The sequence below is a fragment of the Indicator indicator genome, chromosome 14 (assembly GCF_027791375.1).
Source record: "Indicator indicator isolate 239-I01 chromosome 14, UM_Iind_1.1, whole genome shotgun sequence".
Taxonomy (NCBI): Eukaryota; Metazoa; Chordata; class Aves; order Piciformes; family Indicatoridae; genus Indicator; species Indicator indicator.
Genome location: NC_072023.1, coordinates 22359603 through 22503781, shown reverse-complemented (window position 1 = coordinate 22503781; position 144179 = coordinate 22359603). Strand labels below are relative to the sequence as shown.

The 144179-nt window shown below is 42.4% G+C and overlaps 2 protein-coding genes across 2 annotated transcripts in view; one reads left to right on the top strand and one right to left on the bottom strand.

Moving 5' to 3' along the window:
• Positions 1 to 52931: 52931 nt before the first annotated feature.
• SLC15A5 (solute carrier family 15 member 5) lies at positions 52932 to 94361 on the bottom strand. Its single transcript, XM_054387104.1, has 9 exons — positions 93992 to 94361; positions 91511 to 91733; positions 85225 to 85394; positions 80853 to 81073; positions 77909 to 78095; positions 71896 to 72084; positions 66610 to 66741; positions 56395 to 56503; positions 52932 to 53091 (listed from the first exon to the last, which is right to left on the bottom strand). The coding sequence occupies exons 1-9, from the start codon at positions 94359 to 94361 to the stop codon at positions 52932 to 52934; spliced, it is 1761 nt and encodes a 586-aa protein (XP_054243079.1).
• Positions 94362 to 136045: 41684 nt separating this feature from the next.
• MGST1 (microsomal glutathione S-transferase 1) overlaps positions 136046 to 144179 on the top strand; it is an 8451-nt gene continuing 317 nt past the window's right edge. The window contains exons 1-4 of the mRNA XM_054386670.1: positions 136046 to 136073; positions 139021 to 139168; positions 141512 to 141609; positions 143923 to 144179. The exon at positions 143923 to 144179 is cut by the window's right edge and continues 317 nt beyond it. Coding sequence (XP_054242645.1) covers positions 139043 to 139168; positions 141512 to 141609; positions 143923 to 144169 — 471 coding nt within the window. The 5' untranslated portion in view covers positions 136046 to 136073; positions 139021 to 139042 and the 3' untranslated portion in view covers positions 144170 to 144179. The remainder of the gene's footprint in view (positions 136074 to 139020; positions 139169 to 141511; positions 141610 to 143922) is intronic.

The following is a 144179-nucleotide window of genomic DNA, read 5'->3' as shown; positions in this document are numbered from 1 at the left end:
TGCAGGCTCATAGCTTGGTAGCTTCCCTGCCTCTGTGCAGACCAGGGGTTGGTTTGCTCTGCACAGCCAGTCTGGTCCTGAACTCTCTTCCCATTTTACTGACAAGGCTGCTGAGCAGTGGCTGCTATGACAGTAGTAGGCACCTGTGGATCCTTATTTAATACGAAATAACCTGAGAAAAGTTCTCCATCTGCATAGCAGGTTCACTGTCCTCTTTTTTTTTTTTTTTCCTCTAATTTGGTTTGATTTAGACATGCTAAGCCACAATTTGAACAAAGTAGATGCTGCTGGAAGTGCAAGATGCAACCAGAAGTGTGTTGTCTTTAAAACAGGAGTGTGAGTAGATGCAGTGAAGGGCATTTTAGCATCTTTCTGCTCTATACCAAGTTCTGCATTCTAAGTGAAAGGGCATACCTTAGAACAGTTGCCTGGGAGCCAGCCATGCCCCTCAATGACTGCAGGGCTGTGATCCCACCCCAGAGCCCTGTGCACCCTCAGTTTGGTGTTTCAGCATTCGAATGTGAACTGCTGGAGCATGAAGCATCTGTGGTCCTGTCAGTGGGGCTGCCTGTCCCCAGCCCTCCAAATCTGCATCAGCCCTCCCAGCAGAGCGGCTGAGCTCCGTTCGCGGAGAGAGCTCTCACTTTGGCAGTTTGCAAGGATGTATACCTTGTCTCGAGGGGCCTTTGCCTCACTCCCTCTCTCTCTCTTTCTCTCTCTCTCACCCACTCCATCAACACTCCAGCATGAAAACGGGATGCCATCAGGCGCAGTTATTAATACACAATAGAAGTGCCATGTGTGATTGTCTGTGAACGCTGCAGTGTTTTATGTGATGCAGATTTAGAGATTGCATTGTAAAGTCATTTTAAACTCTGAACTAATGGGTAGTTTGGCAACAGCTTCTGAGTATGAAATCATTATTAATTCCTTTAGCACCATAATAACATTGATTTAGATGAACTCTTGTAACATAGAAATTGTATAGTATTTAGCTGTAATTAACGTCCCCTAATTAGGAAGTGTTGCCAAGTAGTTTTCTCTGCTGGCTCTGTTGTACTTAAGTGCAGCTGGATGAAAATTAACCACAAAGGGAACAGCTTGTGTTTTATGTGAAGTTTGCCTTTGATTGATTAAAAAAATATTCCTTGGTACTTTATTTTATTATCAAAAAGGGTGGACTGGATTATCAGTGTTAGAGAGAGCCACAAAGTCCACATACTGTAAACTGCAGACACATTTGTAACGTATAGAAAGCCCAACAACTTAACTTGTGCTCTCAGAAAGTCCACAGATTTATTTTGTCTCAGTACCACATAATGAGAAGGAAGGCATTTTAATGTGGCAGCCATTAATAACATTGGCACAATTTAGTGTCCACTCGGAGGAGAAAGTCACACTATGCAAAGCTGAGAGGCATTTGTTGATGTGAAAAATGCTGACATTTTTGGAAATTCAAATTACAAATGAAATACTGCTGTCAGTTTACTGTGCAACTTCATAGCATATGGTGCTTCTGCTGGTGGGTGTTATTTCAAAGTTTGCAAATCACACCATGAGAGTGTCCCTCTGGTGAGCTTTTGCAACGCTTAGCAACTGTGAATCAAAAGTGACAGTACAGAGGAAGAGGGACTGGGGGGAAAAAAAAGTTCTCTCAGTCAGTAGAACAAAGTACATGATAAGTTAATACATTTTTGCAGGGGGGGGAAGGAGGCCAACATGCTAAAGCTAAAAGAGATTCAGTGCCTCCATCCTTGCAGAATAATGTGCAACGTCTTCTAAATTGTTAAAATGAAAAGATGGTTTCTCTCTCTCTCCCAGTCCCTTTGATTTTGGTGTGGCAAGAAAATTATACCAACTGGCAGATAGAGCATATCACTTCCAAAATTAGGAAAGCTGCTTCAAGACGTCATGCAATCCCCTCAGAAGGGCCAGATGTTTCTTGTACCCATCTCTGAAAAATGTTCTTGCAACCACAAAATAGCATTTGCCACTTGAAAACCATTGTCCACCCTGAGGCTGTCAACACAGAGGAAAAAGACCAGAAAAAAAGAAAAAAATCATTCTGCATTAGCCCAGCAATGTGGATTCCAACTGGGTCTGATCAAAACCATACACTGATAGGGGAAATTTAAATAACTAGAGTGTGGTTACATCCTACCCCATGGTTTTCAAGAATCTGCCACCCAGTGACTCCCTTAACATGCATCCATGCTACCAAGCAGTGAATATGAATCTTGGATGCATTGTGGTTTGATCTGACCATAGTTGCTGCTCTTCGTTCTGCTCCAGCGAGTGATTTCTGGCACCAAGATGGAAGCTTGACTGCACGGCACAGACCTCATCAATTTGCCAATCAAGCTGGCTGAGAATAGAAAGTGACGGAGCTGTCAGGAGTAGTTCAACCATAAGCAATTCTAAACTAAGCAATTTGGAAATTTCAATAGTTATAATGACCAAGATTCTCTGTGTTGGCCCTTAATTACTGGAATGTCAGTTCAGCTGAAAATTGCCTTTCCCAGGTAATGATAATTCTTAGCAAATTCTTTGCTTATACACCCACCCATAGCACTCATTAAGTCAAGCTTCTTCCTTTTGTATGAAAAGCTGTCAATTTGAAGTGACATCACCAATCATCTGCCATCTAAAAAATCTCTAGGCTGTCTTGCTGAAGGCAGGCTTATTCCCTTTTAGCTGTGGAGCACTGCATGGCAGCACAGCCTGCTGATACAGGCAACCTTGCACCAAGTAAGTGTAAGGAGTTGCCCAGTCTGGGTACTGCTAAACGATGAGCTGCTCAGATTTGGTCACCTTAGGGCCTGTGAAATAGCAGGACATGCTTGTGTGTGAAGGGAAACTCCACCACCCTACCCTTCACAGCACTCAGCACTAGAAGAGAAGGTTGACATCCTGAGAGCCCTGGGGCTGTTCAGTCTTGAGAAGGCTGAGAGGGGATCTGATCAATGTCTATCAATATCTGAGGGGTGGGTGTCAAGTGGAGGGGGCCAGGCTCTTTTCAGTGGTGTGCAATAATAAGACAAGGAACAACAGGTACAAGGTTGAACACAGAAGGTTTCACCTCCACATGAAGAGAAACTTCTTTACAGTGAGGGTGACAGAGCACTGGAACAGGCTGCCCAGGGAGGTTGTGGAGTCTCCTTCTCTGGAGACTTTCAAAACCTGCCTGGATGCATTCCTGTGCAGGCTACCCTAAGTGATCCTGCTGTGGCAGGGGAGTTGGACTCAGTGATCTATGAACCTCTAACATTCTGTGATTCTGTGATTGTCCATCTGGTCAGTTGTCTGGTCAGTCCTTACTTAACAGGGCAATCAAGGATGAGAGTATTCTTAATATGCAGAAACAGCATAGGAAAAATTACTGATTGGCAATTTAAAATTAAATCCCAGAACGCCAGAACTATTCTAAATTGAGAGGTAGTAAGACTGAGAAACAAAGAAACATCAAGAATGCATTCCAGTGTGACCTGCCCTAGGTCATCCTGCTGTTGGCAGGGGGGTTGGACTGGATGATCTCTGGAGGTCCCTTCCAACCTCCAATATTCTCTGATTCTGTGATTCTGTGATCCCCTCTGTCATTTCTTCTGGAAAGGAAAGGAAGATGGAAATTGCTGAATTTGCTCTATGAGCATAAGGGATAAAGATGTGTGGAATGAACCTGCAGTGCATGAACTGAGCCCTGTTTTATGCATCTCTGCTATTGAGTTTCAAATGATTGTATTGCAACTGGCTGTGCCAATCTACTATGTTGGTGGACATCTCCAGTTGTTTTCTTTGTGAGAAGGAATATGTGAAAAAGAAGCAAAACCATCCTCATGACCGGAATGTGTATATCAACAATCCATTGTTATTGCAGCCCACGCTGGTAATATTACTTATTTGCTACAGAATGCACACAGCACCCTGCAGCTATGGGTACAGAACACCTATGCTTTGGTCCTCTCTTCCACTTCAGTTGGAGTGGAACAGACTTTGCCTTCTGCCTTCAAATGAGTAATGTGGAATTCCAGAGAAAGCAAGGAAGAGTCTCAGGCTCGCACCTGCTGAAAGAGTCTGTCACAGACAGAGATGGAAGTGTGCCTTGCATCTAAATTCAGACTAGTTCAAACCATTTACTGCCTCTTCCTGGCAGTGTGTCGTGTGCCCTGAGGCAGTATTGTACCTCTCTGGACACTGTGGCAAATATGTGGCATGGGTTTATGCACAAAAAATGAGAAAAGAGGTTCCATTATTGGTCTGAAAAGGGGAGAGCCTTTCTTCCATGCTGCCTTCTTAACTATGGTGCCTTCCCTCACCGGCCCTGCACACTGAATGTGCCATTCCATCACATCTGTAACAGCTGCATAAGGGTTGCAACTGTATTCTTGCAGTCAGTTTCTTACAAGTTTGAATGCAACGTGCTCGCTGTCTCTCCTCACTCCTGATTCTTGTCTTGCACACAATGAAATAGCAGGGGCCTTAGGCACTTTAAAAAAAAAAAGAAAAAAAAAAGTCCACAAAAAACCCCCAGCCCTCTATAAATCCCCTTAAGGGCTCATTTTAATTCTCCTTATGCTCTTGATGTGCCAGTTCTTACCCTGCTATCCCCCCTAGAAGCAGTTTATTTCTGTCTGTCAGCACTGACAAAGTGACAAAATCCCCTTTCCCACCCACCATGTAATTGCTCTGTTGTTGCCCTTCCCACACATGACTGTAGAAAGAAAGCTCTCACTTTATTTGTACTGCCAAAGTGAATAGCATCTCTTTCCCCCCTTCCTCCATGTGGCTTTCAAGTATTCACACTATCATTAGTTATTTCTCTTCTGGAGAAAATCTTCATCTGAGGAGGAAGCATATTCCATGGGAAGTAAAGCAAAGGCCTGAACTGAAAGCTCCCACATGTGCCCACAAAATCCTGAAGCTGAAAAATCTGGGGCTTGTAAGGAATGCAGAAGCAAGCATTACAAAGAAAGGCCATTCAGAGAAGGGTAGCAAACCAAGAAAATCAAATGATCTGGCTGCATTTTTAAAATTGCATTTTTCTTATAGTGAAGGGCTTGGAGCAGAGTAGCTCTCTTTGTTCTGTGCTTGCATGGTGCCACCTTGTTAATTTTAGTCTATGACAAGAAAAGTATCCATTAGAATAGGGCTTTGTTTCACTTTTCTGGTGGCTCTCTCTCTTTTCTCCATTTAAGCTTTCAGTTTTGGCAGAACACAAAAGTAGTTCTAGAATCAGTCTCAAGTCAGAGATTTTGGGTTTTATTTTTTCCAGTTCTTTGGGATTTATTTATCCATTTATTCTCAAGTTGTGCCACAGATGAATTTCCCCACCTCATCTAGGTTCCTAGGTGGATGATTATCACAGTATCACAGTATCACAGAGGTTGGAAGGGACCTCAGGAGATCATCAGGTCCAACCCCCCTGCCAGAGCAGGATCACTTAGGGTAGTCTGCACAGAAATACATCCAGGTGGGTTTGGAAAGACTCCAGAGAAGGAGACTCCACAATCCCCCTGGACAGCTTGTTCCAGTGCTCTGTCAGCCTCACTGTAAAGAAGTTTCTCCTCATGTTGAGGTGAAATCTTCTCTGTTCAAGTTTGAACCCATTGTTCCTTGTCTTATCACTGTGAACCACCCAAAAGAGCCTGGCCCCCTCTACTTGACACCCACCCCTCAGATATTGATAGACATTGATCAGATCCCCTCTGTGTCTTCTCTTCTCCAGACTAAACAGCCCCAGGGCTCTCAGTCTCTCTTCATAGGGGAGATGCTCAAGTCCCCTAAGCATCCTCATGGCTCTCCATTGGATTCTCTCCAGCAGGTCTCTGTCTCTCTTGAACTGGGGAGCCCAAAACTGGACACAGTATTGCAGCTGTGGTCTCACCAGGGCAGAGTAGAGAGGTAGAAGAACTTCCCTAGCCCTGCTGGACACCTTTCTTTATGCACCCCAGGATCCCATTGGCTCTCTTGGCCACAAGAGCACATTGTTGTTCCATCCAGAACTTGTTGTCCACCAGCACTCCAAGGTCTTTCTCCATGGAGCTGCTTTCCAGCAGGGCAGCCTCTAACCTGTCCTGGTGCCTGCTGTTATTCCTTCCCAGATGCAGGACCCTGCACTTGTCCTTATTAAACTCCATGAGGTTTGCCTGCACCCAGCTCTCAGCCTGTCCAGGTCATGTTGGATGCCAGCACAGCCTGACAGGTGTCAGCCACCCCCAGTTTGGTATCATCAGAACTTGCTGAGGATACTCTCAATGCCCTCATCCAGGTCATTGATAAAGATATTGAACAAAACTGGACCCAGTACTGATCCCTGGGGGACACCACTGGCCACAGGCCTCCAAGCTGACTCTGTGTCACTGCTGCCAACCCTCTGAACTCTCTTGTGGAGCCAGTTTGCAATCCACCTCACTGACAGCCATCTATGTCATGTCCCCTGAGCTTCTCTATGAGGATGTTATGGGAGACAGTATCAAAAGCTTTACTGAAGTCAAGATACAGGACAGCCACTGCTCTGCCCTCATCTACCCATTGGTCATTACAAGAGGACCACATCACCTCTATTAACTAAATCATCAGAAATATTTTCTTCAGCCTGCCTAAGGAACCTGCCCCTTACCTCCTGTGAACAGATCACCATTCACTGAAGCATGGTGACATGGAAACGAGAAATGGAGTTTCAGAACCGCTCACCCCCCAGGCAAATGACACACAACGAATTTATTTCTTAATAAAAGTTAAGAATGTAATAACACAGCCTCAGATAGGACAAAGGTTTGGTTCAGAGATGCTAAGCTTTTCATGGAGTTTTGCTCCTGTGTGGTTTGGCAGTCTAGGACTGGTGAAATAGGTGTAGTTACAGTGTTGGATACTAGGTGAGCAGGGCTGTACCACGTTTGGCAGTTGGCATCCCATTATCTGCAGCTTCACAATTTTGCAGTGTGACAACTCTCTGCATGAAGAAAAATCCCTAACAATGGTCTAAATCACATATTTGCTCTTCCTTTGAGCACTGGTGGTTGTCCAAACCTGTTGCACTCTAGCAGGGGAGCCTTTTAGACATATTCCAGGGCTGGCTCCATGCAGACAAAATGCATTAGAGGCCACTCAAATGCTACATCTAAACAATCACACAAATCTGCTTATGCCCACTTCATCCCTGAGCAGTCCTGTAAACCACATGCAGAGGTCAGCTATTCTCCTCTGCAGTGTGGAGCACTGCCAGCCACAGAAAATACCAACCAAGGGCTGGTAGAAATCAATCTATATTACTTCCCAAGCCTGCATTTAGGATATCAGAGGGGGTGTTATCTAAAACAGTGAAAAAGCCCAAGTTAGGAAAACAAAGGAAGAATCTAATTTTAGCAAGAAAAGAATGAACTAACCTTAAGCCCATCCCACTCTGGTTGCCCAGAGGGCTCTCTGTGCCACTGCTCCTGATCAGCACTCCCCCTCCATCCTAGCTACTTTGCCTTAAGCCACTCTTTTTCTATTTAAGCCTCTGTTTATTTAGAATTAATGAATTAATTTTTGAAGCAGCTCAAATGTGAGGGAGCTATATTACAGTACCCTTCATCTTCCAAGCTAGCCCAAGGAAACATGTACAGGGGGAGAGCTTTATTAGGACATCTGTAATGATGTTCTTCTGACAGTGCTGCCTCAACCACCTCCCTGGGCAACCTGTTCTAGTGTTCCACCACCCTCATGGTAAAGAACTTGTTCCTAACACCCAGTCTAAATCTGCTCTGCTCTAGTTTGAAGCCATTGCCCCTGGTCCTATCACTCCAGGCCTTTGTAGACAGACTCTCCATCCTTCATGTAGGCCTGCTTAAGGTCCCAGAAGGTTGCTATTAGTTCTCCCCAGAGCCTCCTCTTCTCCAGGCTGAACACCCCCAGCTCCCTCAGCCTGTCCTTGTAGCAGAGCTGCTCCAACCCCCTGATCACTCTCATAGCCCTCCTCTGGACCTGCTCCATCAGCTCCATGTCATTCCTATATTGAGGGCTCCAGACCTGTACACAGCACTCCAGGTGAGGTCTCACCAGAGCAAAGGGGCAGAATCACCTCTCTGAATCTGCTGGCAATGAATCTTTTGATGCAGCCCAGGATGTGATTTGCCTTCTGGGCTGCAAGTGCACAGTGTCTGCTCATGTCCAGCTCCTTGTCCGTCAATTGTGTTGGCAGAGCAGTACCAAGCAGGGTACAAATGCAAAGGGCTATGTTTCAACAAGCATTTCAGCAGGTGAGACTTACACAGAGTAAATCAGCTATGTAAGGCATTTCCAGTGATCTATTTTACATTGCATGGCTTTTACAAGGATAAATTCAGAAAGAGCTGGGACTGCAACTCAGGATTCCTTCTTTTAAGTGAAATGCCATAAGCACACAGCCGGTTGTGATCTCCCTCCCCCTGGCCCAAATAACTGCCAAGTCTCTTCTGTGTCACTGCAGGGCTGGAAAATACAGCCCCCATCTGAGTAATAAGGACACACACAGGGAAGTGAGAAGAAGAGGAGGTAACTGGCTCAGGACTCCTTCTTTCTGGCCAAACTTCCTAGCACTCAGCCACAGTACGGGATCAGGAAGGTTCCAGTTTAACACAGAACTTAAAAGGAAGCAGAGGGTTCCACCACATTTTGCCCAATCAATCAGGCATTCCCAAATTTTTCAGACTCCTCTGGGAGATGCAAATATTTCATGGAATCATAGAATCAACCAGGTTGGAAGAGACCTCCAAGATCATCCAGTCCAACCTATCACCCAGCCCTATCCAATCAACCAGACCATGGCACTAAGTGCCTCATCCAGGCTTCTCTTGAACATCTCCAGGGATGGTGACTCCACCACCTCCCTGGGCAGCACATTCCAATGGCAAATCTCTCTCTCTGTGAAGAACTTCCTCCTAATATCCAGCCTATAGCTCCCCTGGCACAGCTTGAGACTGTGTCCCCTCCTTCTGCTGCTGCTTGCCTGGGAGCAGAGCCCAACCCCCACCTGGCTACAACCTCCCTTCAGGTAGTTGTAGACAGCAATGAGGTCTGCCCTGAGCCTCCTCTTCTCCAGGCTAAACACCCCCGGCTCCCTCAGCCTCTCCTCACAGGGCTGTGCTCCAGACCTCTCCCCAGCCTCGTTGCCCTTCTCTGGACATGTTCAAGTATCTAAATGTGCTTCTTAAACCGAGGAGCCCAGAACTGGACACAGGACTCAAAGTGTGGCCTGCCCAGTGCTGAGTACAGGGTCAGAATAACCTCCCTTTTCCTGCTGGCTACACTATTCCTGATCCAGGCCAGGATGCCATTGGCTCTCCTGGCCACCTAGGCACACTGCTGGCTCATGCTCAGCCTGCAATCCACCAGTACCCCCAGGTCCCTCTCTGCCTGGCTGCTCTCCAGCCACTCTGTCCCCAGCCTGTAGCACTGCTTGGGGTTGTTGTGGCCAAAGTGTAGAACCCTGCACTTAGCCTTGTTCAATCTCATCCCATTGGCCTCTGCCCACCCATCCAGCCTGTCCAGGTCCCTCTGCAGGGCCCTCCTACCCTCCAGCAGATCACCACCTGCTCCTAACTTGGTGTCATCTGCAAACTAACTGATGATGGACTCAATCCCCTCATCCAGATCATCAATAAAGACATTGAACAGGATGGGGCCCAGCACTGATCCCTGGGGGACACCACTAGTGACAGGCTGCCAGCTGGAAGTGGCACCATTCACCACCACTCTCTGGGCACAGCCCTCCAGCCAGTTCTTGACCCATTTCAGAGTGAATATGAGCATATTGTTTGGAGACCTTGGTCAGGGTTATGCATAAAGACAGGCAAAAAGCTGTTCAGCCTTTGCAAGACTAGGAAGCTGCTCTCTGTGCACTCAAGTGGATTGTGAGTTTTCTGGAAAGCCACCTGTAAAAGATTCTGAGCCACAAGCTGGGGGTCCAAGCGAACGCTGCTTTGTAGGACTGCAATTGAGGGTACAGATGACTACATTTAATGGCATGCCAATCCTTCTTCTGATACACCTCCCCAGGTAGTCCTGAAACCTCGTTCAGCTGACAAGGTCATGCAGTTTCAGCGCCGTATTTCTGTTGGCTTTGGCTCCTTCCTATTTTCAGCACTTGCACGTGGAGGGAAAGACAAGCACACATTTCTTAGGCAGTCAAAGGCATTTAGCTTTTGGCTGTGTGACACAGGATGAGAGAAGTACCCACCAACCCAACTTCTCGCCTGAACTCACGCTTCCTTCACGGCTGACATTTCTCCTTCTGCCAAATCAAATCAAAACTCCATCTCACAGCTACCCTGAAAACCACATTCACAACCAGTCCAAGGCTCCCCAGCCACTGCCAGCTCTTCACACGCCTTGGAGTGTTTGGTGGGAAGGAGAGTGGCCTTATGAGACACACCTGCTTTGGTTTACTGGACAGGAGCCTATTCTCATTTACAAGTCATGCATAACACTTGTGAAGACAGAGGAATTATTCCCTGTGTGCACTAGCTCCAAGAGCAAAATACATCCCCCCCCATCTCTGTTCATGCAAAATGTAAACCCTTTATTTTGCCTTCAGGATAATCTACCACCAGCTTCAAGCTTGCACTGTCTGATGATGTAAAACACAATTCTGTAGGGTAAAATTTGGCTCATGATGCCCTGTAGTAATTTAGGAGGGAAACAGGGGTCTAGCTCCTGAAGTATCCCAGGTATAATCAGGAAATGGTGGTTACAGATGCAATCCAGGAGCATTTTGGGTTGGTAACCACGGCAACAATCCTTGCTTCAAGACACACTTTTTCTGTTGATAATCTATTGTAATGCCAGTAATTGCAGCTGACAAGACTCTGTTTGTTGTGAGAGATAATTAGCACTTGAAATAAAGTAACAGATTTAAATAAATTGGGGGGGGGGAACGGAGTGGTGTGACCTGATCCCTTTAGAAACAAACAGGAGCTGTGGGGCTCTACATGCTGTGTGATGTTAGTGGTGGCCTCCATGGTGACTGAACAATACCAACATTTATTAGGCACAGTTTAATTGGAAATTACAGTGGCTTTGGTGATGAAAGCATTTTTTTATCTTTCTCATCCAGGTTATATTTACATTAGAAAATACACTTTAAGGAGAAAAAAAACACCAACCCAACACAACCCCCTTCTACTTCCCTTACCAAACTATGGTTGTTTTCATGTGCCTGTTCTTTTGCCTACAATTTGGTTTGTTTAAAAGCCAATGATTTAAAATAAGTGTTCACAATTTAAAGAACCCAGGGTGACTCTGCCCAAGGGTGTGGAGGGAATGTTGCTCATTCAGCACAGACCAGGTATGTCCCTGGGATCACAGGATGTTAGAGGTTGGAAGGGACCTCCAGAGATCATCAAGTCCAACCCCCCCTGCCAGAGCAGGACCATAGAATGCAGCACAGGTCACACAGGAACACATCCAGACAGGGCTGGAAAGGCTCCAGAGAAGGAGACTCCACAACCTCTCTGGGGACCCTGTTCCAGTGCTCTGTGACCCTCACAGTGAAGAAGTTCCTCCTCACATTGAGGTGGAACCTCCTGTGCTGTAGTTTATACCCATTGCCTCTTGTCCTATCACAGGGTGTGACTGAGCAGAGCCTGTCCCCTCCCTCAGATATTTATAAACATTTGTTAAATCCTCTCTTAGTCTTCACTCCAGGCTAAACAGCCCCAGGTCTCTCAGCCTCTCCTCACAGGGCAGTGCTCCAGTCCCTTTATCATCCTTGCAGCCCTCTGTTGGACTCTCTCCAGCAGATCCCTTGAACTGGGGAGCCCAGAACTGGATGCAATACTCCACATGAGGTCTCACCAGGGCAGAGCAGAGGTGGAGGAGAACCTCCCTGGATCTGCTGGACACACTCCTCTTAATGCACCCCAGGATCCCATTGGCCTTCTTGGCCACCAGGGCACATTGCTGACCCATGGAGAATTTGTTGTCCACCAGGACTCCCAGGTCCGTCTCCACAGGGCTGCTCTCCAGCAGATCACCTCCTAACCTGTACTGGTGCAGTTTATTCTTCCTTTCCAGGTGCAGGACTCTGCACTTAGCCTTGTTGAACCTCATTAGGCTCCTCTCTGTCCAGCTTTCAGTCTGTACAGGTCTCGCTGAATGGCCACACAGCCTTCAGGTGTCTCAGTCAAGCCTCCCAGCTTGGCATTGTCAGCAACCTTGCTGAGCAGACACTCTGATCCCTCATCAGTGTCAGCTTCACCTCAGTATCAGCCTTTATTCAAGCCCTAGTTTCCTGGCTTGGGTTGTTAGCACAGCTCCTTAGTTGATTGTGTTAGGTGGTGGTGTACCTAGAGCTAGCCAAGCAAACCAGGGCTGCTGCCTGATGTAACCTGGGATCTCATAATCTGCATAGGCAGTATTAGCTGGAGGGAAAGGTGAGATTCAGAAGCCACAGAAATTCCAGTCTCAACCCTATTTTCTTCTTTCTGTAATTGTGAGGTGCAACTGTTTGGTTCAATAGTGAGAAGAGGAATTCAGTCCTACTAAACATTTGTGCCACAGGGAATGGAAGTATTTTACAGAAAGCTGCAGCTGTTGAAATGAGGATGCTTCTGGGATGGGGCAACACAATTGCATGGCTGCATGTAACCAAAACTAACCTGGTTAACTGATCCTATTTTCTGCAGTGCCTGAGTCTCATTTTCAAAGTTCAAGAGAAAATGAGATTTCCTAAGCATATGAGATCAGCTTGTTTACAAGGCAGGAATGAAGGCTCAGGCTACACAGTTTTCTCCAGGCTCACAGGCAAACAAGGAGAGCCTGAGGGAGCTGAGGGCTCTTTAGCTTGGAGAAGAGGAGCCTGAGGGCTGACCTCATTCATGTTGATAAAGATGTTCAGGGTGACTGCCAAGAGGATGGAGCCAGGTTCTGCTCAGTGATGCCCAGTGACAGCACAAGGGGCAATGGGTGGAAGTTGAGGCATAGGAAGTGCCATGGAAACAGGAGGAAAAAATTTTTCCCTGTGAGGGTGACAGAACACTGGAACAGGCTGCCCAGGGGGGTTGTGGAGTCTCCCTCTCTGGAGGTATTCAAAACCTTCCTGGATGCATTCCTGTATAGGTGATCCTGCTCTGGCAGGAGGGTTGGACTGGCTAATCTTTCGAGGTCCCTTCCAACCCCTAACATTCTGTGATTCTGTTGATTCTGTGATCAGTGAACTGATCTCATGTCACACAAGGTCAGCAGCAGCAGCCCAAACCACAGGCCACTTTTCTCTGCTGGAAGCCAGGATGTTTGGGGTTGGAATGGTTCAGCTCCTTCACAGAATCTCATCCAACTTGTGAAACCTCCTGGCCAAGACATGATATCATAGCCAGTGTCAAAACAGAGACTGTCATAGTAGATGCATTCATCTCAGGGGTGGCCAGAAGGCAAAATCAGTACCTCTCACAATTTGCTCCTAAGACATCAAATGATGATCTCTGGCTTGTAGTGTTGTTTGTTTCTTTAGTACTTCACCTAAAGCACAAGGTCTCTGTTCCCCTCATGATAACAGCCACATTACTGCTCCAGCAAACATTAATTCACAGTTCACATCAGAATCACACCTTCACTGTCCATTACCATTCACAGCCCAGGTAAGGCAGGACAGCCATATTCTCAGGAGTCCCAAACTGCATTTTTGCTTCCTTTCTGCGAGTGAGCTCAGCAGTTAAAGATATCAGAATTGAATTGCCTGCTGTTTGCTAACCTGTGCTGAAGTCCCTGCTTTGGCAAGGGGAGTTGGACTCAATGATCTCTTGAGGTCCCTCCCAACCTCTAATGTACTGTGATACTGTGAAGTTACAAAGGTGGCTGGCAAAGGAGACCAGACTGAAGCACAAGGGGGTTCACGCTTCCAAGGCCAGTGGTCAGGCTCTCCCCTCCCAGTTCCCATGTGCACTGTCTGCCATAAAAGCTCTCCAGAAGCAATGAAAGAAAGGAGTGGGTTAAAACTACAAGCTCAGCACATGGACTTCACAGAACCACAGAAAACATCCAGTTGGAAGAGACCTCAAAGATCATCCAGTCCAACCCTTGACCCAGCACTGAAGGGTCAGCACTAAACCATGTGCCCGGGTGCCAGGTCCTCAGCTACTTAAACACCTCCAGGGATGGTGACTCCACCACTGCTCTGGGTGGACCACTCCAATGATTGAGAACCCTCTCAGTGAAGAAACATCTCCTAGCATCCAGCCTGAACCTCCCCTGGTACAGCTTGAAACCATTTCCTCCAGCTCTGTCACTCGATTTCAGTTGTCTTCTTTCTTTAGCAATCAGCAGTTTAGTTCCACCAGGCAGTGTTTCTGGTTTTTTGGGGGGATTTTTTCTTTTTTAAATGCTTTGAAACACACAAAAAAACCTGTGGCACTTATAAGTTATTTGAGAAACAACAGCAGATAACGATCTGCAGTAGCACCCTGGGAATCAAAAACTGCTTACAGTTTGGAGCGTGCGCAGGATCTCTCCGCACATCCCATCCTAGCCCCCAATCCTAAACTGCTCATAAAAACAGCCTGCTTGATTTCCTAAAACGATCTGCATAAAGAGATTAAGCTTATTTATTGTCAAAATGAAGGTCTTGCTGAAACAGTAATGACCACATCACAGAGGAATGTCCATCTCCTGAACGCCTCCCTCGGCAGCGCCGTGCCAGGAGACCTCGCGCTTATAGGCTCCTAGAATACAGTTAATGCTCAGAAGGCTGCTCCTGTGTGCCTACAGCTACATCATGGGATCTAGCAGATGGGGTGTGTGAGTTTCCTAGTGCAATGCCTTGTGTGTGTGTGGTTGTCATAATTAAATAATAGCTCCCTGCACCGTTGTGATGGTTTGAGGCCAGACAGATCCTCTCTCAGATTCCCCTCGAAGGCTCCGAGGTGACCTTCTTGTGGCCTTCCAGTATCTGAAGGGGGCTACAAGAAAGCTGGGGAGGGACTTTTTAGGATATCAGGGAGTGATAGGACTAGGGGCAATGGAATAAAGCTGGATGTGGGGAGATTCAGGCTGGATGTGAGGAAGAAATTCTTCACCATGAGAGTGGTGAGAGCCTGGAATGGGTTGTCCAGGGAGGTGGTTGAGGCCCCATCCCTGGAGGTGTTTAAGGCCAGGCTGGATGAGGCTCTGGCCAGCCTGCTGTAGTGTGAGGTGTCCCTGCCCATGGCAGGGGGGTTGGAACGGATGATCCTTGTGGTCCCTTCCAACCCTGACTGATTCCATGATTCTCTGATTCTCTGATTCAGCCCAGCAAGAAACATCTCTGTTCAAGCTGAGAAACAAGTCTAACTTATTTTAAGGAATATGAGTTTAACAATTCCAATGTTATCGTTCACTTTGCTGTAAAAAACCCTTTTGCTGAGGATACTGTAAATGTCTTGAGTAGATTGAAAGCATTTAGCCTTTCTTTCATACTAGAAATTAGAATGTGACATCAAGAAAAGCACCTTTCAAATGTGAGTGTGCAAGTTAAACAGAAGATAGTGGGAGCTGTTTACCTCTTTTGTGTGAAAAAAATACAAGGAAGCTTTGTCTCCAGCTCTCCTTTGGTCAGGCAGCACTGCCTACAGATCAGCCTTCTGCTGCAGGTCACACCTCCCTTTTAATTGGTTACCTCTTGGGAGTGAAGCAGCAGCAAGCAACACTTCCCTGTGGCTTTCTCTTCTGAAGGTGGCACAGCAATAGCTGCACATCTTTTCCCCTCTTCTCCTTCAGCTTCAGGGAACTGAAAATTAAAACCAAGCATCAGTTCTAAACTTTGCAAAGGGCTCTGTGGTGGGTTGAAATTACCCCCCCCAAAATAAAATTGCCAGACCAGCTCAGCTGGAAAGCAAATTTACAAGCAGAAATATGAAATGCAATGAATATATACCAAATATACAAAATTTACATATATTTACAATTTATAAACATAACAAGGACCCCCCTGGACAAAACCAGGGGGGTTACCAACAACTTCCCTCTCTCTTCCCCCTTTCCTCCCTGTACAAGGGAAAAAGAGAAAGAGGAGAAAAGCAGAGAGTAGCTTGTTAGTACTTAGCCACAACAAAGAAACACAGCCAAGGCCAGCAAAAGCCACCAGCTAGTATCTGCTAGAGTGAAGAGATGAGAAAGAGAGAGAAAGGGTTTATACAACTAACTTTATGTTAGATACCAGACCAAGGGGGTTGTTTAGACCTTATCGTTATTTTCCTTTTGCACCCAATGGTAATTTATTTACATTCTACCATTTTTCTACTCAAGGCCTGTGGAAAATTTCCTAAGCATCAGCCTAAAGCTTTCACAGTGTCACAATAATAGCTGCACATCTTTTACCTTCTTCTCCTTCAGCTTCAGGGAACTGAAAATCAAAACCAAGCAGTAGTTATGAACTTTGCAAAGGGCCTCAACCTCTTAGCCAACAATTCACTCTTCTGTCTTCAGGAGGCTAATACCCTCTTTTTGGCTGGAAAAAATGGAAGACATAATTGTCTATGATATAGGAAGGATTTACTTGCTGTTTTCATTTCCTAAATGGATCACTTTGCATCACATATGTGAGGACAAAAAAAAAAAGAGAAAAATCCCTCCTTTAGGTTTCACATCATATATGCTAATTAAAAGTCAAGGTGAGCTGCTGCTACAGGAAGCTCATAGAGACCACAAACTCACTTTTTTACCTCTTCTCCAGAAGTTTGCATTGTAATAAATATTCATGCTTCATAGTGTAGCTTCTAGAATACACACTGTAATCTGTTTAAGAAGAACATGAATCAGACTGATAAAAATAATTGGTTGGGTTTTTTTTTTTCTTCTTTTTCCTTTTTTTTTAATGTTTTAAATAAAGCTGTCAAAGGTTCCTGTGGTAATGAAAAGCTTTGTTGTTATGACAACTGCTTATTTCTTTGCCTTTGAAGAAGTCTGCAATTTGATAGGCAAAACATCAGGAATAATTAAAAGAAATGGTAAGTGAAGAAAAACAGCTGCTAGGAAAATCCTGCCCGAAATCTTAATGATCATAGAATCATAGAATTGTCAGGGTTGGAAGGGACCTCAAGGATCATCCAGCTGCAACCCCCCTGCCATAGTCAGGGACACCTCACACTAGATCAGGTTGCTCACAGCCACATCCAGTCTGGCCTTAAAAACCTCCAGGGATGAAGCTTCTACCACCTCCCTGGGCAACCTGTTCCAGTGTCTCACCACCCTCACGGTGAAGAATTTCTTCCTAACATCCAATCTGAATCTACCCATTTCCAGTTTTTGCTCCATCATCTTGCTTGTGAAATGGCAGACTTCAGATGGAGGGTCTCCATGCCCCCTAGCACAGGGGCACTCAGCAGCTGCTGGGCTCTTGGGGAACCCCCTGTCTGAAAGCCCATCTCTTCGTAAGGGGCATGTGTGTGCTATTCATGGGGCTCTTCCTCTTCCTCTCCAATCACAGAATAGCAGACGCACAGAATAGGAATGGTTGGAAGGGATCTCCAGAGATTGTCTAGTCCCATCCCCCCTGCTAAAGCAGATTGAGCTAGATCAGGCTGCACAGGAATGCTTCCAGGTGTGTCTTGAAAATCTCTAGAGAAGACGACTCCACAACTTCTCTGGTCAGCCAGTTCCAGTGCGCAGTCACACTCAAAGTAAAGAAGTTTTTCCTTATGTTTAGATGGAAATTCCTGTGTTCTGATTTGTCCCTCTTGCCCTATGACTGGGCATCACTGAAATGAGACTGCCTCCATCCTCTTGACACCTGCCTTGTAGGTATTTGTAAGCATTCATAAGATCCCTTCTCAGTTTTCTCTTCTCCAGGCTAAAGAGCCCCAGGTCTCTCAAGCCTCTCCTCATAAGAGAGATGCTTCAGTGCCCTAATCATCTTTGTAGCCCCCTGTTGGACTCTTTCCAGTAGTTCCCTGTCTCTCTTGCACTGGGGATCCCAGAACTGGACACAGTACTCCAGACGTGGCCTCACTAGGGCAGATTAGAGTAGGAGGAAAACTTCCTTCAAAACTCTTCTTAATGCACCCCAGGATACCATTGGCCTCTGAAAGGACATTGGAGAGAGGCTGGTGCTGATCTCTTCTCCCATGTAATTAGTGACAGAACAAGAGGGAATGGCCTCAAGCTGCAACTGGGTAGGTTTAGACTGGACATTAGGAAGAATTTTTTCCCAGCAAGAGTGGTCAGGCTTTGGAATGTGCTGCCCAGGGAGGTGGTTGATTCCCCAACCCTGTATGTGTTTAAAGGTGGTTTGGATGTGGTGCTTGGGGCTATGGTTTAGGGGTGAACCTTGTAGAGTAGGGTTCTGGGTTGGACCTGGTGATCCTGAGGGTCTTTTCCAACCTGAACATCTCTGTGACACAGGAGCACACTTCTGGCTCACAGTGAACCTGTTGGCCACCAGGATTCCAAGGTCCTTCTCTGTGGAACTTCATTCCAGCAGTCAACCCCTAACTTGTACTGAGGCATTGGGTTATTCTTCCCCAGACACAGAACTCTATGCTTGCCCTTGTTGAACTTCATGAGGCTCCTCTCTGCCCAACTCTCCATCCTGGGCAGGTCTTACTGAATGGCAGCACAGCATTCTGGTGTGACAGCCTCTCCTCTCAGCTTTGTGTCATCACCAGACTTGCTGGGGCTACACTCTGTGCCTTCACCCAGGTCACTGCTGAGTAAGCAGAACAGAACTGGACCCAGCACTTACCCTGGGAACACAGCTAGGGTCAGTCTATCATTCACCATGTATAGCTTGTACAATGTATGTCATGGGCAAAGAAAGGTCTTTTCAGAAGGGAATTCTGCTGCTTCTAGTAATTTATTCTGCTCCTCCATTTTAAAGGCAATGCTGTTTAAAACATGGCCTCCAAGTAATTGACAAACCATGCTGGTGTCTCCAGCTACATGTCCCCCCCTCACTGCAAGACAGGAACTGGGGAATTGTGAGCTCCAGGCAAACTGGTGTGAGGCAGAAGTGAAGGTGGATGTTACAAAGAAATCCTCTAGTGAAGACAGAGCAACCTTCAGCACCCTGGCCAGGGATGCACCAAGGGTCTTCATGGCTTTGATGAACCATTATGGGAGCAGCTAGGGCTGTCCCCAGTTGACAGCACATGCAGGCAGCTTTGGTGTTGACAGCTGCACACACCCAGTGAATCCTGAGATGCACTGATCAGAAGCTTTTCTGCCATCTAACTAATGTTAGCTGTGAGGGGGAAGCACACCACAGACAAGCACAGAAAATTTGGGGGAGTTTTCCCCAAAGCAATGTTTTCCCTCACTGTTACCTCATGGGATGACCTTCCCAGAAGACATGTGACTGTCAGCCTTCACTCATTACTTCTGTGTGCTAATTAGCCTGCTCCACTTTGCAAACTGCAAGACCTAACCCCGTCCATGTACTCTGACAGAAGGGATACAAATGCCTGTTCCTGGCTCTGCAACGCTAATAAACTCGGCAATAAGCTTGAATAAGTTTGGCAATAAGCTCTGATGATGCACACTGCTTGGAGGCTGGAATCAGGAGTGCCAACATTCCTGCTGTGCATCTGACTTCATGAGAAATAGGACACTTTGCAATCATTTCTGTAGCTTTACACGCCAGCTTGTACTGCCAGGCACACCACAGTCTCATTTTGCTATCCTTTGCAGCACACTCTGCTCTCCATTGCTCCATCCTCTTGGAAATAATCCAGAGCTCTCAAGCAGCAGAATTTTAACCACTGTCTTGCCTTGCCACCAACGTTTAGGAACCTGAATTTTTCATGAGGCCTCTTCTTGATAACCTCTATGCTCCTCATTCAGTCAGCCAAGATACTCCTACCAAAAGTGAGGATTTCAGCATCCCTATTGAGAAAGTGCAGTCCCTGCTTGCTACCCTTTCCCATGTGGAGATATCAGACATCCAAGAGAAGAAAATCTTGATAAGAAGATGGCAGGGTTTGAGAATAAAAGCAGTATTTCAGATGCTGCAAGTGTACATTTTTATGTGAGAATATGTAGGAGTCTAAGATAGTTAAAAATCCAGAAAGACCTCCATTAATTTTATTTACCTTTCTCCCCCTCCCCCCTCCATTGGCTGTATTCCCACTTTAAGGACATGGGAATTGCCAGGCTGGACACTAGATGGTGCTAGGACAGTGGCTAGTCAGGAAATTTAGTAGGAAAACTGTGGGTGGAAGAGCACAGTAGGTTGTAAATGGTTACTTGCCAATAAAACATTTGCTCTAGTACAGCTAATCCATTATTATCTGTCTTTGTTAGACTCACTCACAGGACTGGACACCATTAGCTGGCAGTGGGAATATCTAATGCTGCCTTTTGCCAACCTTGCTTTCCATACATCCACAAGCCGTCAAAGGTACAATGCTCCTTTCACCAATCTGTCACTCTTCCTGGCCCCTCCCAGGGGGCCACCAGCCTGCCTGCCTCCTGAATGGAGAGAGAAGAATTCCGGAGAAGTTTTCCTGAGCTATCCCTGCCACTCAAGCAGCTGGCAGGCAAGCAAGCAGAACTTCCAAGAGGCTGCACCTCCTGCCTCATGCTGCACCTCCTGCCTCATGCTGCACCCATACTAGCTGTTTGCTGGCCTGGTTGGGGAGCTGATTTGCTTTCAAAACAATGGTTTCCCACCATGTTCCAAGGCTGGTTTTCAGCTGGATCAGATCCCTCATCCACTACATCTCCCACATAAAACAGCATGCCAGTGCAGGGTGTGGGCTCAACACTATTTGCTGTGACAGACCAGAACCTCATAGCCCAAGTCTCGTAACCCCAAGCTGGGATTGTTTAGCCTGGAGAAGAGGAGGCTCAGGGGAAACCTTATTGCTCTCTACAACTACCTGAAAGGAAGTTGTAGACAGGTGGGGGTTGGTCTCTTCTCCCAGGCAACCAGTGACACAACAAGAGGACACAGTCTCAAGCTGCACCAGGGGAAGTTTAGGCTTGAGGTGAGGAGAAAGTTCTTCACAGAAAGAGTAATTTGCCAGTGGAATGTGCTGCCCAGGGAGATGGTGGATTCACCATCCCTGGAGGTATCCAAAAAAAGATTGGATGTGACTCCTGGAGCCAATGTTTAGTTGTCAGGAGGTGTTGGGTAATAGGTTGGAGGTCTTTTCCAACCTGGTTGATTCTGTGATTACCAGCTCTCCTGCTAATGAAAGCACCAGAAACAGCAAGCTTTGGCAGAGGGCAGACAGGAGGACCCAGTTTGGATCCCTGCCCTCCCAAGCACCCTCCAAGCTGTGGGGCTGCAAGGCTCAGCATCCCCTGAGCCATCCATTCCCCCCAAGAGCTGCAGCTGCCTCGCAGATGTGGCACATGTCCCCCTGCAACTGCATTAAGGGTGCACAGTGCTCTGAAGGTTATGGCAGCTGCCACACACTGCAGACTGTGTGAAGAGGTTGTGAAGAAACACAATGAAGGCACCTCCAGGAGGGCTGCATTTCTCTGTGCTCCCAGAGGTGTGAGCAAATCTGGTGTCTAGGGGAAGGAACAAAGCTTAGAAACCAATTAGTGGGAAAGGCTTGCTTGCTCTGATCTGGTTTTGACACCCAGCTAAAGTGTTTCTCCTCACTTAGGAGGTGCTACACAAGAGACAGAGCCCTCTCATCACACTGTCACACCATCACACATCTCACCCTCTCCCCCAGCCTCCAGGCACACTGCACCCCTATATTTACAGACAGTAAATCAGATTGATTCCCTGGGGTCAATCAGGTGCAAAGCTGACATAGGATGGCCTGTAAATAAACATATTAATAAAAAAAAAAAAGGAAGAGTTTGGAAAAAAAATCCTGTAGTCTTAGGATGGGATATACCTGAGGATTGGTTGAAACTAGAAAACCTCAAGGGCCAATGCATTTTTCTACTTCCTACCTACAACAGTTAGGTTGTCTCTGCTTCAGCCTAAATCCTTTTACTTAAAACATTAGGAATAACAAAGTAAAGGGGCTCCAGAGGTCCTGTACTTGGGGCATTCTCCTGTCAGAGAATGCTCTCTGGAAAAACAAGTCCAGTTTAAGGAAAACTAGAAAGTAACCCAAAAACTGAAAGAAGAAAATGCAATTTCAGAGTAACTAACAGCACACAGCAATTAAATAAGCATTCCTGTGAGCACTGCATTAAATGCAGAGATGATACCTGGCTTAACTCTATACAAGGCCTATTCCCAATAGCAGAAATTCATTCAGGGACAAATGTAATGAAGTTTGGGAGAAATTTAATGAACTTCAATAAAGGCAAGTATAGAGTCTTGCAGCTGGGAAAGAACAACCCCATGGACCAGTATAGGTTGGGGACTGACCTGTTGGAGAGCACTGAATGCAAAAAAGTCCTGGGGCCCTAGTGGATGGAAGGCTGACCATGAGCCAGCAATGTGCTCTTGTGGCCAAGAAGGCCAATGGCATCCTGGGCTGGATTGGAAGGGCTGTGGTTGGTAGGTCAAGAGAGGTTCTCCTGTCCCTCTACTCTGCCCTGGTGAGGCTGCATCTGGAATATTGTGTCCAGTTTTGGGCCCCTCAGTTCAGGAAGGACCTCAGGGAACTGCTTGAAAGAGTCCAGCACAGAGCCACAGAAATGGTGAAGGGAGTGGAACATCTTCCTTACAAGGAAAGGCTGAGGGAGCTGAGGCTCTTTAGCTTGGAAAAGAGGAGACTGAGAGGTGACCTCATTCATATTGATGAAGATGTGCAGGGTGAGTGCCAAGAGGCTGGAGCCAGGCTCTGCTGGGTGATGCCCAATGACAGCACAAGGGGCAATGGTGGAAGCTGAGGCATAGGAAGTTCCATGGAAACAGGAGGAAACATTTTTCTCTGTGAGGGTGACAGAACACTGGAACAGGCTGCCTTGGGGGGTTGTGGAGTCTCCCTCTCTGCAGATATTCAAGACCTGCCTGGATGTGTTCCTGTGTGATCTGCTCTAGGTGCTCCTGCTCTGTCAGGGGGGTTGGACTGGATGAGCTTTCAAGGTCCCTTCCAGCCCCTAATGTTCTGTGATTCTGTGATTCCAATATACAACACAAAGAACTGGTTATTTCCTTATTTTATGTATATATTTATTTAATTAATTGACAAAGCACTGTTCCGTGGCAAACAAAAATATTTGTGTGAGAATGCTTCAATTTCAATACTTACCTGGAATGAAATATCTAGTCTGGAGCAGGGAAACAAAGATCTGAAACTGCACTTCTAGGTAAGCATCCAAAGAGTTTAAACACAAGACTGCTCTGGACTCACTTTTGAGTCCAAATTTTTCCTGAAAAGACTTTCTCACTCTCTGGCATAGAGTGGAAAGAGATGTGAAAGCTCAGAATTGAAAAGAATAAACATGCTGTTACTCAGGAAAGGCACATGATCAATTTAGCATTTTGACCTTTTGATGCTTATTTTATGCAGAACATGGCACCCATCTCATCCTCATTCATCACTTCCCTGCAGCAAGACAAACATCCTTCAGTGGACAGGGCAGGAACTAGGACCTGCGTCCATCCTGTCCCAGTTAACCGGTAACTGAGTAAATGGCCACTTGTAATGACTTCCCCAGATGAAGATCCAGGTGTGCCACCTGTGAGACAGCATCCTGTACACAGAAAGACCTGAACTGCCTGGGAGTGAAGCCTGGGAAGCTGTGAGGAACACACAGACAATTCAGCTAGGAATAAAAAAAAAAAAAAAAAAAAAAAAGAGGTCAACTCTTGTTGCCAAATTGCACAGCATCCTCCACATAGGTGCTTGTGGTGGGAAAGAGGTTCTCCCATTTCCTCATTTCCTAGGTTAAACTAAGTAGGAAAGTATTCTTATTAGCAAAGAAGGCCATTTGCACATGGGAAAATTCAAATTAGCTCTTTGTGGTTTGTATCTGTCTTCATCAGTCAAATTAGCTCTCATGGATAGACAAGGCTGTGATGGAGCCAGGGATAGTATCACATCAAATAGTTTTACTAAGTCACTAATTACTAAAGGTCAGAACAATATAGCATGAGTCTTAAAGTGCCCTTTAATGGAATACCCTCTGTTTTGCCCAGTACTGCCATACTGTGAGCAGCCTGCTATAGATTTCTTGCCTTTTCCTATTCCACTCTTGCTATGTAGTCAGGGATCTTTCAAGACTGTAATAAAAGGGAAGGGAAGGGAAGGGAAGGGAAGGGAAGGGAAGGGAAGGGAAGGGAAGGGAAGGGAAGGGAAGGGAAGGGAAGGGAAGGGAAGGGAAGGGAAGGGAAGGGAAGGGAAGGGAAGGGAAGGGAAGGGAAGGGAAGGGAAGGGAAGGGAAGGGAAGGGAAGGGAAGGGAAGGGAAGGGAAGGGAAGGGAAGGGAAGGGAAGGGAAGGGAAGGGAAGGGAAGGGAAGGGAAGGGAAGGGAAGGGAAGGGAAGGGAAGGGAAGGGAAGGGAAGGGAGAAGCCAAAGAAGAGTAACTTAGTGGCTGTTTTGCTTTCTAAGTGTTTAGTCTCAGATGACCATCTTGTTAATGTACATTATAAAATCCTCTGTCCCTGCTTGGTGGAAGTAAAACAAACACAGATTTGTGGGTTCTGGCAGTTGCTGCTGGCTCAATACAGCTTGTACATCTTGTCACAAATATACAATGTAGATTTAAAAAAAATATAAATATTTCCAGCTTAGCAAAGTGATTAAAGACAGAGTATATCCATCTTCAACCATCCAAAGGTATAAAAAATAAAAAGGGAAAATATTAACAATAATTCACAAGGGAATGCATCAGAAGGCCCAGCTGTGATTATGTTTTTAAAAAACTGTGACTAGCCTGGCAGGAATTGGCCACCCATGACTTCAGGAACACATATTAAGGACCCTGTCCTCTTCTAACAGTGAATACCTCTGCTCTAAGTGCACTCACAGCTGAAGGACACAAAGGTGGCTGCAACCCATGGAGCAAGCTGCTGCTTCATAGCCTGGACCCACTGATTGAGGAGCTCGGTCCTGTATTACAGAATCACAGAATCAACCAGGTTAGAAGAGACCTCCAATATCATCCAGTCCAACTGATCACCCAGCCCTAAGGAATCAACTAGACCATGGCACTAAGTGCCTTATCCAGTCTCTTCTTAAGCACCTCTAGGGATGTCAACTCCACCACCTCCCTGGGCAGCCAATGAGCAATCTCTCTTTCTGTGAAGAACTTCTTTCTAAGATCAAGCCTAAACTTCCCCCTGCACACCTTGAGACTGTGTCCTCTTGCTCTGTTGTTGGTTGCCTGGGAGAAGAGATCAACCCCCAGCTGGCTACAACCTCCCTTCAGGTAGCTGTATTCCAGCAAAGCAGTCCTGAGGAGACCACTACTTCTGTGTAGACATAGAGATTGCAAGGGCCAGCAAAAAGCTCCAAGCACAGCACAAGTGCTAGGGCCTGAGATGTCTCCCCAGTGCCCTTGGGGATGCTGTGTTGCACCACTAACCAAGCCATTGGCACCTGGTGGAGAAGGGCAAGCAACACACATGGGGAAGGGCACGGGGAACCAAACAGGAGCTGGCTGCTACTTCAGACTGAATGAGAGTGCTGCTGTGAGGTGTGCACCACTACATATCCCCTTAAATTAGTCCTAGAGAGAGAACAAAGATAATTCCACAAAGCATTCGTAAGAAGTCCTTTTGGTAGTAACCATTAAAACCAGGGTAACCACAGCTGATGCAAGCTTCAGTGCAGAGCTGCTGAGTAAAATATCAGGGGGCATGAGGTGTGGATCTGGGGACACAAAACGTGTCACTGAAAACTGACTCACTGACAATCCCTAGCCTGCTGCGGGCATTTATTGCAGTGAGTGTGCTTGCTGCATGCCACTCTGGCATCAGAGAGTGGGGGAGAGCATCCAGGGACCACAACTTGCAGAGTTGCTCTTAAGTGCCTGCAATGAGGGTAGCGGCGCTGTCATCCCGTGCTCCCCAGGAGTAGTTATTAGACAATGGCCAGCAAAGCACCTTCATTATAGCGACCAAAGGCAGAGCCTGGAACAATGCAAAGACCTTTCAAGCTTACTGGCGGCGCTTCCAGAGAAAGAGAAAGCAAGTGTGAATTCGGTTTTGTTCCTTGCATCCTGTCATCCCTCAACATCCAAGGGCTCCGCGCTTGCTGCAGCCGGACTGTTGAGGACCCCCGCGGATTAACAGGGAGCCAGAAGATGGTAAGAGATGATCAGACGGCAATCACAGAAGCAGATGCTTAAAGGATCTTTTCATTTCACCAGGTGACAGCCCCGCGATGCTAATTGAAACAATATCTGTGTCTGCTCGAGCGATTTCAAACCGCTAAAGCTCTCGTTTTGACACAGGAATGATAAAAATAAAGTCCTCTTCAAAAGAGTAGTAGTGACCTCATTCAGACACGTTCGTTTGCATGAAAGGTAAATATAGCACTGAAAGTAGCGATGTTGGCAGTTTGTTCCTGAGAAGTAAGGCAGAGGGAGATGAAAAATCATCAGTTTGTCTTTCCAACAGGCTGACTTCCTTCAGCAGCCTGAATAAGCATTTGGCTACTAGCCAGCTGCAGTGAATTTGTCCCATGTTTGCAAGATCAGTCAGTGAGCAAAGCTGTTTTCAGTTAATAAATATTTGATTTACAAGGTACAGTAAGTAATAAAAAGAGAAGGGAGTTTAGCTGCTGGGAGATTTGTTTAGCAATTTAGTGGGGATAACTAACAACTGGCTTTGGTTGTTTTCCCTCCTTCTCATGGCCAGTGGGCAACCAAACGTTATCACTCTTGCTTGCATTACACCTTGTAGTGAGCAGAACTAACACCCTGAGCAATACAGAGGTGGACTGGGACATACACTGTGCCTTGACAGAAACACAGCTGAAGGGAACACTCTTAGATTCTCCTTTCTTCTTCTCTGTGAGTAACCTGTGATAAATATTGCATTTCTTGGTATCACTGGGAAAAATCAAAACTGTTTGATCCTTTCCATATGATATAGGTAGCAGCTACATAGAAGAGGGGGAAAGATATAGAGTAGCAGGTACAGAACAGCCAACAGTATTTTATCAAAGGAGGAAAGACCCCAGAAGACACTAATCAGCTGACTACATCGACCTGGGTATTTTGGGTAGAGGTGGAAAACAAAGTGGGTGCATATGCACCACAGAAATAAGAAAGTAAATAAACCAAGGCCTGTGTTTCAACAACCCAAACCAGCTAGGATAGAAAACATAGATTGTTGGGATTTTGAAACATTGTAATTTCTTCCTGGGGTACTTAGCTTCTGGATGGGGATGTGGGCAAGGCAGGGAAGAGAGCATGGGGAGGCCTGAAGTGCAATGCTAAGCACAGGCGAGCGAGCTCTGCATGCTGAAGGAGCTGAGGGTTCTGTTCTCAGTCTCCAGCGTGCAGCAGACCTCCCGTGTGACCATGGGCACATCACCTAGTCTTTCAGATCTCCAGTTCCCTGACTTGTAAACAGGCTGATTGTCCTACACACTGCTCAGGTGTGGCAGGTTGGTTCATGCAGGCTCTGTAAAGGAGTCTTGAGTTGTGTAGCAGGTACTGAAAAAGTGCAGAACATTATTGTTAGAGGTGTGACTGTTCATTGGAGATCAAGGCCTCCATCAGCAGAGTAATAGTCTCTTTCTGGGGGCTCAGCACAGCAGTGAGGGTACCCATACAGCCTCACCAGAAATACTGTGCATACACAGTTAGTGATTGCCAGGATGCTGTCAGCAGCTGCTTCCCAGTAACCACAAGTAGGACAAAGTGTTTTTTGTTGTCACATACAAACTAATTCTTCTGAGTTCTAGCTCTTCAGTCTCTACAGCATTACACTCTTTAATACTGATTTGCCTTCATCTCCAAAGATGTTCCAAGTATTTGCCTAGTGAGAGCATAAAGCAAGCCTTGGGCAGTCTGCAGGTAAGGGACCAGCCACAGGTCTTACAGAGCAGACTCTGGAAAATTGTCCCCCTCAGCACCCCACACTGCTCAGAAAGATCTCAGGGCACAGCAGCTGCAGAGGACAGCAAAAGGCAACTCTGGATAACACCACACCCATAGTGGTGTGGCAGCTCTGCAGCCTTGTCTAACCTGGCCCAAAGCTCCAAAAGGTCATATTTGGGCTCAGTGGTTGTTTTTCCATGAGCAAGCAGCAAGCACTTGTAAGAGTGGCTTTTGCATTGCTGGTGCACAGAGATGAGGTGCAGTGAGTAGCCAGCCTCACCCAGCACTGCTTGGGAGGGCATGGCAGCTCCCACAGGAGATGAACAGCCCAGCTGGGTGACTCAGGCCCTCTCCCAGACATGGAGGAAGGTCCATGTTCACTGGCACAGAAATTCTGTCTTTAAATTCTCTTCCAGACTTCAGGAAAACTTGATGCCAGGTGTTTCATCAAAACATATGCATCTGCAAAAGAGCTTTAATGAATCAATGTTTCCTGACAAAATAATAGCTTTTGCCAGAAATTCTGTCCATTCAGTTATCTGTCTCTAAAGACTGCAGTCCTCCATCTGCAGAAGAAGGATAAGGATTTTACCTTCCTTTTATGAAGCACATTAGGATCTATGGGTGAGCAGCTTACTAAATAAAGAGCTATTAAAAAGCACTTGCTTTCACAAATGGATTGAACAGTTGCCACACTAGCATTGGACAATAGTATTCAAAGGGACCAAAGAGCAGCAATTTTGGCATGAAAGTCCCCACAGTGTATTATTTTAAGCTATGCAAACACAGGAGCCCAAGGGTGATGAGAAGAGCTTGGAGGAAAGGAGGGAGCAGGAGGAGGCTGCAGTTCTTTCATGTACACTTTATTTTTTAATAGCTGTTGGGATATCTGTTAAACTACACTGCACTAGCTGGACCACAAATGCTTATTGTAATAACCATAATGCTATAAAACTGATCAGCCCCATCCTTCAAAAAGCAGGCTATGCCTCTGTTTGTTTTTTCTGTTGAGGAGGGACAGGTCCCAGAGGATCTTCCTTTGGGAACCTCTGTCTCGGCATGAAATGAGTAACACGATTTATGTAGACACTGCCAGCTTCTCTCCCTTCTCAGACAGAAAATGGCTTTATCTAGTCAGGTAATGTCACAATAAAGTAGTACAGTAGAAATTTCATCACTGAATGGTCTAAAAGAGACAGATCACCCAATCTATGTTTTCACAGGCTTTTGAAACAAGGTGCTGTGCTCAAATGGCAGCAGCAAGCAGCAAAGAGCAGGAGGGGGAGGGGACACCCCAACAGCCACATAAACCAAACAGCTGAGGCTACATCATAGACTTGGAGCCAAACATTTTCACAAGGAGCTGATAGTAGTGTTGTCAAAGTTGGGTAAACAGGGAGGGGACAATGCAATGTACTGATCAGATTTAGTGAACCCATTACACTTGCTTTTGATGAGCTTTTCAAACAACTCTTGATTCATCATGTTTAACTAGGCAGGATTTGAGGGCAGAGGATGGGGTCTGAAAGGGCTGACAACTTTGCTAACAACATTCAATATGATGCTTATACCTCTCCAGCACATCCTGTACCTGTCCTACATTCCCTCTCCTGTCCTTGCCCCTGTTCCATGGTCAGGCTGGGGCTGTGTTTGACTGCTCTTACACATTCATAGACTTGGATTCTTAACAGCTAATTATTAAAGAAAGGGGGAAATGCTGTAAATATTTCTTTTTCTATGCTATTTCAACATGTGACTGATCACCTTTGTCCTGAGGCAGAGCCCAGTATCAAGTACAAAGCTCTCTGCCCAGGTAATCTGGTCCATTACAGCAGGGCTAGTGATAATAATGCTTAACTGTGAGGTCTGCACAGTCAATCTGAACACAGGCAAAAACTGTACTTCCTATACTCCCTTCATGTTTCAATTGCCATTAGGAAGAAAAGAAAAGAAAAGAAAAGAAAAGGAAAAAGAAAAGGAAAAAGAAAAGGAAAAAGAAAAGGAAAAAGAAAAGGAAAAAGAAAAGAAAAGAAAAGAAAAGAAAAGAAAAGAAAAGAGAAAAGAGAAAAGAGAAAAGAGAAAGAAAAGAGAAGAGAAAAGAGAAGAGAAAAGAGAAGAGAAAAGAGAAGAGAAAAGAGAAGAGAATAGAGAAGAGAAAAGAGAAGAGAAAAGAGAAGAAAAAAGAGAAGAGAAAAGAGAAGAGAAAAAGAGAAGAGAAAAGAGAAGAGAAAAGAGAAGAGAAAAGAGAAGAGAAAAGAGAAGAGAAAAGAGAAGAGAAAAGAGAAGAGAAAAGAGAAGAGAAAAGAGAAGAGAAAAGAGAAGAGAAAAGAGAAGAGAAAAGAGAAGAGAAAAGAGAAGAGAAAAGAGAAGAGAAAAGAGAAGAGAAAAGAGAAGAGAAAAGAGAAGAGAAAAGAGAAGAGAAAAGAGAAGAGAAAAGAGAAGAGAAAAGAGAAGAGAAAAGAGAAGAGAAAAGAAAAGAGAAAAGAAAAGAGAAAAGAAAAGAGAAAAAGAAAAGGAAAAAGAAAAGGAAAAAGAAAAGGAAAAAGAAAAGGAAAAAGAAAAGGAAAAGAAAAGGAAAAAGAAAAGGAAAAAGAAAAGAAAAAGAAAAGGAAAAAGAAAAGGAAAAGAAAAGGAAAAAGAAAAGAAAAGAAAAGAAAAGAAAAGGAAAAAGAAAAGAAAAGAAAAGAAAAGAAAAGAAAAGAAAAGAAAAGAAAAGAAAAGAAAAGAAAAGAAAAGAAAAGAAAAGAAAAAGAAAAGAAAAAGAAAAGAAAAAGAAAAGAAAAGAAAAGAAAAGAAAAGAAAAGAAAAGAAAAGAAAAGAAAAGAAAAGAAAAAGAAAAGAAAAAGAAAAGAAAAGAAAAGAAAAGAAAAAGAAAAAAAGGCCACAAGAAGTTTGATAGGAAAAGTTGGGATGCAAACAAAGAGTGTTTGGAACCTAAAATGTTTATCAATGTCACTAATACTCATCAACTGCATCTAACTTGGGACACACCTCTCAGCTGCTTGGCTAAATAAAATATTACTTTGTCATTTTGATGTTTTCTTGGTTTTGAATACCTGACTACAAAGCCTTTAAAAACAGCAGCCATGTTAAGTGCATAACACTACAGCCACATCAATGTCCAGAAAGTCCATTCCTGGTCTCAGTATCACAAGTTTTTCAGTCTATGAAGAGTGGATCACAGAATCATAGAATTGAATCATGGGATTGTCAGGGACCTCAAGGATCGTCAAGTTCCAACCCCTCCTGCCATGGGCAGGGACAGCTCATACTAGATCAGGTTGCTCAGAGCCACATCCAGCCTGGCCTTGAAAAAGCTCCAGGGATGAGGCTTCTACCACCTCCCTGGGCAACCAGTTCCAATGTGTCACCACCCTCACGGTGAAGAGGGATGTTGTTCTCTTTGCAGGAAATGAACACCACTTACACTGCAGCTGGTTTGAGCCATTTTTGCTCTGTCAAGGACAGACCAATTAGTGTCTCAGAAAATTCCTTAGAAAACCTCCAGACTTTTCTTGCAGCTCCTATTGATAACTCTGTATCACAACGACAGTAGCAAAGCAGGATGGAAACGCAGGAAGGAGGATTTTAGCAAACACAAGAAAGGAGGTGTGCCACCACCTACCGAGATTTTTACTTATTTTCAAAGGTGCAAGTGTTTACAAGCTCCCTTCCTTCAAACGTAAAAGCAGATCTAAACCAAGACTATGTAAGTCACTACTGTCTCAATTGATTTAGGCAGCTGTTGTCACCGATAGTACCTTCGCTTCTCGACATTCATGAATAAATTCCTTCATCTTAAACCTTATAAACATATAAGTTCATGAAAGAACCCACATGACTCCTTTTATTTTTAGGAGGTGGAATAAAATATTCATATCCTTCTGTGTCCCAAATATCAATTACTTCCTTCACTGCAAAAGTACATATGCAATGTGATTAAAAATTTACCCCCCTACAAAACAGTATCCGATTAACTCGTACGTTTCCAGCTTCCCTTGGCATACCTCCACAGCCAGCCCCGTTTAAACTCAGCACACCGCCAATACATCCTTTCAGACTTGACAGGCAAGTAAAAAAATAATAAAATGCAGCTATTATCAGACAATGCCTCCACATGATCTCCTGACAGCAACAAGCACACACAGCACAGCAGTTACCACTGGAAGAAGCCAGCCTTTAGTTGGATATGGGACAGATCTTCCTGGAAAAGATACCTAAAATATCTTGGCTTCAGAATTAAGTTTTAGAGACATTTAGACAAAGATTCTGATAAGTTTCAGCATAACCTACAAAGTTATGTTTTAACTTTTTCTTGATTCTATACAATTATATTTTGCACCTGTTTTATCCTTTCACAGAATCACAGAATGTTGGGGGTTGGAAAGGACCTCAAAAGATTATCCAGCCCAACCCCCCTGCCAGAGCAGGATCACCTAGAACAGATCACACAAGAATGCACCCAGGCAGGTCTTGAATATCTCCAGAGAGGGAGACTCCACAATCATAGAATCATAGAGTCAGTCAGGGTTGGAAGGGACCACAAGGATCACCTAGTTCCAACCCCGCTGCCATGGAAGGGACACCTCACACTAGAGATGTCCCTTGGGCAGCCTGTTCCAGTATTCTATAAACCTCACAGGGAAAAATTTTTTTTCCTCCTGTTTCCATGGAACTTCCTATGCCTCAGCTTCCACCATTGCCCCTTGTGCTGTCACTGGGCATCACTGAACAGAGCCTGGCTCCAGCCTCTTGGCACCCACCCTGCACATCTTTATCAACACGAATGAGGTCAGCCCTTAGTCTCCTCCTCTCCAAGCTGAAGAGCCCTCAGCTCCCTCAGGCTCTCCTTGTAAAGTAAGATGTTCCATTCTCATGACATCTTCCCCCTCCCAAAAAACCATCCATCAAAACCCCTTAAAACTTTACCCCTTTCAATTTTTTTTTTTTTGCCTTCTTCTGGAATAAAGAACCTGAAATTCAATAGCAACATTTGCTTTCATTGCATTTTACATGGGAGATATGAGGAACTGAAAACTTCACTTAGAATTAAGTGATGATTTTTAAATGCCCAGAGAAAGAGATTCTCTGTAGTAGTTGTACAGTAGCATAACCATAAAAAACAGTGGCACTGTGCAATTTCAAAAACAAAATTACCTAGAAAACAAATTAAAAAAAATCTAATCAACGAGTCTAAACAAGAAAGCAACGCTCACAAGGCAGAAGCAGCAATACAAAGCTGTAGTGTTGTTTTCTTTTTTTTTTTTCTCCTAACTCTACATCATCCTCCAAAAGTTTTTCTTCAGAAAATCTCCTGAATTTCTCTAAAAATTAACTTTAGTGATATGTTAATATTCAGGTTGCAGGAGCAGAGAAAGACTGAGTAAACATTATGTGAAAGGCTGTTTGTGAATATCCTATAGCAAACCACAACACTTAACCACAATTTGTTTCCTAGTATAGAAGGTTAAAGGCTGGTTTTCATAGAATTGTTAGGGTTGGAGGGGACCTCAAGGATCATCCAGTTCCAACCCCCCTGCCATGGGCAGGGACACCTCACACTAGATCAGGTTGCTCAGAGCCACATCCAGCCTGGCCTTCAAAACCTCCAGGGATGAGGCTTCCACCATCTCCCTGGGCAACCTGTTCCAGGCTCTCACCACCCCCATGGGAAACAACTTCTTCCTAACATCTGATCTGAATCTACCCATTTCTATTTTTTTCCCCATTCCCTCTAGTCCTATCACTCCCTGACACCCTAAAAAGTCCTTCTCCAGCTTTCTTGCAGGCTACCTTCAGATACTGGAAGGCCAAAATGAGGTCTCCTTGGAGCCTTCTTGTCTCCAATCTGAATAGTCTCAACTCAGTCTGTCTCCACAGGAGAGGTTCTCCAGCCCTCTGATCATCCTTGTTTTCAATTGTTTACAATAATTAAATAGCTATAATGCAACAAAACATCAACTGCTGACAGCTGAATTGGCATAAACTGATGTAGATTTCCTTCTGCCTTCTATAGCAGCAGAAATTATCTTCATACTTACAGGGAAAAGGATCCTACTGCTTTAATATCAGACTCATTGAAAGAACTACAGATTTTGTTCAGGAACCCTTCCAAGTCAATAAAAGTAAAATTTTGGACTTTTTGTTTAGTACTTAGTGGCATCACCTCACTAAGCAGTGCCTTGACCAAAGTCCTTGTCCTGCTCCTGGTGCTTCTGCTACCCTCTCACACTGAATTTTTGCAGTTAGTAGTGGCTCAAACCAACATGGTTCTCGAGCAGTGGGAAGTTAGACAGAATGAAGGAAAAGGAGAAGACCACTTTTGAGACAAAACCCTCTCCAAATCTGTCTATCTGCACACCTACAGCCACACTCCCAGTGTGCCATTTCTCAGCTGTGGATCTGAAGTGGTCATCATTCCCAAGAGAAGAGAAAGGCAACTGCCTGACCTGTTGTATACTGTCCTCTACAGTGGAGAAAATAAGCATCAGAAAGTTCGTGGATCAGAGAAGATGCTCCAGAAGTAGGACTATAGAATCATAGAATCAGCCAGGTTGGAAGAGACCTCCAAGATCATCCAGTCCAACCTATCACCCAGCCCTAACCAATCAACCAGACCATGGCACTAAGTGCCTCATCCAGGCATACAAATAGACATACAAATATCTGAGCTCCTACTGAAACCAGGCACAAGTGCTTGTGTAAAGTTGATCACATGCCTCTTGTATGCAGTTTTGGAAGATCACAGGGTTGTCTCCACTTCCCTATCTCTGGCTTCCTACAGCCTCTGCTAGTACAAAATGGAAAGACCATTTTGTTTTTCACCATGAGGGTGGTGAGACACTGGAACAGGTTGCCCAGGGAGGTGGTAGAAGCCCCATCCTTGTTGGTTTTTAAGGCCAGGCTGGATGTGGCTCTGAGCAACCTGATCTAGTGAGAGGTGTCCCTGCCCATGGCAGGGGGGTTGGAACTAGGTTGAAGTCCCTTCCAACACTGACAACTCTATGATCCTACGATTCCTTACCACACAGGTCTTCTGACAAGCAATAACCACAGATAACTCAATGATTTCCAGCAGGAGTACAGGAGACAGTGAGAAAATGTAGCTTTGGAATCGCAATTTTTTTAAACTTATTTTCATTCTCATCCTCTGAAAAATGCATTTGTGCTATTAAAAAGTCTTGTGGCAGAAACCCAAAAATCCAAGCCAATTTCATAATGGAAGGCAATTAAGCTGATTGCTGAATGGTAAACACCACATCTTTCTTCAATGGATATACTCTTCTGGAGTAAGCAAACTGTTTTTCCATTCAGGAACTTAAAGGAATGTGTCAGAAAGCTCTCAAAAGTTGAATGGAAAGCAAACATTCATTACTGAGCTCATAAAGGGGACAGCAAAGAAGCCAACCAATTATTACACAAGAACACCAGGAACAGAAAAAAATATCCCATAGGTCATGCCCCAGATTCATGCCAACCATACTGGGCACACCCAGACCCTCACAAAAGACTCAGAATTGTCATGCAGCAAAATGAAAAGAGGTTTTAAAACCTAAACAAGAGTCCATTGCAGTCCTGATTCTTGTAATCTAGAACTATAAGGAGGACATAGAGGTGCTGGAGCATCTCCAGAGAAGGGCAAGGAGGCTTGTGAAGGGCCTGCAGCAGATGGCCTACGAGGAGCATATGAGGGAGCTGATCAGGCTGGAGAAGAGGAGGCTGAGGGGAGACCTCATTGCTCTCTACAACTACCAGAAGGGAGGTTGGAGCGAGGAGGAGGCAGCCTCTTCTCCTTGGTGTCAGGTTGTCACTTGACTAGAGGAAATAGTTAGGAGGTGCACCAGGGGAGGTTCAAGCTGGATATTAGGAAATATTTCTTCACTGAAAGGGTTCTCAAACATTGGAATGGTCTGCCCAGGGCAGTGGTGGAGTCACCATCCCTGAGGGTGTTCAAGCACCCGGTGGACCTGGTACCTGGGGACATGGTTTAGTGGTACTGGGTTGAGGGTTGGAGTGGATGATCTTTGAGGTCTCTTCCAACCAGAGATACTCTGTGAACTGATATTTTCCACAAAGAGATAAGATGGAGCAATGTTATTAAAAAGACATTAGATGAAGCAAGACTTTAATTGCTTGGAATATGTTACATTTCTCTTGTTTCCCAGTATTCTTTTCTACATTGTTTCAAAGAGCACCAAAAAGTTCCCGAGGTTAGAGACATTCCATCTGTTCTATTGAATAATACACAGAGAAGTGAACCCCAAATGTAATCCAAATCCTTGGATACACTAAGGAAATTAATAGAGATACAGAAAAAAAGAAGAGTGAATTTTCTCAGCAAGATGCACCTCCCTTCAACTCTCTCCTCTACAGGTCAGGCTAAGGTTTGACAAAATGTAATACTGTATTAAAATAAATAAATAAATCCCTCTATTTTCAGCAGCAAAACACAATGTTGTTGATGAGGCTTTGTACTGTCAAGAGATGAGAGAAGCTCTTTGAAATACAGCTTTAGAATGAGGTGACATAAAAAGTATTTTGTAAAGCCACAAATGTGGAGTGGAATGGTTACGTGGAAAGCAGTGAACAGCAGAAGCTACAGTAGGCAGGATTAGGAAAGCTCAGCAGCCTTCTTGGAAGGTACTCCCACTCAGAAGCCCAAAAGCCAAGGTGGTGATATGATCGTTTTTCATGCCAAACAATCTCTCCCCTATAAAGAGAAGCTGAGAGCCCTGGGGCTATTTAGTCTGGAGAAGAGAAGACTGAGAGGGGATCGAATCAATGTCTATCAATATGTGAGGGGTGGGTGTCAAGTGGAGGGGGCCAGGCTCTTTTGGGTGGTTCACAGTGATAAGACAAGGAACAATGGGTTCAAACTAGAACACAGAAGATTTCACCTCAACATGAGGAGAAACTTCTTTACAGTGAGGGTGACAGAGCACCGGAACAAGCTGTGGAGTCTCCTTCTCTGGAGACTTTCCAAACCCACCTGGGTGCATTCCTGTGCAGACTACCCTAAGTGGCTCTGGCAGGGGGGCTAGATCTGATGATCTCTTGAGGTCCCTTCCAACCTCTGACATACTGTGATACTGTGATCTCAACATGTTCTGTAGGAAGGGCTGGTTGGTAGTTTGCTGACAAATGGGATGTGGGTCCTCAAGATGACATTTCACCCAAACTCGATTTTCCCAGGGTGCTTGTGACTCATGTAGATCTCACCTCTGACAGAGCAGCCCAAAGGAGCTTTTTAACTGGAAAGTACTCTCAGAGTCATAGAAGTGATCCTGTGCCCCTCTTTGCTTCCTTAGTCAACTGGCTGCAGTGCATTTGAGGAAGGTCAGCATCTTCAGCAGTTCTGCACACAATGGAGCCTTTGAGGTCTCCCATCCACGAGACACTCTGCAGTTGTGTTTATGACGAGCAACTACAACAACCTGCAAACTGCACTTCCCCCACCAGATTTCTATTTGAGCAAGGAGCAGGTTAAGCAGTGTGGGAAGCTCTTAAAAAACATCTACACTGCCATGGCTGCCTGGCATGACTCAGCAGCAGAATATCTTCATTCAAAGATATCTTGCATTAGAATGCAAACAGAGTCAGGTGTCATTGCCTATTTATGAGGGAAAAGACTCAATTAAGTATTCCTGATTTGTTAACAATTCAAGTTACAATGGAGCTTTTATTTCCTTTTAATTGTAAGCAAGCAATATTATTGGTACTCAAGGCAGACAAAACAGCAGTATTATCATGATTCATTTACCATTACTACTAAAAAGTACAAGAAAAAAACCCAAAAGGCAACAACCCTCCCCCCAACCTCATTCTCTTCCTCCACCCCTCAATACATCCTTTTCTAATCCTGTAAAAGCATCTGTCTTTGATTCTGAGTGGAGTCCCTGCTGTGCAGGATGCAATGCCAATCCAATCTGTGTGCAACAAACCCAAATGGGTTGAAATGAACTCTGCATTTTCAAAGATGTTTTTGTTTAATCATTTACCGTCACTCCTCTTTAATGAATGCATTAATCAAGCAAAACTTCAAGCAAAAAAACGGAAAGGCTCATCTCAAGACATGGGGGGGGGGAAACCCCAAACCCCAAACCAACAAACAAAAAGCCTCCTCCTCTCTTTTCACAATATCTGCTACTGTAAAACACTGCTACGCTTTCCTTTGGCAGAACTTCAAATGCACTTTACTGTAGGTTGTTTGGAGACATTAAGTAGAAGCAGCAGCTCTCTCCAGAAAGATGTGGAGGAGGAAAGAGGCAAGCTGCTGGGTAGTCTCAGCTCAGACTTACCACTCAGGATGTACAGCCCTGAGTTTTCCTCAAGAATTCCTAGAATTCTGTTTTAAGGACCTAACAAGAAGGGTCAATAGTGCATTGTCAGCAACATGTAAAAACCATGGGCATAACAGTGTTTCAGCCCTTCAAAATCGGTTCCAAAGCTCACTACAAGTAAGAAAAACATCACAGAATGTTAGGGGATGAAAGGGACCTCAAAAGCTCATCCAGTCCAGCCCCCCTGCCAGAGCAGGAGCACCTAGAGCAGCTCACACAGGAACACAACCAAGCAGGTCTTGAATATTTCCAGTCAGGGAGACTCCACAACCCCCAAGGCAGCCTGTTCCAGTGTTCTGTCACCCTCACAGGGAAAAAAAATGTTTCCTCCTGTTTCCATGGAACTTCCTATGTCTCAGCTTCCACCACTGCCCCTTGTGCTGTCATTGGGCATCACCCAGCAGAGCCTGGCTCCAGCCTCTGAGCAGTCATCCTTTACATCTTTATAAACATGAATGAGGTCACGTCTCAGTCTCCTCCTTTCCAAGCTAAAGAGTCCCAGCTCCCTCAGTTTCTCCTCATCTTCCTGATGTTCCACTTCCTTAATCTTTTGTGGCTCTATGCTGGATTATTTCAAGCAGTTCCCTGAGGTCCTTCCTGAACTGAGGGGCCTAGAACTGGATACAATATTCCAGATGCGGCCTCACCAGGGCAGAGCAGAAGAAAAGGAGAACCTCTCTGGACCTACTGAGCACAGCCCTTCTAATCCAGCCCAGGATGCCATTGGCCTTCTTGGCCACAAGAGCACATTGCTGGCTCATGGCCAACCTTCCATCCAGTAGAACCCCCCAGGTCCTTTTCCCCCTTCACTGCTCTCCAGTGGAAGAATTTCAGTAGACAACAGAGGGCTGGACTAAAGAGAAACTTATTTTTAGTAATTAGGACATGCAAAAGCTCACTTCTGACATAAATTGAGTCACATCCATTATTTAACTTACGATGTTTGTCCACAGTTTTGAAGCAGGGATTGAAGATAAAATTGCTTAGGAAAATACCAGCAAAGAAAAACAGAAAACAGGAGAACACCACAGCTCTTCCAGTCTGGCATTCCCACCATCTTAATCACCTGGGCAAAACTAAGGAGTTGTTGAAATGTAACCATCATGATACACTGGAACAAGCCACTTATAATTTCACAAATAAAGTGGAGATAATATAATTTGCTCAGCTGACAAATACATTTTATAATTATATAAAATATATTATATTATACATAATATATAATATATATTATATATAATATATAATATATAATATATATTATATATCTTTTATTTTCTTCCTTTATAAGAATTTTCCTTGTTGTCATCAAGCTAATATTTCAAATCCACTACTTCTCTTTTGCTTCATTTGTGGATCTTTTTTTCTTTTCCCCATTTTAAAGGCATTTCTACTGGTCACTACAACCAAGCTACAGCACACAAATCTGGGCAAAAGAGTTGCTGAGAGCTAGCCAAAGTTGCAATGTTCCTTCAAAAGGCTTTTTAACCAAGCTAGATCCTTTCCAGGAGGAATTACCCAACAGCACTCCATTAAAGGATCATAAAACTTTTAAAGACACTTTATGATTAGGCCAGTGACCTTTACTAGAATTTCTCCCATGGCTTCCACAAATTTTATATCAGTGTGGAAGCATAAAACAGCAGAAAAACAATAATATTGTTTAAATTAATTTGTAATTTGACAACAACAATACCAAAAAGGCAATGTTTTTAGCATCAGATGGACTATAAGGAATATGTAATAATACATAAGATAATAATTTTTTCCCTTTTATATTAAAAAAAAGAAGAAAATTTTTATGTGCACTCTCAATCCCTGGATGGGTCATATTTTCTTTTATTCATATTTCTGAACTAAGCTAGGGAGAAAAGTTTGCTACACTGATGCACAGCCTTTTGCTGTTCTCATGCTACTAACTAGAAGATGAGCAAGTGCCATTTCTGGAGTTACTATGTGGGCAAAAGACAGCTGACTCCACGATCACACAACAAGTAATCATTAGACAAGGCACAAGGAAGATATTCCATGCTCTGAGGTAAACATCTGGAATTCCCTGATGTCATTTTTCTGTATTATGACAACTGCAGAACAAGTCTGATTTCATTAACTTGTTGTAAATTCTATCCCACTCAGAATCATTCCAGAAAATCCCCCTCCCATCAGTCACAAAAATGGGAAACTCTGCTCCCTTGATGAGCAAGGACTGAATCTGATCACTGCCAGATACAGGAAAAGGAAGGAGGCAGATCCTCTCAATCTCATTACAGACTCCCAATGAACCAAGGTACACATGAATTACACATGAGATACTTGGAAAAAAACATATAAAAAGTTCAAGTTGTGATTATTTGCCATCAATATTAAAAAAAGACAGAAGGAAACCTGTCACCTCCAGGAATAGTATTTATTTGCCAGTTATCCCAGCGTTATGCATTCAAAATAATAGCTAATATTTTCCTTACTCTTTCCTACAAATTCTCCATTTGAAAAGCAATTAAAAGATATCCCCAGACAGTCTTCTGAGAGAGACTCAATTTCCTCAGTTGTTGATAGATAGGAAGGAACATCACATAGTGGGGAAGCAAAAGACAAGAGGAGGAAAAAAAAAAAAAGTCATCCCAACCTTCTGTCAGGCACTTCACAGAATAATGAGCTATGATGAAAAACACGTCAAGCACTGGGAAAACAAGCAAGCTTGGAAATTTGTTCTTACTGATGGCATCAGGAGTAATTAATTATCACCCAGGTGACCACTGGATGTCCCCACCGTTCCTCAAATGCGGCACAGACACTATCTGCCAGCAGATCTGACAAAGAGTGTGCAAGGACACAGGCAGAGATGATTCCCACAGCAATCAAATCCTCAGCGCAGGCAGACGCCACTGAGGCACTTGCACATGTGGGAGCAAACCAGAGAGCAGGGGAACAGAGCACACATGCCAGCAGAGAAACAGCCTTTGAATACAGTTCCCACCACGTTTGCTTGGTGTCTCCTCAATGTTTAATAACACCCCATGGAGCGAGGTTAGGTGACAGCTCCTCGGAGGGAGCTGGGAAAGCAGAATTACCTCCGCGGAGATGTGCAGAAAGCCTGGCTCCAGCGTGACGTGCAATGGGGCAAATGAAAAAGACCCTCAGGCCATAACAGGTGAGGGGAAAGGTGAGCAGGATCAGGGATGCCAGCATCAGACCACTGAGCAGCTGCTGCTCAAAAGCATCCAGAAGAGCTGAAATAACGAGAGAACAGCTGTAACACCACAGAGTGCTCTTCATATCAAAGCTTTGAGGGCACCGGTGGGATGAAAGCTGGAGAGAGCAAAGGAAAACAAAAACAACCCCCCCAACACATCAGGAAGACTGCTTCTACACATCCTTCTTTTGAGGTCAGGTCATAGGAGAGATTTCAGTTCACATGAAGTTGTAGGAAGTTGAGGTGTTAGCAACAACTTGGTTTTATTTATCTTGTGACGTGACAACAAGCCAGACCGAATTCTGCCATCGAGGAAGGACCGAGTGTCTTGCTTACTGTGATAAAAAAGGAAAGAGGTTATCCTGTTTTTTTCATGGCATGAGACCCACCCATAGATTCATAAGCAAATTTCAAATAAGCCATGTGTCTGTTTGTGGACCTAGCCAGCTCAGATAGCTCATGATTTGTTGCACACTATGCAATGAGAGGTTACGCCACAAAAAGCACAAGATCCCTTCTCTGTCCTCATCTCCTTTTATTAGCACAGCTGACTGATGTTAGAGTTTTGACTACAAAGCTATAGGAAGGTTGACAGTTGTTCATACAAAATAATATTTGAAGAGTTTCCACTCTGTGAAGGTGATTTTTGAGTTTATTCTCTCTCCTCCATCCTTTCTCCCCTTTCTACCAAGTATAGAAGTCTGATCAGTGAAAGGTCTGGGCCACAGCTGACTTGAACTTCAAAAAGTAAGGCATGAAAAACCTGCACAAGCACTAGCAGAGAGATACCAAAACCAAATGTAGGACAAACCCAAGCACCTAAATGACACATTTCACTAGAACATGCTCAACTGGTAATTAGCATTATGTTTATTGTCATTAGTACTCTGATTAGTTACAGAAGCTATTGGGAGGCACAGAACCACGGAACTAAGGATAACTCCCTCAGCCTGACTGCATTTGCCAGAAGTGGTTTGTGTTTTGTTCTCTATTTTTCCCCCTCACACATATTCTTTTGTTTGAATTCCAGATGAATTTCAATTTTCACAAAACAGAGCTGGACTGAACAGGATTTTTAGGGGGAGAGCCCTGGGGAAGGGAAGTACATGAATATATTTGAATAATAAATTAATTTGAGAATTTCATCATTTGCAATTTAATTAATTAGGTACTCTGAATTACTGGCCAGTGACTCTCCAGGCTTGTTCTGTTTGAAGTGATGTATCTAAACAAGTGTGCCAGAAAAACCTAGACAGGTTTTGTTCCCTCCCCAGGATCTTTCAGATTGACAAGTGACCATAATATATATCTATGCATTGTATGAAGAATAAAATGGATCAAGTGATTTGCTGAGATTTCACAACAAGAATAAAAAAAAAAATTGTTACCTGTTAGGCTGACTTCTCATAGTCAACACTCTCTTTTGCAGCATGTTGTCTGACAGAGAGGATTCATTGTGCATGTTTCAGCCTTCCAAAAATAAGAGTTACTATCATGAGTCTCATCCAAAGATCTGAGATTGCTTAAAAATGTCAGGGATGCTTTATGACAGCTGTTCAAATTCTGAGCAGCTTCTTTATAGCTTCTGACTCTAAAGAAGGGTAAGTAACATATTTAATCCTGACACCTGATTACTTTCCCAGGTTTGAGGTGGAGACTGTGCACTCTCATTTTCAGACTTGTTGAAACACCACTTCTCTGGCACCTCCTCCACTCTCAAGACATTACACCTCCACTTGCCTCCTAGCTGAAGTCAAGTAAGAGTGCTCTGCATCTTAATCAGCTGCTACAATTAGAAGTTAGCCATAATTTAGGCTTATGTAAATATAGGAAAAAAATAGTAGGGAAAAAAAAGCCCAGCCAAAATCCATTGGGTTACATATTTTGGATACCTCATTAATGTTCATAAAGATGCAAAGGGTGAGTGCCAAGAGGCTGGAGCCAGGCTCTGCTCGATGATGCCCAATGACAGTACAAGGGGCAACAGGTGGAAATTGAGCCATAGGAAGTTCCATGGAAACAGGAGGAAACATTTTTTCCCTGTGTGGGTGACAGAACACTGGAACAGGCTGCCCACGGGGGTTGTGGATCTCCCTCTCTGAAGACATTCAAAACTCATCTGGATGTGTTCCTGTGTGATCTGCTCTGGGTGATCCTGTTCTGGGAGGGGGTTTAGACTGGATGAGCTTTCAAGGTCCTTTCCAGCCCCTAACATTCTGTGATTCTGTGAAACTTGAAGATCCCATCCACTCTCTTTGCCCTTTACTTGTATGTCTGCCACAGTAACATAGACCTTTCAGAGTCAGTCTGATTCCTCCAATATTATTGTTGTGGTTTGAAAATGGTAAGGCCCACTATGGAATAATTTAAATTAATTCTTTAGCCATTAGAGATACTACCAGGCCCCATCAGTGTTTACAAAGAATTACCAGAATAATAGGAGTTGTACTTAGGCAAACAAAGCAAAGAATATTAAGCCATTGCAACACCTCCACAGAAAAGGTTTTGCCCATGCAAGGTGGAAGGCAATTGAATGAAGAAATGTTAAAAGGTGTCCACAGAAGAAACAAAAGAAGCTTGAGCCAAGTTTTCTTATACCTTCCTTCGAATGCATTTGTTCCTTATCAGCCATTAATCTAGCAAAGAATTTGGCCCAGAGATGCTACAGTTCTCTCTGCTTAAGTTCTAGCTAATCTTGTGCTATGAAAGACAGCCCATGCTTGAAATCTCCGTGTTGATCAGCCTGAAGGACCCACAGCACCTTGACTGAGCCCTTTAATCATGATAAACTGGAACAGGGCTACACAGCAAACCCTGTCTTGCACTAAGGAGTCTCACAAATTCAGTTTCAATTTTTATAAACAGATTGCTTCCTAGGTTGTTGTTATTATTAGTGTGAGCTGGACAGCTTGAATTGGAGAATAATTTATTCCCTGTGCATTTCTAATTACAGAAAAGAGGTTCACTCACTGCCACACTTGTCCGTCTTGTTCTTTCCTGTCTTTCAGGCATGGCTGATTGCAGTTAAATAGACAGACCAGCACAAACTGCATAAGAAACACAACTCTGTCAAAAAAGGACTGAAGTGTTACCATTAATTATTCTGGACCATGTGCTCATTTACAACAGATCTAACATGAGAAATATTCTCAGAGGTGTCAAACAGCCTCAGTTTCATAGGTGCATAGGGGTAGCACTGACTAAATGTTTGAGTGACTGGTAGGATGTGACCTGCCAGAGACCCTTGAAGCTTGGGGATTTCATGTGCAATTTGTGTTTTAGCATTCAATAGATAATTTAAATTGGGCCACAGTCTCTCAGCGTTGCTGAAGGATCTACATGCCTGAGCCTGTGTTGTAACTGTACAAGTGGCTCAAAAAAAAAAAAAAAAAAAAAAAAGAGGCATTTATGAGCATCTGCGCAAGTGATTATTTGGAACTCACTGCATCTTAAAAAGGCTGGAAGAAAGTGAAAATACTGTTTTTTAAAGAATGATGAAAGGTAGGCATAACAATCACTGGGTGCATAGGAAGATAGCCTGAAAATGCTAACTGGGTGAAAGAACAAAACCCGAATCACTATGGTTTAGTTAACCCCTGCTACAACAGAGCTACTTTAAATAGCTGAGCAGAGAATAGTTCACTTTAGCCATTAATCAGAAGGACAAACCTTGTAAAGATGAGAATCAATTGGCTGGCAATTCACACTGGAACTGAGAAGTAGCACTGGGTAGCAAGTCATACCCTTCAACATTTTCTACAAGAGTACTCTCCTTCTGGTCAATTTTTTAAAACCCAATAAATAGGTACTTTAGGTGTGTCTTCACTGCCACTGGATTCTTCCTTTTAACATCTCTGCCATCCAACAGATGGGACCTTCATCCACTCTCATGTATTCCCATAAACAGGGATTTTTCTATGCCAAGCAAGGAGCAGCAAACAAAAGCTCTTCCATAATGAAGCAAGAGCATTTAAAAATAGGTAATAATTATCCTCCTTCCCTACTGGTAGAGTTTCCTGCTCACTCTGTTGTTGAAAGTGTTTGCCCTTTTTTTTTTTTTTTTTTTACAAGACCTGCATAACTTATGTACTTGGATCTCTGCAATGAAGTCTTTCCATTGTCCATCAGACCTAATAGCAGCCTTCCAGTACCTGAAGGGGGGCTACAAGATAGATGGAGAGAGACTGTTTACAAAAGCTTGCAGTAACAGCATGAGGGGCAATGGCTTCAAACTGGAAAAGAGCAGATTTAGATTAAACATTAGGAACAGGTTCTTTACTATGAGGGTGGTGGAACACTGGAACAGGTTGCAAAGGGAGGTGGTTGGGGCCCCATCCCTGGAGATGTTAAAAGCGAGGCTCGAGAGGGCTCTGGGCAGCCTGATCTAGTTGAGGATGCCCCTGCTTACTGCAGGAGGGGTTGGACTAGATGACCTTTGGAGGTCCCTTCCAACCCAGACCATTCTATGATTCTGTGATTCATTCAAGTCACAAACATTGTCCAGCTCTGTTTCACAGAATGTGAAAGGCAGAACTTTCTGCTGCTTAAAGTTTTACACAATATTCTCACCATTAAAGTTTAGTTTACAAACAGCTTAAACACAAAGAGCATTTCCACTAAATGACAGCTCTTTACAAGCAGTGACAAAGCTTGTTGAGGGGGTTATCATCTGTCAGCATGAGATTAAAATCTTTTTTTTCACCTGAATATTTTAAAGAAGAACAATTTCAAGACAGTAGGAAAACTATATGAGCCAAGACAAAGAAATTCAGAACTGCATGTAACGCTGGATTCACCTTCAAGCAGCGATCCTCTTGCAACCTTTGGTTTACTACTCAACATTTGTTTAGGATTTATGGTGTTGCTTGGTATCAAAGATTGACTCTTTCTGCCAGCTGAATAGACAATATCTTTGTATCATATCCCTTGACCAACTGAAAAACAAAGCTGAGATAACTTTACTAAGTGCTGCTGTAAGTACTATCCTCAACCTCATCAGCAATCTTGCTTCTGAAGTTAGCATGACATGACAATGAAAGCAGTCAGGATCTGGTTTCAAAAGATGCTTTTTTACCAGGCTACAAAGCAGGTAGGACAAACATTGACTGCTTTGAGAGGTTTTTCTTTGTTGGTTCTGCTCCTCTTCCCAGTGGTGTTTTCTTTTTTTCTTTCTTTTTTTTTTTGGTTTGTTTGTTAAATGTTTCAAGTTTCAAAACATTTCTTCTGATCTGAAAAGAAAAAGAGAGCATCTGTGTGCCCATATATATATTTAAATAATAAAAGAAGCATCCAGAAAGTATGCTCACCTACAGTCTCCATCCAGTCAGCACATGCTCTTGGGTATAAAAGACTCAGTTTCAAAACCTCTGTTCTAACCTAAGCTGCTCCAGATGTGATAGAGCAAGCACTTGAACAGGAGTTTACCTTATGAACAAGAAAGAAAGTCTAACCCTCAAATGTAAATTTACTATCTACAAGTTTTTATAGACAGGCTTTTTCTCAGAAGTGGGTAAGATAATTGGGATGGGACTACCCCTCAGCCAAATCATAGATATACCTGTTCCACAAAGAACTCCCAGAAAACAAGCCCTGAAACAAAAAAAACCAAACAAACCCCCACCAACAAAATAACCCTGAAACAAGAAACCAACTAACCAAGAAAAAACAAACCAACCAACCCAAACAAACAAACAAACAAAAAACCATAGTAGGGGCAAGATGCTGGTCATACAATACTTTAAAAATGTTGTACTGAGAGTGCATATCTCTTAACAAAATCTGTATCTACAATTTGGTAGCCTTAAGATGCATTACCCAGCACTCTGTAGAGATGAATTATCTTCAAAACACTGACAAAAAATATCGTCAGAGTAGTTCTTTCACTTTTACTCCCAGTACTAGAACTGATTAACTAACTTTAAAAGAGTCAGCACCAGGACTAGTAGACAGCATAAGGTTCAGATGTCAACCTTCTCTGAATCAAGGAATAATCTTTATCATTAGAGACTGAAACTAGAGAAACTTAAAGTACTACACCAACAGGACAATTAATTCTATGGTAAGACGTCTTAGAGACCAGGCAGATAGAAAGGAAAAAGAAGCTTGTACTGGATGGTCCTCGAGGTCTCTTCCAACCAGATATATTCTGTGGTTTTTATTCTATTCAGAACAGAGACATGTTGAGGAGACTGTGAATTTTTTATATACTTTTTTTGTTTACTTTTTAGAGATTAAATAAAACCAGACTTTTAAAACATCCTCTGGAAGGTAGCTATCTTTGCTCTTGCCAAGATAAATCCAGCACATGTTATAGCAAATAGTTATGAAGCTTTATTGTCAGGAAGATGGGGCCAGTCTTTTTTCAGTGGCGCCCAGTTACAGGACAAGAGGTAATGGGCATGAACTTGAACATAGGAAGTTCCATCTAAACATGAGGAGGAACTTCACATTGAGAAGGATGGAGCACTGGAACAGGCTGCCCAGGGAGGTGGTGGAGTCTGTCTTTGGAGTCATTCAAAACCCACCTTGACACAGCCTTGTGAAACCTGCTTTAGGCAAACCTGCTCTGGGTGGGAGGGATTAGACTAGATGATCTCCAGAAGTCTCCTCCAACCTCTATCAATCTGTGATTCTGTGTTCTCCAACCTCATCTTTCCAACTCAGAGCTCCCACAGGAGCTGAACAGGACTGAATTTTGAATCAAATGGGTCATGTACCTCTTGCTGTGTATCATCTCTGGCAGCAAACCAAGAGATTCTAGGACATTTAGAAGAACTTTAAAGATGCAATAGTACCTCCCATGAAAGGAAGGGAAAAGAAATCCAGCACAGACCTGGACAGCTCACTTTAATGCTATATAATTACCTCCAAAGTATTTTAATCAGATACTCAGGATTCTTTACCAAAAAGTGACTTTGAATGTTCTTCTCCCTTATCTAGGGAACCTGACTGAAACAGACTAAACTTGCACAAGGACACTCAAAGCCTATGTAATGTCTGATCTCTGTTCTACCTTTTGACTAGTACTGCTGAGTCTTAACAACTCCCTCTTTCCTCTGCAAAGCTGCAGGCTTCAGCAAACAAAGCATTCCTTACAGCTAATTGGTATTACATGGAAACTCAACTGCTCTTATTTACAAAACTACAGATTTATGTCAAGCAAAACCAATTATGCTTAATGTTTAAACTATTGCAGGTGCTCAATGACATTGTTGCTAGGCAGTAGAAGTGAAATTGCTCTTTTAATGCATCTTGTTCCAACTGGGAGCATGTGTTTTATCATCAGTGCAAACTTCACAGATGGAGATCTTAATCCTCTTCAGCGAGCTTTTTCCACCCTCCCTCACTCAGAATGGTGTCCCTTGTATTTAGTCTTAAGTGAGGTGCTCAGTGAACTGTCTGGGACAGGACTTATACTTTTTTGCCTGAATGTACATGAACACAGTATAAGACACATTTAACCCTTAGGGAAAACAAAAAAAACACCCAAACTGTACCAACGCTAAGCAGCAACACATATGGCTATTCAAGGTTAGCAATGACCTCTGCTGAGCACCTGCCCAAACAGTTATGACCAGAGCAGGTAGAGAGCACAAACCCAGCTTCTTTCAAAGTCAAGACTGAATCTACAGAGTCCTTTATACTAATTTCACTGTGTGCTGGGATAAGATTTAGAGGATTTAGGCACTACTCAAACTACAAAACCGATGTTTAGAATCACAGAATCAGTCAGGGTTGGAAGGGACCACAAGGATATTCCAGTTCCAACCCCCCTGCCATGGGCAGGGACACCTCACACTACATCAGGCTGGCCAGAGCCTCATCCAGCCTGGCCTTAAACACCTCCAGGGATGGATCCTCAACCACCTCCCTGGACAACCCATTCCAGGCTCTCACCACTCTCATGGGGAAGAACTTCTTCCTCACATCCAGCCTGAATCTCCCCACTTCCAGCTTTATTCCATTCCCCCCAGTCCTATCACTACCTGATAGCCTAAAAAGTTCCTCCCCAGCTTTCTTGTAGTCCCCTTCAGATACTGGAAGGCCACAAGAAGCTCACCTCAGAGCCGCCTTTTCTCCAGAAAAGTTACTCCCAAACTCACTTCGGAGGCAACTTCTTCCACAGTGAATTTCAAACTTTATGGTAATCCTTTATGGTGAGGATTAAAATATGCATATTTTAGATTTACTTTTGCACAAAGAAACACCAAGAGGTGACCTCAAACACAGGCCATTGGATCTGAATGTTTAGTTATCTTCTATGAAAACTGCCATAGTTCAACAAAATGCTAAACAAAAGAAGGCTATGCTCACTTTCTCCAGCTGATGATTGCCTTATTTCACACACACACTTCTATTTTTTTTGTCTTTTCATTTTTCCTAATGTATTAAACCAGATATGAAAAGCAGCTTCCTTCAAAGCCAAGACCAAACCTATAGAGCCCTTTGTACTAATTTCCCTGTATGCTGGTACAAGATTTGCAAAATTTAGACAGCACTGTGAAAGTACAAAGGATTCCATCAGCTTTGTATGGAGACCCAGATGCTGCAGTTCAAGAAACATCCCTGTCTGTTGGGTATAGTTGCTAAATTGTGCTGTCATAACAGCCAGCATGATTGATAAGATCTTTGCACATAGCTCTCTCTGCAACACCAGCTGAAATAAGTCAAAAATCAGCAATCAGTACCCCCTTTTCTTTTGTCATCCATCCAAAAGGCCGAATTGTTAACTGCATCTGACAGAAAAAGCCTTCTTCAAGTCCGTGTGAAGAAGGCAGAGAGTTTCCAGTAGGCAACTATTCATCCCAAAGCCCATTCCAACCCTTGTGTGCCAGCATACCTCTTTATGAAGGCTGCCCAGCTGCTTCCTCCTCCACTGCGGAAAGACTTTCCTGTACAATTGCAGGACAGAGAGGCCCTCTCCAGGACTTTAACTAATCCTCTTTTTCTTGCAGAATGAACTTCATCAGACAATTAAACTGCAATAGCTGTATTCTGTTCTCTGCAGTCATCTGTTCTCCCATTTTGATTTCTGAGAGAAGAAAAAACCAAACCAAAACAAAAGGTGTCTTAGAAACTTTGAGGTCATTCAGCCTGACCATGCACCAGAGGAAACATTATCTAAAAAGAAAGTAAGGCTATTTGTTCTCCTGTTCTTGGTTGCAAGCTGCTGTTACTTCTGCATTTAAAAAAAAAAAAATAGAAATCATAGAATCATTCAGGTTGGATAAAACCTTTGAGATCATCAGGTCTGACCAATAACCCTGTTCTACCAAGCTCACCACTGACTGTAATATATATTTGTATATTATGCAAATACAATTATCATTCGATGTTAAAAGCATCTCCAGCCCAAATAGATTTTACCCTTTTATCACATAGTTCTCCTCTCAAATGCACTGGCAGTGACCACATACCTCTCATCAGCAGAATCTCATCATCCTTGCAGCTTTTCTCTGCCAAGACAAATGCCAAGTATTCAGGAATTTCTCACTTTTTATTTCTGGAAAGAAACTAAGAGTTTCCACGGCTTAAAGCTCAGTTTATTGTGATAGAAATACCATTTACAAAATGATATCTTACAAGCAAATAGCTGTCAGGTGGGATGGACAGGTTTACTCAAATATGTAGAATTATGTGGAATATGTCTGCCTCCCACTCTCCAGGACCAGACTAGGTCCTTCAGCCTTTTGCTTCCTGTTCCTCTCACAGCCCCAGCCAAGCTTGTGGAGAAAGAGGCTGTCTCCTGCTGGCAGGGGAAGAGCCAGGGCAAGGCAAGCAGGAAGCCTTTTTCTAGCCCTCCACCCCACTTCCTACAGGGAAAACAGGGAGTTGTACTCTCAGCTTTGCCATCAAAGCATGACATTGCAGAAAGCACATCTGTGACATGGATGACCTTTTCAGATGAACTTGTACAGAGACACACTTCTTCCATCTCCACCAGTGCACCCTAGAATCACATCCTCTCTTAGCACAAAGGAAGAAATTGAACACAAACCCCCCTCTCGCTTTCCTCTTTCTACAACATCTGTTGCCATCTGGGCTTTAACAGGTCCCTCAGCCACCTTGTAGCTCTTCTGTTGACCCTGATCTCCATCTTCAGAAGTTATTTCCCATGGGGGGTATGTCAAATGCTTTCCTGAAAACACAGCAGATCGTGTCTACGATGTTTTGTTTAGAAAATTAATTCTCATTACACGCAGACATTAAGGTAGTCTGGAAAGTCTTCCTTAGACACATCTGTGTTGCATTTTACTAAATTTCCCTTTTATTTCAAAACTTCAACCATCTTCTTTTGGTTAAAAAACCCTTAAATACTAGTGAGATTAAGCTAACAGCTCCTGACTGCCATCCTTTAATTCTCAGGTGTATTTACTATTGTTTTACTTCGCCTCCTGCAATGCCCAACCCAATGTCACAGCATTCAACATGGTTAACTGTGGAGAGATTTCCTTTGCCAGCTCTTTCATACTTTCAGTTGACAAACTACCCTCTGTGCTACTCCAGTGCATTAAATTCCTTTAGTATAGTTTCTCATGCAGTGAAGCATTTCTCACACCTGGTAAGCATTCCAGCTTGACCAGCACTTGCAATACAAACATGGTGATACCAAAGTGCTCCTTTAGTTTCTGGGTTCAGTGTGTTCCCTTTCACTTAAACTTCTATTCTCACTTTTTTTGATGAATAGGGCTTTAAAAAGTGCTAGATTGGCATCCCTCACAAAACCCAAGTCAGCCAATTTGGGGACTGTTTAACTCTGTTTAGATCTTTAAAGTGGAATGCATTTTATTAATATTTTTTTCTCCCATTTCCAATTGCATCCACCCTTCTCTCAACCTTTTCTAATTCTTTTCACCTGGACCACAATTAGTAATTTTGATGTAAATAAATTCTAGTCTCCAGTTCTCCCCCTAGCAATTTCCTGCTCTTTAGGAATGGCAAATCTCACAGTGCTGCTGCCAAATAAAAGTCTAGCTGCCTCAGCATCAATGTTTCGTTACATACTTAAGGACTTATAAGAGGTATATAATTTCTAGTATATTTTTGGTAGACCTCAAAGCCATTTACAAAGAAGGTTAGTATGGCTGTGCCCATTCTACTGATGAGGTAACTGAGGTGAAGAAGCAACTTGCTGAAGCCTGGGTAGCAGACAAGTAGCAGAACCAAGAAGGGCACCGAAGTGCCCGACCTTTGCAAATGTCAACCAGACTTCAAAATTATTTGCACATGATGATACTGTCACAAAATAATTTGCTAAACAAATGCACACTGGAGTTTATTAATTTTGAACCATTGCTAAGTACAAATACATGTGGATACCTATTTCCCTGTAGAGATTAAAAGCCTCTCTCCAACAAGCATGCCAAGGAGTGAGCTCTCATCGTCCTTGGTGCACATTACAGCGGTGCAGCATTCTACAAGGCCAAATCCTATGACAACTGCTATTTTGCACACTTATAAATAACATTATTCCTAAAATAATTCATAAATACATTGGCAGGTGGACTTAAGCAGATTAGGTAATTCATCATTAGAAAGCCAGCTGGCAACACAATCAAAATTTAGTTAAACGAGGTGGAAGTTTTCTCCATAGGAGACAAAATGGGAGAACTTTCCAGGATGCTATCATAATGCTTGATGGCTTTTTCATGCTTCAAGAGTTTTTCTTCAGAAAGACTCCCTCTGAATTCATGGGTGTATGCCTCATTCAGATTGTTGTACCTAGGAAGGAGGAGATCAAGGAAAAATACTAAAACAATCATCCTTTCGGGGATTAGTTGCACTCGTCCTTTATTCAACAGTATTTTGCAAGTTACTGTTGTAGGTTGAGGATTAACTGTCTGACCATAAAGATAAATTCCTCCAGAGGACTAGATAGCTTCAAGGAGAGGACACAGGATACTGGAATGAGTTATTTTATTCCCTTTTCCTGTATCTCCCTATATAAGGAGCAGACTGTTCTGTCAGCTTTCTCTGTGTCTCACCTCTCTGCTCTGGGTGTGTGACTGCTGCTATCCCATTCAGCTCTGTGGGAGCCTGGTGGGCAGGAATCTCTTGCTGTGTGGCTAACACCTGGCTCTGGGCCACTGTGATGGTTTGAACCTGTCTCTAGCCTGGTTATTGTTGGTGTGGGGGGAATTTCAGCTCACACTGGCACAGCCTATCTTGGTGGGGGGCAATGAGGGCTAGTGTGGCAGGGAAGGTTTGGCTGGCTGGGAGGATATTTTTGATGTACCATGGAGGCTTGGCAGAGGCCAGGGGGGGCTACGCCAGAGCCAATTCTGAGTGTGTATATATGTGTGTGGTAGCTTTAGGCTGTGCCTTTAAAATTTTCCACAGACCTTGAACAGAAAGATGTAAATAACAAATGTAAATAAATCACTATCGGGTGTAAAAAGAAAAAATAAAGATAGTTCTAAACAATCCCACTGGAGATATATCTGTCATAAGATTTGGTTCCTAAAACAACCTTTTTGTCTTTTTGCTTCCTTGGGCTGGGAGATACTAACTGTGTGCTTCTGCTGGACCTTGGCTGCATCATTTTGTCTGATATTAACTTTTCTGCTTCTCTCTCTTGTCCCTTCTTGTAAATATTGCATATTTTGTACCTATTCATTGCATTCCTTTGTAGATTGTAGTTTTGCTTGTAAATACAGCTTTCATTTGCTTCCAGCTGAGCTGGTCTGGCAAAAATAATGTTGGGAGGGGGGAATTTTCAACCCACCACAATGTGTATATCTAAGTGTATATCCTTTTGCCCTGGTACCTTTTGTTACTCCTGTAATGAGCATTCCTATTTAACCTCCAATTCTGTGTGAGTTTACTCCTTTGGGGTAAATCCATTCTGTCCTCAGTCCAGAGCTATTTCAGCTTAAACCAAGACAGTTACAAGTGCCTTCTGAGTCCTGGCCACCTAAGCAGCCAAAATGTACTTTCCTAGAAGTGCCAATGGGATACAGGAGTTAGTAATAGCTGTACTGTGTCATTTAACTAATTTATAAAAAGGAAACATCATATTTTCCTCATATAAATCTTAGGGGAGTTATTTGTTGGGGTTTTTTTTGTTTGGGTTTTTTTTTTGTTCTTTTTTTGTTTGGGTTTTTTTGTTGTTGTTTTGGTGTGGTTTTTTTGCTGGTGTTTGTTTGCTTTGTTGTTGGTAGTTTTTCTTTCTTTCCTTTTTTTTTTTTTTTAATTCAGAGTTTCCCCCACCCTTAAGTCAGTGTTTGTGGAGATAGTTCTCACCCTTTCCCTCCCTCTCCCCGCTAGGTAAATTCTTATTCAACACAAAATGAAACAATTACACTTGTCCTCAAATCCAAAACAAATAAAATCCATTAAAAAAAATAAAACAACCCACCAAAAAGACCAAAACCAACCAAAAAAACCCCAAACCCACAAAAAACAAACACCACAAAAAAAACCCCCACCCCAACAACAAAAAAACACCACAAAAAAACCCCACAAAGAAACCAAACCAATCAACCAAAAAACCCCACAAAACCCAAAAAACAAACCCCACAAAAACCCCCAACAACACAAAAAAACCCCACCTCAACAACAAAAAAAACACCACAAAAACCCCACCAAAACCCCAAACCAGACCAACCCCCCAATCAAACCAACCCCCCCATTTTGATTGCCTTATTGAAAAATGAGGCTTCTTGATTTTGAAGTGAAATGCTAATTGGAAATACAGTTTTAAACTTATTTATTTAAGCTAGCCTGGAAGTCAAATCTCCTCATCAATAATGTTAGTTCATGGCAAAATTATCTGTTGAGCTCAACCCAATTGCTTCCTGACAATCAAAACCTTTTAGTTTTCAGCAGTAAATGTCACAAATGAAAATTTCATCTTACAGAAGAATAAAAATCCCACTTTTATAAAAGAAAGACAAAGTACATGCAGGAGGAACATGCAAACCATGACCTAGGTCATGTTTAAAAGAAATAAAATCAGAACCTATCCATCAGAATAAATGGACTCTTATGTCTCAGGTTATACTGGAATAATTGACAAGACACTATGGTAATCTCTAATGCTGCAAAGTTAGTGGCATATGTAATAGAAAACAGCAGTGTTTTCCTCAAGAGTTCCAGAAGTACCTTGCCCTTGGAAATTTTCTATTATTGTCATTATCAAATCATTACTTCATCAAGGTTTTCTGAAGGATTGCCATAGAAGTGGAGCCTAATGCCTCGAAGAGAATGCCACCTGCATGTGACCCTTCCCACTCATGGTGACACAGGTTTACCTCCCTCCCTGGGATTAAATGTTCTGAAACACAGGAGGCAGGCCAACTTTCAAACCACCCTTGGCATAAAAGAGAGCTGCAGTTGTGAGTTCTTTGCACTTCAGAAGCAATACACAGGCATAGAGCCTAGGTTCTATAGTAGCATAAAATTGCTCCTTGTGTGTGGACTAATTGGGGAATTCCATTGTCTCCAGCAGCAAGCTGCTTCTATCTCATTGCCCAGTAGAGCAGAAGAAAATATTTCAGGGTTATTCTGTTGAAACCCATTGCATACAACATTTAAGAGCAGTGATCTGCTGTTTTCTTGCAACCCCTTCACCTACTGGTCTATACTAAAGATGCAAGGTCATTGAGACAACAGCAACATTTTCTATATGTTAGTACAAAATCAGGGACAGTGGAGGTCAGTTCTATGGCTGAGATATCTTGATGCTGTGATCTAAACTCCATGCCAGTGTGTGTATCTATCTATCTATCTATACTTCTGTAAAGAATAAGATTCTACTCTCTCTTCAATTAATTTTTCTATTAGCAAGACTCCTCAAATATTTAAGTCTAATTACATCATTTTATTGTGGGTATTTTTAATAGTTTTATTGTTTGTTTTAAAACTTACCACTTAATTTTTACTGTCAAAATTTTCTCCTAAAGCCATAAGAAAGTCTGATCTTACCACTACCAATTCTTTATTACACACTCATTCACAAGTTCTGCAAGGTTTTCTTTCCACATTTACTAATGAAACATCCTGCTGCCATTTTCTCACACATACCTGTATGCAATGGTCCAGAACCCCAGAGTGTTCACCAACATTAAGGAAGCCAAGAAGAAGAAGAATCTCTCCAATTTACCCTCATGCAGCAAGTGTGGAAACCAGCTGCCTGGCAAAACAGACATTCAAAGAGAATTAATTTACCATCTATGATCTTTTTGAGTCTACAGAGTACTTTGCTCCTGCTTTGCAGAAAAGACAGATCTAAAGAAAGTAAAGACAAGACAGATCTAAAGAAAGTAAAGAAATTTGAAACATACTTTGGTCACAACAACCAACACTACAAGCTTGGGGCAGAGTAGCTAGAAAGCTGCCCAGCAGAAAAGGACCTGGAGGTGCTGGTTGACAGCTGGCTGAACATGAACCAGCAGTGTGCTCAGGTGGCCAAGAAGACCAACAGCATCCTGGGCTGTATCAAAAATAGTCTGACCAGCAGGAGCAGGGAAGTGATTGTGCCTTCTACTTGGCCCTGCTCAATTACTCAATTACCACCTCAATTACTAGGTTCAGTTTCAGGGCCCTTACTGCAAGACAGACGTTGAGGTGCTGGAGCATTCAGAGAAGGGCAACAAAGCTGGTAGAGGGTCTGAAGAATAAGTTTCATGAGCAACACCTGAGGGAATTGGTATTGCCTGGAGAAGAGGAGGCTGAGGGGAGACCTTACTGCTCTCCACAACTACTTGAAAGAAGGTTATAGTGAGGGGAGTGTCAGTCTTTTCTCCAAGTAACTAGTGAGAGGATGAAAAGGAAATGGCCACAAATTGCACCAGGGGAGGTTTAGATTAGATGTTAAGAAAAATTTCTTTACTCAAAGAGTGGTCAGGCATTGGAATAGGCTACCCAGGGATGTGGTGGAGCCACCACCCCTGGAGGTATTCAACAACTGAGCAAACACTTCAGGACATGGTTTACTAGGCACAGTGGTGATGGGTTGACAGTTGGACTTAATCTTGGAGGTCTTCTCCAACCTTAATGATTCTATGATTCTACTGAAAAACCTAACTCTGTGCAGCTACTATGGCAATGATTGGGCCATCTTCTGTCTATATTATCCTGTGCACATAGCTAGAAGAATATTAAGTATTAATTATGAAAATTTTAGGAAGGGCTAGAAATAAGGTAGTCTGTAGAAATCCTTACTCATATCTCTCAAGTCTTTAATAGGCCCTTCTTTAGAAAAAGAAAACAAAACAAGCACCAAAACAAAACCAAACCACCCAAAGCCATGCATAAAAAGCATTTAGTCAGTGCCTTGGATGGTTCTCCATTACCCAAATGCTACCTGACATTCTGCTTTACCTTTCTTTATAGCTGCCTTTAACCATGAGTCTGCAATGTGTCCTTGTCTTGCACATGGTGTTTTTATTTGCACGAATCAGACCTTTTCTACCAAGGTTTTTCTGCAATAGGATCTGGGACAGTTGTGCAATTTAAACTCAGTTCAGCAGAGGACAGTATCAGCTATATACACCCAGAGTCCTCCCTGCCTGTATCCTTGTATGCTTTAGTTTGCAGCTGTAAACTGCTTTTGATGTTGTCCGTTGCAGCCAGTCTGCAAACAAGCTGGGATGGTAGATAACTATGGAAGTCAGGATGCATTTGAAGACAACCAACACCTGAAGTACTACAATCAAGGACAACAAAAATCATAAAACCAAGGTGGGGGTGGGGGGTAAGAAAAAAAAGAGAGAGTTACAGTAGATACAGAATACCAGAGAGAGCTCTTCAGTGCTGTAATGAGCTTTCACATTATTTGGGATTACAAGATATTTATTGCCTTTGAAGAAGAAAGGAGCTGTCTTCATTAGCAAGTAGTGAAGTGAAAATAGGAGCAAATACAGAGCACAAACCAGCTGGCACTGAGAACGTGATGTACACTATAGGTAGCTCAGGGGGATTAACACCAGACCAGTAACCACTAACAGCTGGAACACATCAGGCATGAGCAATTTTTTGGGTTTAGTTCCACCCAAAAGGAATGCAGTATTTTTGTGCTCCAAGATCACAAGTGATGTAAATCAGAGATGACCAGGAGATTCAGATCAAAAGCACACTCCTCATCTAAACAAAAACACATCAATAGGACCAAAGTCACATTCCTGTGCTCCCTCCAAGTCGGGTATCAAATCCTACCCATCTAAATAGAGCAGCTATCCACCATTTCAATAACCTAAAAGGGAGAGGAGGAAACCCAGCATTTTGCTGTAGCTGTGCTGTACATACCTGAGAGTTTAACTGATGGTTTGGCCACTGATGCAATCTCTAGCCATCCAGTGACATTCTCAGCTTGCCAACATTTTCTAATTAGAGAGAAAGAGCAGTTCCACATCCCAGGAGAGCCAGCAGTCAAAGTACTACACCCTGTCTCACCACATACATATGTTTTTCTCTTTCCTCCACACATTAGAGTTGTAAACACAGTTCCCTTTTGCTCTCCCAGGATTAGCAGAGAGCAACTGTCATCAGTGCAGCACATTTCCTTAACTCCTCCACAGTCTGCTCCATGCCACGTTACCTTCCTGTCTGTCACAGAGCAGCACAGAGCAGCACCACATCACCTCTGGGTGCACAGCTCCTTTTGCAGCATTGGCTCAGGGCAGGTCTTAAAATGTATCATTTAACATTGTCAATTGACTGAACTCCTAGGTGCCATAACTTCATTTTAGTAGCTTATAAACTTTTCCTGTCATAATTCACAATCAGGTAGTTTTTCATTTCACATTCCCCAGTGGCCAATAGAAGTCACGGAGAGAGTGCATGTATCTGATGAAAGAGAGAGCACACATGGGGCTCAGTGCTACAGCTTGTCAAAGCAGAGTTCACAGGGTCTGCTAGGTTATTTACATCAGCTAAGTTAACCTGATGAGCAGCAGGAGCTTCCTAATGGAAGTGTTTACAATGGAAGCTGAACAGAAAATATTTCCTTAAAAATAGCACTGAGTGATAGAAAAAAAACAAACCAAACACACAAAAAAGCCTCCAACCCACCCCCAAAACCAAACCAAACCAAACCATGACAACCAACCAAAACAACATAAAAGAGGAATTTAGGAACTTGGAAGAGAACAGAATAAAATAGAACTTTTAAACTGTCTAGCAAAGGCATCACACTGAAGCGTTGAGAGTGGGAATGGTTGGTTTCATCAGGAGGAGAGGGCAACCCAGCAAGCAGGAGATCTATGTTCTGCTCCTATTTTACCACCAGTCTCCTCCATGGCCCAGGTCAAAGATAGCTGCTCTGTCTCTTCTCTGCTTCTTTTAGTTATTGGCAGTGTTTAAACTGTGAGGCCAGGATAACAATGCAAAGTCTTTAGAAAATCTTGTACTATAAATGTGCAACAGCATAGGCAGGGCCAAAATTAGATTGAGCGTGGTGAGACTCTAGCCCCCACAGTGCAAGTCTGCACTCTCTCTTGTTTAATGCTCTATCCAAAGCAAGTGGTAGGAGTAAGGCTTCCTTGTCCTTTCATTGAGGGACAAAAGGGCTATTTAGGGGTGCCTTTCTCTACAGAGAAACAGGGGTGGCAGAAGAGAACTAGAGAGATGCAATGATCTTACTGTCAATGTGCACTTTCACCAGTGGATAAAGCAAATATTCATGTAACCATTAGTTCTTGTCAGTCAGAAATATGCATTTATCCCTTGGGTTTTTCTTTTCATATTTTTCCTTTTTAAATGGAGGTTGGTTTTCCATGAAAGAGGGGATAAACTTGAGCTGGATTTACTTAGACTTACACTCATGGCACAGAGAATCCTCTGCTGGCAGGAAGCCTTGGGTAACATTCATCAATGTTTTAACATCAGTTGTCTGTTTCAGGCAGCAAAACTCCCTTTAGACACTTCCAAACCTTACCCTGCTAACACCTTCCACAAACTGTCTGCCAACTCCAGCACCCTCCACTGACTGGGGTTAGGGTTCATACTCCCAGGATTTTACTCTCAGCCGTAAACATTGGAACTTACTGGGCCAGTTTGTTTGGTTTTGCTGGAGCAAGGTGTCCTGGACACTACTGCATTTAGAATAGAATCAAGAAGGTTGGAAGAGACCTCAAGGATCATCGAGTCCAACCTGTCACCCTACACCTCATGCCTATCTAAACCATGGCACCAAGTGCCACGTCCAATCCCCTCTTGAACACCTCCAGGGATGGTGACTCCACCACCTCCCTGGGCAGCCCATTCCAATGGCCAACCACTCTCTCTGTGAAGAACTTTCTCCTCACCTCCAGCCTAAACCTCCCCTGGCGCAGCTTGAGACTGTGTCCTCTTGTTCTGGTGCTGCTTGCCTGGGAGAAGAGACCAACCCCCTCCTGGCTACAACCTCCCTTCAGGCAGTTGTAGACAGCAATGAGGTCTCCCCTGAGCCTCCTCTTCTCCAGGCTAAACACCCCCAGCTCCCTCAGCCTCTCCTCACAGGGCTGTGCTCCAGACCCCTCCCCAGCCTCGTTGCCCTTCTCTGGACATGCTCCAGCAATTCAACATCTTTCCTAAACTGAGGGGCCCAGAACTGGACACAGTACTCAAGGTGTGGCCTAACCAGAGCTGTGTACAGGGGTACAATGACCTCCCTGCTCCTGCTGGCCACACAATTCCTGATCCAGGCCAGGATGCCATTGGCTCTCTTGGCCACCTGGGCACACTGCTGGCTCATGTTCAGCTGCTGTCAACCAGCACCCCCAGGTCCCTTTCTGCCTGGCTGCTCTCCAGCCACTCTGACCCCAGCCTGTAGCTCTGCATGGGGTTGTTGTGGCCAAAGTGGAGCACCTGGCACTTGGACTTGTTGAATGCCATCCTGTTGGACTCTGCCCATCTGTCCAGCTGGTCAAGGTCCCTCTGCAGAGCCCTTCTACCTTCTAACAGATCAACACCTGCTCCCAGCTTGGTGTCATCTGCAAATTTACTGATGATGGACTCAATCCCCTCATCCAGATCATCAATAAAGACATTGAACAGGATGGGGCCCAGCACTGATCCCTGGGGGACACCACTAGTGACAGGCTGCCAGCTGGATGTGGCACCATTCACCACCACTCTCTGGGCTCTGCCCTCCAGCCAGTTCCTAACCCAGCACAGTGCTGCTGTCCAAGCCACAGGCTGCCAGCTTGGCCAGGAGTTTGCTGTGGGGGACAGTGTCAAAGGCCTTGCTGAAGTCCAGGTAGACTACATCCACAGCCTTTCCCACGTCCACCAGGCAAGTCACCTGAAGTGTCCAGCACCTTGTTACCTGTGGATCAGTATGCAATATGCTAACAATTCACCTTCCCTCAACAGAACTTTTGGGTTCTGTCAATCCTTTACCAACAGAAGTGCCAATTACAGGCCTGGTTTGTCACAGAAATAATTGTTCCCTGTGATTTAACTTCGTGCAACAAGCTCCTGATTCCCATTTTTATTCCAACAATGGCAACACTTTGTAGCCTGAATCACCACAGAATCAGAAGTTTTCTTTAGCTGTGTATGTTTTAAAGAGCTTTTTCTTATTTGCCATGGGAGTTAGATCAGTTATGCACTTCATGGCAAATTTAGAACAAATTAGGAGATGAAGTCTAGGAAGAATCAGTTCCTCAAGCCTGCTATAATATACATGGTTGAAATAAAATGCCTGGCTAAGCTTTCACTGAAATTCTCCAGTCCTAGCTATTTTCCACCCAAACCACTTGCCTGGCCTGTTTCTGGTGGATGACTGACAGCAACAAACTGCTGGCAATACTAGCCATCAAAGAAGATGCAGAAAGAGCTGTAAGGCAGTCCTTGACACATGGCAGTACACACAAGGCATCTGGTACCATAAGGGCACCCCTGGAGCTTTCTAAGGTTTCACAACAAAGCCCAAAGTTGCATGGGAAGGGATTCAGTTTATTGAACACCACTAGCATATTTTAGTATTGGGATTTCACACACAACAAAGCAAAACAGTCACACACCAGACAGTGGTCTGTTCTCTATGATCCTTACATGTTTACAGCTGTCCTGCAACTTAGACTATGATTCCAGAAATTTTAATTCATAGATTCATATAATAGTTTAGGTTGGAAGGGACCTTAAAGATCATCCAGTTCCAACATCCCTGCCATGGACAGGGTCACCTCCTACTAGAACAGGTTGCTCAAGGTCTCATCCAACCTGGCCTTGAGCACCTCCAGGGAGGGGGCATCCACAACCTGCCTGGCCAACGTGTTCCAGTGTCTTACCACCCTCACTGGAAAGAATTTCTTCCTAATATCCAGTCTAAATCTCCCCTCCTCATGGTTAAAGCCATTCCCTTTCATCCTATCACTACAGGTCCTTGTAAAAAGTCTCTTCCTGGTTTTCTTGTAGGTGCCCTTCAGGTACAGGGAGGTCATTATAAGATCTCCCCAGAACCTTCTTTTTCCCAGGCTAAGCAGCCCCAGATGTCTCAGCCTGTCCCCACAAGGGAGGTTCTCCAGCTCTCTGATCATCTTGGTGGCCCTCCTCTGGACCTGCTCCAGCAGCTCTGAGTCCATCTTATTCTGAGGGCACCAGAACTGGATGCAGTACTCTAGGTGGGATCTCACCAGGGCAGAGTAGATTCATAGAATGGTCTGGGTTGGAAGGGACCTCTGAAGGTCATCTAGTCCAATTCATATCTTAGAAAAAGATTGTACTACCTTCCATCATTTCATCAAGTTAGTGGGCAGATATGTAGTGTTTAATCATACCCAAGCCAGAGTTTCAGTCTGCCTCTAACCCTTATTAGCTAAGTAGGTACCAGTGGGCACCACCATGTGGACTGCAAGAAATGTCTTTTAGCATTATCATCTTTGGCATTTAGAATTGTACAAGGCTTCAAACTTAAAAAACCCCACAAAACCAAAACAAAAAAAAACCCACTCAAACCCAACCCAAACAAAAACCCCACCCAAGCCCAAACCAACCAGCCAACCCAAAATCTCTATAAACAAAAAAACACCCCCAAAACAACAATAAAAAGCCCCACAAAGCAAACAAACAACAACCAACCTCAAAACATCTAACCCACAAAAACCCCACAACCACCTGGTTCTCTAAACACATGAAGAAAAACTGTCTGGGGCACTTTCCTCCCTCTGACCTTTTCTTATTTTCCCCCTTTTCTTTCTTACATATTTACATTAATATTTTTAGAGAAATGTATGCTGAAGTGATTGGCATGGGAGGACAAGGTTTGTCTTGCATCTTCTTCCACAAAAATGTTAGGAGAGGTAAGAGATCCAAAGGAAAGCAGTTTCCCAGCTTGTACTGAAAATATCACTGTCACCCATCATCTGTTTGCACAAGTCAGAGGTTTTTTTTGTCAAGTCTTATTTTATCATATTCACACCATCCTCCATAGCTGCATTCAAAATGATTAATGCAGCTTTGACTGTGACTGATACCTGATCAACTTTGCCAATAAACCCCCAAATAAAACTCTAAACTAGTGACATGAAACAGGAGATAGAGATATATATATACACACACATATATATAAAAATAATGTTTAAATTTTGTCAACACCCTCTGCTTCAACACTTCAAAATACACACAGGAGGACCTACTTTGCTGTATCCCAAACTGCTTCATGGCAAACAGGCTCATTGCTTAGAGATGAGCCAGAAATAGTCTTGGCTCAGGTTTTAAGTGAAACAGGAATCAAAGGACAAGACAAAAGCACTCATAGTCCAAGAGTCACAGACTAAGCCTTGTTAAACCTACAAAACCATTGCATAAATCACCTTCTTTCAGCAGAACAGAAAGAACTTTGGTCTTCCAATACAAGCAAATTAGTTTAGCTTTTTAGGACGAGGAAAACAAACACCTGTTGGCTTGCTTTACCCCCAGTTCCATAAATTGTCCAGATACCAAATGTTCTACAAGCTTTTCAAACAGAGGTGAATAAAAAAATACCAAATGTGAGTAATGAGAGCTACTTTGTGTCATCTGACCTTCATTGGATCTTCATCTGACCCAAGAGAGGTGAAAGTTTGATTATCTGAAGTACTATCATCTTTAGAAGGAGGTTCAATAGATGACCATCAGCTTTTATAAATAAAATCATTATTTTGATGATCTTATGCTTTTCATCACAAGTACCAAAGACCACCATAAGAAGCACAGCGGAAGAGGTTGGAAAAAAATCCTGATGAAACAAGAAAATTTTGTACATAATATTTCCTATTAAAACAGGAGGAAGAAAAAACAAAACAAAACCAAGCCCAAATGCTTCTTTGGTTCTGTTATAGTCTATGGCCAGCTCCAGAAGTCTTATCTCAAGCCTGAGTCAAAAGGACATAGCTGAGATGAGCAGACAAACACATTAACACTTCAAACTGAAGACTTAGAACACAAATTAAGATACAGGAATAGATATCTTCATTATTTGCAAGCTGTGAATTGCATAATTTTATGGCAACTTGTAATAAACATGAGTGAGGTTACCCCTCAGTAGCCTCCTCTCCAAGCTAAAGAGCCCCAGCTCCCTCAGCCTCTCTTCCTTATGAGGAGTGTGCTCCTGTGTGATCTGCTCTAGGAGATCCTCCTCTGGCAGGGGGGTTAGACTGGATGATCTTTTGAGGTCCCTTCCAACCCCTAACGTTTTGTGATTACTCTAATTCAAGCAGGGAACACTGGGAAGAGACACTGAGTGTGTTTCTGCTTTTCAGTAATAAAATGCAAGAGTCCAATAATATGTTATTTGCATATTAACAGGGAAAGCAAACTTCTAACTAGAGCAACAGAGCAAACACTGAACATTTCTCACGGTGTTTTCTTTAAAGTCTTTCAAGATTTGCAGAGCACTTCCCCTATTAAGGGACTTATTCAGTCCCATTACAGCACCTTATAATCTGAATACAGACTGTCACTGAATTCCCTCAAAATTTAGCAGTGACTTTTGCTCAGGATAATAGTGTGCTCAATTCTATGCTATTCCACAGTCCACCCATCAAATCCATCTCTCTCCAGCTTAGAGAGAAGGATGTTGTGGGGGACTGTGTGAAAGGCTTTACAAAAATTCCCTAGACAGCTTTGAAACACTCCACCCACCTTCCTTTGCCATACAACTCTGTGGAACAGAAAGGAAGATATGTTCACCGCTCTTTGAAGCTTCACTATTGCTCTCTTTGTCAGAGGCTTCCACATAAAGATGACTAACATGAATGTACTTCTTCATGAACATCAAAAGCTGCTTCCTTGACAACATATTTTCTTGTCTTTCAGCAGCTCTCCTATGAAGACAGGCTGGGGTTGTTCAGTCAAGAGAAAAGAAGGCTCCAAGGAGACCTTATCGCAGCCTTCCAGTATCAGAAGGGGGCTACAGGAAAGCTGGGGAGGGACTTTTTAGGATGTCAGGTAGTGATAGGACTGGGGGGAATGAATCCAAGCTAAAAGAGGGGAGATTTAGATTAGATGTTAGGAAGAAGTTCATCACCATAAGAACTGGGGTTGTTTATCCTGGAGAAGAGGAGGCTCAGGGGAGACCTTATTGCTCTCTACAACTACCTGAAAGGAGGTTGTAGCCAGCTGGGGGTTGGTCTCTTCTCCCAGGCAACCACTGACAGAATGAGAGAACACAGTCTCAAGCTGTGCAGGGGGAAGTTTAGGCTGGATGTTAGGAAGAAATTCTTCATTGCTCATTGGAATGGACTGCCTGGGGAGGTGGTGAAATCACTGTACCTGGAAGTATTTAAAAAAAGACTGGATGTGGCACTTCGTGCCATGGTTTAGTTGATTAGATGGTGTTAGGTAATAGGTTGGACTGGATGATCTTGAAGGTCTTTTCCAACCTGGTTAATTCTGTGATAAGGGTGGTGAATGACTGGAACAGTTTGCTCAGGGAGGTGGTGGAACCCCATCCCTGGAAGTTTTTGAGGCTAGGCTAGATGTAGCTCTGGGCAACCTGATCTATTGGAAAGCATCTCTGCCCATGGCAGGGGGATTGGAACTAGATGATCCTTGAGGTCCCTTCCAACCCTGACAGTTCTAAGTATATAATTATACAGACTGGACATGAGGGCTTCCTGCAAGATGCCATCCTCTAATTAGTCTCTCAAAACTGAGGTGACTCATTAAAATTGGATGAATACAGCTGGGAGGCTATTTCCTATCTTAATTCCATTTTAATTGTGAGAGCAAATCAATAAAACGTTGGCATCCCCTTTCATTCTGGTCCCTAATTCTCCAAATCAATAATATTAGAAAACTGCTCAGGAAAAGCAGACATGATCATATTCTTACCTTGAGTGCCTGCATGGGCAGTCTGAACCAAGAAGGCTCCCATAAAGCAGCCAGCTCCATTAAAGAGAGTTAAAAAATGCATGGAAATCCCTCTAATTCTTTCTGGCACAAGCTGGAAGGCAAGTAAGGAACCTTAGGAAGGAAGCAGATACAGTTACAGATTAAAGAAGATAGATAGATAGATATAAAGATATAGAATAGATAAAGAAATAAAAGAAGATAGATAAAAATGAAAAAAAAACAACACTAAACAACACAACTCCCCCAAGGTGTCTCTAATAGAGTTTCCATATGTTACACAGGATTTGCTTGCTGCAGAAGGGCAATCAGATGTGTTGGTATGTACCCTACTAGCAGAATGTTAACTCAACTGTTCCAATGAAGCTCCCTAACAAACCATCCCATATGTAACTATCAATATTCCACGGGTATGTAAAGATCTTTCCTCTGGATGGGTGGTATCAACTTTTAAAGCCTCAGGCATAGCAAAACAAGAGAAACACCCCCCACAGTCAGCAAGCATAAAGACAACAGATGTGATATTTAACACTGCTGGAGAGCAAAACCTCCTCCTAGGGCAGAGCCAGTGCAGTAAATATCACTAGGGCCAGTAGTAAATACTTCCAAAACCAGTGTTCTACCTTAACTTGGAGAGTTACCTTGCTTTAATATAAGGCTGGGTAATGCTCCTCTTTCCCAGAGAACAACCCCCAGTCACAGGCTATTTTTAAAGACATTGTCCTTCACTTTCTTGCTTAAACCAGAAGAAGCAACAGCTTCAGTGGTGAGGGGGAAGCTGCAGCCTGCCATTGTAGCATGGATGACTATAATCAATCCCATCAGGTGTATTTTGGCTAAACAATGTTACAGTAAGTATTTATGAAAGCTGTTCTGAGTAACTTTCCCTGATTATCACAAGCTCTTGTTTCCTAATTTCATACCTCCAATCCTCACCCACACTTGTTCTCCAAGCCCCAATGTCTCCCAGCCTGCTCTATTAGTTGAGTTTGCATGACCTCCATCCTGAGAAATTTGTCAGAAGAGGATCCTCTTTGGATGCTGAGTTGCCTGAAGCACCTCTGAATACAAATGAAACTTTGCAATCATCATCTTCCACTCTTTTAAATTTGGATATCCAAATGAAAGCTTTGGAAACATATTAAAGAAGAGAAAAAAATAATATCATGGGCAGTTTTTTTTTTTCCTCATTCACACTAGGAACCAAAAGCCTGAGGGCAGGAGAAAGCAGGTGAGCCTGGGACACCATCTGTAGCTGCAACAGCGCAGTCTGAAACATCGTACAGCGTGAGCCCTAGCTAATTTGAATCACCAAGAGCCTAAAAAGTTTTGTTATTCCTCCTTTTTAAAAAGCAGGGGTGCAAAACATGCAGTCTGGCCAAATTCAGCCTGGGTAATTGCATCCTACTTACCTAAATTACCCCTGCTGTTTCAATTGCAGACTCCAGTCTTTGCTTCTCCCACGGTGCTTCTGGGGACTATTAACCAGCTGCTGCATTCCACCCTGGAGAATACTGCCTTCCATCAGTGGGTGAAGTGATCCCCAATATATCCTCTGAACTAACCATGCTTTGAGACCTGTTGATGGGCAGATGATATCCTTGCTGCACTCCAGCAAACACTGTACAGCTGCTAATCTTCTGCAGGGCAAAGCAGCAAGGGTGCAGCAGGCAGCTTGGACCCTAGCGGTGTCACACAGCCTCTGTGAGCAGTGGGCTTGGCTTACCTTCACCAGCAACCCCAGACACCATGGAGGCAAATTACAGTATTCTGTCACAGGATGAAGCTGTTTCCTTGGGTTTTGTTTGTTGTTGTTTTTTGTCTTGGGTTTTTGTTTTTCTGTTTGTTTGTTTGTGTTGAGTTTTTTTGGGGGGTTTTCCTTGGGTTTCTTAGCAGTATTTTTGGGAGAGTTTGTGGTGGTGGGGGGATTGGTTTTTTTTTCCAGTTTTGTTTATTTATTTTCCTTTTTAAATCAGTGGGATTTAAAAAAAAAAAAAAAAAAAAAAAGCAATCTCCTAGTTAGAACTTAGCCAGGGTTGCAAATACAAGCTGTTAGAAGCCTGTGAGATAGAATCATAGAATCAGTCAGGGTTGGAAGGGACAACAAGGATCATCCAGTTCCAACCCCCCTGCCATGGGCAGGGACACCTCACACTACAGCAGGCTGGCCAGAGCCTCATCCAGCCTGGCTGCAAACACCTCCAGGGATGGGGCCTCAACCACCTCCCTGGACAACCCATTCCAGGCTCTCACCACTCTCATGGGGAAGAACTTCTTCCTCACATCCAGCCTGAATCTCCCCACTTCCATCTTTATTCCATTCCCCCTAGTCCTATCACTACCTGATATCCTAAAGAGTCCCTCCCCAGCTTTCTTGTAGGCCCACCTACAAGATCTTACATTCTATCAGGGTGGAAGACAGCAATTATTTTATTATTGGTTAATTTTATTCTTTAAATACTGTCTCAGTGCTAGGGAAACATTAAATATTCTCATGCCACATAAAGCATATGACTATAGAAAAATTCTTATCAAAAAAGATAATGATGTATGTTGCATAAACACAATTGAAAGTATCAGGGCTCAAAATGTAGATAGAGAGTTCAATATGCCCAATCTAGTTCCTTTAAGCAAGCACTTCAGAAATGAGATATCTCCTCTTTTCCTTCTGATTACAAGCGTGAACACTTCTGTCTTCACCTCAGATTATGTACTTGCAGGTCAAGTAAATTATGATAATAATTGAATTTGACCTTCTGCATAACAAAGGCAACAAAATGTCAGAAAAGGTGAAGCAACTATCTAACTGTCTAGGCTGCCAGTGTCATCCATGGAGATCCACAGAATGGTTCCTGAATGGCAATTCAGTTCAAACTGAAGTTAGAAACCCAGAGCTCAGTTCAGCAGCCTGGATACAGATGTCCAGCACTGCCTGAAGTGCTCTGGTACACCTTAGCCATCTTCAGGGATCTGTGGGAAAATCCTGTTTTTCTCCAGCAGCACAGGAGACCACACAGGTACCATAGAGAGCCCACTTGCCCACATGCATAGCCTAGCTACTCCATGGAAAATGGTGTCAGGTACCCATGTGTGGGCAAGTGAATGGAGGTCCACATTCCCTACCTACTACTTCAGGTACCTACTCTGAGTGTTACCATGTACAAGTCTCAAATTCAGACTTAGTCCCATTTAAGTGGGTTCTTGAATTACACTACTTTAACACGTTTCCAAAGCTTTCATTTGGACATCCAAATCAAAAAGAGTGGAAGATGGTGACTGCAAAGTTTCATTTGTACTCAGAGATGCTCCAGGCAACTCAGCATCCAAAGAGGGTCCTCTTCTGACAAGTTTCTCAAGCTGGAGGTCATGCAAACTCGACTAATAGAGTAGGCTGGGAAACACTGGGGCTTGGAGGACAAGGGTGGGTGAGGTCTGAAGGTATAAAATTAGGAAACAAAAGGTTGTGACAATCAGGGAAAGTTACTCAGAAAGATCAGATTTCATAAGTACTTACTGTAACCTTGTTTAACCAATCCCATCAGGTGTAATTTGGCTATAGTCATCCATGCTACTATGGCAGGCTACAACTCTCTGAGCAAGATACTTAATCTTTATTTCAATTGGCAAGACAACTTTTCTCTCTAAAGAAATTCTAATAAAAATCCTTTACAAAGATTTAATTAAAAAAAAAAAAAGGAAGAAAAACCACCCACCACCAATTCCACCAAGACACACCACCACCAATCCCACCCCAAAAGAGCAACAAAAACCCCCCAAACCCACCAAGACAGATCTTTATTTTTTTTTCTCTAAAGGTTAATGTAATCTTCCAGTCACTGGACTTCTGTTGTGTCCCAGAGTGCTAGATTAAAAAGCCTTATTCTATCAGTAATATTCTTCTCCCACAGAAGCACAAGAAGTAAGAAAGCCACCTCCCAACCTTTTTTTTTTTTGTGTTAAGCTAAACAAAGAAAGTCCCAGTTTTCAGTTATACTTAGCCTGTAACCTAGAAACCACATTACCTGCCTAGAAACCTGTCTCAGTTAAGTACTTGAGAGCTATCAGATGAAGAGGCATTATGAAAGTGCTAAGTATTTAAAACTAGGGAAAATTACCTTTTTAGTGACAGAATGTGACCCTCAGCTCTCAGTAGTTTTAGAGTGCAAGAACGAAGCTGAGACACTGAAGTTATTTCCTGCTCTTCAATAAAAATCTGAACATTTCTGGGGCTATACTGGAACAATAGACACTCAACCTGTAGAATTAAACACCTGCAGAGATCAGCTAGTCAATTACTTTACCTGTGTCTCTAAGTGAATGTTGATTAGATTATTTTTTGTGTGTGTTACTAGTATTTTTTTAAGCTCTGCAAGGTAAAACACTGGTAAGCACTCTGAGTGCTCCTCAGAAGAAACTAAGTCTCAGGAATGTCAGTGTAGGTATGGAAAGGTTAGCTATGGAATGGAGAGAAGGTGCAAAGCACAATCAAGAGCACATCTACATAATTTATGGATGGCAGATGTGAGCTAAGCTCTACTTGTCCTCTGCAAAACAGGAGTGTTTATCTCTGACTGTATGTCACAAGCTAAGGCATGATGCTCTGTGCAGGCATGTTCATAGGACTCCTGACTGGAACACAAACAAACATCTTGCATCTGCCTACAGTATTCTCCAGGTTAGCCTTTCAGCTGAATTGTGCTGCCTGCCTGTAAGTGTTCTGTGCCAGTGAAAAAGGTGTAATAATTCTATTAGCTGGGCCCATAAATGAAAAGGGTTAAGCTAAATTGCTTCACCTTTTTTGACTGTGGCCTGAAAAGTGCTCATAGACTGTAGCCACAGTTCAGCTGTCATAGGTTTATTTGTTCTTTCTTGGGTAAATCAACACAGCAGGGTTCAGGTCAGGAAGGACCTCGGGAGCTCATCTGGTCCTGCCTGAAGCAAGTTCAGCTCCAAGCCCAGTCACGCATCCAAGCCCAGAGTCCCACTGCTCTGATCATCCTCCTGCCTAACAGTGGATTACACACCCCAGGGACCTGATGGGGCCATGCTACCTTCCAGTTCATCTGGAACAACGTAATTGCTCACTCTGAGTTACAGCCAACAAGACACATTATGCTGCTCTGAGCAGGTAAAGTACAGATCTGCTCATTAAACTCATGGAAGAGAGCCAGGGATAAAACATCAGAAGACAGTAATTATTTTTAGGAAGCTGATATAATTCTCTGCAAATCAGGACACTCTTGCTTTAGCCTATTAGGTTTTACTTACAGGCGGGAGTTACCAAGGCTTCAGCCACTCCAAGTAGGATGTACTGAGGGACTAAGTGGAAGCAAGGCATGGAGGAGACCAGGAGAACCTCTTTGGAAAGTGTCTGCTCCACCTGAGGGAAATGCTTTCGGTGTATTTCAGAGAAGCCAGCAACCATCATGGAAAGTGCAGCAGATAACTGACCTACAACTGGGTGAAAAGCACAGAGAGCATTCACCAAGATTGTATTTCCAGGACCATCATGCATTTAGAATGAAGCCCTAGGAGAGGAAAAAGAAGCTCCCCCAGCTCCCACTGCCCAATACATCCTTTCTGGACACTGAAACATGAATGAAGATTTACTTACACAAGCCTAACTATATACATGTCAAAGAGACAACAGCTCAGCACAGAAAGAATTTAGGAATATCAAATTAATGAGAGAAGAAAAGCTTTTCTGAGAAGAAAAGCTCCCTCTGATTGAGGGAGGTAAAAAAGGAGAAGAGAGAGAAAAAAGAAAAGGCAGCAGCCTCAGAAGAGATAGGGCAGGGGCAAGACTACCAAGCAGAGGGAAATTCTTCTGTTCAAGCAGCAATAAGATTCTGAAATACACACACACACTGTTTGCTTGCTTGTTTGTTTTATACCCAAAAAAGTAATAGTGCAGACAGGTGAAGTGCTGGAAGGTTGCAGACCATGGTAGATGGGAGAGAAAAAGATCAACAGTGCACATCACACCTCAGGAGATCAAGCATTCCTACATTTTCCCCTTTCCCTCCACAGTAGAGTTCCCTTGAACCACTCCTGAAAGCTTGTTGGATAGCTCATGTGCTGGACTTTTCAACGTCTCAGAGTGAGCTGGCCTTTAAAGACCTCTTCCAACCCAGTGCATTCTGTGATTCTGTGAGATGAGCTGCACTACTGGAAGATGTAATCTCCGGTTTGCTAAGTGTTTACACATAAACTGACGGACTACAGTTGCCTCCCACCTTCTTCAGCTGTTCTGGATCCACATCACATTTCAAAACACTGCTACACATGCAGTTCATGAAGTCTTACCACCTGCCTCAGTGGTAGGGCACAGGTACTGCACTGCACATAGGGCTGGAAAAGAAACCTCTCTCTGTTTAGCCTCCTAGTGTAAGATTAAAGATTCTAAGAAACTCAGGTGTGTTTTAAATACTGCATGCTTCCCCACACTATTTAAAAGGTATTGGTTTATATTTCTCAGTGGTGACAGTCTGAAATGGTTGCAGCTTCCCAGAACGCAAAGCAAGCAAAAGTTTTCAAGTAAGTATCCTGAACCTGAAGCATTTATACTTCCAAGGTTTTGAGCTCTCAGTGATTTTGAGTAAGTTTGTGATTCCTCAGCATTTCTAAGCAATAATGTCAGTGCAGGAGTGACAGTCTGGTTTCTTCTGGCAGCTTTGGGTCAAATACCTGGACTATATTTTCACATCTGTCTTACAAAGCCTCGTCTCGCTTCATGACTGGAATCTTACACTGACTAGATTTGACACCAACAGTCAAAGGCTTTGCTTCATATTATTTTTGTAGCATATATAAGTTGGGTGTCAGAACAAGAGCAGCAGAAAACTCATATAGCTAAGTGACTTAGCTTTGTACATGCTTGCTTGCTTGCATCTGTGTTTCTTCTGTCAGCAGCAAACTATCACATTTTTTCTACTAGCAGTTTTCCTGCATTTCCACAACTTTAAATACCCTCCCCCACCTAACCTGAGGCTTGGAAGCTGTTTTGCTGTTACAGCCTCTCTAGTGCTTAATAAGAACATCAATGAATTATTGCTTGAAAATTGATGCCAGGAGGGAATCCAACAGCATTTTTTAGCCAATGCATCTTATCAAGGCCAGGTATAAAGCCCTCAAGGAGCTTCTTGTAATCTACCAAAGCAAGAGTTCTTCTAGTGAAAAATTATGTTAGTACTAAAGAAACCTCAAGCTGTTCAATATTACTACACAGTGCTATATTTTAAGCATTTTCCTTACTAAAAGCCAAAACGTTTCAGCAAATGCAACCTCTGAATGCTGAACAATTGTAGTATTTCTTTTAAGACACTATGTGGCAGAGGAAGAAACTGAGAGCCCTGGGGACCTGGTTTTCCTCCTATCTCTTCCCCTGTCAGTCCTCTTTAAAACAAGCAGCTTTGAAATGACTGTTTGAGGCGTTGGTTTTAAAGAACAGGTTGTTAAAGGAACACTTGGGACTCATTCCAGGGCAAAGTTGTTTATGTTATCTAGAGACCAAGGTTGTATTGGACCTTTGTGATTCCCTGCTCTCACGTGCTGAGTAAAACAGGTCAGAAAGCTTTCCTGGAATTAATACTTACTTAGACTAGAACATCTTTTAGGGAGGAATGGTCACCATCAACTCTCAAATCACCTCCAATAGACATTGGACTGGAGGCTTGCTGTGGTGTACAGTATGGAGAGCTATTCACCATGATGCTCTAGCATGGAGTAAATCCAGGAGTAACAAGACCTTTCAGTAGAATCAGGCATGAATAATAGAGCAAGAACTTCTGTGGCTTAGGTACTTCAGCTAGAGCCTCTCGCTTGTAGCTGCTGGACAGCTATCCAGCAGACACACACATTCAGTTCTCTGCTAAATCTTGTATTCTATTAAGTTAACCACAGAATCACAGAATTGACCAGGTTGGAAATTACATTCAAGCTCATCAAGTCCAACCCATCACCCAACACCATCTAGTCAACTAAACCATGGCACTAAGTTCCTCGTCCAGTCTTTTCTTAAACACTTCCAGGGACTGTGACTCCACCACCTCCCTGGGCAGCATATTCCAAGGGCCAATCTCTCTTTCTGTGAAGAATTTCTTCCAACGTCCAGCCTAAACCTCCCCTGGCTCAGCTTGAGACAGTGTCCTCTTGTTCTGCCCCTGGTTGCCTGGGAGAAGAGACCAATTCCCACCTGGCTACAACCTCCCCTCAGGTAGTTGTAAACAGCAATGAGGTCTCCCCTGAGCCTCCTCTTCTCCTTAGCCTAAACAGTCCCAGCTCCCTCAGCCTCTCCTCACAGGGCTGTGCTCCAGACCCCTCCCCAGCTTTGTTGCCCTTCTCTGGACACATTCCAGCATCTCAACATCTTTCTTAAACTGAGGGCCCCAGAACTGGACACAGTACTCAAGGTGTGGTCTAACCAGTGCTGAGTACAGGGCAGAATGACCTCCCTGCTCCTGCTGGCCACACTATGCCTGATGCAGGCCAGGTTGCCATTGGCCTTCTTGGCCACCTGGGCACACTGCTGGCTCATGTTCAGCTTACTGTCAACCAGTACCCCCAGGTCCCTTTCTGCCTGGCTGCTCTCCAGCCAAAGGCATCATAAAATATATTAAAAAAAAAAAAAAAATCAGCAAAACACAGCCCACCAAAACTACAACCACCTCAAACTCCCACAACCAACCAACTATAAAACTGGGAAAAAGAAAAAAATTGTCACAGTTTTAGGGAGAAGACAGAAGCTCTTTACCCTTCCCCAAAGTAGTAAAAGAAAATGTTCCATACAGGATTGGAAAGAATTGCAAGTTTAAATGGAACTACTATACACAACTCTATACAACAATACAAAAATATATTATATATCATATTATAATATATTTTAATGATATAATATATAAATACAAAACAATACAAAATACACCAATTCATATTTAGCCTCGGTCCAGCTCTTTCCAATCTGGGCTTTACCAAGATCTCTCTAGGCCAGAACCTTCCCAAAGTCTTCCCCCAAGCCAGATCTCAATGCCCCAGGTCTCAAACCCACCCCCATACCTCTCTACCCTCCCCATGGCCCAAATGGCAATGAAGAAATTAGCTTTGCCCAGGCTGCTAGCAGGCTGCTCGAGGTCAAAACCCTCCCCCAAAATACCAAACAAGAGAAATTCTGGCTGGGAAAAGAGAGAGAGAGGAAAAGGCAGAACTGACTCTGCAGTCAGTTTATATAGAAGATAAAGATGCAATATTATGGGATGGAATAACAATTTCCCATGCCATCCCCCTTGGGACAGATGGACTATCCAGTCCTCTGGGAGGACCTCTCTATGGTTCCTTAACCCACAACACTAATCTGAGTTTATCAAATATCTTTTTCATAAAGACGCACAGATACTCAATGTATGTGGGAGACAACCTAAATTCACATGAAGACTTTAATTGTTTTTAAGATCATAGCTAACTTACAAATAATCCAACAGCTATAGAAAACGAAAAAAAAATAACAGATTATAGTTTTCATGTAGATGCTTATTACAGAGCAATCAGATGTTTCAGTTCAGTATTGTCCACATCCTTCAGCCTTGAAAACTCTTAGAGTACTGAAAATTTCCAGAAAACTATTTAAATGCCTTCCCCTTAGAAGGCTTGAATTAAAATATAGTTATAGGTTGGCTTATCACCAACAGCCTATTTATACTTCCAATTTTGCCCCTGAAAAATAATTGTGAACCTAATTAACTCTTGGCAAAAATATTGGCACTTAGAGGTCTACCATATTTGCAGGTGCAGTCATACACTTGGCTACCTAAAGCCAGGGTCTGTACTCACAGGTATTTTTGTGCCTCAGGTAATTTACCACCCTTAAGAGGAGGCTATTGTAATAAATGATGCCATTAAGACTAAACCACTACATATATTCTGCTGGTGTTCAACATAACAGGATAGAGCATTAGTACTAACTTGAAGTTCCCAGGGTTTGAGGGAAATTATTATCTGAAGGTGCTTTTTTTTTTTGTGTTTTAATGCAGATGTTATTTTAAAAACGAGGGTAATTGCAGCCTGCTGTGCTGCATGCATCTGGTTTGTATAAAACTTAATAACACTCTTAATTAGGCTAATTTAGTCAGATTAATACCTCTGTGTGTGTCGCTACTCGCTGTGTGCTTGCCATGGGGCACTGAATTAATAGTAGCACACTGAGAAAATAGTAGTTTATAAATATTTTTGTCTGAGGTTTGTAATGCAGACTGGAAGACAAAAAAAAAAAAAAACAAACTGTAGTAAGTTTAATGAGAGTATCTACAAAAGGGAATACTTTTAATTGAATACAGAATGGAAGCTGCTTTTCTGATTGTACTAGATGTAGCTGATATCAGAAGACAGATGAAGGGGATCTGTCCAGATCCTAGAGTATAAAGAGGTCAGGGTAATTAAAATGAGGGAAAAAAAAAAAAGAAAGGAAAAAGAAAAAAATCAAATCAGTGTCAATGAAAGGAGGTCCAGCCCCTGCTAAAGCCATCATTACTGTTAGGCTGTGAATTTCTCTGAAATGAGTGCCAATCTGCAAGACAGAGTTGCAACAGAGAAGGCTTCTTTGTACCACATCTATGAGAAAGAGATAATAGTTCACCTGGGGAAATTCCTCTTTACTTTAAGAGAGTGTTTGAAGATCTGGATAATTATCACATATTAGATAGTAAAATGAAAAATTCTAGTGCTAGAGAATTCTAGTGTTAGGGTTAGAGAGGAAGCTGTACCTGTCCAAGTAACCTTCCACCTGTGAAGTGCTCAGCTTAGTCAGTGGGAGAAGTCCAGTAATACACATCTTTTTGTTTTCACAGAATGTTAGGGGTTGGAAGGGACCTTGAAAGATCAGCCAGTCCGACCCCCCTGACAGAGCAGTATCACATTTCATTCAATTTCTCCCTGCCCACCTCTCCAGCCTAAGTCCTGCTGAATGGCAGCACCACCCTCCAGTGTGTCAGCCACTCCTTCCAGTTTTTTTTTTTTCCATCAGCAAACTTGCTGATAGTGCTCTCTGTGCCCTCATCCAGATTGTTGATGAAGATATTGAACAGCACTGGTCCCAGTACTGACCCCTGAGGGACTCCATAAGATACAGGCTTTCAACTAGACTCTGTCCCATTGATCCCAACTCTCTGACTTTCCTTCAACCAGCTCACAATCTACCTCACTAATTAAGATTTTTTTCTTATTTCAAACCAACAAACAAACCAACCAGTATATGTATAAAACCTGTAAACCAGATGTATTTTCTACTTACTAATGTAAATTGTTGGAGAATGTCCAGTGCCCTTGAAACTGAAGAGATAGGAGTTAATGCAATCCAAAATAGGAACAAGGATCAGTAGGGGCACGATGCTTATCACATTCATTGCTGCAACTGGCAAGACAAATCCACTGAAGTGCAGGTTGGAATTCATGGTTTGAAGATAATATCCTGAAGGAATCTACATGGAAGAATAAACCCCAATCCATCAGTATATAACCAGGTAAGATTTTGCATGGGTAAGATTTTTACTGTATTTGGAAATTTCTCCAACTCTTTTCCTTCTGAATAAGTCACAATAAACCAAGCATCTGCTGGCCAAAAGGAACAACCATCCATGAAGGAAGTCTGTCAGACAAGGACATTCTCCTGCTCTGCCAGAACATAACATTTTTCTTCAGTTTCACTTGCTCCTGAATTTAATAAATGTGTTCACTTGATGATACCCAGTTAGAACTATCAGCCAATATACTAAATTAGGTTCTGCCTAATCCTTTAGTCGCTTCTTGTAGACATTATTTAACAGAATAGAATTTCACAATGGCAAGATGCAGAGTTATATTGAGCTTCTGATTGTGTACTCAAGGTGGAAGCAATTTTTAAGACACTCTTGCCAGAACATAGCTTTAAAAGCTGCAGGGAATGAAGATTTGGCCTCAGTCTTAGAACCAGCTTAATGTAACTGATGGCCATATCAGCTATAGAGAGGAGTTCTTTTTATTTTGGGGAACTGAAAAGAGAAAAAAATTAATAATGTGATGAGGAAGCCACCAATGGCAGTCATCAAGGTACGTAATTATGTAGATTTGCAATACTGTCCCTCACTTCAAAAGCAAGTAATTCCTCCTACTTGTATGAGGCTCTGCAGAAGGTCGGTTGAGGTTATTAAAAAAACAAACAAACAAAAAAAAAAAAAAAAACACAACACCCAAATACCACCACAACAAAAACAACCAAAAAACCCAACCAACCAAAAAAACCCCAAACAACCAAAAAAACTCCAAATCACAAAACAATGTCTTCTACCAAGAAGTTGATTTTCAGTTGATTTCAGTTGATTAACTAAGAATTGCAATTTCATGGGTAGTAGACTGATGGGAAAAAAGAAAGAGAGGTAACTTGAGCAGTTCACAGAGTCCAGTCAAGACAGGGCTGGGTGTAAAAGAGTTTCCTTCACTCAGTTTCTGTTTTCAAAGATTTCTGGATCCCTGCAGCATTCAGCATGGCTTCAACATGACCGGTAATGCCAGATCCAGGTAGAATATTACTGCTTTATAGCTGTCTGAAAATTAATATAGCGTAAGTAACTGGGCTCATACAGAGTTTCTCATCAACAGTTGTAGTCAACACTACTCACTGGGAGTCTGTTCAGTGCTAAAGAAGTACTCAAATGATAGCTCTTAATAAAAATATTCTTCACCTACATTCCTCCTCCAAGTGAATATATAAATTGTAAAAGAGTGAGTAAGTGGCAACAGAACTACGAAAGATCAGAATTGAGCCAAATTTTCTTGGCTCCTTCTTTCCTCTGCTTATTGCAAATCAGCACTGACTTCTTAATAGGAATTAAAATATCATCAACATGAATCACAGGCACTGAAAGCTGTTAACTTAATAACATGGAAAAAAAAGTGCTATTCATCTTTAGAAAAGAAGAGATACTGATCTATGGTCTAGTCTAAGAAAGAGTAATAAACTTATTGGAAATTCTGCCAAAAGAATTAAAGTCATCTCTTCCAGCAGTGCAAACACTTACCTTTTCTAGATATATTCCTGGTTCTTACAGCCTCAATTAATGGTATCTGGTTCATTTCCATCTGGTCATTAAGACACAGCCTCAGCCACATGTGTGCTTTTGTTGTTTTGAGCTTTGGGGTCTGTTTGTTTGGGGTTTTTTGTGGTGCTTTTAAAGAGGGTGGAGGGATGGAGGGGAAAGAGGAGAAAGAATGAGGCAGATGGATGGGAACACAGGATGATCAGAGAGCATCTGGAAGGGCATGGGGCAGCAGTTTGGGCAACACTTTGTGCAGTCAAGGTGTGTAGACAGGGAGAGGTCTCTTCCAGCTCAACAGGTCAGACAGTCACAGGATCATAGGATGTTAGGGGTTGGAAGAGACCCCTGGAAATCGTTGAGTCCCACTCCTCCTGCCAGAGCAGGACCATAGAATCTAGTGCAGGTCACACAGGAATGCATCCACGTGGGTCTTGAAAGTCTCTAGAGAAGGAGACTTCACAACGTCTCTGGGGAGCCTATTCCAGTGCTCTATGACCCTCACAGTGAAGAGGGTTCCTCCTCTCTCCTGTGCCTTTCAGCTACCAAAGGATAAGCTATCTCAAACTTCTGCTTAGCTGGGATCATCCATACAGGAATGAACCTGGAGGAATCATCTCAGCTGAAGCAGCTTCTTCTCACATTTACATTTATATAGCATACACATATTCAGAAGTGGCAAGAGCCACATAGGCTGATAGAGTGGCTGTGAAAGGATTGCTTTCCACAAATAGAAATACACCCATTTCCAGTGTAGGCCCAACAGCCTCATAGTCCTGACAAAACAGTAGAAGAAATATGCAGCCAAAAGAGAAAATAAAGATTTTCTACCTCCCCATAGAAATAAGTGAACTTTTAATAAATTGGAATAAGAATTCTGAAGTTGTCTCTGATAAATGTAATATGAGAGCATGAGGAGCACAGGGCTCTAGAACTGTAAGCTTCTGTCAGTAAAGGTTCAGAGAAATAAATAGCAAGCAGTCACATAAGCTCTTTAATGAGTCTTGACCAGGTCAGAGATGAGGGGACAGAGTAAGGTATATTCTCAGGTAATTAAAAGCAAACTTGCTAGCAGAGCAAGAGTTAAAAGCCTCCTACATCTAGAGACATAGCAGCAAACACATCACAGTAGATTTCAACATTTTTCTTTAACAGCTGTGTACTCACCTGCATAATACACGTCCTGTACAGAATCTGGAAAGCAAACAAGGGGAAGAGCCTGGCAAGCAACTTTGTGCTCTCCACCTGAGTCTCACTGTAGTGCCCGCCCTGGTTTTCCTTGGCGTGATCTAGCCAGTGCGCGGTGCCCGCGCTGAAGTAGCGGTACCGCCCGCAGCAGGCTTTCAGCGCCGCAGCCATCACCCCAAACGTCGTCAGCAGGGAACTCTCTGCAAACAGACACAGCACACATTGGTATGTCCTCACCTGCTGCCCAAACTAACAAGACAAAACGCTTTGGGAGGGAAGAAGACAACCTGATATAGTCACCTGGATGTCCTTTGGGGGAAAAGGAAGGCAACAACAGTCTGGATTTGTTCCAAAACTTTCTCTTTTTGGAAGACTGTTCACAACCTACAATCCAGTCCAGCATCCACAGAGAAAAGTGCCTTTTGCTACCAGTAATTCAAACATCAGAGAATCAACCAGGTTGGAAGAGACCTCCAAGATCATCAAGTCCAGCTGATCACCCAACCCTAACGAATCAACTAAGATCATGGCACTAAGTGCCTCATCCAGGCTTCTCTTAAACACCTCCAGGGACATCCACCCCCCTCACCTCCCTGGGCAGCACATTCCAATAGCCAATCTCTTTCTGCAAAGAACTTCTAAGATCAAGCCTAAACTTCCCCCTGCACAGCCTGAGACTGTGTCCTCTTGTTCTGCCCCTGGTTGCCTGGGAGAAGAGACCAACCCCCTCCTGGCTACAACCTCCCTTCAGGTAGTTGTAGACAGCAATGAGGTCTCCCCTGAGCCTCCTCTTCTCTGGGCTAAACACCCCCAGCTCCCTCAGCCTCTCCTCACAGGGCTGTGCTCCAGACCCCTCCCCAGCCTTGTTATCCTTCTCTAGACCAGTTCAACTAATTGGCAGAGCTGGTTTAGGTCAGAGTAGTGATAATCTTTTGCTTCACCCTATGATAGAGGCTGGGTATTCACAAAAAAAAGGAATGAAACGCAGTAATGTGGTGTTACTGCTTTGCAAGGGCTTGAAAACAGTCAGTGCTGAAATCAGGAGGTACATGGAGTACCCCATGACAAGACCTGAGACAACTCAGCAATGAAACTAGATGGCTGTGTCCCGGTTTATCTGACCATAGTCATAGCTATCTCCTTTCATTTAGAATGGAAGATGTTGGGTAAATATTCTTTCTTATTGAAAAAAAAAAAAAAAACCAACAAACTAAAATAGACCTCAAACCTTGACATTTCTCCTGCCTTTCCTAATGGATCACCCTAGGCCTTCTTTAACATAATTTCAGTTGGCTGCTTATGAAACATTATTTTGTGTGAGGCATACCAGAGAAATACCTTATTTAGCTGTGTTTCTCAGCATGGGATTCCAGCAGATTATAAAATCTAGTAAACTAAGAAGATAAAGCTGCTGGAAGTTGTAGTTCAAAAAGCAACTTGAATGATACACAGATCTAGTTGATGTGAAGAGGGTTTTGCCAATGATGTTATTAGAATAAATATCTCACTCCTCCTTTAGGAGAAAACACTAAACCCCTAAGTGAAGTATTAGTGAATCAGATTACAAATCTGATCAGCCAGTAAGAGACAAATTTAAAAGCATAAATATTTTTACCAGGGTGCACTGTATAGATCAACATAATTCACTCTGTATTTGTATTCCTAATGTTTTCTTGGAAAAAAAAAATATATATTAAAGCAGTTTGCCTTCTCCTTTACACTTCAGCCCTTGGCTCTAACATTCTGCTACTTTGACCTTGATCTAATAATGAATATCTATGCTGCTTAACTACAATAAAAAGCCTACATTATACCCTAGATAGTAGATACTTTTTTTTTTTTCCCCTCAGCTCTGGTCACCTGCCAGTCCTCAAAATTATAGCAGTGGGAAGAAATGCAAATGAAGTCCATACTTGACAGTTAAACATAATTGAATGCATGATCCATATTTGAAGAATTACCTTAAAATAAAAAAAGGCAGCACATATAAAAATCATTTAAGGTCACTTCTAGATTTGAATTACAGTTCCAAAGAACTTCCAATTTCATGGTCTCATTGGAAGAAACAAAGTATGTTATCTTATATTTTGACTGAGGAGATACAAACTTTGCAGATGGTGGTGAAATGATTAGCATTCTGCAAGGACTTGGGGAAATACATGATCAATAAAACAATGCCCATAGGAAACACTTGATAAAAATAATAACAATTAAAAAAAAATTCTACTACTTCTGTTGATGGCCAAAACAGAAGTAATCTACACTTAGTAGAATTTAACTGGTTAGATGATAAACTACAGATTTAGTCCATATGAAATAATAGAGTTCAGGGATGGATAATAAAGAACTTTTTTTAACCTTCTCAGGTTGTAAAGGCTGTAGTAAGCCCCGGAGGGTCAATGACCATTCTTCTCCTGCAGAAGCTAGCTAATTTGATGCAGCTACATATTATCATGAGGCTTCTGGGTCACTACAGAAGGGATGCATTTCTTGGGTTCTATTTGTTTTGAATAAAACTCTCCAGTGGGATCCTCACTATAAAATTCCCAGGCACTTGATTCATGTATTCATTCCCTCACTGCTAACATATTTTTGTTCTGATTATAACATAAATGCTGAAATTTCTTTCAGTTTATGGAAAAATAACTGCAAGGTTAGAGCACTTACAGCCTTATGCAAGTCACCTAGGCTCCACTTATATTTCTGTGCTTAGCCAGTGGAGAGGGTTAGCAGCCAGCAGAGGCTTTGTAGAGCTCAGGTACTAATTGTTGAGGCCACAGAAGCATAAGGACTTCTTCAGTTTTAAAAATATCTGCATAGTCTAGACAGAAATTATTCAGAGCTATTCAATATTTCTAAATAATTTTCAAATGTGTGAATCCACATAATGTTAGAAGTGAAATAACAATAAGCATGAGATGTTTTGCAAGATAAAGGCAATTATAAACCTACTTTGCTTCTAGTGCGCATTCCTGTTTAGCTAGTGGCTAACCACGCTGCTTGGCTGCCCAGGTACAAGTTTATGTGAAGCAAGAGAGCATAGTTAAAGGAGAAAACACAAGCATGCTTGGTGCCTTAGCATAGGCACAAACTCTGCTTCAACTCACCAAAACACACTGGGCATAGGTTGAACCAGGCACAACAAAACACAGACCACCAGCAGCAAGCATATTACACTCCTTCCTGCACAGGCAAATGCTTTGACACATCACAGAATCACAGAATGTTAGGGGATGGAAGGGACCTCCAGAGATCATCCAGTCCAACCCCCCCTGCCAGAGCAGGATCACCTAGAGTAGATCACTCAGGAACGCATCCAGGCAGGGCTTGAATATCTCCAGAAATGGAGACTCCACATCTGCCCTGGGCAGCCTGCTCCAGTGTTCTGTCACCCTCACAGTGAAATAATTCTTCCTCCTGTTTCCATGCCTTGACAAGACAGAAAATGTACCTAAGTTACCAGAAGACTGCTTTCTACTTTTTCAAGCTATCCAGATTCTCCAGCCAGGTCTATCATTACAGAGGATGATGCTGTCTCTTATACACAGACCTTGTAAAGTTACACCCCAAGTCACTGACCTGCTGGAGAGCAGTGAAAGGGAAAGGACCTGGGGGTCCTAGTGGATGGAAGGCTGACCATGAGCCACCAATGTGCTCTTGTGGCCAAGAAGGCCAATGGCATCCTGGAGTGGATTAGAAGGGCTGTGGTCAGTAGGCCGAGAGAGGTTCTCCTCCTTCTCTACTCTGCCCTGGTGAGGCTGCATCTGGAATATTGTGTCCAGTTCTGGGCCCCTCAGTTCAGGAAGGACCTCAGGGAACTGCACTGAGTCCAGCACAGAGTCATGAAAATGATGAAGGGAGTGGAACATCTTCCTTGCGAGGAGAGCCTGAGGGAACTGAGGGCTCTTTAGCTTGGAGAGGAGGAGACTAAGGGTTGACCTCATTCATGTTGATAAATACATAAAGGGTGAGTGCCAAGAGGCTGGAGCCAGGCTCTGCTCAGTAATGCCCAATGACAGCACAAGGGGCACAAGGAGGAAGAATTATTTCCCTGTGAGGGTGACAGAACACTGGAAGAGGCTGCCCAGGGGGGTTGTGGAGTCTCCCTCTCCGGAGATATTCATGACCTGCCTGGATGTGTTCCTGTGACCTGGTATAGGTGATCCTGCTCTGGCAGAGGCATTGGGCTGGGTGATCGCTTGAGGTCCCTTCCAGCCCCTGACACTCTGTGATTCTGTGATCTCCAACCAAACAGGGCAGTGTTGCAGAAAAACTTGTTTAATTAGACAGGTAGATCTTTTCTGTGAAAATAATCTCTAAAGATGTTTCCTAGGATCCAGTTACCTCTTACCTGTTTTAGGTTTGTAAATCATTTCATCCCGCACCATGCGAATTGTGATCATAGCCATCAGCATGGACACAAAGGGGATAAGAATACCAAGGTTCCTGGCCACAGACTGCTGGATATAAGAGATGCTGACAAAGACAACTGCTGAATTTAAGTTAACCAGCCAGTAAAACCTAGTGCACACACCCAAGAAAGAGAAAAGTGGAGAAGCTGAATAATATAAGGCCTTTAAAGAAGATTAAAACATTAAAGGCATGGTGTAAGCATGGACAGCATCAATACAGCACACATTGACACAGCAATTAACACCAAATTTTACTTGGATTTTTCAGCTGCAAGACGTATATGATTAAAGTAACTGTGCTAAGGCAGTGAGTCAAATAAATTATCAATCTGGTACTGGAAATATTCTTGTGGATCAGACTAATTCATTACAGCAACGTTTGCCATTTACACATTTAATATCAGATAACATAAGTTTTGTCACAGAATCACCAGGTTGGAAAAGACCTTCAAGATCATGAAGTCCAATCCATCACCCAACACCATCTAATCAGCTAAACCATGGCACTTAGTTCCTCATCCAGTCTTATTTTAAACACTCCCAGGGACAGTGACTCCACCACCTCCCTGGGCAGCACATTCCAATGGCCAACCTCTCTTTCTGTGAAGAATTTCTTCCAACATCCAGACTAAATCTCCCCTGGCTCAGCTTGAGACTGTGTCCTCTTATTGTGCCACTGGTTGCCTGGGAGAAGAGACCAACCCCCACCTGGCTACAACCTCCCCTCAGGTAGTTGTGGAGAGCAATAAGGTCTCCCCTGAGCTTCCTCTTCCCCAGCTCCCTCAGCCTCTCCTCACAGGGCTGTGCTCCAGACCCCTCCCCAGCTTTGTTGCCCTTCTCTGGACACATTCCAGCATCTCAACATCTTTCTTAAACTGAGGGACCCAGAACTGGACACAGGACTCCTTGAGTGTGGTCTAACCAGTGCTGAGTACAGGGCAGAATGACTTCCCTGCTCCTGCTGGCCACACTATTCCTGATCCAGGCCAGGATGCCATTGGCCTTCTTGGCCACCTGGGCACACTGCTGGCTCATGTTCAGCTTACTGTCAACCTGACAGTGTATGCAACATCACCACATCACATACTTGAAGCTTAAGAGAAAAATGTCTTAATGCTACCATCCCTTGTTCAAGAAATACCAGAATTGAATTTATCAGAAGAGAGCCTTTTCCATTAGCTGCAAGGTTCATACTGAATTTATGTTGGCTTCTGAAAACATCATGCTGAGGAGGTTCCCCAACATAATGTACTCTAAGAGAGCTTTTGGCAGTAGAAGTGCATCCCAAGTAGGTGCTGAGCCCCTCCTGTGCACAGAAGATATTGAAAGGGAAATCCCATGCTCTTGGAAGCAGATGGCACCTCAGTAGTGATAGGCTTTCCACAGTTTGGAACTCTTAACAGCAGTACAATAAATATGCTTTAAAGAATCATAAGGATAGCAAAAAACAACCCCCCAAAATAATGCATTTCCCTGATAGGATGCAAAGGGATAAATATTTATTGTCTTTATCCTAGCAAATGAGTTTATACCTGGCAGAGTCAGGAGTACACTGTCATCATACTTTGCCCCTTGGATTCTGATGCCTGCCTTACAGACTAGACCATGAGTTCTAAAATTCAGTTGTTTCTCACCCTGCTAAGGGATGGGAGGTGACCACAGGGCTGTGCAGCAGTAGGCATGGGAACATTCTCACACAGCTTGCTTCACAGAACCCATGGCAAGTGGGAGAAGAGTACCCTGGTACACCACCAGTTAAAGTCAGTGCCGCTGGTAGGACTAGGGGATATGGATCCAAGCTGGAGGAGGGGAGATTTAGATTAAACATTAGGAAGAAGTTCTTCACCATGGGGGTGGTAAGACACTGCTCATGTTCAGCCTACTGTCAACCAATACTCCCAGGTCCCTTTCTGCCTGGCTGCTCTCCAGCCACTCCGTCCCCAGCCTGTAGCACTGCATGGGGTTGTTGTGGCCAATGTGTAGAACCTTGCACTTAGATGTGTTAAATCTCATGCCCTTGGACTCTGCCCAGCTGACCAGCCTGTCAAGGTCCCTCTGCAAAGCTCTCCTAGCCTCCAACACTTTATCACCTGCTCCCAACTTGGTGTTGTCTGCAAATTTACTAATTGTGGACTCTTATCTCCTCATCCAGATCATCAGTAAAGATACTCTAGGATTGTTTCACTGGAGGTAGGAACCTCCAAAGAAAGCCTGAGTGCAGAGAATGCTTTTGTTTTTCACCACTGTACTCTAAGACTAACATGTAAATCTCCCGATCTCTCAAGAAGTGAGAAGGAAAAAACCCAAGGTGTTTTGGCAATCCCTGTGGGCCAAGCAAGAAAGATAAACTAACCTTAATGCACACATTGGAATTTTTGGGATTGGCTCATATTACACTGACAGCAGCAGATCAGAACCCATAACAAAGAGAAGCACACCCTGCTAGCTCTCATGTACTGCAGCTAGCTAATATTGCAATATTTGGATTTGCACTATGGAAAGCATCTCAGAGATCCCAGGGGGGTGTCTTTGTATTAGTTAAACACATCAAACCAAGTATCATGTCCAGCTTCACAGGCAGCACCTCGTTTTTGAAGCTTCACCACTCTGAGGTCTCCTCACAATGAGAGCCAAACGCCAGCTCAGGATGTTCATTTCAAGAATGCAGTCCAGATACAAGCTGAAGTGCTATCACGACGTGCCTATAACAACCTAATCCTCCTCTTATAACATTGTACAGAAATGTAATGAAATGGTATGGAGCTCTCTGAAAGGATAAGGTTGGGGAAGAAAAAACAACCCAAAGGAGCAAGAAGGCAGCTTGCAAACCCCCTGAGCTCACAAGTGTTCAGAGAGGCCAAACCCCACCAGGTATCACCTGTGCAGCCTGAAAAGTACTTCCCTCTCCTGCCTCCTTCCAGGCAGGCTCTTTTCCCACACCCCTCTCTTTTTGCCACCACTTTGTTTTTCATTCAGTTTGTTTCAGAGAGACCTCAGAGCAGTCTTGGAGTACCTGAAAGGGGCCTACAAAAAAGCCAGGAAGGGATTTTTGACAAGGGCTGGGAGTGGCAGGACAAGAGGGAATGGACTGAAGCTTGAGGAAGGCAGATTGAGACTGGAGATGAGGAAGAAATTCTTTAGAGTGAGGGTGGGGAGACGCTGGAACAAGTTGCTCAATGAGGTTGGGGATGCCCCCTCCCTGGAAGTGTTCAAAGCCAGGCTGGGGGGGAGGTGTCCCTGCCCATGGCAGGTGGTTGGAACTGGATGATCTTTGGGGTTCCTTCCAACCCAACCCATTCTGTGAGTCTGTGAGCAGAAAAAAAAAAAAAAAAAAACCAAAAACCAAAAACCAAACCAAACCAAACAAAAAAACCCAACCCCCCCCCAAAAAACAAACAAACGAACAAAAAAAAACCCAAAAAAAAAAAAACATTTTTAGAAGACAAAGTAAATTTTTGTCCAGGATAATAATAGAAACTGATCTACAGCATATGGAAAGAAAATTTGAGAAGAGAGGAGAGAAGAGAGAACAGAATAAATACTGAGGGTCCCATGTGCTGTGCATTCTATTACAGTAGATCACAACACTGACAGCTCTCATCCCTAGTCTGGATTGTGCTCTTTGCTCACATTCTCTGCTCCCATAGACAATTCAAAACACTATGAGTTCTTCACCTTAACTAGAAGCCTTTAGGGAAACCGTTCAGCAGAACCTAAGCACTTTTTTCACCTAGCATTGGCATATTCTGTTTATTTGAAAGGTCAGAGCCATAGTTCATACTAGAGTTCAGAATTAGGCCCTAAATGCACAAAACTATCTTCCTCATGGATTGAATTAGACAACAATTAATTACAGAGGCTCTTAATCCAGCCTTGAACCCAATAATTCAGGTTGTTTAGATAGAAGTTGCCTAAGAATACCCTCTCAAACTCACCAAGAATACGCAGCCATCTCACTTTACATCATTTTAAAATTCAATCCTGTGACAAATACCAAGAGAAAACAGCCTGCTATGAAAAAAAAGTGATTATATTCTGGGAAGTTAATGAGATTAAGAATGCTAAGAATGAATGCCCCATTTTTTAAATCTTAGATTGCACTCAAACAGTCTCTCCTTGGATGCTGCTGCAAAATTATTCCTTTTTTTAAACTGCACATATGCCTTCCTTGATATTTCCAAAGTTCCCAGAGCTGACCCATTTGGACTCCCCCAAGGACCTTTTTATTCATATTTTATCTCCTTTTGTAATCAACACTGAGAAATGTCACTTTGATTAAACACAATTCTGAATGGCTAAGACCACAGTACAATAAATTCTCCAGAGCTATCTTTCAGAACAACTGATTGCTCTCCAGTCTTAATCCCCTAGAGTCTTATTTAATCAAAATGATGTTGCTAATTAAGGTTTAAAACTCAAAATAGACCAAAAAGGAAGGATTATTTTTTAATTTTTTTTTTAATCTTCTCTCCTATGGGCAGGTCAAGGAGGTAGAATCTGCCCTAAGAAACTAAACAGTTCCATCCACCTTTGGTAAATCTGCCTTATTCACTAAAGTTTGGATTTAATTCAAAACTCTTTGATATTAACATAATTGGAAGAAAAAAAGAATGGCCAGGAAAGCCATCTCCAAATGAGGGGAGATCCAATTTACTAAGATCTTCATTGATTCTTCAGCATTGCATTGTCAATATGCTAATGTGCTCAGTTTTTATTTTAATAACTGTGCATGTATAGGGAAAGGAGAGCTCAGCTCTGGTGAGGCCACACCTTGAGTATTGTGTCCAGTTTTGGGCACCTCAATAGAGATGTGGAGGTGCTGGAGCCAGTACAGAGGAGGGCAAGGAAGCTGTGAAGGGCCTGGAGAATAAATCTGTTGGAAAGTGACTAAAGGAGCTGGGGATGGTTAGTGTGGAAAAGAGGAGGCTGAGGGTAGACCTCATTTCTCTCTACCACTACCTGAAAGGATGTTGTGGAGAGGTTGGTGCTGGTCTCTTCTCACAGGTAATTAGTGAGAGAACAAGAAGGAATGGCCTCAAGCTGCACCTGAGTAGGTTTAGACTGGACATTGGGAAAATCTTTTCACAGAAGGAATGGTCAGGCATTGGAATGTGCTGCCCAGGGAGGTGGTGGAGTCACCAACCCTGAATGTGTTTAAAGGTGGTTTGGATGTGGTCCTTGGGGATACAGTTTAGGGTGAACCTTGTAGGGTAGGGTTCTGGGTTGGACTTGGTGATCCTGAGGGTCTTTTCAACCTGAACATTTCTGTGTGAAAAAGGGGCAGTTTAGGGCTTTTTTCACCCTGCCTTGAAGCAGGAATCTGCAACTACTTTGATCCTCACTCCACAGTTTATCCAGATGTCTATAGCACACTGTATGGTGCTACAGATGTGGTAAATAAAGGCAAACGTATCATCAGAAATGACCTCTCTGACACACTGGGAGAAATAATTACTATATATATATATATAAATAAATAATATAAGAACCATTATAGAAGCAATTTTTCCTCAATTTTCTTAAAAAGTATAAAATACTCCAACTATAACACAAATATCAAGCAGTTTAGCTGATGCCCAAACTTCCCAGCAACGGATCTGAAACAATTCAGCACACCCCTACCAATGAGCAGTTAGAGACTAATAGCAATCCTCAGTTGCAGCAAATCAGCAGGCTTTACTGCTAAAAAAAAAACAAAAAAAACAAAAAAACAAAAAAAAAAACAAAAAAAAAAAAAAAAAAAAACAAAAAACAACAAACCTACTCCAATATAAATTCTAATACAGAACTGAATTTTGCCATTGTTAGTTAAGGAGTAACAGAAAAACATCCTAAAGGGATATCCATGTTAAAGGTAGAAAGCCATATGAAATATGCTGCTCTAACAGCAATTAGATTGTCAACTCTCTGAGCATTTGGGCAAATCAGTTCTCCCTAATTCTAGCGGAAGATTTCTCTAAGAGGCCAAAACAGGTGGCCACCTACTAGTCCTAGCAAAAGGAAAGGAAAGAATTAAAAAAAAAAAAAACAAACCAGGAAAGGCTTTAACAGAAATTGCAGTAAACTTTTGAAAAAGCTAAATGTTTTACAGGTAAAAAGCAAACAAAAATCCACCAAACCCCCAACATTTAACATCTGTAGAATCTGCCTTGTAAGTCAGGAGTGAATTTCAAGGCAATGCTCTATCATTCCCAACAGATATTTAGCTGACATGAAGTTACCAACCAGTTGAAAAAAGAAAGAAGTTCCTTTGGTCCACAGTCCTCAAGGTGGTAGGCACTTAGTGGGCAAACTATAGCTCTTATGCCTCCTATTCCCAGACTAGCTGTGAGTAGTGCAAAGTAGAATACTACTTTCTGCTCCCTTTTGGTTAGCGTATGAAGAATATGACGTCTGTCAAAGTAAACATCTTCAAAGGGGAATGCCACAACAGGCAGCAGTGCTGTGCCTGGAATTGGAAAGAAAATTGTCATTGGCAATGGATTAATGTTGGACTGATGAATAAGACATTTTTTAAAGCAGTTATGTTGAAAAGACAGATCAAAAAAAATCAAAGATACACGACAGAGGAATGCAAAGAGAGAGAGTCTTAATTTTGTAGACAGGCAGAATCTTTCTGTATGCCAATATATAGAATCATAGAATTGTCAGGGTTGGAAGGGACCTCAAGGATCATCCAGTTCCAATCCCCCTGCCATGGGCAGGGACACCTCACACTAGATCAGGTTGCTCAGAGCCACATTCAGCCTGGCATTATAAACCTCCAGGGGTGAGGCTTCTACCACCTCCCTGGGCAACCTCTTCCAGTGTCTCACCACCCTCATGGTGAAAAACTTCTTCCTAACATCCAGTCTAAACCTACCATCTCCACTGCCTGCTTATAGAGAGTAGTAGCTCTCCATTTGCCAGAGTGCACCAGTTAAAACATGTAACATCACCTGACAAACCATGAATCAACCATAAAACCCCCATCCCATTGTGGACTGTAGCTTTTATTTGCATCTTCTTGAAACCCCAGAGCTGTAATAGGAATCATAAATGAACAAATAAATTGTAAAAAGGTTTCTGGAATTTTTTTTCTCTTTTTCTTTAGCTTCAAGGAAAATAGATGATTTTCAGAAACTTTATGTACAGAAGTACTGCCCTAAATTGCATTTAGCACCTTTAGCATGCAAAGCAAGTCTCTCAGATTTAATTTGCTATGGATTCTGCAAGTTGCTACTGGAGACTTAAGTTCAAAACATATTGAAATGCCAACAGCACCAACATCAGCCATGAATAAGACAACAACTGTACATCAAACCCTAGTATGTCAGTAATGTTTAATGATCTAGCTCCTAAGAAACAAAAGTTCTGGTCAAAACAATACCCAAACACCTCAAGTTCTATTTGTGTTACCAGTCTTACACTTCAAAATAGGCGTTGCAAGGACAAGTGGCAGAAGAAGATGCCAAACCAGACGCCCATGGGAGAAACAATGGAGTGTAATAGCAATCATTTTCCCAGGCTGCTTGTGCAATGGTTTTGCAGCTCAAAAACGTCTCAGGAATGTTTTCCTTAGTCACACATCTAAACAAAAACACAGCTGCCTGTTGCAGAAGTCAGACTTGCCTGTGCTCAACAACTGGGCCAAATAAAAGGGGTCTAACACCTCAGTTTAGGCTGGCAAAGTAACTACCAGCTGAGAGATGCTACAGAACATCGTGCTTGCTTTGAATTGCGCTTTTATGGAAAAGGCCTCCAGAATAACACATGGGGAAGATTCAGAATGTGCTAAGAGAAAGCAAGCTCTCAATACATGTATTAAAATGAAGCCTCTCTACTTAAGGCAAGGTTTGTTTGTACTGGTATGTGCTTAAATACATCTTTCCCTCTGGCCCAAATACAGCAGTCAAACACCTTTACATACAGTGAAGTTTTACTACCAACAGCTGGGAAACAGTTTCCCAACTTTCTCAAACTACCTTTCTGCCTAAAGCATCACATTTGCACCACACACTAATAACATTAGATGCTTGTTAAAGGGACCAAGTTTAAGAGCTGAGGATCCATCTGTATTCTGAGTAAGCCACTTTAGAGTCAAGTTTGAGCATCAACTATCCACGAGATAGGCATGCAACTGTTTCTTGGGCTTGTTCTGGCACTGCCTCACAAAAATAATGCAGTGTAGGGGAGAAACTAAGTAATTAGCTGTTAGAGAAGGCAGGCAACAGAAACACAGCATGTTACAGATTAGAACGGACTTCCAGACAGACACCATCAAGTCCAACCCCCCTGCCAAACCAGGATCACCCAGGGTATTCTGCACAGGAATGCACCCAGGTGGGTTTGGAAAGTCTCCAGGGAAGGAGATTCCACAACCTCTCTGGGCAGCCTGTTCCAGGGCTCTGTCACCCTCACTGTAAAGAAGTTTCTCCTCATGTTGAGCTGAAATCTTCTGTGTTCAAGTTTGTATCCATTGTACAGTGCACCACTGAAAAGAGCCTGGCCCCCTCCACTTGACACCCACCCCTCAGATACTGATAGACATTGATCAGATCCTCTCTCAGTCTTCTCAAGACTAAACAGCCCCAGGGCTCTCAGTCTCTCTTTATAAGGGAGATGTTCATGACTGGAGAAAACTGTTAGATCTCAAATACAATGCCCAGCAAGAGGCTTCTGCAACAGAATCACTAAAACAGGAAACAGTCACCAGGGTGCACCTACCTAGGATGTGAAAAAACATGCAGATGCACACAATCTTGATCCTCCCAACAAGGCATTCAGCAAGCCAGCCAACCAGTACTGGTGTCAGCATGGAGGTGCCCACAAAGCACATATTGACAATGGCTGCCTGGTAGTTACGATAGCCAAGCTTGACAGTGCAGAAGATGATCATGTTGCAGACGATGCCAAAAAACGTGAATCTCTCACACAGCTCCACCAGCAGCACACAAATAGCCTCTCGGAGCTTCTTCTCAGGTTGGGAAACATTTCCAGCATGCTTGTTTCTCCCAGGTAACAGCCCTTGCTCCTTGTCAGCCATGTGGTTCAGAAGCTGCTTCTCTTGCATATCTCTTCTGTCCACATCAGGCATGCTTGTCTTTTTTTTTTTTTTGAGTACTACTGAGCAGAGAAGCTTAAGTTACAGGCACACTTCTGCTCTCCTCCTCTGCAATTAGCAAATGGTTAAGACTTTCGCTTTGAATTCCACACTTCACTACTACAATTTCTCTGGGCACCCACCTGTCACTTTTGTGACATTACATACAGGATCAAAGAGTATTAAAAAAAAATAAAATAACAATAATGAAAACAAATCAAAGGTTTGTAGTGACATTTCACCTTCTGAATTTAGCAACGCTCAGGAACTCAATCAGTTTTGTTTAATTATTCCATAGTGGATTGACATCATTTATTAGGTAATATATTTCTTGTTTGCCCCAGAAATATATTACCTAATAAATGATGTCAATCCACTACTCTATGTGCAACTGCATCTGCATGTTGAAGATAAAGTTTTAAATAGATGTGAAAGCTAACACATTCAGCAGAAGCCAAATAACAGATCAAGAAAATAATTTGGTTAAAATAATCTGATATTTTAATTAGGCAACAGGTGAGAAATTGCAAGCAATGGTAAAGAGAATTATTTTTTTTTAAGGTTATCAATATCTAATCATTATTAGATTTCTTGTTATTTTTGATTGAAATTCAAGTAAAGGTAATTATAAAAATGAGTAATGCTGCTACTTTTAAGTCAGAAAAGTAAAATTTAAAAGAAAATAAGTTGAATGTATTAGCAAAGAAAAGATAAAAAGCAACCTAAACCAGAAGTGTTTCTCTAGCCAGATATTGCACCATAGACATGATTATCATAAGGGGTATAGGCATGGATGATGATGATGTGTTCTCTCATATCAACCAAAAGCAGTCACAAGCTTGAAAGGAAATTAGGAAGAGCCAAACTTACAGTGCTTTATAACGGTTCTGCAGCCTTATCCACAGAGAAGGTTGCTGATTTCCCAAAGCAGTTTCTCCATTTTGAGGAGCTCATTAAGATCACTTAACACCTCTTTGAAATATTCCCAGCTAAGAGGGAGAAGCATACCGAATGTATGGTGTGCAAAAGATCAGGTCTGCTTCTCTAAGCAGAGCCCACAGCGTCTCTGATGACATTTTTTGAGACATAGCCTTTGCTGTTTGTTTCCATCTGTCTGTATAACTGCTCAGATTTTTCAGATCTGTTTAGCACATGACAACTCCTACACCCCAAAACAGATGGACAATAGTATATAACCAGAATGGATCAAGACAGATTCTAAAATTACACCCCAAAGATAAGCAACTGGGATTCAGATGTGAAGCCTGGAAGCACTACAGCTTAAATACATGCAGCAATTGATTACTCTCTAAAAATAAGTATGAAACACCTTTGTTTTGTTTTGTTCCAGTACAAATCTAAAGCAAAATCTCAGGCAACAAATGAACTTACAGTTTTCAGAGACATCCAGCTGGGGAGGAAAATGGCTACAACTTGTAGCATGCCAAGGACTACTTCTGCCTTCTGATCTGTAACTACTAAAGCAATCTTCATTTGAATGCACCTACCAGAGAAATCCAAGCTAGAAATCACTTTCAACTCAGTTTAGTTTCTGCATCAAAGACTAATGAAGCCAATCCCAAATCAAAACAGGACAGACAATAGTATTTTAATTAAAAGGTGCATATATCCTCTGGTACATGAAACTACTGTTATCCTAACTCTTCAAAAAGAACATTTTCATTTTTTAAAGGAAATACAACTGTATTTAGAATCAGACAGACAACATCAGGACAAACACACTTTGCTTCTATAGATATCTCACTATAAAATAGTCTGTGTTTCTGCAAATTCTTTTGCTTCAAAGAAGGCAAAGTTTACCTGTTCTCATGGGGGCCAGCAATTCAAAGTGAATCATATCAAGGAAACTGGTAGAGACAGCAAGGTTACTAGACAGGATGGGTGTCTCTTAGTCCTCAAGTGGTTTCATTTACCCTAATTTGGTGTTACAAGCTAGGGAAAAGGAGCAACTGAGCCTTTTAAATACCACAGAAAGCAGGAGGTGGGTGCTTCTCATTATTCCTTTTTAACTGCCTTTGCATGTGACTAATACAGGTGTGCTGGATATGATAGTCACAGATCACAATCAGTACATAAGCTAACATGTTCAATGCTAAAAGAAGATACAGCCGCATAGAATAATATGATCTTTAATGATTTTTTTTTTTTTTAATTACTTCTGCATTGGTGGTGTATCTAATTACCTGACATGGTTTTAGTTGGATTCTGGTTTGTATTAATGTAGATAGAGGTTTATATATACTGAAACAATAGATTATTGTATTAATAGAGAGAGGTTTATATATACTGAAACAATTGGAAAGCAGCTGCACCAAATAGCTGCTATTTGAAAATCCAGCCCTTGTGGCAGTACTTGGCATTATCCTGGAGAGGCAGCCCAGGTGAACCTCGTGAGGTTCAACAAGAGCAAGTGCAGAGTTCTGCACCTGGGCTGGAGCACTCCTCACTATCAATACAGACTGGGGATTGAGGTGATAGAAAGCAGCTCTGAGGAAAATGACTAGGGGTGCTGATGGATGAGAAGCTGGACATGAGCAGGCAGTGTAAGCTTGCAGCCCAGAAGGCAAATCACAGCCTGGGCTGCATCAAAAGATTCGTTGCCAGCAGATTCAGAGAGGTGATTCTACCACTTTGCTCTGCTCTGGTGAGACCTCACCTGGAGTGCTGTGTACAGGTCTGGAGTCCTCAATACAGGAAGGACATGGAGCTGATGGAGAGGGTCCAGAGAAGGGCCATGGATACGATCAGGGGGCTGGAGCACCTTTTCTGTGAGGACAGGTTGAGGGAGCTGGGGGTATTCAACATGGAGAAGAGAAGGTTCTGGGAAGACCTAATAGCAGCCTTGCAGTACCTGAAGGGGGCTACAAGAAAGATGGAGAAAGACTGTTGACAAGGGGCAATGGCTTCGAACTATAGAAGAGCAGATTTAGATCGGATGTTAGGAACAAGCTCTTTACCATGAGGGTGGTGGAACACTGGAACAGGTTGTGCAGGGAGGCGGTTGAGGCTCCTTTTCTGAAGATATTGAAGGTGAGGCTGGACAGGGCTCTGGGCAACCTGATTGAGTTGAGGATGTCCCTGCTGACTGCGGGGGAGGTCAGCTTGGATGACCTTCAGAGGTCCCTTCCATCCTGGATTATTCTATGATTGTATGATTCTACTTCTGTCTGCAGCTAAGGACTTTGAGTAGATACATACACACATACATATATATATATATATATAAATAAATCTTCTTTAAAGGATGTCTTTCAAAGTGAGGCAGTCATCTCTTGAAGAGAGGTTTATGAAAATACTTGTTGTCACATGATAGTTTCAGCTCACTAGAGGCCTGGTCACTAATAAGAGATTGCTGTTCAGTACTCTATTCCCCCAAGGCAGAAGGTTACTTCTACTCATATTGGAACCTATAAATTAGCATTAAGCAAATAAATTAAGTTGGACAGGCTGGAACTAAATTTTTCTCCTAATTTTGTCTGACAAGTGCCTGTTGTCTGTTATTTTATTTTTTTTTATTAAGGGGGTACCTTATTGAGGTTGAAGGGGTAGAGCTTCAGTGTTCAGCACAACAGTCCTTCTAGCTGAAAGGTGGTGGTGCCTCTAGAACTCTCTGCTCTACAATGTTTTAGCCAATTTAGTTCCACTTTAATTATTTTAAAGAACATGAGAGACGTGTTACCTTTCATCATACCAACAGCTGTGGCTCCTGCTACATATCAGGGGTGGAAACATAATTGACAGGGACAGGATTGACAATGCGACAAAACAATTTTGACATCGTAAATAAAAAATTACATGGGTCACATCTTTCTGGTTAGCACTGGATTCCTGTTAACTTGCATGGGTGGAGAGTGACTGCTGACCCGAGGACTGCAATTTGAAAGTCAGAAGAAAGGTGGAGCAAAAGCTCTGGGCGTGGGCATTGCCAAACAAGCACAAACCAGCTGCGGTTTTGCTGCTAGATGGTGTAAACACAGGCTCAAGATGGTACAGGCTGCCCAAGGGGGTTGTGGAGTCTCCCTCTCTGGAGATATTCAAAACCCTCCTGGATGGGTTCCTGTGTGATCTGCTCTAGCTGATTCTGCTCTGGCAGGGGGGGTGGACTGGATGAGCTTTCGAGGTCCCTTCCAAAGCCTAACATTCTGTGATCCTGGGATTAACACAACAATTACAAATTGCCAGTCTTTTGAAGCATTAAAAATAGGTACTAGAAGTTGTGCTCTTGTACAGGTTGGAGACAACTGCCCAGTTGTGAATGTGTTTTGCAGGATTTCAAAAGATCTGTAAGGACAGAATTGAAGTATAGAAGGGGTAAAGTATCATAAGAGAGAAAAGAAAAGAAAGAAAAGAGAAAATCTAACTTATAGTATGAACTTTCTTTGTCCTTTTCTGTGAACTTTTCTTGTTTTTTTTTTTTATCCTTTTTTTCTCATCTTTAGCTGTCACTTCATATAGTGTATTATTTCCTGTGTCCTATGTCCTCCTTCATAGGTGAATGAAAAAAAAAAAACCAACCCATATCCAAACCTCCAAAATTTAAAATTATTTCCTCAGTTAACCATTTTCACAGAATCACACAGAATCACAGAATTAATCAGGTTGTAAATAACCTTCAAGATCATCCAGTCCAGCCTATCACCCAGCACCATCTAATCAACTAAACCATGGCACTAAGTGCCTCGTCCAAACTTTTCTTAAACACTTCCAGGGATGGTGACTCCACCACCTCCCTGGGCAGCACATTCCAAGGGCCAATCTCTCTGTGAAGAATTTCTTCCTCACCTCGAGCCTAAATCTCCCCTGGTGCAGCTTGAGACTGTGTCCTCTCCTTCTGCCCCTGGTTGTCTGGGAGAAGAGACCAACCCCCACCTGCCTACAACCTCCCTTCAGGTAGTTGTAGATGGCAATGAGGTCACCCCTGAGCCTCCTCTTCTCCAGGCTAAACACCCCCAGCTCCCTCAGCCTCTCCTCACAGGGCTGTGCTCCAGACCCCTCCCCAGCCTCATTGCCCTTCTCTGGACACATTCCAGCATCTCAACATCTTTCTTAAACTGAGGGGCCCAGAACTGGACACAGTACTGAAGGTATGTCCTAACCAGTGCTGTGTACAGGGGTACAATGACCTCCCTGCTCCTGCTGGCAGCACTACTCCTGATCCAGGCCAGGATGCCATTGGCTCTCTTGGCCACCTGGGCACACTGCTGGCTCATGTTCAGCTGCTGTCAACCAGTACCCCCAGGTCCCTTTCTGCCTGGCTGCTCTCCAGCCACTCTGTCCCCAGCCTGTAGCACTGCATGGGGTTGTTGTGGCCAATGTGTAGAACCCAGCACTTGGACTTGTTGAATCTCATGCCCTTGGACTCTGCTCATCTGTCCAGCTGGTCAAGGTCCCTCTGTAGGGCCCTCCTACTCTCTAACAGATCAACACCTGCTCCCAGCTTAGTGTCATCTGCAAACTAACTGATGATGGACTCAATCCCCTCATCCAGATCATCAATAAAGATATTGAACTGGATAGGACCCAACACTGATCCCTGGGGGACACCACTAGTGACAGGCTGCCAGCTGGATGTGGCACCATTCACCACCACTCTCTGGGCTCAGCCCTCCAGCCAGTTCTTTACCCAGTGCAGAGTGCTCCTGTCCAAGCCACAGGCTGACAGCTTGGCCAGGAGTTTGCCATGGGGGACGGTGTCAAAGGCCTTGCTGAAGTCCAGGTAGACGCTCTTGCTTTTGTGGCCAAGAGAGCCAATGGGATCCTGGGATGCATCAAGAAAGGTGTGCCCAGCAGGGCTAGGGAAGTTCTTCTACCTCTCTACTCTGCCCTAGTGAGACCACACCTGCAAAACTGTGTCCAGTTTTGGGCTCTCCAGTTCAAGAGAGAGAGAGACCTGCTGGAGAGAATCCAGTGGAGAGCCATGAGGATGCTTAGGGGACTTGAGCTTCTCCCCTATGAAGAGAGACTGAGAGCCCTGGGGCTGTTTAGTCTGGAGAAGAGAAGACACAGAGGGGATCTGATCAATGTCTATCAATATCTGAGGGGTGGGTATTAAGTGGAGGGGGCCAGGCTCTTTGCAGTGGTTCACAGTGAGAAGACAAGGAACAATGGATTCAAACTTGAACATAGAAGATTTCAGCTCAGCATGAGGAGAAACTTCTTGACAGTGAGGGTGTCAGAGCCCTGGAACAGGCTGTCCAGGGGGGTTGTGGAGTCTCCTTCTCTGGAGACTTTCCAAACCCACCTGGATGCATTCCTGTGTGGACTACCCTAAGTGATCCTGCTCTGGCAGGGGGGTTGGACCTGATGATCTCTTGAGGTCCCTTCCAACCTCTGATATACTATGAGACTGTGATACATCCACAGCCTTCCCCACATCCACCAGGTGGGATTTTAGTAATTTCTGCACTGCCTCCCCCTGCATTCTCGGGGTACTCTGGCTGCTGTACAGACAGACTTGAATCAGAACCAGGACAGACTATGACAGTGCTTCTTTTGGATTTGACAGCATTCGAAACCTGTACCTGATGCTTCCAAAGAATTCCATTACCACCAATACAAATACTGTTTAATATTTGTCTGACTACATACCAGAAGAAGAAATCCATGCATATCCCAAATGCTCTGTCAACCATGTAAAAGGTCAATTAAGAAACTGAAATGTTTTCATCAGGAGTTTGAGAAAGCTGAGCTGTGAAATCTGCTGCGTTAGCACAGCTGATCAAATGAAATTCTTTTGTTGTTTGATAAAGGTCTGTTAAATGTTATAAAAGTACACTTTAAAGGCTGAAAAATGAAATCTGGGACTGCGGTACCATATTGTGTTTGAAGAATTTTGTTTTCCCTTTAGTTATTAGTCTTGCAAAACCTGCCACACTTTAGCCAGATGTAACTGGGAACCTTGGCACTGCCTTGCTGTAGGACAGATGTAATGCCTGACTTGTTTAATGGCAACTTTTGTGCGTGCATATGCAAGCCCCAGGGTCAGATTTTTAACTTAGGAAAATGTTGTCTTTTAAGAAGTATGTTTGTTTCTTATTCCTTGTCAATTTCAAAACTCTGTGGGAAAGCCATTTTTTTTCTTCATTCTGCAGAAAGGTAACATATGAAGAAAGAGACTCAAATCTCACTCTCAAGAATGCCCAAGAGGTTCGGGTGGAAAGTGCAGACAGAACCTCTTCTGCAACAGCCTTTCTTTTCTTTGCTTTTCCTACAAGAGACTACTGTAGCTATTTATCTCTGGCTCCTTTATTTTTCCCAGTGTATTTTTTCTCTTTGTCTTTCTCTTATTCAAGCAAGGAGTGTGGCTAAGACAGGACTGACAGTGAGCAAATTTTCCACAACTTTTTCCACAGTACCCAAGCAGATGCAAGAACAAGTCCAAGACACTGACACACTGGAGCAAGTCCTGCAAAAGGCCACAAACATGACAAAGAGATTGAAGCACCTCACATATGAGCAGAGACTGAGAGAGCTGGGACTGCTCAGCCTGGGAAAGAGAAGCCTCAGGGAGATCCTTATATATATATATATATATATATATATATATAAACACCTAAAGGGAGGATGCAAAGAAGACAGATCCATGCTCTTTTCATGGCTGCCCAGTGATAGGACAAGAGGCAATGGGCACAAACTGAAGCACAGGGCACACAAATTAAACCTAAGTAAAAACTTCTGGGTTTGTCAAACCCTGGAAAATGTTACTCAGAGATGTTGTGGAGTTGCCATCACTGAAAATATTCAAAACAGAACTGGGCATAGCTCTGAGGCCTGCTGCGGGTGACTGCTTTGAGTATGTGGGGTGGACTAGACAATTGCTAGAGATGCCTTCCAACCTTAACCATTCTGTGGTTCTGAGCAGCAACAGTAAATACTTTGACAAAGCAGAATCATAGAATCACAGAATCACAAAATTGTTAGGGTTGGAAGGGACCTCAAGGATCACCCAGTTCCAACCCCACCCTGCCATGGGCAGGGACACCTCACACTACAGCAGGTTGCTCAGAGCCACATCCATCCTGGCCTTAAAAACTTCCGGGGATGAGGCTTCCACCACCTCCCTGGGCAACCTGTTCCAGTGTCTCACCACCCTCATGGGGAAGAATTTTTTCCTAACATCAAATACTGGAATGCCACAATAAGGTCGCCTCTTAACAAAACCAAAACCAAAACCAAAACCAAACCCAAACCCAAAACCAAAAAAAAAAAGAAAAAAAGAAAAGCTTCTTGTCCAGTTGCTGGGTATCCCCTGAAAGAATGAGAAAAAGTTTGATAATTTACTTTAAAAATTATTATTGTTATTATTAATGATTAAATTTTATTTTAATAGTTTTATTATTTTTATTCTAATATTATTAGTACTATTATTAATAATTTTATTATTATATTTTAGTATTGTATTTTATTATTCTATTATTATTACTATTATTGCTATTATTTTATTATTATGTATTTTATTATTAAATTTTTATTGTTTTTAATCACAATATTTTACTACTCTTATTATTAATAATAATAATTATTATATTTTATTACTGTATTTTTATTATATTATTATTACTATTATTGCTATTATTTTTATTATTATTGATTTTATTATTATATTTTAATTATTTTTATTATAATGTTATTATTACTAGTATTACTATTATTTTTATTATTACATTTTATTATTATATTTTAATTATTTAAAAATTATATTATTATCATTACTATTATTATATTTTATTATTATATTTTAATTATTTTTATTACAATTTTTTTTCCCCCAGAGAGATGGCTTTAAAGGTGCTGATCCTCAAAACTTTGCAACAAAGGAGAATTATTTTGGCATGGTTAACCTGCTCCATCACAGTGCACATGTTTTATTTTGGAGATTTTGTTCAAACATATCCAATTATCTATGCTAAGCAGTTTTTCATCTGTTCCAAGGCTTTTGTATTATTGCACCTAGCTGACGGTTTTATAATTCAGGAGTAATTGAGTTGCAATTATTTTTCATGATGCATGGTATGGTTTTACATCACCTTGTTGGCAGATATTCTTTATGATGTCATTTGGGCTAAAGGGAAAATTAGAAGTAGCTCTATCATATAGAAAGATGGCTTCTTGGTGTCGTGTTATAGTTTGTAGGTGGCACTCAGGATATTTTCTTTTGACATATAGGTTTTTAGGTAGAGGGCAAAAATGAGATTCTAAAGCAGGGTTCAGAGCTGAGACAATATTATCTGTACATCCAAGATGATTTCAAACGTTCTCCCACAGTGACAGTTCATTTATATTCAAGTCCATTTAGGAGACTGTGGTTAGTATTCTAAAATACATATATAAGTACCATGTGATGGCAGAGTTTCCACCCTAAATTCATCCCTGATCCAACATAACTGGTTTCAGAGAAGCCAGGAGAAGATGTCAGAATCTTTTTTTTTCAGAAGCAAATGTTCATGAGGATAGGGGATTGACAGTAGATCTCCCACCTCACTGAAGAGTTTTCCAGCCACTGCAGTGCCCAGATAGTCTCTTAATCTCTCCTGTTGGAGCTGTAACACATTGTGTAAAGCTTTATGAGCTGTAGGGAAGCTGATTTTATAACCTAGAGATTAGGGCTGCTCTCCTGGAATGTGGGGAGAGGCTCTGTGTCAATGAATAGTTACTAATGCCTGCAAAATAGATAGTCCTCAACAGACAGGAGCAAGAAAGCACTGAGTAAAGCACACCTTGGCACACTGAAAGTAGGAGAATTGTAGAAAAGGAGAGCTAAATGCTAGACCCAGGAGATCATCCTTTAACAAAGAGAAAAGAAAGGCTTTAAAAATTTCAGGTTTGTCCACAAAAAAATATTTGGAATCTCAGAAAATTTCATGGGATGAATCAATAATCAATATGAAACCTAAATAATCCGTCCATATAAAATTCTCATAAACAGATGATTGCAGAAAAGTTTCTTACAGAAAGTTTCAAGTAGCCATATAGAAACCTTTCTTCTTTTTCTCATTTGTTCATACACATTTCAACCTTGGAAACTAGTACAGGAAAGAGTGTAACACAATTCTATTTATTCATCTGCAAAGCTGAATTTCACAAACTGAAACTGTGAGTTACTCTAGACCCTGTCTACAGTGCTTTGTGCAGCTTGACTGAGAGAGAAACTGGCAGAACTGAAAATGGCCAATATTATCTAATTAAAATTAATTTTAAATAGAGTTTTAATGGAGTTTTCAGGCTTTAAGAAAGGTGTCAACATTTCCAGCAGGTAAAGGGAGGAGATCCTTCCATTCTGCTTGGCACCAGTGAGGGGATGTCTGGAATATTGGGTACAATGTTCTCTATTGCCAGCAATTGGCCTAAAATAAGTGAAACTGAAGTTAGACTCCTAATCTGGTGATAGGGACAGTAGAAGTGTTTCAAAATCAGCTCTTATTCTTGCAGCAAAGCCAGGCAGGTTGACATTTTGTACCAAGCATGATTCATAGATATTTGTTGCTGAAGACTTCAGGATCTATCTTCTAGACATGGATCTGAAACCTTGAGTTTGAACAGGTCTGGGCAAGTTTGGATCTCAAAGTGATTTTTACATTTAATGTGGAAGGCACATTCGTCTTCTAAAGAGGCCACAGGTTTCTTCCTTCCTTATGAGGAGAGCCTGAGGGAACTGGGGCTCTGTAGCTTGGAGAAGAGGAGACTAAGGGCTGACCTCATTCATGTTGATAAATACATGAAGGGTGAGTGCCAAGAGGCTCGAGCCAGGTTCTGCTCAGTGATGCCCAGTGACAGCACAAGGGGCAATGGTGGAAGTCAAGGCATAGGAAGTTCCATGGAAATATGAGGAAAAATCTTTTCCCTGTGAGGGTGACAGAACACTGGAACAGACTGCTCAGGGGGGTTGTGCAGTCTCCCTCTCTGGAGATATTCAGAACCCACCTGGATGTGTTCCTGTGCGACCTGGTATAGGTGATCCTGCTCTGGCAGGGGGGTTGGACTGGCTGAGCTTTCAAGGGCCCTTCCATCCCCTAACATGCTGTGAAAACAAAAAGATATGCATCACTGGACTTCTGTTCCCACTGACTAATCTGAACATTTCACAGGTAGAAGGTTACTTGGATAGGTAAAGCTTTCCTCTCTAGCACTAGAATTTTTGGAAGCCACATTTGTCTTCTAAAGAGGCCACAGGTTTCTTCCTTCCTTAAGAGGAGAGCCTGAGGGAGCTGGGGCTCTTTAGCTTGGAGAAGAGGAGACTAAGGGCTGGCCTCATTCATGTTGATAAAGATGTAAAGGGAAAACTTGGATTTGCTTTCTTTCCCCCCCAGTTTCATTAATCTGTTGGAATAAAATGCAACATTAAAGTACAGTACAGAATATATTATAGTACCCTGAATTGTCTTTAAATATATAAATTGTCTTTAAATATATAAATATACAGAGGCAACATGTATGCTACTGATTTATTACTGAAGACAAGGCAGACTAGTGTCTGTTACATGTTTTAAGTGATTTGGCTATCATTTTCAAACAAAGGATGACAGTTCAGCTCCTCCTTTTAAAGCCATCAATACAGAGGAAAAGGAGAGGGACACCAGCTACCAGCCTAGTGGAGAATGAAATGAGTATGTAGCTATAAAAAAAAAAAAATACCCCAGATTTCTGAGAACACAGCTAAGGAATCATCATTGAAGAGGCATGATTTTAAAGACCCACTGACACTCTCAGTAAAGGATGCTTAGCTCCCTCAGGAAGGTGCTTTTGAAAATCAGTAGACATTATGAGACCCAGAGGGTGTTCAATAGTTTGCACTGATGACATGTGAAAGTAAGGAGATACGTTTTGTTAGAGTGTAAGTGTGGACAGCATCTATATTTAATTTCTCTGGATGTCTTGAAGTTGAACATGGCAAGTGAAAGAAAAAACCCTGGTAATTAACTTTAACTGAAACATAGTGAATTAACTTTTTTTTTTTTTTTTAACTTAACTTACTGTTTAACCTGACTGATTTTGACTTAAACAGTTTAAACACTCATGTAAACCTTTCCACTGGTGGAACTGATGGGTGCTAAGATGTCTGTCCCAGGGTAAGGATGCCTTCAGGTGCAAAGGTTTGTGAAAGGAATGTCTGCCCACACCTCAAATGCTGAGATTGTTATCATGCAACTTTAAGCCAGCTGTACTTCACAGGATCATAGGATGTTAGGCTTGGAAGGGACCTCTGAAGACCATTGAGTCCAACCCCCCCTGGCCAGAGCAGGACCATAGAATCCAGCACAGGTCACACAAGAACACATCCAGACAGAGCTGGAAAAGCTCCAAAGAAGGAGACTCCACAACCTCTCTGGGCAGCCTGTTCCAGTGCTCTATGACCTTCACAGTGAAGAAGTTCCTCCTCAGAAGTTGAGGTGGAACCTCCTGTGCTGTAGTTTATACCCATTGCCCCTTGTCCTATCACAGGGTGCAACTGAGCAGAGCCTGTCCCCTCCCTGATAACACCCAACCCTCAGATATTTATAGACACTTATTAAATCCCCTCTCAGTCTTCTCTTCTCCAGACTAAACAGCCCCAGAACTCTCAGCCTGTCCTCATAGGGCAGTGTTCCAGTCCCTTCATCGTACTGGTTGCCCTCTGTTGGACTCTCTCCAGTAGGTCCCTGTCCCTCTTGAACTTCTGCAGTTTATTCTTCCTTCCCAGGTGCAGGACTCTGCACTTATCCTTGTTGAACCTCCTTAGGTTCCTCTCTGCCCACCTCTCAGTCTGTACAGGTCTTGCTGAATGGACCTTTGCTGTTTGATGACTTGGATGCACTTTTCCCTGACTGCTTATAGACACCTAAGACATCACCGAATTTCCAAAAGTTACTCCCACCTAAATTTCAGTCTGTGAGGTCTGAATCTGTATTTAGAAAGATTGCTTTCAAGTTCTTCTTGAAAAAATATGCTACAGCCCTCACTGGCTGACACACCTGCTCTTCAGTGCTCATGCAGAATGTCATGTTCAATACAAAACCCACCTGCATTATCTGTCCATACAGCCTTCAAAGCACAGAAGCAATTAAAGAGAATGAAACCCAGAACAATTAATATTATCTTTATTTATATTTAGTACATATTTTGGTACATCTTCAAGATTAGGAGTCGTTGGGCTTCAAATTTCACTCTTAATTGCTGGTGTGTGAATTTCAGGGTAGGAATGCAATTGCTTACATGGATTGTAGAGTATTAAAAAATAATCCTCTCCCATTTTGAGAGCTGCTAGATACCACATTTTGAAAAATTCATTTTTTTTTCAAAGAGGTGTGCTTGAATGTGTGATTCCAAAACAATATAATCAGACCAAATAGCTTTATCAAAGACAGCAATTCAAAGCTTTTAGTACAAATGCATCACAAATGCTTACACTTAGAAATTCTCTTTGTAAGATTGTGTTTACAGACTCTGCCACAATAGGTAAAAGAACAAAAATATCTTTGATGGCTTAGCAAAGAAAAAGGTAGTGCTGAAAAAAAGAGATGAGAAAGAATGGGACTCAAGACGCTATTAAAAATAATTGATACTGTTACAGGAAGAAAGGCTAAACTCAAAAAGGAGGACAGAGAGGGAATAATAATGAAATAAATTTAGTATTAGGTGTTCACATTTTACAGTTAGATACATAAGTGTTTGTACATCAGTAAAGTTTTGCCCCATTCCCACTACACACTGACCTAAACCCACATCTGAGTTTCTCAGCTTGCCTCCCTGTTCTTTCTTCCTCAACACACTTTTTGAAGATCTTCGATCCGAAACCTCTCAGCAAGATGTACATCAAGTAATTATATATGTGGCAGAGAAATGAAGGTGGAGGAATGCAAAGACAGGAAGAGAAAAGCAAGAGAATACCCTCATTTTCTCACTCAGCTTCTCTGGCAGAGTTTGAATGGTGAAGGAGAAGCCTGAGAGGAGATTTAATAAATGTCTATAAACACCTGAGGGCTGCATGTCAAGAGGGAGGGGACAGGCTCTGCTCAGTTGCACCCTGTGATAGGACAAGGGGCATTAAAGCACAGGAGGTTCCACCTCAACTTCTGAGGAGGAACTTCTTCACTGTGAGGGTCATAGAGCACTGGAACAGGCTGCCCAGAGAGGCTGTGGAGTCTCCTTCTGTGGAGACTTTCAAGACTCATCTGGATGTGTTCCTGTGCAACCTGTGCTAGATTTCTGTGGACCTGCTCTGGTAGAGGGGTTGCACTTGGTGATCTCCAGAGGTCCCTTCCAACCCCTAACATCCTATGATCCTGTGATCCTACATGCCAAATAATGCACAAGGGGAACACAAAGGCCACACTAAAAATGATACAACAGTATCACCCAAATGCTTATACCTTTCTCCGTGTGTTACAGCATGCATGGATTCTGGAGGGCAGACCTCATGTTAGAGGATTAAAAAAAAATCTGGAAGTGGCCCAAGAAATCTGTCTGCACATTGTAAAAGGAACTGATACCTCAGCACCTTGCAGAGTTTTAGTAAAGGTTATGTTTATTTTTTACTACCATGGTATCTCTCTGTCTTCTGTACAAAATTCCCTGCAGTCCCCTTTCCAAAAACAGAACACCACAAACAGATTTGAGAGAACAGTAAGACTTTAAGACAAGGACTGTCAAAGCTATGTGATGACCTGTGCAAACCTGTTCAGTTTGTTTGGGTTGGGTTGGGTTTTGTTTATTTGTTTGTTTTCCTCCTGGATTGTGAATAGTCTTTAGTTAAAATAATAACACTAGTTAGTAATCTCCCAGCACAGGATGCATTTACTTTGGAGATAACTGTTAGGAAATGAGATATTTCTGTAAAACTCAGCTTTAGTTTTTGCCAAGTGGAAAGTGTGGAGTGGATGAAGTAGAGGTACAGACTACTGCTAACCCCAGATACTAAGCTAAGGAACTCGAGTTGGCTTCCACCCTTTCCCCTCACTCCCCATCTTTTCTCTTCTGCTATAATTTCTGCCCCATCCTCTCCATTTCTTGTCCTGCTGCTAGTTTTAGTTATCTCCAATTTAACCTGGCTTTTATTTACTTACTCCTCTGCAGAGAGCAGCAGGAACTGTGATTTCTGTATCATTATTCCTCTTCAGCCTATTCCTAGCTTTCTTTTTGTTATCTCTACCTTTCCCTTCATTCTCCCCTTCTGCAGTTTCATTGCTTTTTCTTTAACAGGGATGGAGAGGTAGAGCAAGACCTAAAACCCAAGAAGCTGGAGAGAATTTATTTTTCTTAGAATATGTCATCTCTTTAAAAAATCCAAGAATTACATGATATGGGTCCAGATCAGCAGACATTCTGCAGATGCATGTTTGTCAAGCCAGACTTGTGCAAGACTTGCCTGCTTTGTTGTCTGCCAGTCCCCCATCAGCCTGCTGGCTGCACTGCCTTCAATTCAGGAGTGACAGATGCCCTGGAGTCTGCATCTCTTCAACCATCTACAGTGGCTGGGATCTTCAGGGTAACAGCTGGACTTTGGAACAGCTGGAACACACCAGCCATGGCTGTTTCCATCAATGAAAACTTAAAAATGTTTTGGTCTTCTTTCAAAGTTGCCACAAACACAATTATGAAATACTGAAAAAAATCTACCAAGTTTGTTTATTTACTTATTTGTTTATTCATTTATTTACCTTCTCCACATTGCTGCCTAGCTGGGACAGTTGGGAAATGGAATTTTCCTCCTTTGTGTTTCAGTGCCCAGAGCCCCAGCAGCTTTAGATGGCCAGAAGCACTAAAACCAGTAAATATGTATGCAGCTGCTGTCTGCAGTTTGGTTCATGCTTAGGAGCAAGAACGGGATGGGGTAAGCTCTGTGCAAAGGGAATCATAAGATCCTGGTGTTACAAATCTAAAAAGCCTTCCCGGGCATATAAAACTGAGATTTCTAAGGAATACCGCCACATATTTAGCATATTTGGCAAGTGTTTCAAGAAATGAAGAAGGCACCTTTGGTTCCAGTGTCTTTTCATAATTTCAAGTTCACATTCCATGGAAGACTCCACAGAATCACAGAATCACAGAATGGAAGGGTCCTTGAAAGCTCATCCAGTCCAACCCCCCTGCCAGAGCAGGATCACCTAGAGCAGATCACACAGGAACACATCCAGGCAGGTCTTGAATACCTCCAGAGAGGGAGAATCCACAACCCCTCTGGGCAGCCTGTTCCAGTGTTTCATCATCCCCACAGTGAAAAAATGTTTCCTCATGTTTCCATGGAACTTCCTATGCCTCAACTTCCACCCATTGCCCCTTGTCCTGTCATTGGGCATCACCCAGCAGAGCCTGGCTCCAGCCTCTGGGCACTCACCCTGCACATCTTCATCAATATGAATGAGGTCACCCCTCAGTCTCTTCTCCAAGCTTGCAATGAATTTATGTCTCCCAGATTACTGTGCCCCACTACATCAAAATAAACACTGAAATTAGATTGGTTCTTACTTTTTCTTCTGTTTTTTTCTTTTTTTTTTTTAAGTTATGTTTTGATTTATGATTTATTTATGGTTGGCAGAGCACCTTCCAAGAGAAAAGAATCATGCTTCCTGATGAAACCAAAATGGCAGGGAGATGTCTAATATGACTGCAACTAGCTGTTAATATTCAGGCAGCTGATGAACTTAAAAATAGCATCATTATAAAGTCCTTCTGAAGAGATTTTTACATTAGGAAGAAAATCTCCAACACACTGCTTGCAGCTCATGTTTGTTCACACGCTTCCGAGGAATGTTTTCCGACCATCCCAAAAAATTTACAGCATTGTGTTGAGTTGACACCAGTTGAAATTGGGTCAGCAAGCAAGAGATCCATCATGAAAGCAGCTGTATAGCATTTGTGAGTGCTGTGCAAAGTGGCTGCTGCTACCAATTTTGTGAGGAGATCATGAAACATATTTTTTCACAGCAAAATATTTTGGTGGTTTCAAGAGCAGGCTTTCATCGAGTTGTAGAATCTTGACCAGATCTAAACTCGAATGTAAAGTTTTAAAACTTCCCTCTCATGTTCTGTAGTGTGTTTCACCTTTGGCTTTGCAGATAAACCTCAGTAGGTGTCTTGGTCCAGAGAGGGAAAGAGACTCAGTTCTTTTTGAATATTCCTGTGTTATGAAATTAGAGGCACAAATGAGGCCAAAATATCAACAAACAGGCTATCGATTAAGAGAATAAAGTGGGCAGAACAGAAGGAGAAAGAGAGGGGGGAAAAACAGAGAGAGAGAGAGGGAGAAGAGGGAGAGAGAAGAGGAAAGGAATTATATTACCATACCCTTGACCCCCAAGACGGTTTGGGTCTGTGGAGGAAGGGTGCTGCCGCTTTGGCTTGGAGGAGACGTCATCCTTGTTGGCTGTGCTGGCCTCCGCTGGAAGAGGGGAAGGAGAGATCCCAAAGTCCAAGTCCGAGTCCTTCTCTGAGCAGCCTCCAACATGTGGTGTCAGTCTCCACGAGTTGCAGCAGGCGGAACTTAGGGCACAGAGGGAGAGTTTCTCCTTGTCTGCTGCTTCCAGGCTACAGGGTGATGTCTTTTCTCCTACGTCTGTCCCTTTCTCTCCTTGTATTTTCTTCTCCGATTTTCTTCTCCTGAGCAGGCATCGCTCAGGTCTTTTACACAGTCTTTTAGTCCCAGGGTTTTTTTAGGTATGTGTCCAGGTGGTGAATCCATTGTCCTTTTCGCCACCCTCCCTTTCCGGGAAGAAAAGGATGGGAAGAGATGACCTTGTCTATGCACATTCCGGAGTCCTTATCCAGTGGCGTCTGCCCAACACACATCAGCCATTGTCTGGGTGAGGAGCAAAGGTGATTTTATCTTTGTTGATTCACACCAAGAGAGACAAGATTTAGTCTCTTACAGTAGGTCTGGCAGACTTCGCTCTTCTCTGTGAGAGAAAAGGGAACAATCACCTAAGAGTAATTAGGACTGGCATTGACAAAGGGAAGTCTTTGGCACCGAATAAGGGAGAGAATGTTTATGAAAATAGCCATCAATACATTTGCTATGATATATATTAGCGTGTTAAAGACGCATCTTCTCAGAGCACCAACTGCTTTTCAACAACTTATTTGTGAATTTTGAAGTGTGAATGCATATCCAGAGGCTCAATCAGATAGCCTTCAAGAGCCTCGGTTTTCACAGGATGTCTTTTTTGAAAACACTGCCTGTTGCTAATTAAGTCTGGCACGTTTCTGTCAGATAGGCAGGGGATGCTGTTTGCCACACAAGAGATGGGTCAATTATGATACAGAGAACTTGCAAAATCAACAGGGAGCCCAAATATAAAAATGAAGAATCCCAAATAAGATCAGAAGAGAAACTAAGATCCTAAATAATGTCTCTACTTGCATAAGGATTAAATGAAAGCCATTTCAGATTTAACATGGCAAGGAAAACCAGGAAGCCTTTTCAAAATATCCAACAGTGAGGCAATCAGCTATGGGGCACACTGTGCTGTGGGGCACACTGTTTAAAGCCCTTCTGTCACTGGTACTGAGCATTATGTTGATGCCTCTCTTGTTGGGAGAATAACTTCCGTCCTGAACCCACAGAATTTTCCCAGAGAGATGTTTTCTAAATTGGTCTGCCTTGCAAAACAAAACAAACCAGAACAAACCAAACCAAACCAAACCAAACCAAACCAAACCAAACCAAACCAAACCAAACCAAACCAAACCAAACCAGACCAAACCAAACCAAACCAAACCAGACCAAACCAAACCAAACCAAACCAGAACAAACCAAACCAAACCAAACCAAACCAAACCAAACCAAACCAAACCAAACCAAAACAACCACCACCACCACTACAACAACAAAACAAACAAAACCCCAAACCAAAACAATTAATTTAAGTGAACCTGATTTCTCCAAAATTAGGCATTAAAATATCCAGCTTATCTGAAACCTTTGGCAAGAATTGTTTTTCACTGCCTATTTGAAATCAGAAAGCAAATGCTACACACCACATGCTGCAAGATGTTTAGCAATTTTTTTACAATGGCACACACTTCTATTCAGTCCTCAGGAGAGGCTTTGTACTATGGTGACTCTGTGGCTTCTGATAGTTAGTTAGCAAACATAAAATGGTCTTATTCTGTACAAGAGTTGGATTCTGATAAATTCTTCTGTCTGATGTTACTGCCAGAAACCTTAACTGTTCCCACCTCAGTGAAATGTTTTTGCTACACTCTTGTCATCATAAGTGACACTTAATACAGCTCATACTGTGCTGCTGTTATCCTTGGCCACAGGAAAAGGTGGTTAGTACCTGAGCTGCTCAGAGTCTTCTGATTTGGCCTTGCCTGCACTCAGGATCTTTCCCAGCATAACATTTTGTTTGCTTTCTTTTTTTTTTTTCTCTTTTAGCTATTACTGTAACACTAATAAAAACTTCAGAGTGCAATGCAGTAGAAAATCACCACAGATAGCTCCCCTTGCTATACAGGGACGATTACATGACTGAATGATGTTTTACAGGGCTGTAACAACAACCAATGGGTTGTATTACTTTAACTACAGTGGTATATTTAAAGTGACACAATTCTGGAGCAGAGACACAGCCTTATTTACCGCTTGAGGTATAACAGCTGCATAAAAAAATATATTCCAGAGATAAATCATCCCATGATATTGGCAAAATACTGCATTTAGCATCAGTCTGTGCCAGTAAGACACCCAATCAGGCTTCAGACACATGTTGTTGGAAAACAGAGAGGCTTGCTTATTTTTATTACCTTCAAAGCTTTGTTGATAGTAAGCTTGGTATTTATCAGGAATTAATGACTTTATTTCTCTTGTGGAAATTCATACTTTGCTAAAAAAACAAAGAAAATGCATTTTCCATGTTTCCCTGACTTTGCAGCAAGCTGTGATACTGAACTTTTCTATTTCCTAATCCAACCTTGTGCTGACCACATCTCAGGAGACACTGCTATTGTGAGACCTCACCTGGAGTACTGTGTCCAGGTCTGGAGCCCTCAATATAGGAAGGACGTGGACCTGATGGAGCAGGTCCAGAGGAGGGCTACTAAAGTGATCAGGGGGTTGGAGGCCATGGGGAGACTTAATAACAGCCTTCCAGTACCTGAAGGGGGCTAAAAGAAGGATGGAGAGAGACTGTTTACAAAGGCCTGCAGTGATAAGATGAGGGGCAATGGTTTGAAATTAGAGAAGAGCAGATTTAGATTGGATGTTAGGAACAAGTTTTTTATTATGAGGGTGGTGGAACACTGGAACAGGTTGCCCAGGGAGGTGGTTGGGGCCCCATCCCTGGAGATATTCAAGGTGAGGCTTGATAGGGCTCTGCGCAGCTCGATCTAGTTGAGGATGGCCCTGCTGACTGCAGAGGAGTTTGGACTAGATGACTTCTGGAGGTCTCATCCAACCCAGACCATTCTAAGATTCTATGATTACAGTGGAAAGAAATACTGAGCTACACTGCCCCCACTCAGCGTTCATTTTGTGCCACCAAGGGACAGGGTACCTGTCACCTGGCTGCTGCTACCTCAGTCTCATATATGTCCCATATGCAGCCAGGTTCCCAGAGTAAATGCAAACCTCCTAATGCTGCAATAGTGTCCACCATTTGGGAACAGCTGGACTGTGACAGGATCTGTTGGTTGGGATTTTCTGGAGATCAAACTTTTTTAAAGCTACTCTCTGATCCACCAGTTAGTTGCTTCAGCAGGTAAGGTCCAAGAAAATACTGCCCAAGTGTGGTTTTGGTTTTCTGAAAGTAGTTTAGACTGTATTCTGTTTTTCACAACACAGTAAAGTGAGTTGCAAACATATGCCACACTGGAAAACATAATTTAGCTGTACACTTCCTCTTTTTTTAACTCTATGTCTTTAGGCTACTCAGAACCTTTTTGTAAGTATACAGCTCTTGTGTGAGAAGGAGAAAGGGAAGGAGGGAAATTGTATGAGGAAAGGCTGAGGGAGCTGGGGTTGTTCAGCCTGGAGGAGACTTGAGAGGGGACCTTATCACTCTCTACAATCACCTAAAATGAAGTTGTAGTCAGGTGGGGGTCAGGCTCTTCTCCCAGGCAACTTGTGACAAGACAACAGGGCATGGTATGAAGCTGCACCAGGGGAGGTTTAGGTTAGACATTAGGAAGCACTTCCTCACACAAAGGCTGATCAGGCACTGGGATGGACTGCCCAGGGAGGTGGTAGAGTCACCATCACTGGAGGTCTTTGAGAAAAGATTGGATGTGGCACTTGGTGGCATGGTTTAGCTGATGTGGTGGTCATAGGCTGGACTTGATGATCTCAGAGGTCTTTTCCAGCCTCAATAATTCTGTGATTCTGTGAAAAATAAGTGGGATCAATCTAATATTACTGCTATTTATAGAACTTCATCATGGCAGGACTCCACAGCAAACAAGTGCACGGCAGGGGCACATATTCCTGCTGGCTGTGAGCACCTTCTGTACAACTCACACAAACCCCACCAAAGCAGCAGAAGGATTTCTGATATATTCAGTATGTATCAGAACATTCCAGGTCATAAGCATTCCACTGATGTCCCACTGAAAAGCTCCATGCTTCCCCTGAGCAGTTTGGCACACGGAGATTGTCCCCTTCTGTATCTGGACGGCAGTGGCTGCGCCACTGAGAAAGAGACCAACGCAGAATCCTTGAACCCCATGAGACACCACTACCACACCACTTCCAAACCCAGCAGTGCACCCAGACCTGGTGCAGCATCTGGGGTCAGCTTCCTACTAATACAAGTCTACAAAGCGAGAATTACAGGCAGTGTTTTTAGAGCTTTGTTCAAGTTTTAGCTCACCATCCTTTTCTATCCAGCTGACTCCTTCTACTTGAGCTGATACCAAGGAACTAGTGCAACTCTAGCCTTGAGATAGAAATTTTCTGGTCAGACAGTGAAAAGCTATCAGCCTCAGCAAACCTGAGATACTATGGTTCACTGAGTATCTCAACTGCATTCAAAAAGCTCTCACAGAAAGAAATATGCTGAGTAAGTTCAGGGGGAGGTTAACTTGCCATCGATCTATAAATGTTTGAATGGTTTGGGTTTTTTTGTTTTGTTTTGCTTTCAACAAGTTCTAGAGAAAGATCTGGTTTTATTTTTAAAGCAGTTTGAAGTAAGCTAGATATCAATGAAAGCTATCAGACACCCAGTAATGGATTGTTTTTCTCTTTTCTTTTCTTTTCTTTTCTTTTCTTTTCTTTTCTTTTCCTTTTCTTTTCTTTTCTTTTCTTTTCTTTTCTTTTCTTTTCTTTTCTTTTCTTTTCTTTTCTTTTCTTTTCTTTTCTTTTCTTTTCTTTTCTTTTCTTTTCTTTTCTTTTCTTTTCTTTTCTTTTCTTTTCTTTTCCTTTTTCTTTTTCTTTTCTTTTCTTTTCTTTTCTTTTCTTTTCTTTTTCTTTTCTTTTCTTTTCTTTTCTTTTCTTTTCTTTTCTTTTCTTTTCTTTTCTTTTCTTTTCTTTTCTTTTCTTTTCTTTTCTTTTCTTTTCTTTTCTTTTCCTCTTTTCCTTCCTTTTCTTTTCTTTTCTTTTCTTTTCTTTTCTTTTCTTTCCTTTTCTTTCCTTTTCTTTCCTTTTCTTTCCTTTTCTTTTCTTTTCTTTTCTTTTCTTTTCTTTTCTTTTCTTTTCTTTTCTTTTCTTTTCTTTTCTTTTCTTTTCTTTTCTTTTCTTTTCTTTTCTTTTCTCCTTTTTTCTTTCTTTTTTAATTTTTTTTCTTTTAAGAGAATGGGAAGAAGTAAATTCTCCTGTAGTTCCTTATTTGTATTTTTCTAAATACTGGTCAGGATAAGCCTCCTCCAGGAGTTAAAATTTCTGTAGCCTCTTCAGCCTTCATGCCTCTTGGCTGCAGCTACCAACAAAGGTTTATTTACTGAGTGCCAATTGTGACAGAACATTTTGCAATGCTGAAGGGCCAAGGGGTACACAACTTGTTTTGTGCCTTGTCTCAGTCGGGGAGAGTGTGAAGTAAGAAACACCCAAACAACAAACAAACCCAAACCAACACAAAAATCCAACCAGTATTGAGGAACTTCTGCTGATAAATCCTGGAAAATATTCTAAAACTCATTAGAAAAAGAAAGTTTGCCTGTTTCTGCTGTTTCATGCACTGTGCAGGCAATGAACACATATGCTGTCACATTCAGATTCTATTTCCACCCCTCACCCCCCTCTCCCAAACCTTGGTAGCTCAGATCTGATCTTTAAACTTGTGACAGTGTTATGTTCATTAGAATAAGAATCACTTGCTATTTCCATTGCAAAGCTCCCCCCAAGAGGTTATCTTAGCTGTTCTGTAAATCGTAGCAGGAGGAAGGATGGCATAAAGGTTGACAGCTCACTCTAGATAGTCATTTCCCCTTTTCTGAAGTGACTTTAAGGAGTAAGGAGCATGTAGCTTGCCAGTTCAGCTTTTAGTGGTCGGGAATCCACATCTAACCACCACCACCACCCTGACTAAATTGGCTTTTAAGTATTTTACTGCAATGCAGGCAAATCGCAGTCCTGCTTAGAAGAAGAAAGAATCTCAAACATTGATCAGCTATCAAGCTGTATTCTCTCCATCCTCCCAGGGCAGAGCTCATTACACAAATGAACTCCAAAGTCCTTTGACACAGGCTGGCACTTGAAGGGAGGCTGGGGTTTAGATTACTGTTGATTCATCAACTTCCTCAAGAGCTGGACTGATTAGACTAACGGCTTCTATGGGGTATGATTTCAGGAGGAAAGTGCTGTGTCATAGGGGAGGACAAATGAAGCAAGTTAGTTCTTGTAGGAAACAGAACCTATAACTCAGGGCAGCAGCCTACTAAGATGAAACTCAAAAGGAATAAACAGGCACCAAAAGAATCCCAGGTTGAGGAGGCAAAGTCATCTCGTGTACTGTACTTTTTCTACATGCACTGATAAAATTAAATCCTGGGCAGAGAGACTGAAGCAGTCTGGAAACAGTGCCAAGTGTTGGCCTGAGTTTAGAAAGGGGAAAAAAAGAAAGAGGACTATCCCTTTAACACTGCACTTCACCGTGACCTGATTGCAGGCCTTTTGCAAACAACAGGAATCCTCCAATGCTTCTGTTAGACTTTGGAGCCAGTGTGATTGGAGGAGGATGGTTCACTATAGCAGGTAAAATGGGGGAGTGTGGTGGGTTGAGATTACTCCCAACACAAAAAAAAAACCACCACAGAGTCACAGACAGCAGATGGAAAACCTTTCTTGTAAGACAGCTATGATAGTAGTAAATACTAAGGAAGAAAAAACCCCTGAGAATATTAACTGGAAATGTAAGAATGCTTCATCTGCTAATCACTGAATCTATCCCTGAAATTGTTATTGTTTAAATAAAGATAAGACTCTCCTTTATAAAATGGATAATCCTGAAAGTGTGTATCAGTAGCTACGATATGGGGAGCTCATTTTCTCACTGTCTAATAATATGGAAGCAGAAGACAAATTTAATTCAGGAATATTAGAAAGAATAAAATCCGACCCTGGAAAAAACGAAACAAAACAAAACAAAACAAAACAACAAAACAACACAACAAAACAAAACAACAAAACAACACAACAAAACAAAACAACAAACCAAACCAAAACACCACAACATTTTTACCCAGCATATAACTTAACTTTGAAATTAATTTCTCTTGGAATCCAAAAAGCTTGCAAGATACAAAAAAAAAAAAGGACTAGATATTTACACAGACAATGAAAATTATATAGACAATTATCAATTCTGAGGAACAAATGCTTGGAAATGGTGTTAATTTTTATACTTCAAATACTTAGCAACTGTAAAGTGACCAGGCCAAAATGACAAAACCAATCTGTAGTTCAATTTGAACTAAAAATAAATAGTTAGCTGTAAATAAATAGTTAGCTGCAAATAAATAGTTCAGTGATGTGGAAATAAAGGAACTTCTGCAAGTAGAACAGAATCTGAATCTTAGGCAATAACTTGAACAAAATACTGCTAGTTATAAAGATATTATATTAAGCACTACATATTGCAGATGTAGCCAATTCTCAGTCTGCCTGTGCTTTTATTAAGCTGACCTTAGCTTACACAACATCCTCAAGAACCAGATGAACCTTGTACCTAGTACCCTTGGGTAGTTTCAGAACCTGGCAGTCTATTTACATTGGTGGAAGAGATTATATGTAAGTATTACACAGTCATTTACACACATAAGTCTTCAAAAGACAAAGAACTCCATGAGATGCCACCCAGCCAAGTAGGTCAGAGTTGAAGGCATGTTTACAGATAGGCAAGAGGACACAACAGCTTTCATGACCAATTCCTTGCTACATGGTGCTGGGTCTTTCCAGGACTATCAGGCTCCCACAAGTCCACATGCCAAAAAAAAAACCCAACAGTTTAAAATGGAGATTCTTCATCTAGTGCAAAACCACTGAGTAATGTTTACTTGACTTTTTGACATGAGTTTTCATTAGCAGTAGCAGAGCTGGGTGCCTAACTGCTCTTAAGCAGGCATTATGCTTAGCTCTCACCTGTCACTGGGTTCAGCGCTGAGAATCACATCTGGGAGGTGTATATAAAACCAGTATTGTGTTTAAGGAAGCAAGGAGGTGAAGAAATCCTGAACCAGAGTCTCTGCATTGTGGCTTTGACCTAACTTGTTTCCAGTGTTGTTTCTTGTATTGCACTACTGGCAAACTACACAAAAACTGCACTTACTGAATGAAAATTATTGGGAAGAAAACATGAGAACTATTAAGAAAACAGGAAATGATCCAGGGGAAGAAGACTATATCCAATTTCTAGTGAAACTACCTTAAGGTAAATAGTTAGAACTGGCTTCATTTTTCATGTAGTCATTAACTTTTTAAATGAGAATCTGCTGGAGCAAAGATGGAACTATTTCAGAGCCTGGACAGGAGTTGTTACTGCAGTTAAGACCAAAGTATGATTTAAACTTTACAGCATGTGATAAAAGAAAGTTGTTGCATCAGTGGGGGTTCCTGCCAATACTGTCTTAGGTTGCAAGATGAGCTTACCTTGGGTAATCTCACAGAAAACAGTGCAGTGTGACTGGGTGTAGAGGTCAGTGACAATCTTAGGACACAAAATAAGAATCAGTTGTATCTATTGTCCCCAGGAGCACAAGTGACATAAACCATCTTTCAAGAAGACAGCAGTATTCTTCTGCCACTGGGAAATCAGCTTCTTTCTGGTTTAATTCTTATTTTTAGCTCTGGTCAGAGCTGTGAAAAGGTTAGGGTGGTACCCACTCCTCCCTTGCACCTCCCTGTAAGTTTGTAAGAGGATGACCTCATTTCATCACATACACTGTCTGAGAGAGAAAGATCATTCATGGGTTCTAGTAATTGGCACAAAAAACGCCTGTGAAACAGTCATATGTGTATAGGACTATTTCGATGACAACTAAATATCAAAGCATCTAGAAGGCCATTTACATTTTGCTTTGATTTGCACACTGGAGATAACCTTATTCTTGTAAAGATGTAGTTTCTGCAGAATTCATAACGATGCCTGATACTTCAGTGCTTTCTGAAAGTGTCCTGGATGTGCTCTGGGAAGAAAACACCAGCTTGTTTACTCCAGATTCACCTTAACCTCCCCTCCTCCTTCCCCACCCAATTTTACACAGCCCTTTTCCATTTCGGCTTTCACAGGATGTTAGGGGCTGGAAGCAACCTGTGGAGATCATAGAGTCCAACCCCCCTGCCAGAGCAGGATCATAGTCTAGTGCAGGTTGCACAGGAACGCATCCAGACATGACTTGAAAGTCTCCAAAGAAGGAAATTCCACAACTTTTCTGAGGAGCCTGTTCCAGTGCTCTGTGACCCTCACAGTGAAGAAGTTCCTCCTTGTGTTGAGGTGAAACCTCCTGTGCTGGAGTTTATATACATTGCCATTTGTCCTATCACAGGGTGCAACTGAGCAGAGCCTGTCTCCTCCCTCCTGACACTCAGCTCTCAGATATGTAGAGACATTTATTAAATCCCCTCTCAGTCTTCTCTTCTCTTCTCCAGACTAAACAGCCCCAGGTCTCCCACAGGGCAGTGCTCCAGTCCCTTCATCATCCTGGTAGCTCTCCATCGGGCTCTCTCAAGTAGATCCCTGTCCCTCCCGAACTGGGGAGTCCAGAACTGGATGCAATATTCCAGGTGAGGTCTCACCAGGGCAGAGTAGAAGGGAGGAGAACCTCCCTGGATCTGCTGGACACACTCCTCTTAACGCACCCCAGGATCCCATTGGCTCCCTTGGCCACCAGGGCACATTGCTGACCCATGGAGAACTTGCTGTCCACCAGGACTCCCAGGTCCTTCTCCACAGGGCTGCTCTCCAGCAGATCACCTCCTAACCTGTACTGGTGCAGTTTATTCTTCCTTCCCAGGTGCAGGACTCTGCACTTATCCTTGTTGAACCTCCTTAGGTTCCTCTCTGCCCACCTCTCAGTCTGTACAGGTCTTGCTGAATGGACCTTTGCTGTTTGATGACTTGGATGCACTTTTCCCTGACTGCTTATAGACACCTAAGACATCACCGAATTTCCAAAAGTTACTCCCACCTAAATTTCAGTCTGTGAGGTCTGAATCTGTATTTAGAAAGATTGCTTTCAAGTTCTTCTTGAAAAAATATGCTACAGCCCTCACTGGCTGACACACCTGCTCTTCAGTGCTCATGCAGAATGTCTCGATCTGCTGGACACACTCCTCTTAATGCAGCCTTTTACAGACAGCAAGCCATCAGCATGCCTACCTTCTTGTACTAACCTGAAATGATTAAATTAAATGTTTCAGGTTATGGCTGCATTTCATTGTTGCTTGACTGTGGACAGTTCAGTGGCATGCTTACTGCCCAGGGGCTGTGAGTCATGTTTGTTTGAGCAGAGGCAGCGCTCACAGACTGTCACTTACCTGGGTTATTAGAAACTGAGCACTTTAAGAATTACTCTGCCACCTCCTCGCCTCTAAATATAGCTGGTGTGCGTGGGTCTTAAACGATTTAGCTACTCTGAGGAAAGGTCTCATTCCAAATAATCAATTAAAAATCCATCAGTTTAAGAACTATGTGGGCCTCAGGCCAAATGCATCTTGGAAGTAATACCTTTGACTGCTTAATGCTGATATTAATTATTTGCATTACAGCTCCAGATCCTAACTCAGAATGAGAATTCTTTGCTCGAGCAAGTAACAAGATCTGTTCCAAAGAGTGAACTATTTAAGCAGGCATGATGGACACAGAGCAGCAGCAGAAAATCATCCCTATTCCCTGCTTCACGGATGGGAAACCGGAAGACAGATTCAATGACCTGCCAAGGGTCACAGAGGAAAAAAAGTAACTCATAAATCCCAGAACAAGGTCTTAAGTCATGAGATTTCCTCTCATTATTTATCAATAATAAAGCACCACAGATGTCTAAGAATCTAATATCTATGAAATTGCTCCAAGGTCCATAGACATGATACAATTAATTTCTATTAAGGGCAATGTAATGTGAGGGGCACTCTGGACTGACCAGAGAAGCACGCTTTGCACAATTTGCAGCTTTTTAGTACTCTTTTAATAGAGAATATAAAAGTCAGGCATAGTCTAATTAAAATAAACATGAGGGGAAACAGTTGACCCATGCTAAAACCTTTTGACCCAAGCTAAAACCAAAGTAACTTATTCAGGAAGTAAATCAATTTTAAGAAAGAAAAAAAAAAGGAAAACCAAGCTAACCAACCAACCAACCAAAACAAACAAACAAACAAAAAACCAACAAAAAACTCCCCAAAAAACAGTAACAAAAAAACTCCCCAAAAAAACACCCACAAAAAAAAACAGCCTAGAAAAAAGCAAAAGTCTGTAAGTAAAAAAAAAAAAAAATATAATGGATTTTTCTTTTTAAAATATGAAGATTGTTTCTTATTCCTATGTGTTCTGTTGGCTTGACCTTTAGGGCTGTACTCAGCCACATTTTTTTAACTTCCTCCTCCCATATTAGCACAAAGGAGCACCAAGAGAAATTCTCACAGATCCACCTGCCTAAAGGATTTGGATTTCAAGAAAAACATCAAGTATCAAAGAAGTGGAAATGTGATCACAAGAATCAAAAACCCTGAACTGCATTAAGGCAATAACTGTAGGTTGTACAGGAGAAGTTAAGCACTGTGGGAGAAGTTCAGCTCACCCAGCCCCCGTTAGGCCAACAACTTCCATAAACACCTGAACTCCTACCCAAATCACTCTGCAGTTTCTTTCAGGTATTTCCTTTTACAGCTATAACAGGAATGATCACTAGGTTGCACAATACATAATCAAGTCTCAGCATGTATAATCTTTGAATCTTCTCACCACCCCTTCTTATTGCTTGTTAAGCTAGTAGCAAAAGTTAAAAAAAAACAAACAAAACAAACAAAAAAAAGCAAAAAGCAAATTACTACTGCTCCAACCTAAGCCTGAATCTTGCAATGAGTTACATTATGTCTAAATTTGTGCAAAATTATTGACATTGATGCAATTGCTCAGTTCAACATATATATCCACTTTTAGGTGTTGTGACAGGTCTGACTTCTATTTTACACTTTTCAAGCATGGAACTAAACTGGAACATATAGCTGCTGCTCCTGTTAAAATATCAAATAACAGTAGTCATGTTCTTTTTAATAAAGCATGCTACATTTAGAGCACTGATGCCATAACAGAAGTGGAGGAAATAAGCCATATTTTATTATAATCTGTCCTAATCCTCCCCCATTGCTGAGACATAAATCAAACTGATAAAAGACTCCATGAAAACCCCTGGCTAGCACATTTGAACCACTACTCATTTTTCAGAAAGACATTACACAATACAATATTATTTTACTTCCTCCCAGTGTTATGCAATGAACTTTGATTCTCTGAGAAATTTCTGCAGGGAGCTGACCTGTATTCTTTGCTAAACTATTGCACAAAAGTGCAGAAGTGAAAAACTAAGTTCACTGCTTTGTAGGTGATGTTGTCATCAGGTACAGTCCAGGCTGGCATGGACTTATTAGATGGAAACTTTGTTCCATCAGTGTTTATTTTGATAAGATATCTCTAGGTGTTGTAGGGTAAAGTTATTAGGCAATATCTGACTTTGCTATTACTCCCTGCACTTGTGAGAGTTAAACTCTAGACAGGCTCTACTTATTCAGCATCCACTCTATGAATCTTCTTTATCACCAGCAAAATTCTTGTTTAAAGGAGGTGCTGCTACTTGTGACTGAGCTTATTTTTCAAAAGCATTAAAAATTCTTGAAATCCTTACGAGGCAGTTAAGCTGAGTGTGAGTCATATCCCAGAAGTTAGAAAAAAAATAATCTATTGTCTTCAATAGGATTTGGATTAGGTCTATTGCAGTGGGAGAAACAAGTCAACTAACCTTGTTTTTGCAAGAATGGTAATCAAAGGACCTCAAGAAAGTATCAGTCCATTAAGCAACAGTTATGTTTTATGTGTTTCTGAACATATTGTAAAAGGTCATTGAACTTTCTAAGTTACTTGTTTATTCAATAAAATTCAGTAAGGGAAAGAGACTTGCACTGATGCTCATACAATTAATGGAATATCCACAAGTTTAAGAAAAAGTCTGCATTCAGGCAAATTAGGTGCCCTTGAGCTCCCTTATGTAGGACTAATATCAATTTATCTGCCTTGTCACAGGAAGAGGAGAGAGATTACTGAATGGTAAGAAGGAGTGATAAGAGTCTCTGAATTGCCTTCAAAAGTAGAGTGGGCACAATTTCAGAGAGGCTTTTCAGAGGCTAAAAATGAAACCGCACCTGAAAATTCACAACTAAATGACTGAAGTAACTCCAGGAAGGATTTAAAGAGAGCATGAACTAAGAGCAATGGTAAACATACACATTTTAAATATCTGGGGCTAGAATCTACCCTCAGGTTACAAGGTTATGCAGGGTGGCTAAAGGGGTTGGTTTCTGCTGCTGAAGAGCCATTAGCTGTGACTGATGTAGACTAAGAAGGCAAAGAACTGATTGTGTGCACCATGCAGCGCAGTGCAGTGCCAACAGTGGAGAAAAATGAAGGAAGGATGGGAAAAAACCACACTCCCAAACTAGGGATGGTCACCTAAGTGTTACAAGTTAACTATGTAACTGTAATGAAGCTAAGGTGCAAATCCTGCAGCCTTCCCCAGGAAGAAGAGTCAGTTTCACTACAAGGAAGGGCAGAACTTGGCTCCCATCCTAGAATAAGCACAGTATCTGAAGCTTCCTCTTCAAAAGGCTGCCTACTGATAAGGATGGATGAAGTGTTTTAACAAATGCTTGTGATAAAAACCACTCTGTGCACACCTGAGCATGGGCATTATGTAGTTAGCAATAGGTTACAACAGAGCTTCTGAGGCATGACATTTGTTGGTTTCTACGTCACCAAAGACGAGAAAACACAGAGCTAGAAGGCCCAGAGTTTTTTGGTAAAGGATATTTAGCACCTACTGAACACAAGGTCTAAAATAGCTGGTCTTGTCACTGACTTGAGTAGGCTTCAGATCACAGTCTGAAAGATCAAAAGCTACTGTACAGAGAGATGTTTATGAAGGCCATAAGGCAGAAGTGGCCTTCATCAAATCTTCAGCCCTGCTCTCATAATGTCAGGATGACTAGTGGCCAAAAGTCATGATCATGACAATTAATTGTCCAGTTGGCTACTGAAAGAAGTTCAGGATCTTGGTTCACTTCCCAGTAAATGACACTATGTGGCTGTCACAGCAACATTTTTGTTCAGCATCATAGGAGGATCTAAGAACTGAGTTGTCATCATTGAATAGTTGGTCTCCAACCTTTTCTTGGAGTTCATCCAGGACACAGTTGAGCTGAGTATAACAAGCTTTTCTATTCCTGTCCTCAGAATAAGGAGGGGGTCAGCAACATACTAAGTATTATCTGCCCTCCTAAATAGATTGTCATTTGCCTGCTCCACCTCAGATTTAGTTATCTAATTAGTCAGGTAACTCTCTACCCAGTACAAAGCATTACAGGTTGATCTTTGGCAACATTGTTGTTGTTGTTGTTGTTATTATTATTATTATTATCATCATCATCATCACTATCATTATCATTATTATTACTACTACTACTGTTGTTATGGTTGTTATTGTTGTTGCTGCTGCTGCTGTTGTTGCTATCAGTGAATCAACTTTTACTTGTTGCATGTCATAAACACTGATGGCCTCTGTCTGACTGTATGTACAGTGTTCCACACTGTGCACAGCTGAGCAGGATCATGATTCTTCATGATCCCTTGCTGAGTCTGAACAGTACAGCACAAAACATTAAAATGATATATACTTATATATATAAAAAATATATATAATATATATAATATATATACTTAATATATATACATGTATATATATGTATATATATACATATATATGTGTATATATATCTATATTATGTATATCTATAGATATGCATAATATATATACTTAAAGAAAGCTTTGAAAATCTACAGTTGGAGATCTGTTTCCTAGATGATTTCTCTGAGCTCAAATGGGTTATAAAATTTCAGGAAGAAAATATGTAAAAGGCATGAGGATGGCTGCTGTTCAATAACATTTTGACAATTGCTGTGAGATGATCTGATGAAACAGAAACAAATACATTTCTCAGACAGGGCAGTAAGTGGGTAAGGGATCTGCACACCTATTTTTTGTTACTAAAAGCACCGTTTTTTGTTACTAAAAGCACAGTCCCAGTAACACTATCAGCATGAGTACACATGCAGAATGCAGGGACATTTAAATGAAATACATCACTAACCAAACAATCATCTTAAAAGAAGTAGTGAGATTGGTAGTAGTTATCTTGTTTGCTTACACTGCAAAGGAATTGACTGGCAGTATGACCACTAAGATGTGATGTACCCAGAGCACTGTTTCACGTCAGGGCTCCAGGCTTACAGTGAAGGAACAGGTAGAAGACATGGAGGAGCAACCCAGCATGACCAATACAAACACACTGTTTCCACATCAGTCACTTCAATCTGCACAAACGTGCCCTTGGGTAGTGACATGGACCTCATGGCTTTCCATTCACATTTCCTACCATTCTTACCACAAGGGTATCTTCCAGAGTAGCAAACACACCCATTTTCTTGAATAAACACCCAAATAAAATTTAACATAACTGCTAAACAGCTCTACAGTAGAAATGTAAGACTTTGCAAACAGAAAGCAAGAGATGAAAGTGAGGTTAACTTGTGGATGTTTCCTCTGTGGAGGTGTCCAAGGCCAGGTTGGATGAGGCCCTGAGCAGCTGAGTCTAGTTGAGAGGTGTCCCTGCCCATGATGGGGAGATTGGAGTAGGTGTCTTTAAAGCCTCTTCCAACTTGGAGTAGGTGTCTTTAAAGCCTCTTCCAACTTAAGCCATTCCGTGATTCTATGGAATGAAAGTCTGCCAGAGAAAATGAACTAATTCTGAAATCAGGATGCATCAGTACCTGGCAAGAGTACTGAAAGAGGCAAAACTCTGCTGTCCACACAGCGGGAAGCTGATTATTTTTCTTTTAGAAACACTTTCTCATCCTACGCTCATTTGATACATATACATTTATTGATATTGATGATTCACTGTAGTTGCTGTCGAGGATGTATTTTTCTCTTAACTTCAGCATACCCAAATATATAGTAAAATGCTTTAGCCAATAGGAGAGTGGCTCATTGCTGCTGAAAGAAGGCAAGAAAGCTTTGCAATCCTTCCCTTGCAAGGAGGCACATACAAATTTTCACAGCTCAGAAAAGCAATAGGAAGAAACCTGTTTTTGTTCCACAAGGAACTGACCTGCCCTAGAACTGTACAATCTCACAATATGATGCCTTCTCCTCTGCTCCGAGTTCAGCACTCTTGGTCAGAGTTCTGGAGATGGGAGAAGGAAAGGGGTGAATTCAAGGTCTTTCCCTGATGCATGGCAGAAAGAGGCTCTGTTTCTCTTGCTTACCTCCACCCCAGGTGAGGCATATGGATACCTTCTCTGCAGAGGGGCACAAGGGAGTACTTCAGAGCTCCTGTGTGCAGAGCAGACAGGTAATAAAAATTTGCCCTAAATGCAAAAGGCCAGATTACAGCAGGAAAAACCCCAAAACCTCCACAAAACCTCACACAGCTACCAGAACTATGTCACTGAGGATGCTATTCATCATTTACTGTGTAACAGAGCATACATTTTGAAACAGGCTGGCAATTCCGTTCTCTTCACTTCTCTTTCCTACTCCACAAGTGTCATTGAAAGTAAGCAACAAAGTCACCCTCTTCATGAATTTCTCAAACTGAAATGCTCTCCTGGGGATTGTTATTCTGCTGCTCTGTGATCTAGTCTGGAAGTCTGCATGTACAAATTAAAGAGACCTCTATGAATCAAAGCTTTGAGACGCGATACTGAGGTTATATAATGAGCAAAAGAGCACGTAAGGCCCAGTCCTGCTCTCACAGAAATGAGCAACAGGGGTCTGATTCTGATTTTGCTTATCCAGCTATAAATCAGGAGCAACTTCTCTGAAGCACACATCAGTAAAAAGTGAGCAACCAGTCTCTCAGCCACTAAATCTCCAACATATCATGCACTGTATTTGGTACAAAACATTGTCCCATCTTGACTTTGCCTACAGGGTCATCCTGGGAGAAAATGCTAGGGAAATGTTCAAACTGTGTCTAAAGAGAAAAGTGGTTATTATAGATTGAAGCAGCAAGTTAGCAGAGCCTAACATCACAAAAACAAAAACAAAAGCCACAAACCAGGGCTCCTTCTCAAGAGATCAAATTCAGTAAGAGCATTTCTCTCCTTCTGTTATACTGCCAGATCCTCCTGAGTCCAGGGCTGGAGGCAGGATTTGATGACCACATGGCTATTCAGAGATTCCATGAAATTTTATGTGGTTATGAGCACTCTTTATTCAAGCTAAACAGACGGTGCTGAGCCTCAAAACAACAAAGAGCATCGAGCTAAACCACAATTTGTTGTATCAGCCAAAAGATTTTCACCAGGATTAGTTAGAATTGCAATGGTAGGGACGTTAATTAGTTGCAACAGAGTGTATCAAAGAAACACTGGTTATTGTGGCTTGAGGGGGAAAAAAAGAAATGGTATTTCTGTTAAGGCATAGTACTCATCAGAATGGCAATGTTGCAGCTATGAGAAAGAAAATTGCCTGTTTCTACCAGAGGAATGTATGATTTTGTGATGTTCTTTGTAAATGGGATTGCACCAAAGAACATGATCACTACTGGAGAGAATAATTGCATCCCTATCTTATCACCTCTTTATCTTTTTAATTAGAATTGCCTGGCAAAGCACCATACAGTGGGTCACAACTCTTCCAAAAGAGGATTTGTGTTTGGGTAGTGATTGAATATGAATTTGTAGCCTATTATTATTGGGTGTTATATGGACCACTAAATGAAAAACGGGCCCTGTCCCAATTAACTTTTAAATCTCTTGCACAACTTTGCCTTGCTGCTGTGGATTGTTTTTCTTCTCTATACCAGGGCTTTCGGGACTGTGTCTCTGCTAAGTATTTCTGCAGCTGTTCAAAAGCAATCTCACTGCACAATACAGTATCTGAATAATTGTCTCAGGTGACTATTAAAGTATACTGCTGCACCATAAAACCACGAGGAGTAATCTTACACCACAGCAGAAAATACCCAACAGCCAACCCTGCATAGTGTTGTTCCTGTTAGCAGAGAGCCGTCGCAACTGAGTGAAGATTCAGGAAGACAGAAAAAGCACAGGGAAAGGCATGAACCTTAAATTGTTCCTCTTCTTGCTGACTAAGCAAAAGTTGCTGATTGTTAAATATTGAATTGTCTGTATTCATCCCTAGCCAACTGAAGTCAATGGACTTACATTGGATGACTTTAACCCATTACATGTGAAATGTTTGCCTCCTTTCCCTCTCCTTACAGCCTTTTATATGCTGCAGTACAGGAATCCCTTTAAAGCCTAATGTATGGTAATATAGTTTAATTGTGGTTGGTTGGTCTGCTGGGAATAAAATGTGCTGGTTCCAGGTAATTTTGCTGACTCTAAACTTGGCTCTGTACAGAGAGCTGGGGGAGGGGGATTGCTAATAAAAATAGCAGTGCTACCTGGAAAGGCTCTGCACACTGCAAAGATCCTGTTGAAATAAGCCCTATAATTGCATATAATGGATTTTTTAAAACAATGGTGTTTGTCTCACACTGGCTGCACACAGTTTGTCTCTTAACCCTTATGTAAGAACAACTCATTCACAAACTCTTGGACAAGCACACTTTGGATACTCCTTCCTCACTGAGCAAAATGTACTCACTTTGCATTCATTACACAACTTCTTTCAATCTGGGGGCTGCAGACAGCTGAATTGCTGAAGGCAGGAGTCTCCAGGCCTCCTGCAGGGTGTCAACACACGCTTAAAACTAAAAATTTGGGGGGCCTGTTTCTCTCCTCGCATCCTCTGATCTAGTATTTTTACAGAATCCCACCCCCAGTCCTACCACCAAGTCAATGATCAATGCCTGTTGTCAGGACAGATGATTACTGATCAGTATCTTGCTTCCATGCAACATTCAAATTCTTAATTTCAGATGGTTGCTCCTAAAAAATAACCAACTGTGCAGGAGTGCATGTCTCCTTGCCTGACTTCAGCTCTTATCAGCATCTCCAAACTGCCAGGCAGAATCTGCTCTATCAGCTAAACATGGTTCACATCCTAACAGTGATATATATACACCAATAAAACATTAAGAAACTTTAGTTTTAGGTGATTAATAATGAGTGACAGGACCATTTAGCCTATTAACATTCAACTATGATATGCATCCAGATAAGATTAACAGTGACCAAAGGTTAAGACTATCATAGAGCTATTTAGTACCCTCATGGAAAAATGAGTTTGCTTCAGTCCACAGGGTTTAGCTCTTTCCCTGCTTTACAGAAATACCTGCATCTACACAAGTATAAAATCCACACAGTATATTTGGGAGCACTTTAAAAGTTAACTTTGTAACTTTAACTGTTTGTCTGTAGAGATACCAGCCCTCTATGTCTAGAGGTATTGCCAATATTTGTAAAGCTTTCGCTTGTTTACTTCCAGGATTCTTGTCTGCAGAGAGACAAACTTCTGTCAGACAACCCTGGCAACTTCTTGCTAGATACTTCTTACCATTTCTGTCTTCTGAGTAGCTCACTCAAGCTTACTGTAAGCCTTCTGTGTGCATTTGGAGTGGCACTGTGGCAAGAAATCTAGCTGTTTGGTCTCCAACCTTAGAATTTTCTTGTAACTCTACAGCAGAGCAGTAGTACAGTAACAAGGAAAACCTACTGGAGTCTTCCACTAATGATAAAAACCTCAATGTCTTAAAAATCATTTTGCTCTCTACACTTTGTTCAATTTGTGAAGTGAAACTTGATAACCTTTCTGCTTTTATAATGAATATTTTTCTCTTTCTGCCACTTCAGTGCTATTTTAAAAGATCAGATTTGGTTCTGTAATCTGTATTTAATAATGTTTAACAAATAACTTTTCTCTCTGGATTAGTTTAAAAGTAACTTACTATGGTGTCTGCAAAGATTGTTTTATTGGCATATCTGAACATTACAATTCTCTGTTATCTCATGGCCTTTAATGATATATAATTTCTTGCTGCCCTAATAAAAACCAATTGTACAGATTAAATAGCATCACAAAAGCTGAGGTTAATACCCTTTCCCCTTCAGTACAGCATGGGACTTTAGATACCTCACCACATATGCATTACTGCCACCTGCAAAGGTGGTTCTGTGCTGCAGACTTATTTTCAGAAGGGAGACCATTGCTGCAGTATTCATGTGCAGTGAAAGGGGACTCAAGGCAAAAAATGGTCCATGATGTGCTTATATCCAGACCTGTTGAAAAAGTTTGCCTATGTGCCCACCTAACCCTTTTCTGATTTGTTCCTCAACTGTGTAGGGCAACAGCCTACAGACAATTTTCATGTGTTGGAGTATTTCTTACCATATGTCCACACAGTGACTTTTAATCCTTGTCTTCCACATTCCTTGTAGCAATGGTGCTACTTGATGGAAGACAATAAGCAGCTTTAGAGGATAACCTTATTCACTGTCTATTTAAATGACCAGGAAATGAGGGTTATGGGGGTTTTGAATGATATGTTAATGATGTATAGCTGAGCAGACAACCATCAGATATGACCACTCTTTGTGTTTTGTGGAGATAGTATCTTTTCACTTTCTTTCACTGCCTGGTCACCATCCGTTGTGACTAGTCACCATCCACTGTGACTGGTCACTTAAAGCATGTGCTATTGCATCCCTCTCTTAAGAGAACATTTTGAATTTAAAGAAAAAAAATAAATAAATCCACTATTGAGAACTGATGTCCTCCAAATAGTGTCATGAATAAAAGAGATGGATGGATGGACACAGAAGCTAGAACTAGAAGCTCAATAAAAAGGAAGCTTATACCAGAGAAGCCTTCACTGAGCTATACTCAGCAGGAAGCACTCCTAACTGAAGCAAGATCCTTTCTTGCTGTTTTTGAAGCAGTTCCCCAGGGAAACTAGGCAGCAGTTTGAGATCTTCTGAAGCAGAAGCATGTGAATCACAGTGAAATTACATAGGTGTCAACGTTTGATATAGCAAAAGTGCTTTCTAACCAGAGGGTGTAGGTTTTAATGGAGTAGCACAAAAACTGACTAGTCTGCTACACTAAACATTTTTATAACACTTTTATTTGGGCAGTTAAGCAGTATTTCAGAATTTAAGTTGAAAAATGGACTGAACCTTGGTGTTCGTTATTTGTTTTGCTCTGTGAATCGTTAGTTTATTTAAGGCAGGAGGCAAAATCTCACAAGAGCTCTTTGAGGAAACAACTAATTTATATTAGCAAGGAGGTTACAAAAGAAGAGCTTAAGGTGTGGTGAAACTGTATTGTTGGTACCTTCTTTACCACTCTAATTATGGTGAATAAGGGGAGCCAGAGAAGAAGACAGGATGGAACAAGGCTGATCAATACATGCCTCTACCTTGCCTTCCCTGCAGTCAAAAGAGAATGATTGCACTTATCTGGCCTTCTTGGAGAGTCTCTATTCCTTACTGAAGGTTAAATGAAAAACTCTTCTCTTCCTACTTTTATGCTGACCCTAAATTTGTGTCCCGACTCTACTGTCTCTGGCTATATGTATAGTTCTTCAAATCAATGGGAAAAACTGTCATGAAAAAGGGCTGCTCACATGAATGAGGTCTGCAAGATCAAGCCCTTCATGATCAGTATAACCCTGGGCTCTGGGCTGATACAGCATCCCTGATTTAGAAGAGTAATCCTATTAGCATCAAAGGGACAATTCACATGAGTAAGGACTGTCAGAATGGGCCCCTCAGGAGCAACTATCACCACAGTTATGTATCTAACCTCACTTAGATCACAGCAGTTTTCAAATGTTCTACAGGCACTTTATGCTGCTACTAAACTTTGAGGAGAAAACAGACCTTGAGCATAACTTAAATTCTGCTTTACTGACTGTGGTTCTAGTTTTGCTCTCTGCTTAGACTCCTTCCCACATTTAAGTGTTTCACAGCTTCTTCTCGTTTTTCTTTTTCTTTCTCAAATTTCTTTCTACCTTTTTTTTAATATATTTTTCTGTTCTCTTTTCTATTTTTAAAATTTTATTATTTTATTTTTTATCTTTTTCTTCTTCTCTCTTTTCCTCCTCCCCCCATTTAATTTTTTTTTACTTTTTCTCCTTTCCCTTCTTCTCCATTTCCCTTTCTCTCCCTTTCCCTTCCTCTTCTTATTTCTATTTTTTTAATAATTTTTCTATTTTTCTAATTTTTACCCCTATTTTTCTCTTTCTTCATTCCATCCTTCCCCTTTTCCCTCCCTTCTTGTCCTTCTCCTTTCCTCCTATCTTCTTTCTGTACCTTCCCTAGAATTAGGGGGATTCAGTGATGGTGGAAAAAATTAATAAGATGTTAACCTCAAAATTCAAAGGCTGGGAACATATAAGCTTTCCATATTTAGAAGCATTATTAGCATCACATATCTAAATTGCCAGAATCTGCAAAACAGGAAAGTGAAATCCAAAGGAAAAGTTGATTTTTACAGAATTTCTAGCTGCATTTCTGCTTCACTTTAGATCCTACCTACAACTAATGAAAATGGCCTTTCTCCTGACTTTCTGGTATTTCTAGGTCCAGTTCTAAGACCTGCACATAAATCAATTGCCAGCTTTTCTTCTCATGTATAACAATGTCAGTTTAGTTTAGCTCTGTTAACTTATGAGGTTTACCTTTCAGTATTTTTTCTTTCACTGGCTTCAGAGAAGGATTAGATTGCCAAACAAAACAAGCAAACGAGGTGGTAAAAGAAAATAATTATAGTTTTATTTCAATGGCACTAATTACTCTACGTGACTGGGTTATTTGTCAGGTATTGTACAAAAATGGATGAAGATGCAAGTTCTGCCTTGAAGTAAGTTATAAGCTGCAGAAATAGTTCCTTTTTTTAAAAACAAAACCAAAAAAAACCCAAACATTCCCTGGGATGGATCCATGCTCATGTGTGTTGCTTTGTTGACTTCAGCAGAAATAGCATTTGCTGTATCCTTAGCGAGAGCAAAGGTTGTGGAACTGAACTTCTACCACCATTTAAAAGCAGGTCTGACACTACAGGCCTTGCTCAGATGAGTTTTGCTGTGTTTGATGGTTAATAAGAAGAGTCACAAAGGTCCACACACACAGGCATTTGACATGATGCACAGAAGTAGTATCAATGAACATAGAATATATGCATATGACTTGTTTTTCCATAATGATGCAGCTTTAAAAATTGTATCCCTGACTTTGTACACATCTTTAGGATTATTTCTGAACTACTTACTAGGCACCCGAGTACATTTTCCTCTGTCTTCAGTCTTGTTTATCATGAGATGCTTGGTCACAAGTATTGCTTTGGTTATGATGAGTGCTGTGGGACTCGCATACTTCTCTGTCAAGTAGTGGGAAACTGACATCAGGTTTCCTCCTTTCATCACATCCTTGTGCACCAGTGTAGGTCTGTGGCCAGCCTTGAAGTTCCTTTATTTTCTGTTATGCTTTGCAAAGCAACATAGTACATTTCGATTGGCACAGCAAGGATGGCCTGGCAATGCAAGCATTTTCAGATTTTTTTTTTTCCTTAGGTGGAAGTTCAGATTCACCAAAACAACATAGGGGCCAGAGTACTGAGACTTCATGTGCTGTACATAGGCTTTCAGACACACTCAGCCCATTTCGGAGTTTGTGCAATTGCTGGACACAGCAGGTTTCTAACAGAGCCTGGCTGAGTCACTGTCTTTGGTTTCCCTCCGTCTCAAAGTTCAAGGGTGTTCAGAGAGGAGGACTCTTGCTTCCTTGTCTGCTTTTACTGATTTTCTTGCTTTCCCTCCCAGGTAATGTTTGCTGGGCTCTGGGCCTGAACGCAGCCTTCCTTAGTGAGCCACCTTGGACGAACCCGCCGTGTCACCGCCACGACGCCGGCAACAGAGACCGCGACGATCCACTGGCACAGCGGTTCCACGTCCAGCCGTGGCGGTGACCCGGACCACGACACAAGGGGGAGAGGCGAAGCGAGGCGGGGCCGGGCCGGGCCTGGCCTCGGGGCGGGCGGAGACAGTGGCCGGTCGGGAGCAGCGGGGTTCGCTGTGGCGTGGGCGCTCGACGAGGGGACGCTGCTAAGGTGGGTGGCCGCTGCGTGATGGCGTCTCCCGCCGCCAGGCTGGAGCGGAAAGTCCTCCTATTGCCTTCCCCTCCCCCCCCCCCCCCCCCCCCCCCCCGCTGCCTCCTGGGCGCGAAACTCTCCGCGGGCGGCCCGCCAAACCGGAGGCGTTTTAATTTGGGGGGGCTGTTGCCCCTCGCAGGTGGGGGCGGCTCAGTGCCTTGTTGTTTGGGCGGGGGGGTAAGGGGTGAGCTTCCCGGGGATCCCGGCAGGGCCGGGGCTTTCTCGTCCTCCCTTCCGCCTGCGGGGGGCTGAAGTGAAAATCCCCGGCGTGCGGGGAGGCCGGGCTGTGTGGCTGAGCAGAGCTGGGGGTAGGGCGGCAGCGCCTTGCTGTTTCGAAAGGGGGTTCGCTGTGCTGCGCATGGCGTCGCTGGGCCATTCACGGCGTTCGGAGTGTGCTTCGAAACCCGGCAGTTTATGAAACAAACCGCAGAATGCCGCCCCGGAGCTGATACCGCTGTACGGTCAGCCAGCGCCGGGACAGAGTGGAGCAGTAGCAGTTGTAATCCTGCCGAGGGCACAGTAGCAGACATCGTCTTTACCCACTGGTTATTAAGACCCTGTACTTGTCTGGGCTTTGCATTCACAGCACAGGGCATCAGGCTGCACGTCAGGCTGTTTGGAGTTTTACTGAGCACAGCCCTTTAAGCCTAGTGTTGTTTTACCGTGTGGGGTTTATTTGTGCGTTTCTGCTGGTGTTAGAACTATGAATTCGTTTGTTGCAGTGAAGACAAGGCTTGGGCCTTACGAGAGCTTGGAGAGGCCAACCTTTCAAATAGGGAACATGGATAAATGAGGTGTGTTTCCAGTGGAAAGGACACAGAGATGCTGATGAACAGTTTCTCATGACTTTGTAGAGTTCTTGGATGTATTTTCAGCGTAGCTTGAAAAATGCAGCAGGGAAAAATGCTCTGATGCCACCGATTTCAGGCTTTCTGCTGTGATCCAAAGTTAAGTTGCAGTTTCTGTTTGCTGAGAAAAATCTTTACTGAATTGCGGCTTGAGGACTGCTGTACTGTAACTGAGAGAACACTGAGTTTGTTGTAATCCCTGGATGTAGTGCTTGGCTTGGTGACCCAAGCACTGTCTTGGAAAGAACAAAAGAGGGAGCAAAATCCCCTCGCCACAGCCAAATGGGTCTAGGCAAGGCGAGGTTTGATGCACCGAGCAAAAAGCTGCTTACTTGCATCCTGCCCCACTCGTCACCAACGATGTGCCTTCAGAGCAAGAGTTTTCTGCTGCTCTCAGCTCACCCAGTTTCCCTTCTTTGGCCATAACTGGCAGTGTCTCCATGCTTGAAAGCAAGATGAGAGATTATTAGAGCTGTAATAAAGCTGACATTTTTTTTTAATTACTGCTAGTGTTAAAATTATAGAAAATAAGGAAGTTAACTATCACAGTATATCAGAGGCTGGAAGGGACCTCAAGAGATCATCAGGTCCAACCCCCCTGCCAGAGCAGGATCACCCAGGGTAGTCCACACAGGAATGCATCCAGGTGGGTTTGGAAAGTCTCCAGAGAAGGAGAATCCACAACCCCCCTGGGCAGCCTGTTCCAGTGCTCCATCACCCTCACTGTAAAGAAGTTTCTCCTCGAGCTGAAATCTTCTATGTTCAAGTTTGAACCCATTGTTCCTTGTCTTATCACTGTGAACCACTGAAAAGAGCCTGGCCCCCTCCACTTGTCACCTGCCCCTCTGGTATTTATACACATTGATCAGATCCCCTCTCAGCCTTCTCTCCTCAAGACTAAACAGCCCCAGGGCTCTCAGTCTCTCTTCCCAGGGGAGATGCTCAAGTCCCCTAAGCATCCTCGTGGTTCTCTGTTGGATTCTTTCCAGCTGTATCAAAAAGTACATTTATTTTGGCCTTGAGTGAAGCTGAGACTTGCTACTTTTGTGGGTTCCAGCTCTACATCGACCAAGTGCATGACTGAAGCACTTGGTGAGGTAAACGCTTTGCTCTGGGCACTGAATGTGCAAGGGGACACAATTTTCATTTTACATGCATTCAGTCCTCATCACATTCTTAACTTTGGGATGCTGATAAAAGCTACCACCTCCATAGCAATGTGGGTTTGGTATTGTTTCACTGGAAAGAGAGTTCATTAGCTTAAACCTCCCATGATAAAAGCATAAATAGTTCTCTGCTCTTTGTCAGTACAACTTAATCTTTGCCCGTGAATCGTGTTAAAAGCAATTTTTAAGAATAAGGTCTCAAAGGAGAGAAATGCATGTTTTAACTCAGTTTGATCACAAGTTATTGCTGGGTGGGAAGATAGTGGTTAGTTTGAAAGCTGAAGTGCAGTTCTAATCGTGTCATTTTGCCAAAAAGAAAAGTAGGCAATCCTAGTTTTCCTCTTATGTGTAGTATATCTTCACAATCCTTCTATCCTGGTAACTGCAGAGGGAGATTCACTGGTCTCTTTCTGTTACTTCAAAAGTGTAATAAGTTATGTGACTAAATTGTGTTTCTGCAGTTAATATTAAATATTTTGGTAATTTATATCACAGAATCACTGAATGTTGAAGGTTAGAAGGGACCTCAAGAAATCACTGAGTCCAACCTGCCCTGCCAAAAGCAGGATCACCCAGGGTAGTCCACACAGGAATGCATCTGAGTGGGTTTTGAAAGTCTCCACAGACTTTGACAGTTGTTGACAGTTTAATAAGGATATAAAAGTGAAGTGAAATATTAAATGATAATGTAATATCTTATCTTAAAGTATTATGCCATCATGAAAATAAACTGAGGAAAACTAAATTTGTTTGAAAATAGATTTTTTCATGGTGGCAAAATTGTGCTGTCTCTGCAGTGATGCCTAAAAAAACCAAAAAGGCTATTCTGACAATCTTCTTGTCAGAACTTTGGATTGCTATGATGTTAACCTAACTTTAATGTTTTTAAAGGTCATCAGTGAGAAGCTGAGAAATGGCTAAATCCACCCGATTGCTTGACAATGAAGCCTTGCGGGCTTATGCTACTTATGCAACTATTGTTCTTCTAAAGATGATGCTAATGAGTCTTATAACAGCATACTTCAGAATCACAAGAAAGGTAAGAAATTTTGAATACTGTCTGGTAGAACAGATTGAAATTTGTATTGAAATACAGAGATATCACAGCTGTTTCTTTTCAGCTTTCAAATACTGATGCTGTGCTTTTTCTTCTGGCTCCCCCCTTTCAAACGGTAGTCTGAGTATGGTGTGCTGGTGCTCTGTTGGTCCCAAATGGACGACATCTTTAACCTAATTATAAGATGTTATGAGACTATCTTACAGTTGGATTTGACTTACATTAACTTTCTAAAACATTTATGTATTTTTAAATAAGAATTTTTCATAACTGTAATTTCTGGTGTCTTCTGTGGATAGCTGGTGTCTATGGTACCCCATTTCCAAAGCAAATAAAATGTGGTACGGAGCCATGTTACATGAATAACCAACTAGTAGGGTCAGAAGAGGGGATTTGAATTGGGGTTTTATGCACCAATAACCCTTCCATCCTACAGTTCTTAAGCTCTTTGCTTTCCCTAATTACAGAATTGTCAGGGTTGGAAGGGGCCTCAAGGATCATCTAGTTCCAACCTCCCTGCCATGGGTATGGACACCTCACACTAGATCAGGTTGCTCAGAGCTCCCTTGTTTTAGCCTTTCCATTGCAAGTGGGTCGTTAGGAAAAAAAAATGGAACTTTTATCCTAGAATGAGAGATGGGCTGAAAATGTGTGTGAGTTGATATATATGAAAGATCCACTGAGGTTTATAAACAATGCAGAATCTGCATCTAATTTAGGAGGGAGTGCTTATGGGAAGCATTGTGTTTGTTTGCCCTGTTCTTGGTCTTCTGTAGGCATCTGCTCATGGGCACTGTTGGAAACATGGTCCTGGGCTGAAAGAGCCCTCTGTTTGCTCCATGTGGCTGTTCTTGTGAGGTCAGCTTCTGCAGGATGGTGTATGTGCTTCAAGGATTTTATAGCAGTCCTTTTGTTTAAATGTGCTTTTTGTTCCTGTTGGGACAGGAACCCAGCTGAACTGTTTTTTTGTTCGTGAGGTCCTACTGCCGCCTCATTTGAGTGCTGCTGGTTTCTAATAGCTCTCTAGTCTTTGGCACAGCTGAAAATTCTGTGTAGTAGAACACATAGCATCTCCTGTGTAGCCAAAATAGGACCTAAATGTCTTATTTCCCTTCGCTCTTGCAGAAGCATCGGCTGTACTGGTCATAATATGCAGATCCAGATTTAATGCTTTTGCCATCACGGTCCATATGTATGCAGGTGACAATTGGACTTTCATCAATATGGAATATTTAGTTTTCTTACAACACAGCAATATTACAAACAGGCAAATTAATAGTGTCACTTTTATTCCCTATTTAATATATTGAAGTCTTTAAAATGTTAGGAAAGCAGTGGAGGGAGAGAAGGTAAAATGTTCCTGATTCTGATACTGTTAATGTATCTCCAGTAGTATTTTGAGGCCAAGGATATTTCACAAAAAGGGATCAGGTCTGCCTCAAAAAGCAATCATGTAGCTCTCCTAAAATCAAAAGGTTTCCTTTCTTGACTTAGTCCTGCGTAGCCTGAATGCTCTGCAGAATGCATAGAATTGTAGAATGTTAGTGGTCGTAAGGGACCTGTAGAGACCGTCTAGTCCAACCCCTCTGCCAAAGCAGGTTCACCTAGGGCAGGCCACACAGGAATGCATTCAGACAGCTTTTGAAAGTCCCTACAACCTCTCTGGACAGCCTGTTCCAGTGCCCTGTCACCCTCACAGTTTTTCTCTTCATGTTCAGGTGGAACTTATGTGTCAACAAGGAGAGCTCTACTGCTGTCTGCACTAACTAAATTAAATGTTGTTTTCAAGTAGTGTCTTACAGTATTTGGAGGTAATAAAGGGTCAGAGAAGTGGAAAATTTTGTACCTAAGTAGAAAAGGAGAAACATTTGGTTGTAAATGAGGACAGGAGTAAGTCTCTTGGTTTCTCTTGCTTCCATCTGAAGAAGTAAGTGCTCCAAAAACGTTTTGAGATAATTTGTCAAGAACAGTACAAAGGAGAGACTTATGCAGGCAGTAGGTCTACCTTTCAGGTCCCTATGTTCCTTCAGCCCTCTGGCATTACTTTAGGCTGAGTATCAGCCATCTGCCATGCTTGCATATCTTACAGGAAGGCTTTATCTACATGCATAAATTGTATTACATTAACTTGTCAACACACAAGCTACATAGAGGCTAGGTTCAAGGAAATAGTCAAGCAGCAAACGTGGTTCCCCATGCATTTAACTTCAGGTAAGTTACGGGATGTTATAGGGGCATTTGTGAAAAGAGTGACCTTTATAGCAAACTGCTTTGACTTTAGCATTCTGACTTCTAATGTCTGCTGTGCATTTATGTTTGAAATAGGCATTTGTCAACCCAGAAGACGTAGCAGTATCGTTTGGAAAAGGCGAGGGTGCTAAAAAATACCTGCGGACTGATCAGGATGTCGAACGTGTACGCAGGTAATGCATAGGAGTCTTTAGACATTGCTACTGTTCTGCTATTTAAAATCAATCACTTAGTTAATTTTACCCCTTTCTCTTTGGCAAACCCATGTGTGTTTTGTGTTGTTTTATGTAGTAATCTAATGCATTAATTTGTTGAAATGAACAAACCGTTCCACATTCAAGTGGTCAGCATGGGTACTAAAAAGTCATTGTCTCATCATCATAGCTAGCTCTTGGATAGTATCCTCTATGCATGGGGGAGGTGGTGAGAAGATTGTAAAATAGGACTGTAAGTTGATCTAGTATGAAGCAGTGTCCATTAAGTGTAAATCAGCTTTCTATATAACTTGAACACTGCTTGCAGTAGTTGCATTTTTTCTTAAAGCACAAGGGAAATAACTGGGGAAGGAGGAGTAGAACTATGTTAAAATCATGGAACTCCAGAGCTGTAATGGGAGCCTTAATCTAGCAAATTGTACAGACCAGGAGGCAAATCCTGTGCTCTTTTTGCTGGATTGGATTGAGGTTACACTGATGTGTCAAGTGTACAGGAAAGCTGACCATGACCTTGAAAGAATGCTATGAATAGTATGGCAGTGCAGCCTGTGGTGTGTGTATTTTATTTGCAAGATTTGTAGCAGAATTTAAGCTGTACTTCAGTGGGCTAAATAGTGTAGCTTATGCAGCTATCTGATGGCAAATTTTTTTGTTACCAAAATCATAACTTTCAAGATTCTTTTTGATACACCTGTGCTAACAAGGAAAGCTTTCATGGAATGCTTTTTGTGGCCTTGTTCTAATGAAGCTAGCAGATTGTTTGCTATATATTTTTATACCAAACCCTTGATTGTGAATGAACTGTTCTCATTTAAACCACTGTTAGGGAAGATCTTGGAAATAGGTAGCAGCTCAGATTTCAGTCCAGTGCATCTTTGCAAGTGTAGATGAGTGAAATTCCATGAAGGCTAATATATTTATGGATGTCTTGTCTGGATTAAGATCTCAAAAAGTAGAGTCTCATCTCAGTGGGCTGTAAAGATGCTCTGAATTTTCCTTTTTTCTCCCCCCAGGTGGGTTCAAGGAGTTTTTAGTTCTTTGCTGTTATACAAAAATGGGCATTTTTTGGTGAGGAGTAATTCCTTTCTTCAAATTGTTGTGTTAGAGAAATGACAACCAGCTTACATAGTCAAATGCTGTGCTGCTCTTTTGCAAAAGTTCTTCAGACAGCCCCAGACATAGTAAGTCAGCTTGGTTCTAGTTAGTCCATAGGTGTTGTGACATCCATCTATTCTTTCCAGCAACGATTCTTAATGGAAGTTTGCTATATTTTTCTTTTGCAAGCTTCCTGGCAACAAGTAATGGCATATAGATTCAGCATGGCTTCTCACATGTATAAGTGATTGGAATTTGTTCTCTTTATGGGTTTAGAAAAGACATTATTTCAGTGTACTTTTTTGCTTGGAAGGAGTGGCGGATATCTGAAGGGTAATGATAAATGAGTTCAGAAAGCCTCTGCAAAACAGCATCGTGTTCTGATTCTAGTTGGCTGTGTAATTTGACATAATTAGTAAGGCTTAGAAGTTGTTTCAGTCAGTAAATTTGGCTGGAATTACAGTTTTCTAAAGAGGTAATAGGAGCAGGGAAGATTTAGGAAGATGTGTGAAAGAATACTTCAAGATCTGGAGTTCAGTCTCAACACATTTTTAGTAAATCATATTATAGTTTCAAAATCTCAATCATTTTTCAGCTATTTTAGTGCTTTGTAGTGAAGAAAATTAACCAAAACCATAACTGTCACACCTGCTGGATGCTCAAAAATAACATTCCTTAAGATGATTGAACTTCATGAAGCTTTGATAGAATGTTTCCTGCATAGGATATTTAATCTTTTCTTTGTGGAGAATGCAGAGTTTATGGGATGAGAATAGACCACCTGGGCCATGAAGTCTAGCAGTTTTGGTCACAGTCATCTAGTTAATTGATGGTGGTTTGAGAGAGGCTACAAGAAAATTTCACCTCTCTGAGAACACCCAGGTGCTCTCACGTAAGTCCCTAATATTACTGAGGTCTAGGAGAAAAACAAAGACCTTTAATACAGAAGATCAGAAGCTTAAAATTGTGAGGAGCAGCAGGAGAGATCAGAGAGGTGTCTGGTGAAGTCCCAAAGTCACTTCAGTAGCTATATAAAGTTCCTGCTGCAGAGGAAACCAACAGCTTTGTTAGGGCCTTAACAGTAGCATGTTCTGAAGATGCTGAAAAATAATAAGGCTTGAAGTGGCTTATTTAACAAAATACAACACTGTAAACCAATTTTGCTTCTTTCCCCAGAGGCCACCTGAATGACCTTGAAAATATTGTCCCATTTCTTGGCATTGGACTGCTCTATGCTCTTAGTAGCCCTGAGCTGTCCACAGCCTTGATGCATTTCAGGATCTTCGCTGGGGCTAGGATTTTCCACACTTTTGCATACTTGATCCCTCTTCCTCAACCTAGCAGAGGTTTGTCTTGGGCAGTTGGGTATGCAGTGACCATCTCGATGGCGTACAAAGTGCTGAAGACGGTGTTGTACCTGTAGCAGAGCTGTA

Bases quoted from the DNA above. Each gene is read 5' to 3' on its own strand.
- SLC15A5 (XM_054387104.1), bottom strand. From the start codon at position 94,361: ATGCCTGATGTGGACAGAAGAGATATGCAAGAGAAGCAGCTTCTGAAC. The intron at 85,395-91,510 runs GTTGGTAACTTC...TGTGTGCACTAG, and splicing joins CTTCTTTCTTTTTTCAACTG to GTTTTACTGGCTGGTTAACT. The intron at 56,504-66,609 runs GTAAGAATATGA...CTGTTTTGCCAG, and splicing joins TGCCCATGCAGGCACTCAAG to GCAGCTGGTTTCCACACTTG.